The 144,179-nt window shown below is 42.4% G+C and overlaps 2 protein-coding genes and 1 pseudogene across 6 annotated transcripts; 2 read left to right on the top strand and 1 right to left on the bottom strand.

Moving 5' to 3' along the window:
* Window positions 1–63,314: 63,314 nt before the first annotated feature.
* SLC18A1 (solute carrier family 18 member A1) lies at window positions 63,315–109,932 on the bottom strand. 5 transcript variants are annotated; one of them, XM_035270108.3, is made up of 18 exons: window positions 109,726–109,932; window positions 95,088–95,174; window positions 94,724–94,957; window positions 92,478–92,702; window positions 90,445–90,808; window positions 89,764–89,822; window positions 85,858–85,941; window positions 84,537–84,629; window positions 82,987–83,076; window positions 82,685–82,728; window positions 77,590–77,650; window positions 77,412–77,507; window positions 69,085–69,163; window positions 68,100–68,151; window positions 66,144–66,207; window positions 65,757–65,876; window positions 65,423–65,556; window positions 63,315–64,310 (listed from the first exon to the last, which is right to left on the bottom strand). In XM_035270108.3, exons 4-18 carry the CDS (start codon window positions 92,599–92,601, stop codon window positions 64,197–64,199), a joined length of 1,578 nt encoding a protein of 525 aa, XP_035125999.2. In that variant the 5' UTR covers window positions 92,602–92,702; window positions 94,724–94,957; window positions 95,088–95,174; window positions 109,726–109,932; the 3' UTR covers window positions 63,315–64,196. The 5 variants fall into 5 exon arrangements, with proteins under 5 accessions (XP_035125999.2, XP_035126000.2, XP_035126002.2 ...); XM_035270109.3 differs by having other exon boundaries at window positions 92,478–92,571; XM_035270111.3 differs by lacking the exon at window positions 65,423–65,556.
* A 122-nt stretch (window positions 109,933–110,054) lies between these two features.
* Window positions 110,055–135,720, top strand: ATP6V1B2 (ATPase H+ transporting V1 subunit B2). The gene is made up of 14 exons (XM_002756883.7): window positions 110,055–110,216; window positions 117,947–118,002; window positions 123,264–123,362; window positions 124,109–124,202; window positions 124,332–124,409; window positions 124,935–125,074; window positions 125,406–125,507; window positions 125,859–125,956; window positions 126,532–126,655; window positions 128,592–128,742; window positions 130,171–130,253; window positions 130,977–131,081; window positions 131,921–132,050; window positions 134,285–135,720. The coding sequence occupies exons 1-14, from the start codon at window positions 110,081–110,083 to the stop codon at window positions 134,422–134,424; spliced, it is 1,536 nt and encodes a 511-aa protein (XP_002756929.3). The 5' UTR covers window positions 110,055–110,080; the 3' UTR covers window positions 134,425–135,720.
* A 7,479-nt stretch (window positions 135,721–143,199) lies between these two features.
* LOC118147037 (U6 spliceosomal RNA) lies at window positions 143,200–143,299 on the top strand (annotated as a pseudogene).
* Window positions 143,300–144,179: the final 880 nt, after the last annotated feature.

Here is a 144,179-nt window from a genome sequence, read left to right as displayed (position 1 = left end):
TAGAAATTTAATATTTCTAGAAATTGCCCTTTATACTCTTAGCAGAAAAACTAACAGTATAATTTCTTTATTCACAAAAGCACTGAATAAGGAGATAAGAAACCTGGTTCTAATTCTTAGCCTGGCCTTTTCCACTTGGGATCCCTGAACAAATTAAATGTTAAAATTCTATATTTGATTGATTTCTAAACATCCCAGCAAGAGACAGCCTCTCGTCACTCAGAGGAACCCACAGAAGAGCCACAGAGAAACCACATCTCAACAAAGAGACTGATCCAGCTGGCTCCCTTCCTTTGTCCCCAGCATGGAAATAGCCAGCTGGAAATGGCATGATTATCTGATTAACAGTCATCTTTCATTTGCTTGTTATTCTCTCAGTGTTTCCTCTTAAGTCAAAGGTCAGTGATTTCCCCACTTCCTGCCCCTGCAACAGAGAGAAGAAGATGTGAAATGCAGATATATCAGGGGTCAAAACACTGGCTCCTGGAGACAAATCAGTCTAGGGAGCAAGGACATGGGTGCCCTGAGGCACCTCCTTCTGCTTCCAAACCCTTGGGACTCTTGAGTCTTGGGAAACAAATGGGGCAGCTGATGTGAATGGCTGGGAGCAGATCTAACGTAATCTCACTTTCCACTGGACGCCCTGTTCCAAGAGGAAGCAAGCCCTTAGGGAGATACCGAGGGACATTTACTGCCACAGAGGATTACTGTATTGCAGGACACAGCTGTGGGTCACAGCACATAAGGGAGAGAAAAGGTCTGTTGGGGAGGTGATGAGTTCAAATCCCAGCTCTGCTACCAACTCACTCTGTGGCCTTAGACGAGCAGCTTTCTGAACTTTAGCTTCCTTGTCTATAAAGCCTTTATGACTCCCCTCCCCTGCCTCACAGAATTGTCATAAACTTTGTGAGATTACAGGAATGAGAGCAGGCACAGGTCCCAACACACAGAAGAAGTAAGTTCTCAATATGTGTTCTAGATGATCTCCAAAGCAGACATACACTCTTGCTTCATAGCACTCAACAAGAAACTTCAGTATGTGAGGGGCTCATCAGAGTAAACAGAGGACACATTGTCTTCCTGCTTTTCTCACGGAATTCTGCTGGGATCAATTATGGAAGAGGAATAGAGGGGATAGAGAGAGAAACAGTCTTTGGACCAGTAAACCAGAAACTCTGGAGGCTCCAAAAGGAGCTGAGCTCAGTGGGGCATTTTTCTCCAGTGTTCTGCTTGTGTTTTCAGCTTTGCAGAGCCTCGGACATTCTGGATCATGGGTCCTCTGCAATGTATTTGCAGGACACTTTTTGCCATCAACCCAGAGAATATGCCAAATCACAGAATCTACCCCAAGTCCAGGAGATGCAGGAAAAGAGATCTGATGGGTAAATGCACTGGTTTTGTCAACTGCATTAGTTCTTTGAAGACATAAAAATGCCTTCCACTGATACACAGAAAGGAAAAGCATTTTCAGAGACATCTCGTTTACTTTCCCCTTAGCCTCTATTAAGCTCTCACTGTGCCGTAGGCACTGCTGTAAGTATTTTACATGTGTGAACGTATTCAGCATGTAAATTTAACCTTGCCTGGGATGACCACATAGAGAGGATCTTCCCATAACCTCACTCCCTCGCCCACTGTCATTAGAGGAAACCGGTGGGATATTCCCTCTTGTCTCACATCCTTTGTTGGTTGTTCTGACAGTGAGCAGCGGCCACCTCCCTGCACTTCCCTTGCTGACTGCATAGCTGTTAGAGCAGCTTAGGGAAGATTCATAAAGCTCCGCTAATTCAGTCAAGACCCCAGCCCTTCCCCAACCCTCATAACCTCACTGCCACAGTCCCCCTGAAGACCGTCAGGGCTAGTCTTTTTGTGCCCCGTGGGGGTCAGCCTGCAAATCCCCAGACAAACCATCCTGGCCAGACCACACCCAGAGGGCCTGCACACCCTGCCAGTCTGGCCCAATGCCCTCTGCAGCTTGTTGTCATTCATCAGGAAAATGCCATTTAATCTAAAACTCTTCCTGACTTGTGCCTTTACTGTCTTGATTGAACTCATGACTTTTATCTTTGGTTGCCTATTAGAACTGGCTGTAAAGTATTTTAAAAATGAAAAAACAATTTTATTTTTTAATCTATCTTCCTCCCCACTCCAATAATTGAGTAAGGATTTGGGAGCAGAGTAGAGTTTAAGCATGGGTATTTTAAAAAACATTTCAAACAAGAAAGGGGTTGATTCAAACCTCTAAGGAGGTACGCAGGATCTCCAGGACAGCCAGAACCCTGGCTGGGCCAGCCAGGCGGCAGAGGGGACCCTCCCTCTCAGGGCAACCCTGGAAAGGGGGAAGGGAATGTTTCCAATGTCACCTTCACCAAAAATTGGAGTCTGCCCACCACATGCTTTCCCAGGGTGCTTGCTAGCAGCAAGAGTCTTTTAAAAAGAAATAGAGACAAAGTCTCCCTATATTATCCAGGCTGGTCTCAAACTCCTGGGCTTGAGGGATCCTGCTGCCTCTGCCTTCCAAAGTGCTGGGATAACAGGCATGAGTCAGCACGCCCAGCTCTGACTCACATGATTGCGGAGGCTGGCAAATCTGAAGTCTTCAGGGTAGGCTGGCAAGCTGGAGACCCAGGAAAAAGATGATATTGCAGCTTCCGTCGAAAGGCAGTCAGCTGGCAGGATTTTCTCTTCCTTGGAGATCAGTCTTTCACCTCTTAAGGCCTTCAACTGATTAGATGAGGCTCATTTAACCACATTATAGAAGTTAATCTGCTCTACTCAAAATCTAACTTTTTTTTTGAGACAGGGTCTTGCTCTGTCGCCCATGTTGGAGAGCAGTGGCACAATTTCGGCTCATTGCAACCTCCACCTCCTGGGTTCAAGCAATTCTTGTGCCTCGGCCTCCTGACTAGCTAAGACTACAGGTGCCCATCACTGCGTCTAGCTAATTTTTGTATTTTAGTAGATGGGGTTCCACCATGTTGCCCAGAATGGTCTGGAACTCCTGAGCTCAGGCAATCTGCCCGCCTTGGTCTCCCAAAGTGCTAGAATTACAAGCATGAGCCACCACGCCTGGCCAAAAGTTGCCTTTTTAATTGATGTACAATTGTATGCATCTTAATACATGAATGCAGAACTGCTTCCTTACTCCAAAAAACTCTCAAGCTACCTCTTCATAGTGAAATGCTCAGTTCCCCTGCAACCCTGGACAGCCCTGGGTAGTGACCCTACCCCCCACAATAGCCACAGTGATGGCTGTTCTCCATCACTGTAATTTTGTCCATTGGCAATGGGATGTAATAGAATCATGAAGTGTGCAATATTTTGAGGCTGGATTCTTCCACTCAGCGTAATGTACTTGAGATCAATCCAAGCTGCTGAGTGGATCAAGAGTTTGTCCCTTTCTACTGCCAAGTACTGTTTGGTGTGGATGCACCAGTTAATTTATCCATTTTGTCTACTGAAAGACTTCTGAGAATCTCCCATAATACCACTAAGCCCACAGTGCTGATTTGTTGAAGGACATTTGGATTGCTTCTGGTCCTTAGTTATTAATAACAGAACTCTCAAGTCCATATTGTAGAATGAAATTGTTTGGTCACATGGTGAGAAACTACCAAACAGTTGCCAGAGTGGCTCCACCATTTTGCAATCCTAGTAACCATGTGTGGTCATCCCAGTCACTGTAAATCTTTATCAGAACTGGGTATTGTTAGTATTTTTTCATTTTACCCATACTCACCAGCATGTCTTACGGTGCTTTACTTTGCAATTCTCATTGGTATTTTTTGATACCACTATGTGATTTTAATATGTAGCTGGAGTTGCAAACCAGTGAAACAACTGGATCATGTCTGCCCAGCAAGGCCAGCTTCTGTCATCAAACCTCCTACACATGTGTGCTATGTCTCTGCCCATTACAGCGGAGTAAACTGTCCACATTACCACCAACTCTTTTGTCTGCACTCCAGCTACTGGATTTTTTTTTTTTTAGAGAGAGCCTCGCTCGGTCACCTGGGCTAGAGTACAGTGGCATGATCTCAGCTCACTGCAACCTCCACCTCTCTGGTTCAAGCGATTATCCTCCCTCAGCCTCCCCAGTAGCTGGGATTACAGGCGCACACAACCCTACCTGGCTAATTTTTGTATTTTTAGTAGAGATGGGGTTTCACCATGTTGGCCAGGCTGGTCTCGAACTCCCAAGCTCAGGTGATCTGCCTGTCTCAGCCTCCCAAAGTGCTGGGATTACAGGCATGAGCCACGGTGCCCAGCCTACACATTGGATTTTCTTCCTTCTCCCTTGCCCAAGGGCATTCGTTGTGTAATTATTCCTTCTCTTTCTTGCCATCATCATTTTTCCTAGTGCTCGATTATTATTATCAACAACAAAGATTCTATAATTTAAAATAACTTGCTCCCACATCCATTCCAGCCACCACCCACTTCTCTGTTCCCCCTTCCAACAACAACGGAAGGCAGAGCTGTCTGCAAGGAGTGTCTCCAGGTCCTTCCCCCACTCCTTCTTTCCTGCCTTTTTTTTCACATCTATTCCAGTCAACCTTTCATCTTCACCAGTCCATGGACACTGCTCATCAAATTCCACAACTGCCTTCATGTGCCAGGTCAGACCTCAGCTTGTTCAACTATCCTCAGCAGAAGTGATTGCTCCCTTTCTTCCTTAATAGTCTTTTGGCCTGGCTATTATAGAGGGTAGCTTTTGACCCCCTAGCTCTGTACCTACTCTGGCTCAGCCTCCTGTGCTGGATCCTCATTTTCTTTCCTCTGGCCCTGGGCTCAGTCCTCAGATAACTTGTTACACTCACTTTGCAGCTGATCCTCAAATACCACCTACAGACTGGTGACTTCCAACTTTATCTCTCCAGTTGAGACCTCCACACTGAACTCTAGACCCACATAGCAAGCTATCCATTAGGCATCTTCACTTGCACGTCTGATAGACATCTCAAATTTAGCACATGCATCACTGAATTCTTGAATAATCTACCAAGTGTCTGTTTCCCATCTGATCTTCCCCATCTCAGAAAACAGTAATTCCATTCTTTCATTTCCTCAAGCTAAAAAAACCTTGAAATTGTGCTGCTTTTTTCTCTTTCTCTCATATCTCACATTGATTCAACCAGGAAATCTTGTTGGCTCTCTCTTTGAATATATCCAGAAGGCAAAAAATTCTGTTTCCACTGCTGCATCCTAGTAGCAGACACCATCAGCTATCACTGAATTATTGCAATATCTAAATGGTCTTCTTGCTTCCACCTCCCTCTCTCACTTTTTTCTTCACACAGCTCAAGAATAAATATTAAAAACATTTAAACTTAAAAAAAAAAAAAACAAAACATGAGCCAGAAGCTATCACTGAGGATGGTCCAGGGGTTCCCCATCTCAGAGTGAATAAAATCTACTTTCACTAGCCTTCAAGGCTTTCCACGATCTTACTGTAACTCTCTTGCTGACCTCATTCCTCCACCATCCACCTTCTCCTGCTCAGCCTATTCATTCATAAGCAATCCCTACAACTGGCAACTGACAAAAGATACAATTGCGGTCGTGTTCTTAGAGGCCGTGATTTGGGGGAGCAAGGAGGTACTTACGTCGCGTTATAATTGGCATCCCCAGCAAGCTCCCTCTTGTTCTGCCCTCTGCCCAAATGATTTTTATCTGGATATCTGCTTGACTCCTTCCTCAGATTCAGGCTTCTGTTTCTTCTATTGATTAGAAGTATTGATTGGGGTCTACCAGTGAAGATGATGATTCTGTCAAGGGGCTTCCTTGAGTGCACTTTCCAGAATCACATCTCTCTCGTCACTCTCACTCAGCTGATTCTTTCTTCAAGGCAACTTACACCCCCAAAATTACCTCATTTATTTATTGTCGATCTCTCCTCCACCTCCCATGTGAATGGAAGCCCCAAAAGACAGGGATCACTCTAGGTTTTGTTCATTGATGAATCCCATGTGCCCAGCAAAGTGAGTTAGCGTTTCGCAGGAGTTCAATATTAGTTGAATGAATAAATGAATACATCTCCCCTTACCAAGCCATTTGGGGAGAGTTTTTCATTCTAAAGCTTCCCTAAATTTCATCTGATCTGAGTTTCATTCAGATGATAACTCCTAAAGGGCCCAGTATGATATGTTTTTCCTAACTGCATTTTTTAGTGATAACTCTGAGACCCTGAGCTCTCTAAGGATGTTCCCACTCTAAATTAGTTTACAATGGCATCACTTCAGGGGAGAACTCTATTTCGAAAAGTCATGTGGCTGGAAATTAACCATAAATGGAATCTCTTGGGACAAATGATTCATACACATGCTCACATGCACGCACATATAATCACACACACTTTGCACATAAACAATTTGGTCTCTTTGGTAAATATTGCATTTTGTTTCCAAGTCAAAAATATGTTCTATTTGTCTTCTGGAACATGTCTTTTGGCTTTTAAGATGTCTTAAATAATAACCACGTTAAGTTTATCTCCGTAGGGATTCTTACAGAAATTAGCTGGCTGGTTCCATTTTTAAAACTAGGTCATCCACAATTTGAAAATCACTCAACACAAAGCATAATAAAACAGAATCACAAATGCATGCATTCACACAACAAAGAAACTTATACTTTTACGGTAACATTTTATAAAACGTTAGTCATATTGATTCTTTAAATCTTCCAAGTCCTAAAATTTTATTTACTCATTGTATTTAGTAAATACAGAATAACAAAATTACCCACCTGCAAACATGTTCTGTGTAAGTAATAATTCTATTACTCAACTGGTGCTATCATTTTGATGATGTATTTCTATGTAGAGTATATTTTATAAATTTAGTTCATCTTTAAACTTTGTATCTACTCCATCACTAAAGGAGCTAATCCACAAATATGATCACCACACTTCAGAGGGGCAGGCAGGCAGCAGATGTTCATGGAGTGCCCACCACTTTCTAGGCTACACAACACCTATGAAGAGTACCTTACATCCTATAAAGGAAAGACAGACAATGAAGAAGAGCCAACATTCACAGGCTCCTTACTGGGTGCAAGACTCTAAGAACTTTCTGTATATCAACTCATTTAATTCTCATAATGACCCTATGAAATGCATGTTATTATTTCCCCCATTTTATAGATGAGAAAACTGAAGCTCAGCAAGTTTCATTTAAGGCATTCAATGTCACAGAGTTAGAGTTACTCATGAGTCTACTCTTTTACTCACCATGGGACACACAAACAAATGCACAAGTTATTTTTAAGAAATAAAATTACATTATAAAGGGTAACTGGAATTGATGCTTCAATGACATTAGAGAGGGGTCCCTGGGAAGCTGCTATCTGAACCGAGAAAGCAGCCACCTGAAGATCTGGGAAGAAATATGTGGTTGAAGAGTGCAAGGACCACAAGTTGGAAAGAGCTTGTTTGGGGAAGGAAAAGGGAGCCAATGTGTCTGGGAAGAGTGAAGCAGGTGGCTTAGCATGAGCTGGGATGGGCAGGTGGTGGCGGGTCTCATGGGGACTTGCAGGCCTTGCAAAGAATTTTGGATTTTATGCTGGTTATAATTGGAAGTTATTGGAAGGTTTAAACAGTAGAACACTGTAATCTGTCTATGCATTAAAAAGGTCACTCTGTGAAGGGTGGATTACTATAAGGGTTAAGAGTGGAAGCAGAAAAATAAGTGAAGGAGCTACTGGGTTAATTTATGTGACAAATGACCATGGCAGATTAAACTAAATATACAGCAGCAGAAATGGGGAAAATGGTCAAACTCAGGATATATTTTGAAATGGATTTACTGATCCATTGGAATGTGTGTTGGCCAAGCCCCAGAGCCAAGTCCACTGGGCCTAAGCAATTAGGTGGCTAGTGGTGAAGCCAGTGATTGAGAGGGAGTAGTGTTCATTGGGAGTGAACCATATTATTTAATTCTTGCTGTTTTGAGGCTTATCAAAAAAGATGTCATGCTTTATATAGGTTGAGAACTTGCTTCTTTTTTCCTCCTTAACATTCTGTTATGAAGAGAAATTCATATTGTTGCATTTAGCTACATTTCTCATTTTTATTACCACATAATATCTTTAATACACCCCCAGCCTTGGGTCTTCTCAAGCTGGCGCTGAAAATGGTTTTCAGGGTGGAAATCCCTTTTGTTGTTTAGTCAATTTTCTCTCCCTCCCACTCATCGCAAGGGTTTAAAGCCTTTCTAGGTAACTCAGACATCTTGCTCTTGTCAGTATTATTCTAAATAATAAATATTTGATAGGTACCTATTCTTTTACACTATTCTGGGTAACATGCATAGGCCCAGTGCACAGTCCCTTCTTTTAAGGAGCTTTCAGTTTAATTGCAGAAAACAGACGTGAAAAAATTGCTAACAATTCGAGACATTGGGTACTAAATTTTTTTTTTTTAATGAACTTAAAAGAAATGGCCTATCAACTTAAAATTATTCCAATCCTGTTTTTGTGCCTCACAATGAGACTTCTTGGCCTTTGTAAGAACTTTGATGTAAATAAACTCATGCCAAAACAAACAAATAAAAAAGCCATTCAGTTTTAGCTTAGGGACAAGATTATCTCTGCAATTTCAAATGTACTTCTTGAGGCTCTGCCTGGGATCACTACAGTTATAGCAACCTACCCGGACTGGGATTTCTAGCGATGACCTTTAATCATTATGAAAAGTTAGACTCTGCTCAGCATAGTCTGTACAGGAGCTGCCAAGATATATTTTAAATTGATTTCTGTCCTAAAACAGCTAGAATGTGTTCAGATGTTGGTTCTGAAAGGCAAAGACTCTCAACTATTAAAATATAAAATAGCCCTGAGAAATAACTAATTCCCCAACAGTTTTGAATATCTAAAATTTAACTATACTTTCAAGTTGGGACAAAAGGCCACAAAAGGTACCTTGAGGGGAAACAGAAGGGCATTTTCTCCAGTCCAGGTAATCCTGAACAAGCTTAGCTTGTAGCCTCTGTCCAATGTCTGGTGGATACGTGTGGGTTCAAGGTACCGCTTCCTCTTTTCTCCCTAAATTATTTTTCACTTTTTTCTTTCTTTTCAAGACAAGTGGCAGCATGAGTCATGCAATTACTTCCTCCTCCCACACTGTCTTAGCACAGTGTTTGTAGTGGAGAAAAAATAATGACTGAGTGGCAAATCAGGATTTGCTTGCTGACTTGCAAAACTCCCCCCTTCTCCTTTTTATTCTGTATTTTTCTTCTAAAACAGGAAGAGTTGGGTAGAATCTATGCAAGCATCTAGGTTCTGCTTTATGTCCATCCTCAGTAACCTTCATTCTTGGTATTTAAAAAATAGAGTCTTATCCAGTGGTACATTTATCAATGGCAGCCTTAATTAAGATGTGGATATTCTAGCATTCATAAAATTTTTTTGCTTTCTAATTGCTGGAAGCAAATAATTATTGAAAGTAAGACTACAAAAGAAAGAAATGCATACAAAAAACAGAAATGCTAGAGTTCAGAGATGTTACTCTATGATTAAGGGGAAGACAGTTAAATTCGGTGACCTCAGTTTCCTTATCTGTTAAACAGAAATAAAGAATATGTATTTTGTTTACCTCAGTGGCTTGTTTTGTGAGTGAAATAAGATAAAGCAATGTTTTGTAAGTGTGGCTTAATTATAAGATTTCCTTGAGTTGCCTATTTAAAACAATACAAATTTTCTAGATTTCTGTGTGTTCCAGAGAATTGGGTAATTCTCACAGGTACATTTGGGAAATGTAAAATAATGGAAGATCAAAGAAATACAAGATGTTCACTTTTCTGATAGTATCTTACAAGGGTACACAAATTTTCTCACAAAATTATTTTTCATATTTGTCCTTTGTCAATCTTTCCAGGGTAGAGACTGTTTTGGTGCTATCATCATTTTTTGAGACCTGGGTTCTGATCTCATTTCTGCTACTAACTAGTTGGTAGTTGAGTGACTCATTTCTCAGGGCCCACTTATTTGCAGAGTAACTAGAAGGCTTCCTTTTTCTAAACTTTTTTTTTGAGGTGAGGTTTCACTGTGTTCCCAGGCTGGTCTTGAAGTCCTAGGCTCAATCAGTCCTCCCACCTCAGCCTCCCAAGTAGCTGAGATCACAGGTACAAACCAACGCACCTGGATGGCTTCTATTTCTGATGTTCTCTTTCTTCCCTTGACAATATCCCTTTCAGTTTTCCATCTGTAAATGCATAATATGGTGAATTATTTTACCATTTCAGAATTTAATACATCTATATTTAATAAGGAGTTATAGCCCATGCCCATATCATTTGAAAACTTATGATTTTTTTAAAAACATTCAACAATGTAATTGGCAGATAGAGATACATGGATAATTACACCTGAGCTCACAAAAGGTCACTTGATAATTAAAAATAAGAGATATGAGTGATACATGCTGTGAAGACAGATAAGAAGGCTTTGTTATTATTAGTATTAATGGCAAAAGTTTTATGATTTTTAAATCTAAAAAAGCAACACATATATTTTAAAACCTAACAGTATTTATATCTGTAATGTAATATATAATATTATATAATATATAACATATATTAGCTAATATTACATGTATATATAATGTGTATTTTTAAAATCCAGGAGTAAGCAATAAAAAGCAAATCATTCTTCCCTATTAAAGTCCCAGTCATTCCTCCTTCAGAAGCCAACTTAGTGAATTCTGCATGTCATTTTCCAGAAACATGCACAGATGTGCACACATACACGCACACACACACCCCACAAACATGGCTTGACAACTTATGTCTTCTCTCCTAACATCCCTAGGAACTCAATCCACTTCAGCCCATATAAATCGGCTGCATTGCATTTCACATCCATAGAGTGTTCAATCAATCACACAATCATTTACTTTACTTTTTCTCATATTGATGGACGTTTGAAGGCTTTCAGGTTTCTTTTAGTATTAATTACTAAACAATACTCTAGTGAATATATTTGCACATCCCTCTTTGCACATTTCATGCAGGTGTACCTGTAGGATATATTCCTGGGCATGGAAGAACTGGATATGTGCATTTAGAATTTTGAAAGATATTGGCAAACTGTTCTGTCTTTAATAGCAATGCAAGGGTATACTACTTCTATACATTCAAAAAGCTTTATTAATAACCTTTTGACATTTTGATAGATAAAAATGGAGACTTGTTTTCATTTGTTTCTTATAATAAGGCTAACTTTGAAAACTTCAGATTTTTACTTTTTTTGTTTTCTGGAGTTCTTGACGTTTTTCCTATTTGATTGGATCCTATTTGATTTCCTATTGCTTTTTTCTATTTGATTTGATTCTTACTTATTTATAAACTCATTATATTATTTTAAAAAATTAACCCTTTGTTGAGCCACATGTCATCATACCATTGTTAATTATTTTTGTATCGTAATTTTGTTATAGTGTTAATGCGGTTTGGCTGTGTCCCCACCCAAATCTCACCTTGAATTGTAGCTCCCATAATTCCCACATCTTGTGGGAAGGACCCGGTGGGAGTTAATTGAATCATGGGGGCAGTTTCCCCCACACTGTTCTCATGGTAGTGAATAAGTATCACAAGATCTGATGGTTTCATAAGAGGAAACCCCTTTCAATTGGTTCTCATTTTCTCTCTTCTCACTGCCATGTAGGAAGTGCCTTTTGCCTTCCACCATGATTGTGAGGGTTTCCCAGCCACATGGAGCTGTGAGTCCATTAAACCTCTTTTTCTTTATAAATTACCCAGTCTCAAGTATGCCTTTGTCAGCAGTGTGAAAGTGAACTAATACTGGTGGTTTTTGTGAAGCACACATTTTTATTCAATAAAATTACTAATATTTTTCTCTCATGACTCTTGGGTCCTCTTTAAAATTCCTAACAAAATGATCCAATTTATTATTATATGCCTGTTGGAGTTTTTTTATGTTTACGCTTATGAACTACTTGGGAAATACTTTAACATAAAAAGTAAGGTAGGGATTTATGTTTTCCAAAGGGCTACCTTGTTTCTCAACCATTTATTGAATTCTCCAGTGATTTGAAATGCCTTCTTTATTATGTTCTTATACAAGATTCACATGCATTAGGTCATATTTCTAGAATATTTATTTTCTTTTGTTCATGCATCTGTAGTTACACATTATACCATAATTTTAAAATAACTATATTTTTATAGTATATTTTAATAACTGGTAGGATTTGTACCTCAATACTCTTCAAGATATTTTCAGTTATTCTTACATGGTTTTCTATAAAAAAGTTTAGAAGAAGCTAGTCTAGCTACTAAAAACAGTTCTTTTGACATTTTAACTGGAATGATAATAAACTATAGATTATTTTAAGGAGATCTGATCTCTTGAAAATATCAAGTTTTTCTCTGCAAAAAAAAAAAAAAACGGAGAGCTGATCTCTTTTTCCCAGGCTGGTCTTGAAGTCCTGCCTGGTTTTTCTTTGAAAATTTTATCTTTCAATTTATTCAGATCTTCCTTGGGTAGATGGAGAGGAGAGAAAAGAACACATAAAGAAAATAGAATGAGGCTGGGCACAGTGGCTTACGCCTGTAATCCCAGTAATTTGGGAGGCTGAGGCAGGTGGATCATGAGGTCAGGAGATTGAGACCATCTTGGCCAATATGGTGAAACCCTGTCTCTACGAAAATACAAAAAATTAGCCAGGCATGCTGGTACGTGCCTGTAATCCCAGCTACTGGGAAGGCTGAGGCAGCAGAATCCCTTCAACCCGGGAGGCAGAGATTGCAGTGAGCCAAGATTGCACCACTGCACTCCAGCCTGGTGACAGAGCGAGACTGCATCTCAAAAAAAAAAAAAGAAAGAAAGAAAGAAAGTAGCATGATAAGGTTAAAAAGCTGTGAAAGAAGAGCTCTGGGAACTCTAGGCAGATCTATTTTTTGGAGTCAAAGGAAGAGTAGACAACCCTCGGGTAAGACTTCTGGGAGGAGTCAGGTTATTGAAGACTTGAATGCCAGGCTAAAGAACATGGCTCTCATTCAAGCCAGTGAAAGGCTTGCTTCAGGAAGTTTCTTAAGAGTTACAATTTGGTTCTCAACCAGGAGCAGTTTTGTCTCTGAAGGCATGACGACTTCTGGAGACATTTTGGTCAGCAGAGGGGGGGTGTTCCTGGTATTTGGTGGGCATTCACCAGGGTTGCTGCTGAACACCCTACAAGGCACAGGGCAGCCCCCACAACAAAGAATGATCCAGCCCCAAATGCCCATAGCATGGAGATGCATAGTCCCTCTACTAGAGAGACTGAAGGGCAAAGAGACTACCATCAAGGAAACAATTTAAGTAAGCGGCCAGTGCAGGCCCTGTGGGCTCTGACCATGCCCTCACATCAGTCATTCCAGTTAGCATCTCCCCCCAGCCCCAGAATCTGTGGTGCAGAAGCAGAAAGGAGCCAGTGAAGCCCAGTAGGTCCTGAGTTGGCTTCCAAACTCACTTCCTGCAAAGGAATTGTTCCTTAGCAGTTTATACACTTCCTATTTATCCACATGTAAACAAACACACAGGAAAACTTCAGCCCCTCCATTCAGAACATGTTTTAAGAAATTCAGGCTGCAAAACTTTCTTCAAAAATGAAACCTTCTTTAGAGTATGAATGCTCAGAATTCCTAATCAATTAAATGAGGGAACAGGAGGGAAACCACATGGGGCTGATTTTAGACTGGCCATAATTCAAGTGAACATAGGTGGCTCTTGACATGAATGAACAGCATTTCCTCGCAAGGAGCCACATCCCTGAACGCGTTACATCTCCCCACTCCTCAAAGTGGTCTTGGCTCCTAGGCTTCTAATGCAACACTCAGCATCATGCATGTAAATAGTAGGCACTCAATAAATAAGGTGAGTGACTATCTAGTAAGGGAAAAGTCAACACATCACCATTTTATTGTAGACAAAGTAATTTAACAATATGAGTTGATTGCAACAACTAACATTTACTTTTGCACTTTATATGGGCAAACCCGCTGAGCAGATTCTCTTATTGACTCCTCCCAAGGGTGAGAAATGAGTTAGTTGTTGTTTTGATTAACTCGTATTGTTAAATTACTTCAAAATTGTGAGTGAAAGAGGTGCCATCATTACACATACTGAAGCTGCGGCTCCTGTTGTTACTGACAGACTGTTTCTACCCTCTGTCTTATTTGCTCCTGGCCTTGAAAGATAAGCATATAAGATCCCATTTTGCAGCCATGAGAGTTGAGGCTCAGAGAATGAGACCTGCCCGAGGCCATACATCACCATGTTGGGTCTAGAGCCCGATGTTCCCTGTAAACTGCGTGCTCCACAGTCAGTTATCAATTTATTGCCTCTCAGCTCCAAATTCACCCTTCATTGTTCTGAGTCAATGGAGCTGGCCCTGTATTACTCCTTTGCTAGCTGGTACAACGTTGACCCTTGTTAGCAGAGAAAGTTGGAAGAACACTGCCTCCAGAAGGGGTTGCTCTCTTCTGGATTCCAGAGCGCTCTCTTCTCTGGGTTCTTGCAATACACAGTCTGTTCAATGTCTGAGCCCAGCAATGAGAAACCACCTCTGTACCCAGCTCCTGCGGGGCCTTGGCACCTCCTCAGGAACCTTTGCAGGAAGTCCTGAAACATTTCACCTCCCTATAAACAGTTCTCCCTGGCACCTCAGAGGGCAGATTTCTTCTACCAACATGGCACCTCTTCAGCTTGGTGGCTGAGCAGTGAGCCACGGCTGGGCTCTCCAAGAGGTCTGGGTCTCAGCTTTAGGGATAGTAACCGCTCTCTGTAGCTGCAAATCCTATATTCTTTGGGATTTTATCTCCTCCTTACTGACCACTTCCCCACTACTTCAATGTCTTGTTCCAGTGAATAATTCTTTATAATAAACTTTCCACATTCAAGTATCTGTATGATTTTTGTGCCCTGGCTGGTCCCTGATTAATACCTGTTACTTCCTTTGTGAGCATCTTATTGCAGCAATTAAGGTCTGAAAATTACCTGGCATCTCACAAACATGAACAAGAGATTCAAGGAGCTGGGACCTGGGGAAATTTGCTTTTATCTTATCTTCTTGGCTTCTCATCCAAGTGTCATGGGATGCAGGAGAAAAGGGTCAACCACAAAGCACTTTTGGAAGTGGCACCTATGAAATACACACATCTTGTTTCATGATTTAAAAACCTTTCAGTCTTTTTAAAATTTCATACTTATGCATCAACTACAACCCTAGGTACAGTAGTCAGCATCCAGTTCTCCATCCCATTGGATTGATTTTAATCCATTTTTAAATCTCAGTGTATTTCCTCCCCCAGGAAAGAGTGCAATCAATCACCTTGTCTCATGACAATGAGGCCACCTCCCATGCACACAACAGCTCCATGTGTGTTAGGTCATTCAACCATCAAAGCTCTGGGACATCCAGAGCAAGTTTTACTGTCCTCCCCTTTAGGCAAGCAAACCTGACCCTGAAAGAGTTAAATGAGTCTCCCAAGGACAAGTGATAAATAGCCAAGTCCTCTAAATTCATTGTTCCTTTAGCCATGGCCTCCTCCCCCATGTCTCTCTGTTTCCTCGACAAAGGCATCATCTTCTGCTAAAGAATTTCAAAGATCAGCAAACCGCAGTGTGTAGGAGGTTATTTTGGGGGGCAACGGCAGGGGGTGTTCAGGGCTCTTTGGCACCCTCATCTCTGCTGAGGAGACGGCATCTGATGCATTGAACTGGCTCCATGACAGCGCCAGACAGAAAGGCAGGAACTGAAGGTAGGCAAGGACTGGTGTGGGAGGAAGGGGCAGTGGAAATGGTGTTGCACAATTGGGCAGGGATTTGTGAGATTAGCACTTCCCTAGCAGGGAGCCAAGGCTGCACAGAGGGAGAAGGGGGTGGAGTAGAGTGAACAGTGGCTCTGTCCATCCTGTTTGGATGCCAGCAAGGCTGTGTGGGAGAAGTCACCCTATCTGAGGGTGCATGCCAGCTGCCCTCACATGGTGGCTTAGAGCTGGTACGCTAGTAGGGAAAGAACCCGGCTGCATCCCTATATAGATAGGGTGATAATATGGCCTGCTTCATAGCAGACTATCTCAGTGTACACCTGCTCTAGAGCCCTTAATGCTTGCTGATTATTTCTAGTATTGTTTGTACTCTCGAGATTAAGTGATTTGGTCTCCCTAGTAAGTCTATGACAGACAGCAAACACTGGAATGTGGGACTGGGGGCTGTGTAGTGATGCTGCCACCTTAAGCGTGGACATTTGAACTCTAAAGAAGCCACTTCGAAGAGAATGATTTGATGTTCTTTGAGTTACCCTCATTTTCTGGAAAATGCCTCTCCTCTTTTCACCACTGATTTAGCTATGTCTCTGCTCATGAGCCCCTCTATCCAAGGTTTAGTAAAATCAAATTCATTTGCTAATTCTTGAGTCCTTAGATATTTCTAAGGACACGTTTATTTAAAAAAACACACACACATAAATAACTCCTATATTTAATTTCCTAACAAATAATGGTGGAGTTGAGTAAGAGTCTGTACTAGTCCATTTTCACACTGCTGATAAAAACATATGCAAGACTGGGCAATATATAAAAGAAAGAGGTTTAATGGACTCAGAGTTTCAGGTGGCTGGGGATGCCTCACAATCATGGCAGAAGGTGAAAGGCACATCTCATATGGCAACAGACAAGAGAAGAGTGAATCAAGCTAAAGGGGTTTCCTCTCATAAAACCATCAGATCTTGTGAGGCTTATTCACTACCACAATAACGGTATGGGGGAAACCGTCCCAACAATTCAATTATCTCCCACTGAGTCCCTCCGACAACATGAGGGAATTATGGGAGCTACAATTTGAGGTGAGATTTGGGTGGAGACACAGCCAAACCATATCAGAGTCAAACTGAGTCTGTACCTGAGGGAACGGAAGTGCAGATATGAACATTTCCAAGTGGAATATGTGCGTAACCAGTGTACTCCTGGGCTTCAAGACCTTATAACAACCAGGATGGCAACCATGGAGATGACAAAACAGGGGCTAGCATTTATTAGGCACGAACTGTGGGCCAATGACTGCTCTAAGCATTTTATGCACCATTCTACTTAACCCCCAAACAGCCACATAAAGGAGACGTGAATGAAAAATGCTATATTTAACTTAGTAGCCAGTGATAATAGATATTAGCTTCTCTTTTTGGTACCTTACTCATTCTCCCACACCTAACTGAAGACCTTCCCACCTTCTTCCACCAAACTCCCAGTTATTTCTGAAACCCTGGAAATCTCATGAGTACTTGTATGTGGGGTTCTTTTAAAAATTTTTTTTTACCTTTTCAAGCTTTTCATTTTGAAATAATTTCAGATTTCCATAAAAATTGCAAAAATATCACAAAGAATTCTAGTGTACTTTCACCCAGATCCCCCAAATGTTAACATCTTATATAATCACAATACAATGATTGCAATGAAATTAACACAATTACTTAGGGATAAGTAACAGTTATAGAATCTACTAATGTCTCACTAATGCCACTTTGTTTTGGTCCAGGATCCAATCCAGAATCATGTACTGTACTTTGTTGTTATTTCTCCTTGGTTGTCTTTTTTTTTTTTTTTTTGAGTTGAAGTCTCACTCTGTCACCCAGGTTGGAGTGCAGTGGTGCAATCTCGGCTCGCTGCAACCTCTGCCTCCTGGATTCAAGCAATTCTCCGGCCTCAGCCTTCGAGTAGCTGGGATTACAGGTGCACACCACCATGCCAAGCTAATTTTTGTATTTTTAGTAGAGACAAGTTTTCACTTTGTTGGTCAGGCTGGTCTTGAACTTCAGACCTCATGATCTGCCCACCTTGGCCTCCTAAAGTGCTGAAATTACACTGTGCCTGGCCTCCTTGGTTGTCTTTAATCCAAAACAGTTCCTCAGTCTTTTTGGCTTCCATGATCCTGATACTTTTCAGAAGTACTGATTGGTTATGTTGCCCAGTGTCCCTCAGTTTGGGGTTGTCGGATGTTTCCTTGTGATTTGTGTTCGGGCTTTCCATTCTAAGTAAGAACAGCACAGAAGAGCTGTCTTATCCTTGTCACGACATCATACAAGACACATGATATCTCTTTGTCCCTTTACTGGTGACAGTGACTTGAATCCCTTATTAAGGTTGTGTTTCTCCACAGTAAAGTTAATATTTTCCCTATTGTACTTAATAACTAGATCCTTTAAGAACATGCAAAGACCATGTTCTCATCATATCTTTGTCAATTAAGTTTAGCTTACATTAATGATTCTTGCCTGCAACAATTATCACTGTTGTATTTGCCTAAAGGTGATGTTCTATTTTATTAGCCATTTTGTATTTAGTTGTTGGAATTCTACACAAAGAAAAAGCTTTTCTTTCCCTTCATTTCTTTGAGACCGAGTCTCGCTCTGCATACAGGCTGGAGTGCGGTAGTGTGATCTCAGCTCATTACAACTTTCACCTCCTTGTTTCAAGCAATTCTCCTGACTCAGCCTCCTGTGTAGCTGGGATTACAGGTGTGTGCCACTTGGCAAACTTTTGTATCTTTCTTAGAGACAGGGTTTCCCCATGTTTGAAACCAGCTACTCTATGAACTCCTGACCTCAGACAATCTGCCTGCTTCAGCCTCCCAAATTGCTGGGATTACAGACATGAGCCACAGTGCCCAGCCTTCCTTCATTTATTTAATTATTCATTTGTTGATTTGTATTGACATAGAGTCAATAATTCTTATTTTATTTCATGAGTTCCAATCATGTCAGATGTGGCCATTGAATCAAAACCCTTCTAAACTCACGCCTGTAATCCCAGCTCTTTGGAAGGCTGAGGCAGGTGGATCACTTGAGGCCAGAAGTTAGAGGTCAGCCTGGTCAACATGATGAAACCTGATGTCTACAAAAAAAAAAAAAAAAACACACAAAAATTAGCCAGGATTGGTGGCATGCACCCACAGTCCTGGGTACTCAGGAGGCTGAGGCAGGAGAATCCCTTGAACCCAGGAGGTGGAAGTTGTAGTGAGCAGAGATGATGTCACTGCACTCCATCCTGAGTGACAGAGTGACAATCCATCTCAAATAAATAAGCTCCTGTAAGACTCATGTTCTCTTTCTGTCACCCAGGCTGGAGTGCAGTGGTGCGATCATAATTCACTATAGCTTCACCCTGGGTTCAAGCAATCCTCTGGTCTCAGCTTCCCTAATAGCTGGGCATGCACGTGGATACTATTCTCTTGAGGCCATCTCCTCCTGGAGGCCTGCACTGACAACCACATTTCGAAGAGGCCCTTGCCACCTCTTCTGCCTTTGCAACTGCCTGAAAATTGCCTCTCTAACCCTGCATCCTACAGGGTTCCCTGCTGATTCTGTTTTCCTGGTTTTCTGAAGGCCTGGGGTTCAGGGCAGGAAGTGGGAAATTGCCCCATTCTGTGTAGGCCTTTGTCTCACCTGGGCCTCAAGTGGCCTTGCCCACACCCTGTAAGTTTGTGTGTTTACAAGTGATTTTACCCACTTCTAAGTTATTTACCTTGTGCTGAGAATTTTAGGAGTCCTAAGAGAAAAGAACATGGTGAGTTTAGGGCCTGGGAAGTGCTGGCAGCCACAGAAAGGAATCCAGAAGAGGGTCAGTCATAGAAAGCTGATCAACTATGGGGTGTGGGGGGAGGTCTCCAAAATCAAATGTACTGGGAACCCCTCTAGTGGAGAAACGATTTAGTCCATTTCTTCTGTTAGAGTAACAGTAAGCATCCTTCAGCCCCATGCATGTAGGCTATCACTTCCACATATAGCTTTTATAACCATATGTCTTGACCTTGGCATAGTTTTATAAAAATAAGTGAAATTAAAGCTTTTTTTAAAAAAAAGCTATAACAGAGGCCTTTAGGAGGTCCTACAGGCTAAAGTGAGTATCTGTACCTAAAATTCAGGTGTTCTGATTCCCGTTTCAGGCCTCTACTGGTCACAACGACTGTCGAGTCACCTCCCTTCTCTCGGCTGGTTTCCTCTATAATACAAAGCTGGGCTGGACCAGAATTTTGTTGTCCCATGAGGCATAGAGGTGACGTGACATGTGAAATCAAAGCGGAGCTTTCATTTGCTCTGAACTATTTTTATTAAATTTGTCATGAATGGCAATAATTTTTTTAATTTTCAACTAATACAGAAGCAGATTATAAGATCGTTATGTCCCCTTGTTTGAGAAACACAGTAGTGGGTGGCCCTAAGTTCTTATTCGGCCTATTGGTCACTCATTCCAATTTCATTAACTTGGTGACTCCACCAGGAAGTTAACTTGCATATGTTGACCAACATTCTCAACAACTCTCACAAATGTTAGGTTTTGTTTTCTAAAATTGCATTTACCTACATATATATATATATATATACTTATGCTAACATAACTCAAAATGGGGAGTTAAATGTTTTAAGACAAAATCTGGTCCAGAGGTAACTGCGTGACTTAAATATTTTGAGTTTCTTCCACTTGCAAATTCTAAAAGAAAATGGGGAAGGAGAGTGGGGGAAGATGGTGTGGTAGGAGCAACTCAGGATTGCAGCTCTCAGTGAAGGCACAGAGGGTGATTGCAAGCCGCATATCCAGTCGGATCTTTGTTGCCCACAGAATGGGGAAATTCCCAGGTGTAGGAGAGACACGGGATGCCAGCACAGCTGTTTTGGCTGGCGTGGCTGTTTCGGTTGGCGCCGCAGCACAGCGGCACTCCACACAAAATGCACTGGTCTGGGTGCCCTGTTAAACCTGCAATTTGAGATTTTGGAGGGCAGATTAGCATATCCATCTGATTAAACGGGACTTGGACAGTGAACCAGGCCAGGAGACTCTGGGAAGCGACGTTTGAGCTGGCACAGGGGGTCACTGCATGGGAAATCACACAGATCCTGGTGCCCTATCAGCAGGTGACTGAAATACCTGGGAGAGAGTCAACCGTTCAACTTAAAAAAAAAAAAGAGAGCTCTGAGGCAAAGAGCCAGATGACCAGGCTCGGCGGGTCCCACCCCCACAGGAACAAACAAAACGGCCATTTGAAACGCTCGGGGTTGAGAGTTTCACGGCGGGCACAGCTGAACCCAGGACAGTGCAGCTCGGTGGGGGACTGGCGCCTGCCATTACCGAGGCATACCACCGCTACTGAGGTACACTCCCATTGCTGATGCAGCCTGCCATTGCCAAGGCAACCCACCATAACAGAGAGAGTCCGCCAATACAGAGGCGGGCCACCATCACCATAGCAGTTTTAACCACACCCATATAAACAGGACTACAGGGAATTACACAACAGCAGGGCAGAGCCCATGGCAACAGGGCGGAGCCCACGGCAACAAGGCAGACCCCATGGCAGCAGGGTGGAGTCTCAGCAGGCAAATAGTGACTAGACTGCCTCCTAGCTGGGCAGGACAGTGCAACGGATACTCATAAATGAAGCCCTAACTCCCCAAGACAGAGCATCTGAGGAAAAAAAGGGGTTACATGAGTTCTGCCGTGGCAGACTTAAATGTACCTGCCTAACAGCCCTGAATGAAAAACAGAGCTCACAGCTCAGCACTTGAGCTCCTATAAAGTACAGACCGTCTCCACAAGCAGCTCCCTGACCCCCGTATATCCAAAGAGTCACCTCAAAAAGGACTGATCAGACTGACATTTGGCAGGCATCATTCTGGGACAAAGATAGCAGAAGAAGAAACTGGTAGCATCCTTCACTGTTCCGCAGCTGCTACAGGTATACCCCAGACAAGCAGGGCCTGGAGTGGACCTCAGCAGTCTTACAGCAGAGGGGCTAGACTGTTAGAAGGAAAACTAAGAAACAGAAATACTTCATCATCAAGAATCTGGGCATCCACTCAGAGACAAAATCAAAAGGTCAGCAACTACTCAGACAACAGGTGGATAAATCTACAAAGATGGGAAGAAACCAGCACAAAAAGGAGAAAAACACCCGAAACCAGAAGACCTTGCCTCCTACAAAGGACCAAAACTCCTCACCAGCAAGGGAACAAAGCTGGACGGAGAATGAGTGTGATGAAATGATGGAATCAGACTTCAGAAGGTGGGTAATGAGAAACGTCTGTGAGCTAAAAGAACATGTTCTAAATCAATGCAAAGAAACTAAGAACCTTGAAAAAAGATTTGAAAAAAGATTTGAGGAAATGATAACAAGAATGGACAACTTAGAGAGGATTATGAATGAATTGAAGGAGCTGAAAAACCCAACACGAGAACTTCGCAAAGCATGCACAAGTTTCAACAGCCGAATTGACCAAGCAGAAGAAAGGATATCAGAAGTCAAAGATCAACTCAATGAAATAAAATGAGAAACCACGATTAGAGAAAAAAGCGCAAAAAGGAATGAACAAAGTCTCCAAGAAATGTGGGACTATGTGAAGAGACCTAACCTACGTTTGATAGGTGTACCAGAATGTGACAAAGAGAATGAATCCAAGCTGGAAAATACTCTTCAGGATATTATCCAGGAAAATTTCCCCAACCTAGCAAGGTAGGCCAATATCCAAGTCCAGGAAATACAGAGAACATCACAAAGATATTCCGCAAGAAGAGCAACCCCAAGGCACATAATCGTCAGATTCAACAGGGTTGAAATGAAGGAGAAAATGCTAAGGGCAGCCAGAGAGAAAGATCGGGTCACCCACAAAGGGAAGCCCATCAGACTCACAGCAGATCTCTCGGCAGAAACTCTACAAGCCAGAAGAGAGTGGGGGCCAATATTCAAAATCCTTAAAGAAAAGAACTTTCAACCCAGAATTTCATATCCAGCCAAACTGAGCTTCATAAGTGAAGGAAAAATAAAATCCTTTGCGAACAAGCAAGTACTCAGAGATTTTGTCACCACCAGGCCTCCTGAAAGAGGCACTACACATAGAAAGGAGCAACCAGTACCAGCCATTCCAAAAACATACCAAATGCTAAAGAGCATCAACAGAATGAAGAATCTGCATCAACTAACCAGCAAAACAGCCAGCTAGCATCAAAATGGCAGTATCAAATTCACACATAACAATATTAACCCTAAATGTAAATGGACTAAATGCACCAATCAAAAGACACAGACTGGCAAACTGGATAAAAAAACAAAACCCATCAGTGTGCTGTATCCAGGAAACTCATCTCACATGCAAGGATACACAAAGGCTCAAAATAAAGGGATGGAGGAAGATTTACCAAGCAAATGGAAAGCAAAAAAAAAGCAGCCGTTGCAATTCTCATCTCTGATAAAATAGACTTTAAAGCAACAAAGATCAAAAGAGACAAAGAAGGTTATTACATAATGGTAAAAGGATCAATACAACAAGAAGAGCTAATGATCCTAAATATATATGGACCCAATACAGGAGCACCCAGATATATAAGGCAAGTTCTTAATGACTTACAAAGAGACTTAGACTCCCACACAATAATAGTGGGAGACTTTAACACTCTGCTGTCAATATTAGACAGATCAACCAGACAGAAAATTAACAAGGATATCCAGGGCTTGAACTCAGACCCGGAATAAGCAAACCTGATAGACATTTACAGAACTCTCCACCCCAAATCCACAGAATGTACATTCTTCTCAGCACCACATCACACCTACTCTAAAATTGACCACATAATTGGAATTAAGCACTCCTCAGCAAATGCATAACAACTGAAATCATAACAAACAGTCTCTCAGACCATAGTGCAATCAAGTTAGAACTCAGAATTCAGAAACTAACTCAGAACTGCACAGCTTCATGGAAACTGAACAACTGGCTCTTGAATGTTGATGGGTTAAACAATAAAATGAAGGCAGAAATAAAGAAGTTCTTTGAAACCAATGAGAACGAAGACACAACATACCAGAATCTCTGGGACAAATTTAAAGCAGTCTCTAGAGGAAAATATATAGCAATAAGTGCCCATATGAGAAAGTAGAGAGATCCAAAATTGACACCCTATTATCAAAATTGAAAGAGCTAGAGGAGCAAGATCAAAAAAACTCAAAACCTAGCAGAAGACAAGAAATAACTAAGATCAGAGCAGAACTGAAGGAGATGGAGACACAAAAACCCCTTCAAAAAATCAATAAATCCAAGAGCTGGTTTTTTTGAAAAGATCAACAAAATAGACAGACCACTAGCCAGACTGATAGAAAAGAGAGAACAACCAAATAGATGCAATAAAAAACGATAAAGGGGAAATCACCACAGATTCCACAGAAATTCAAACCATCATCAGAGAATATTACAAACAACTCTATGCACATAAACTAGTAAATCTGGAAGAAATGGATAAATTCCTGGACACCTGTGTCCTCCCAAGACTAAACCAGGAGGAAGCTGAAACTATGAATAGACCAATAACAAGGTCTGAAGTCAAGGCAGCAATAAAGAGCCTACCACACAAAAAAAGCCCAGGTCCAGATCGGTTCACATCTAAATTCTACCAGACACACAAAGAGGAGCTGGTACCATTCCTTCTGAAACTATTCCAAATAATCCAAAAAGAGGGAATCCTTCCCAAATCATTTTATGAGACCAACATGATCCTGATACCAAAACCTGGCAGAGACTCAACAAGAAAAGAAAACTTCAGGCCAATATCCATGATGAACATAGATGCAAAAATCTTCAATAAAATACTGGCAAGCCGATTGCAATAGCACACCAATAAGCTTACCCATCATGATCAAGTAGGATTCATCCCGGGGATACAAGGCTGGTTCAACATATGCAAGTCTATAAATGTAATTCACCACATAAACAGAACCAAAAACAAAAACCACATGATTATCTGAAGTGACGCAGAGAAGGCCTTTGACAATACTCAACAGCCCTTTATGCTAAAAACCCTCAATAAACTCAGTATTGATGGAACGTATGTCGAAGTAATAAAAGCTATTTACGACAAACCAACAGTCAACACCATACTGAATGGGCAAAAACTGGAAGCATTCCCTTTGAAATCCAGCACTAGACAAGGATGCCCTCTCTCACCACTCCTATTCAATATAGTACTGGAAGTTCTAGCCAGAGCAATCAGGCAAGAAAAAGAAATAAAACGTATTCAAATAGGAAAGGAGGAAGCCAAATTGTCTCTATTTGCAGACGACATGATAGTAAACCTAGAAGACCCATCACCTGAGCCCAAAAACTCCTGAAACTGATAAGCAACTTCAGCAAAGTCTCAGGATATAAAATCAATGTGCAAAAATCACAAGCATTCCTATACACCAATAACCGACTTAAAGAAAGCCAAATCAAGAACGAACTGCCATTCACAATTGCTACAAAAAGAATAAAATACCTAGGAATACAACTTACAAGGAACGTAAGGGACCTCTTCAAGGAAAACCACAAACCACTGCTCAACAAAATAAGAGAGGACACAAACAGATGGAGAAACATTCCATGTTCATGATTAGGAAGAATCAATATCGTGAAAATGGCTATACTGCCCACAGTAATTTACAGAATCAATGTTATCCCCATTAAGCTACCATTGACTTTCTTCACAGAACTGGAAAAAACCACCATGAACTTCATATGGAACCAAAAGAGAGCCCACATAGCCAATCAATTCTAAGCAAAATGAACACAGCGGGGGGCATCACACTACCGGACTTCAAACTATACTATAAGGCTACAGTAATCAACACAGCATGGTACTGGTACCAAAACAGAGATATAGACCAATGGAACAGAACAGAGGCACCAGAGGCAACACAACTTATCTACAACCATACAATCTTTGATAAACCTGACAAAAACAAGCAACGGGGAAAGGATTCCCTGTTTAATAAATGGTGTTGGGAAAACTGGCTAGCCATGTACAGAAAGCAGAAACTGGACCCCTTCCTGACACCTTACACTAAAATTAACTCCAGATGGATTAAAGACTTAAACATAAGACCTGGCACCATAAAAACCCTAGAAGAAAATCTAGGCAAAACCATTCAGGACATAGGAGTAGGCAAGGACTGCATGACCAAAACACCAAAAGCATTGGCAACAAAAGCCAAAATAGACAAATGGGACCTATTCAAAATCCACAGCTTCTGCACGGCAAAAGAAACAGTCATTAGAGTCAATCGGCAACCAACAGAATGGGAAAAAGTTTTTGCAGTTTACCCATCTGACAAAGGGCTGATGTCCAGAATTTACAAAGAACTCAAACAGATTTACAGGAAAAAAACAAACAAGCCCATCCAAAAATGGGCAAAGGATATGAACAGACACTTTACAAAAGAAGACATACATGAGGCCAACAAACATATGAAAAAATGCTCATCATCACTGGTCATTAGAGAGATGCAAATCAAAACCACATTGAGATACCATCTCACGCCAGTTAGAATGGTGATCATTAAAAAATCTGGAGACAACAGGTGCTGGAGAGGATGTGGAGAAATAGGAACACTTTTACACTGTTGGTGGGAGTGTAAACTAGTTCAACCATTGTGGAAGACAGTGTGGCGATTCCTCAAGGCCTTAGAAATAGAAATTCCATTTGACCCAGCAATCCCATTACTGGGTATATACCCAAAGGACTATAAATCGTTCTACTATAAGGACACATGCACACAAATGTTCATTGCAGCACTGTTTACAATAGCAAAGACCTGGAACCAACCCAAATGCCCATCAATGATAGACTGGACTGGGAAAATGTGGCACATATACACCATGGAATATTATGCAGCAATCAAAAATGATGAGTTCGTGTCCTTTGTAGGGACATGGATGAATCTGGAGAACATCATTCTCAGCAAACTGACACAAGAACAGAAAATGAAATACCACATATTCTCACTCATAGATGGGTGATGAACAATGAGAACACATGGACACAGGGAAGGGAGTACTACCCACTGGGGTCTATTGGGGGGAAAAGGGGAGGGACAGCCGTGGGGGGGAGCTGGGGAGGGATAGCATGGGGAGAAATGCCAGATGTGGGTGAAGGGGAAGAAGGCAGCAAAACACACTGCCATGTGTGTACCTATGCAACTATCTTGCATGTTCTGCACATGTACCCCAAAACCTAAAATGTAATAAAAAAAGAAAATGGGTATCATCCACCAAAAAATGTCACTGTGACAACCTTATCGTATCTACGATTTGTTTTTAGTAGAAGTTTATGCTAGAGGATGTATTGCTAGAACATATGTTTCCAGGCTGGAGATTCAAGCAGAGCTCCCAGTACAGAAACAAATCTCATGAACTCAGCAAGGGAAATGAGATGAAAGGCTACACATTCTCCCTGCCAACCCTTCCTCCTCCAAAGTCTCAGGGCCTGAGGGGAATGTGAATGAGCTTTCATAGAGGTAAACAATTTAGAAACAACTCGAGGTAAGTTTTGCACATTTGGAGTGGAGAGAGGGAGTTGAAGGATAACTTTTGCTAAAAAGTAGAATGGTAAAGTAACGAATGACCTTGGCTGCAACCGAGCTCAGAACTTGTCTCATTTTCTCATCTCCTACTTGCCCTGGAAGTAGCATAAAATTAAGCATCTTGGCTGTGCGTGGTGGCTTACACCCATAATTCCAACACTTTGGGAGGCCAAGGCAGTTGGATCACTTGAGGTCAGGAGTTCAAGACCAGCCTGGCCGACATGGTGAAACCCCATCTCAACTAAAAATACAAAAAAAATTAGCTGGGCGTGGTGGCATGCACCTGTAGTCCCAGTTACTTGGGAGGCTAAGGCAGGAGAATTGCTTGAACCTGGGAGGTGGAGGTTGCAGTGAGCTGAGGTCGTGCCACTGCACTCCAGCCTGATGCCTGGTGACGGAGTAAGACTCTGTCTCAAAAAAAAAAAAAAAATACAAAAACAATTAGCTGGACATGGTGGTGGGTGCCTGTAATCCCAGCCACTTTGGGAGGCTGAGGCAGGAGAATCACTTGAACCCAGGAGGCAGGGGCTGCAGTGAGCTGAGATAATGCCATTGCACTCTAGCCTGGGCAACAAGAGCAAAACTCTGTCTCAAAAAAAAAAAAAAAAAAAAAAAAAAACAAGCATCTTTTGACTTTAATCATAAGTGGTAATTGTTGACTGAATAAAAATCAGGTAAAATGGCTGTTATAACCACTATTTCTACAGGTTATTTACTCAGACAAGAAAATAGGTTCCTTTTACAGAGCCTTCTTTCTGATGTTCAGAAAGTACTGTGCAGGGGAGTCAGAAGATGGGGAGTTGCATTCTGACTCTGCCACTCATTAAGTGTGTGGCCCAAGCAGAATGCTGAGCCTCCTGGAATGTCTGTGTTTTCATCTACAAAGTAGAGTGAATGCTACCTGCCCAGTTCATATTGGATCAAATGAGGGGGTTTCTATATTTTGTAAGGCGCCACATACATTTATGATGTTATTAGTATTATTTCCCATTAGAGGCTTCCATGTGCATATCCTGTACAAATCTCCATCTCTTTCAAGGCCAAATGAGACCCTCTCTCTCTGGTTTAAAGTTTGTCTTTGACACTTGAGAAGAAAGGAGGTTCCAGAATGTGCTATGATTCTTCTTCTCAAGACTGAATGTGGCTCAAGACCCTTCCAGAGAGACTGCCAGAAACAGAACTCTCATTCTTTATCTGAGCACAACTTGATGCACAATAGAACAGGATATTACAATGCTATTTCTCTAATAGACCCAGTTGTGGGCTGTACCCAAGATTTGCGCTGCCGGTGGCTTGTCAGCTAGCTTTCTATCTTGGGGCTTTGCAGAACAAGGCTCACTTGACCATGGACCATATTCCAAGGACTATCAGCTTCAGGGTCAAAAGCCACCATATCTTTACCATCTGTAGGACTCTGAAGAAACAGACTCTTGTGGAAAAAACTAAAGCAGACACTGCTTGCCAGTGGCTTAAGACTGTTCTTTATTTGGGCTTATGACCTATGTGGGGAGTTTGGCTAATATAGTTTTATCAGGTCCTCTTTCACATACAAGGATGTGTCTCTAGCTTTCCTTGCCAATTGTAATCAAATTCCTTTACCAGGGCTCTCAGAGGAGAAATAGTCATATATTTTAGGTATTTGGCCCAGCAATGTGAGTTGTGAAATGATTTTCAGAGAACTGTCCAGAGATACCCTATTTGGATAGAAAGTGAGCATTCTTTTGATTTTTAGTGGAAAAGTAAATCTTACAAAATCAGTTCAATTCCCTATGCTTCCTCTAGCTCACTTCCCCTGCATGCAGGGTAGAAGTCATAGCAGTACTTGGTGTCTCTATGCTTCCTGATGGTCAAAACAGCATAGATTTTCCCCAGCAGGTTCTTTTGCAAGTGATCTCATCTCAATCTCTCATTCAGTCTTAGCTTATTGTAATTTATGTCTCTGACACTTTCAGGTATGTGCTCATGGTCTCTCTAGGCTTAAGGCTTCTTCTTGGAACTCTTCTTGCTATTCTATGATTTCCTTACTCCAAACAAGACAAGAATTTTGAAAGAGGCCCTTGTACATCAGCACATGCCCTCAAATCATGCAACATCTTTAACTCTTAGAGAGAAAATGAAGCCAGAACCACCAGCTACTTATGGCAAAAGCAGTGGCAGGCAGAATCCAAGACCCTGCCCTGGGCTCTGGCTTGCTTGGGTTGGGTACACTGCTGCAGCCTCTTTACCAGTCTGCCTGCCTCCTGGTGCCCCCTCCATCTACTCTAGATGGCCCTGCCCAATCATCTTCCTGGACGACTGGCTCTGTATGCTTCCTTGCCTTCTATCAACAGGATGGAAGCCAGCTTCCCCTGACCTGCCTCTGAGGGTTTCTTAACCCAGACCCAGCCACCTCTTCCTCCCTTTTCTGCTCAACTTGACTCTTCTTTCCTGGCGGCCTTCCACCCTGCCGTTCCACCCCCTTTTCTGTCCATGGTGTGAACATCCCTAGCATATCTATGCTTTTCTCAACATGCCTGCTTCTGTCTTTCCCAAGACGCATTCCTAAGCTTCTTTGCCCAGCTGAAACCAAACCCCTTCTTAAGGAGTGCAGCCCAAACTCCGGCTTCCATAGCACCTTCCTGGGCTGACTTCTTCCCTTAAACTGTTTCAGAAATATTCAGTCTTTGTCACTTCAGTCAATCTCCCACAATTGTAAACTTTGGTAATGCTATGAGCCGAATGCTTCTGTCCCCCACTCGCCAAATTTGTATGTTGAAGCTCCAACACCCAAGGTGATGATATTTGGAGATGGAGCCTTTGGGAGGGGATTAGGATTGAATGAAGTCAGGAGGATGAGATCCTGTTCTGATGGACTTACTGCCCTTATAAGAAGGAATACCAGTGAGCTTTCTCCCTCTCTTTCTCCAGGCGCATGCACCAAAGAAAGCCCACAGGAGTAGGTGGAGAGGTAGCAGCCACCGGCAGGCCAGAAAGGGGGGCCCTTGCCAGAACCCAGCTATGCTGGCACCTTGCTCTCAGCCTTCCAATTTCCAGAACAGTGAGACAACACATTTCTGTTGTGTAAGCCATCCAGTCTACAGTTTCCGTTTGTTTTTGAGACAAAGTCTTGCTCTGTCACCCAGGCTGGAGTGCAGCGGTGTGATCTCAGCTCACTGCAACCTCGGCCTCCTGGTTCAAGTGATTCTCCTTCCTCAGCCTCCAGAGTAGCTAGGATTACAGGTGTGCACCAATACGCCCAGCTGAATTTTTTGTATTTATGGTAGAGATGGAGTATCATCATGTTGGCCTGGCTCATCTTGAACTCCTGACCTTAAGTGATTTGCCTGCCTCAGCCTCCCAAAATGTTAGGTTTACAGGCATGAGTCACCACACCCAGTCTAGTTTGTTTTTTGAAAAATAAGCTCTGGTAAGTTTTTTTCAAGAAGAATTTGGCACGGTCTACCTTTCACCAATCTGTCATGGCACACTGCTGATGATGCTATGATCACCCTGATCAGTGGTAGCCAGTGTGCCTACTCTGTAGTATTTTCCACATGCTGTGCCCAATTGGATATTATTACCACCACAGTGAAGGACAACGGTTTTGGCCAACATCACGTAGTCCTCTATTTTGGATTTCTTTGAAGTTGGGTAGTTGTTAGAAAGCATGGCCGGTTCACTTTGCCTTGTCTGATCATCTCTGGAGTCTGCTTACACCCCAGCACAGATTGTCCACTTTTCATGAGTTAGAGTCTAGAGTTGATGCATTCCGGTGACTTTTTCTACAAAGCAAACATTAAACATAGACCTGAAGGCCGCGTTTGCAACCACCTCGAAACTGAGTCCAGAGTAAAGGGAATTAGAGGAGACACAAAATTAAGAACAAAAACAAAATAACTGGATCTAGCTTTCTGAAGCCAAGCCCCTTAGTAAAACTTCCCCAAGTCATGGAAAGGGCCTCTGGGATTCCTCGGGGCCCTCCACATGCCAGTGGCCATGTTGTCACGTCAGTGGGCACACAACTGCCCACCCCGGCTGAGACTCATCTCTCCACGTGAATCCCAACTTACGGTATTTTGTTATGGCAGCCTGAGCTGACTAAGGCGGATCATATTTCAAGTGGTTTGCTGAGTAACTTCTTTTTCTCTTGTTTTACTTTCTACTTCCCAACAGGATAGCGCCCTCTCCTGGAGAACAAAGTCATACCCACTTTAGCATCCTTGCTGGGAACTGACACTCATAGAAGGATTTGTCTCATTCAGTCTAGTTCAGCATTTTAGACCAATTGAGGAAAAGTTTGTCTACATTTGTGAAAGTGTGTTTTTGAATACAATTCAAGAGATCTCATTTTATATTTTTAAGATTGTATTCTAACTAGGATCATTTCCTAAACATATCATTTGAGAGAACTCTTTTTGAGTCTTTAATATATAAATAGAAATTGTTAACCTGGTTGGATTTTAATGGGTTTTTTTTCTCACTCTTGAAAATGCTTAGGTGAGCTTTTCATGCCTCTGAAGTACTCTGAATATCCAACCTGCCATTTTGTTTACATTACTTCTTCCCAGTGTTGAATCAAGTTTGGCCTTACATATTTTATGCTCAGCCTAAAGGTTTCTCTGTACATCATGAATTATAACCTAAATGGAGGTGTAAACAGACTGTAGCCTACTCTGTGCCAATCACCGAGTTTTAGGCAATCAAATGTGGCCATCTATTCCAATTGTGTTCAAATAAAGCAAACTCCAAGGTGTAACCAATCCACCTGTTTCTTTTTCTCACTTCTGTTCTCTGTAAGTCACTTTCTTCTTACTGTCCGCAAATCTTCCACCACATGGCTGCGCTGGAGTCTCTGTGTCCATTCTGGCTCCGGAGGCTGCCTGATTCACGAATTCTTCTCTGTTCAATTCAAACTCTTAAATTTAATACAGCTGTTGTTTTTACTTTACCAACAGCAAGCACCAACCTTCCTTTATAATCAATCACAAATCATTCCTCATCAGATTGACTGTGATTTCTCAGGAAATTAAAACAGAATTAGTGAGGTTTAACAATATGCGTATTTTACAAAACAAATTTTCCTCTCCAATCAGTTCACATCTGCAAAAGCTTTATCTTTTCTTAGTGTGCTTACTACAACATGAGGGAAAAAACACCCCAAAAAAGTTGTTGAGGGCTGGTTCCCACTCCTCCCCTCCATCCCAGATGGAGTGTTGACTCTGTCTCTGAAATTCACAGCAGCACAGCTCTAAGCAGACAAGGAAAGGACGGGCTTCTTCGGAACACACTGTACCTGCACTTAGAAATTTAGGTGGCCCAGAGATCACAGCAGCTGATGAAAATAAGGGTGTGAGACCATTAGACAGAATACCTAACTCAGTGGGGCTGCTGTGTCCTCCTTGGGAAAAAGCGTTGCAATGTATTTCCTGTCCTCGAGTGAATGTTAGTTCATTATCTACAGGAAGCACTCAGCAAAGCTTCCTAGATTATTGAAGCAGCAGCTGAAGAAGTCTCTTCAGCTATATTCTGAACAGCACAATCTATTAAGCCTGAGGCCCTCTGCCCAATTGGGAGGGCCCTTACATTTCTCCCGCTCAATGCCAGTTGCTGCTTTCTCCAGCAATTCGCTTTCCTGCCTCATCCTCTCCAACAGATGATCCCTACTAGCCATAGACTGGCCGCAGGTGTGTTTGTGCTCAGACTCCTTGTTCAAAAACATTCTATGGTACCGGAAGTATCCACACTATTAATTCCAAACATCTTCAAAATGGTATCCAAAGCCCTCTACAATCTCACTGCTACTAAAAGTTCCAGACTTCTCTCTCATTACAACTTCTCAAGCATGTGATTCATAACCGTCATGGGTCAGGACCCACCCAGGGTCTCCTATCTTTGCTCAAGCTATTCTTCTTCTGCAAGGCCTCCCTTTTTACCAGTTTAGCCAGTGCTGTGTTGAGCCACGTTGGAGTCCAGGCAAAAGGAAAGATACACACCCCCACATGCCCTTCTCAAAATATGCTCTCATATTTGGAATCAAGTGTTGTATTCATCTGTTCTCACACTGCTAATAAAGACATACCTGAGACTGGGTAACTTATAAAGGAAAGAGATTTAATGGACTCACAGTTCCACATGGCTTGGGAGGCCTCACAAATCATGATAGAAGCAGATGAGGAACAAAGTCACATCTTACAAGGTGGTCAGCAAGAGAGAACTTGTGCAGGGAATGCCCATTTATAAAACTATCAGATCTTGTGAGACTTATTCACTACCATGAGAACAATATGAGGAAAATGACCCTGATGATTCAATTATCTCCACCTTGCCCCACCCTTGACAAATGGGAATTATTACTATTCAAGGTAAGATTTGGTTGGAGACACAGGCAAGCCATATTCAGTGTAAAAGCTAATAAAAGCTCTACAGTTTTTTAAATGACTGTGTATAAAGCTCTACACTGCCCAATCTGTTCTCAGCTTGCTGACAGCCCTTAAAGAGGGTCCTAGCAGGGAACTGGGAACCAATGACTGATTGAAAAGAATAGTCCCTCGTACAACAATGCAGGATCATGAAATACATCCCGGATTTGCTGAAATAGTGATGTTCTATTACCCATGGGGTTTTTTGTGCTTATTTTGATTTTAAAATATTTCATTAACGTATTATTAATCTTGATTACAGGTTTTTTGCACCCGGTACATGCTGTAGCCCAGTCAAGCGTCCCACTCATTTTACCTTAATCCCCACCTTCAAGCTGGTAAACAGTCTGTAAGATCCCTGTTGCAATTCCATTTTCTTTAATGAGCTTTACCAGAGCACCCTAAATGAAACAGATCTCTCCCTATCTTGCACTTCACAGCACACTCCTTAAGTCTCAATCTTGGTCTTAACTACTCTGCCCTTTAACAGATTATTTATGTAGATCTTACTCTCTTACCAGTCTGAGGCTGCTGGAAGGGAGGGCTCAGACCTTTTTTTTTTTTTTTTTTTCCTGAGACAGAGTCTAATTCTGTCGCCCACGCTGGAATGCAGTGACATGATCTTGGCCCACTGCAACCTCCACCTCCCAGGTTCAAATGATTATCATGCCTCAGCCTCCTAAGTAGATGGGATTATAGGCATGTGCCACCATGCCTGGCTAATTTTTGAAATTTTAGTAGAGACGAGATCTCATCATGTTGGCCAGGGTGTTCTTGAACTCATGGCCTCATGTGACCTGCTGGTCTTGGCCTCCCAAAAGTGCTGGGATTACAGGAATGAGCTAGCATGCCCAGCCCCATTTTTTTTCATTTCAATATTCCTTGCTGTATTTAACACAGTGCTCTGCACACATAATTCTTCAATGCCATGTCTTGGCTTGATTAAATGACAACTCTAAGCTCTTGCCCTGGAATCTCACTCAGATGTCATCTACTGTAAAGTGGGACTTGATGTAAGTTATTCTATTCAAACTGCGGGGAGTTTCACTCCTGAAGCCCTAAGAATGCTCGTTTATTACACAGAAGCCGAGGTGTAGTCCACTGAAACCCCCCGATGACTGACTAATCTTCTTTAGTGTCTCCTACAAATGGGCCTCCTCCCTTTTGCCCTGGTTAGATCAATGGGGGCTTCTCCCACAGTGAGAGCTGACTAAATTCTTTACTCTCTCTGCTGTAGGACTGGAACTAGGCACTGGGTCCAATGCTCTAAATGTTTTCATATTTATGTGTATACTTGACTGTTTTTCATCAATCTCTCTCTCTCTCTTCAGGCAATGCCTCTGGAATGGAAGAGACCACTAGTCCCCAGATTGCTGGGGATGAAAGGGAGCTCTTGATCTTTCTTATCAAGGCTCACTGCGCTTACAGCCTGGAGATTTGCTATACTTCAGAAATGGCTTTGGAGAAGAGAACTCAGGATCCTCGAGACCCAGTGACTCCTGATGATAGAAGCCTTTGGGTCTACTTAATTTTCTCTAAGTAATCGAAGACACGTCTGCATGTATTTATTGGCGTACTTTTCCATACTCAAAGCAAGTTGCTCTGTGTTAGTACTAAAGCAATTCATAACAGTAAGAACAAGTTTCTGCACCAAGAGGAGGAATTGGCAGCTGAGAAAGTCAAAGTGAAGAGGCTTCAGTAGTCCTAAGACTCTAGGAGGAAAGAAGAGAGAAAGTGGAACCTGTTCTTTCCTACAAGATGTAAGGTTTTTCTAGGCTGCTTTGAAAAGTCTGAAGTACTCCAGGCTATAGAAGAATAAAATCAGAGATGAGTTCCCTGAAATCAAGGACACTGCCTTACCTAATGGTGCTGGGAGCCCAGTGAGCCCACTACGGTCAGTTTGAAGGATCCTCTTAAGCTCTGAAACCAAGTTGCTGCTGCCTGCTACAGATACCCACAGCTGACATCCTTGGCTGAGTGACACAGCTTCCCGGTGGCCGCCACCAATCCAGCCACCAAGTATGCAGCCCAGCCCATGGAGCTGAGCCCAGAAGTGGCTCAAGAAAAACAAGTCACAACCCAGAAATGAATCACAACAGCCTTTTCCCTTAACACCATACTTGCTCTATTCAACCTTTGCCCTGGCCAATTGAACAGATTCACGGAAAACATCACCAGGATGCCTTGGTTCTCAATGCCAAGTTTGGAAAGCTGGGTTTACTTGTCCCAGCTGAGCAAGCCTGATGGGTGATTTTGTTGGGATCATTCCCCATTTGGCCTCTTCAAGCAGAGATGGGCCCTGCAAGAAGTCTCTCTAGGAATTTTTTTCTCAGTATTCTAAAATCCATTTTTCCTATATCCTATCAATGGGAACAGAATGAGAGTGATACAGGCGTGTGGAATTTCACAAGGCTGGACATGTCAGCCTCAAGGCTACTGACCTTTAGGTACACACTTGCTATGATTTGGATTTGTGTCCCCACCTAAATCTCATGTTGAATTGTAATCCCCAATGTTGGAGGAGAGGCCTGGTGGGAGATGACGGGGTCATGGGGCAGATGTCCCCTTTGCTGTTCTCGTGATAGTGACTTCTCGTGAGATCTGGCTGTTTAAACGTGTGTAGCACCTCCCCCTTCTCTCTCTTCCTCCTGCTCTGGTCATGTAACATACACCTGCTTCCCCTTCACCTTTCACCATAATTGTAAGTTTCCTGAGGCCTCCCCAACCATGCTTCCTGTACAGCTTGTGACAGAGTGAGTCAATTAAACCTTTTTTCTTTATAAATTACCCAGTCCCAGGTATTTTTGATAACAATGCAAGCATGGACTAATACAACACTGAAACATACATGCCAGCCGGTATTCACCCTGTCCTGTCCCTGACACCATGACCTACCAATATCGCTCTTTCCAAGCCCATTTCCCTTGCTCCTTCATGCTCTTCTTTGCCACTTGAGTAAATAAGTCAAATCTATTCATTCATATCCCCATGGATTCACTTGCTTATCCAACATTTTCTGAGCACCGTCTGTGTCCAAGGCTCAGATCAGGTGCTATGGTGGTTGGGGGGCTTAGAGATGACTCTCAGAGCAGCAGAGAGCCCTGCTAACTGCGTCTCCCTCCCCAAATGCCATAACCAGCATTTTGGAAGCTCAGACCTCCCCATACCTCTAACCCTAGCCACCATTATCTGGATGAACCAAAATCAAGTTCTTCAATATGGAAAGTTTTAGAGACCTTGTCCTTATAAAAAAGGTAAAGGCAATGTTCCTAAAATCAATGGTATAATGTTTCAATTAGAAAAATAGAAGTTTAGGTTAGCCAAATATTACTGGGTACTGGGAAATCCGTGCAGGCAGAGAAATTGTCTGCCGGGCCTGTGCCAAGATAATCTTCTGTCCAGCTCCTGGTGGGAGGTCAGGGCGGGCCAATGTACTGACTCACCAGGGAGGGCTTTCTAAGAAAGAAGGCTGGCCAGGAATCTTCTAGTGGGAAACATGCTGTTTTTCTTGTGCCTGATCTCCCCAACTCCCTCCTAAGCCTGTTGAATAAGGGAATTCCTCCGCTGGGTGTTTGAGAACTCAGGCTGGTCGGCATTGTAGTAAACATCAGGCAAGCTGCAGCAAACAGAAGCACCCTGTCCCTGCTGGGAGGATCCCAGACATTGATGAGCATAGCAGAGAACCACAGACACACAGAAACATAAAAGCAAGTGCCGGGTGCAGTGGCTTATGCCTGTAATCCCAGCACTTTGGGAGGCCGAGGCAGGCAGATCACCTGAGGTCAGGAGCTCGACACCAGCACAGCCAACACGGTAAAACCCCAACTCTACTAAAAATACAAAAATTAGCTGGGCATGGTTGTGAATGCCAGTAATCCCAGCTACTCGGGAGGCTGAGGCAGGAGAATCACTTGAACCTGGGAGGCAGAGGTTGCAGTGAGTCAAGATCATACCACTGCATTCCAGCCTGGGTGACAAGGGTAAAACTCCATCTCAAAAAAAAAAAAAAAGCAAACAAACACAAGCAGGGCTGGCTACAACCTCTGGAAAGAAAGAATTCTCTGGTCAGCAACTCCTTTGGGGTATGAATGTGAAAATAAGGACCCTAGAATTCACTTGCCACCTCAGAGGCAGCAGGGCGGGAGGGTTCACATGTGTTTCCAGCCTCACGACAGCCCCTTGATAGTTGTTTGTATTACCCTCATTTTCTCCAGGGGGAAACTGAGGCTCATGGGTCATCTTGCGTACAGTGACTATTGGGAGGACTGAGGTTCGTACCCAGGCCTGTCTGACTCCTCCTTGCAGGCTTTCCCAGAAATCAAAGCCTCGGATGACCCTCCTCCTTTAAGGCATGGCAGAACCCAGCTGTCTGCTTAGTCAAGGGGAAGGAGAGGGTGCCCCACCTGGTGGATTTCAGGGGTGCTGCCCTCAGAAAGTGTCCCTGAGGAGCTCACCAGTAGTGCTGGGAACTCAGACCAAAATCACTCCCTTGGGTGTTTAAATTGCAAATATATTTACCTGCATTTAATCTCATCCCATTTGTTGGTTGCTCCTCCTCAGTTCACAAAGCATTCAACACTCACCATTCCAAAAATAATAAAACTGGCTAGGCGTGAGGGCTTATGCCTGTAATCTCAGCACTTTGGGAGGCTGAGGCAGGAGGATTGCTTGAGCCCAGGAGTTCAAGACCAGCCTGGATAACATAGCAAGATCCTATCTCTACAAAAAATACAAATAAATAAATTAGCTGGGTGTGGTTGCATGTGCCTGTAGTCCAAGATACTGGGGAGGCTGAGGTAGGAAGATGGCCTGAGTCCAGGAGTTCAAGGCAGCAGTGAGCTATGATTGCACCAGTGCTCTCCAACCTGGGCAACAGAGCAAGACCTTGTCTCTTAAATAATAACAATAATAAAGCCAAGACCTTTCCACACTTCTGACTGCCCCTCTATTTATAACCTTATCTTTGGTGTTCCAGCTCTTTGGAAAAGTGGGATCACAGCATCACTGCATTTTCTATCCCCCTTTAACAAGTTCTGGAGTTGCTAAAACAATGTATTCCTAAGGTGCCTAATTGGCGACTCCTAATTATCACCTATAATGGTATCTTTCATTCTTCTGCTTACGTGACCTTTCTGTGGCATTCAGTATTTACTGGCCTCCACTTCCTTGAACTGTCTTCTTTCTTGCTTCAGATAAACTCGTTTGTTCTGATTTATTGATGCCACTCTGATGATTTCCCCTCTTCTTTGCCTGCATGCTGGATTGATCTCCAATTTGCAATCCATCCCTTCTTGTGTTTCTCCCTCTTTACCTCCCTCTTAGCCAAAAATCTCTCTTTAGAAACCATCACCCAAGGTGGAGGTATGAATCTCTATGCTTCAACATCTCCTTCTAGTCCTCACTCTCCACATTTTTACAAGTCTTTTTTTTTTTTTTTTTTTTGAGACAGAATCTCACTCTGTCACCCAGGCTTAGGTCACTGCAACCTCTGCCTCCAGGGTTCAAAAATTCTCATGCCTCAGCCTCCCAACTACAGGTGCCTGCCACCATGCTTGGCTAATTTTTATGTTTTTAATAGAGATGGGGTTTTCCCATGTGAGTCAGGCTGGTCTTGAACTCCTGATCTCAAGTGATTTGCCCATCTTGGCTTCCCAAAGTGCTGGGATTACAGACAGGAGCCACTGAGCCCAGCCACGAAGTCTTATAAATTCTGCCTTTTTAAATTCATCCTGCTGCCTCCATTATCTCTGCTCATGCCCCCTTTTAGGTCACTTTTAAGTAGGAGGCTCCTAGCTGGTCTTCCTGCTCACAGTATTTCCCCAGCCTCCAGATGGCTATCAAAGAGATCTTTTAGAAGTACAAACACAGTCACATTAAGACACAAATGCAGCCGTTACTTAAGTTCAGGTCTGAATGCCCCTTGGCTGGTGTGTAAGCCTCTTTATTCAGGAATACAACTGTACTTTGCCAGACCTGCCTACAGTTGCCATTGTCATTATTGGCCCTCAATACACCCTCCACTCCTCCCCGTCTTCACTGTCCAACTCCCATTTAGAAGTTACTCTTGTCCACACTTCAAGGTCCAGCTCCAATGTCACCTCCTCTGTTCAAGTTTCTTTCTTTTATCCTCACTCCCTTTCCCCAAGAATGGCTGAAGGCTGGGTAAGCCGCTTTATGCCTCCACCACACTTGAGTCCTCCTACCTTCCAAAGCCCCTCTATACATGGAGGGGCGGGGCTGGCAGAGCCAGGTTTTGTCCGACTTTGTTTCCTGGTAGAGCAACTGAAACATCGTAGGTGCTTAATGAATGATCATGACCATAGAAGTACATGAATGAGTGAGTGAGCTACTGAGTTGCAATCACTCTTTCAAGGACTTTCAGGAAGGAGGGAGGGAGAGAGACAGAGGTACAGATAGAAGGTAGTTTACTGGGTCACCAGCCAGAGTTCAATGAAGGACCAGGTCAGTTTTGTTGGACAGAAGTGGGCTGGTGGCTTAGAGCCATAGAGCTGCCTTGGGAACCCCAGGAGAGGTGAGAAGCCCCGGCAAGCAGTATGCAGTTCCAGCAGTGTGAGGGTTGCATTGGGCTCCATGTGGCCCTGGTATTCCAAACTGAACGGGGGCAGAATAAATGACCAGAACAAACCACGTCACAATATTTCCTTGGGCCTTTTTGTAGAATAACAGTTTTCTACGCTTGTAGAAAACTCCCTGAACTTAGAAAGCTAGACGCCTCTGAGGAGTCAGGTTTCAATCGTGTGATCAGGGCTCCTCCTAGTGGAGCCACATAAAATGAGAAAATAATCTTTTATTATTATTATTATTTTGAGGCAGGGTCTAACTCTGTCATCCAGGCTGGAGTGCAGTGGTGCAATCAGCCCCAACGTCCCAGGCTCAAATGATCCTCTCACATCAGCCTCCTGAGTAGCTGGAACTGCAGGCACATACCACCACACCTGGCTAATTTTAAAAATATTTGTAGAGACAGGGTCTCACGATGTTGCCCAGGTTGGTCTCAAACTCCTGGACTGACACAATCCTCCAGTCTTGGTCTCTCAAAGTGCTCAGACTACAGGCATAAGCCATCATGCCCAGCCTAAGAATCTTTCCTTATTATCTTCTTCTTATCCAGTTCAATATTTTCTCTGTTTTTGTACCTGTGTTACTTTTCTCTGGCTACTGCAACAAATTATTACAAACATAGTAGCCTAAGACAACACATAATTATGGTCTTACTGTTCTATAGATTAGAAGTGCAAAGCCAGTCTTACTGGGCTAAAATCGAGGGGCTGGCAGGGATGTGCTCCTTCTGATAGCAGAGGGTCTGGGGGGAGCCCATTTCCTTGCCTTTCCAGCTTCCGGAGGTCCCTGCCTGCCTTCGCTCATGGCTCCTTCTCCACCTTCAAAGCCAGCAAAACATCGAATCTTCCTGGCCCTTCTTCAGCTGCTGTGTTGTTCCCTGACTCCGACCTCAGCTGGGGAAGCTTCTCCTCTTTGAAGAATTTGTTTGATTAGATTGGACCTGCAGGAGTACCTCAGAATAAACTTCTTATCTCAAGATTCTTAACCTGAATCACATCTGCAAACCCCTTTCGCCACATAGGGATTATATTCACAGGTTCCAGGGATTGGGTTGGGGACATTCCTGTTGAACCATCATTCCACTGTCACTGATTGCCACATTCCAGGTGCCAGAGTAGAGAATGAATAATATGTTCCCTCCCTCATGGAGCTGTCACTCTAGCAAAGGAAACGGACTTGGAAACAGCCATGGCATCATGCACCTTATATAAGGCAGAGATACTCAGGGAGCAGTGAGGGGGAAACACTGCCTGTATTAGTTCTCTCACTGCTATAAAGAAATATCTGAGGCCAGCGCAGAGGCTCATGCCTGTAATCCCAGCACTTTGGGAGGCTGAGGTGGGTGGATCACCTGAGGTTGGGAGTTTGAGACCAGCCTGGCCAACATGGTGAATCCCCATCTCTACTTAAAATATAAAAATTAGGTGAGTGTGGTGGCACATGTCTGTGGTACTCAGGAGGCTGAGGCAGGAGAATCGCTTGAACTTGGGAGGCAGAGGTTGCAGTGAGCTGAGATAGCACCATTGCACTTCAGCCTGGGGGAGGGAGGGAGGGAGAGAGAGAGAGAGAGAGAGAGAGAGAGAGAGAGAGAGAAAGGAAGGAAAGGAAAGGAAGGGAAGGAAGAGAGAAAGAAAGAGAGAGAGGGAGGGAGGAAAGGAAGGAAGGGAAAAGAGGAAGGCAGGAAGGGAGAGAGGGAGGAAAGAAGGAAGGAAGGAAGGAAGGAAAGAAGGAAGGAAGGAAGGAAGGAAGGAAAGAAGGAAGGAAGGAAGGAAGGAAGGGAGGGAGGGAGGGAGGGAGGGAGGGAGGGAGGGAGGGAGGAAGCAAAGGAGGAAGGGAGGGAGCAAAGGAGGAAGGGAGGGAAGGAGGAAGGGAAGAGAAGGAAGGAAACAAAGGAAGGAAGGGAGAGAGGGAGGAAAGAAAGCTAGATCTGAGACTGGGCAATTTATAAGAAAAGAGGTTTAACTGGCTCATGGTTCTCCAGGCTGGACTAAAGCAGAGTGGCTTTGACCTCTAAGGAGGCCTCAAGAAACATAATCATGGCAGAAGGCAAAGGTGAAGCAGGCACATCTCACATGGCCAGAGCAGGAGGAAAGATCTCGTGAGAACTCACTCACTGTGGTGAGGAAGGAGGATGGTGCTAACCACCCCACGATCCAACCACCTGCCACCAGGATCCACCTCCAACATGAGGGATTACAAGTGAACATGAGAGTTGGGTGGGGACACAGAGCCAAACCATATCACTAGCTCTGCCTGGAGACATCAGAGACAGGTTCCCAGCAGGGAGGCTTCCTCAACTGAGAGATGAATTAAGAACAGCATTGACCAAGTGCTACTGTGGTTTGAATGTCCCCTCCCAAACTCACAATGAAACTTCATTCCCAATGTGGCAGTATTGAAAAGTAGGGTCCTTTAAGAGGTGATGGAATCATGAAAGCTGTGTCCTCAGGAGTAGACTAATCGGGTTATAAAGAGGAACTAAGACCTGAGCTAGCACATTAGCACACTCAGTCCCTCTCCATGTGACACCCTACACCACCTCAGGACACCATCTAGTCCCCACCAGCAAGAAGGCTCTCACCAGATGCAGCCCCTTGGATTTCTTGGCCTCCAGAGATGTAAGAAATAAATTACAGCTGAGCACAGTGACTCACACCTGTAATCCCAGCACTTCAGGAGGCCAAGGCAGGTGGATCATGAGGTCAGGAGATCAAGACCATCCTGGCCAACATGGTGAAACCCCATCTCTACTAAAATACAAAAAGCTATCCAAGCATGGTGGCACATGCCTGTAGTCCCAGCCACTCAGGAGACTGAGGCAGGGGAATCGCTTATACCCAGGAGGCAGAGGTTGCAGTGAGCTGAGATCGCACCACTGCACTCCAGCCTAGTGACAGAGCAAGACTCCATCAAAACAAAAAAAAGGAAGAAAGAAAGAAAAAGAGAAATCAATTCCTTTTATATCAGCCACTTTCAAGCATTCTGCTACGAGCGGCAGAAAACAAACTAATACATGTGCCTTATCTACATACAACCAGAGCCGACTCCACCCACTATTTATGGACCGTTTTACTACTTGGCTTCCAGGAGGGAGGGAACTGTATCAAAAGAACAGAGATGCGTAACTACATACAGAAATGGTTCCCAAGGGGGCTGGAAGCTGTGTAAATGTAGCTATACATGTTTTTAAATGCTTTTTACCCTCAGAACCCTGTGTTCAAATGCAATCTTACCTGGATGTCCAACAAATAAGACAAATGAAAATAGTGATTACCCTGGGGCTTCAGTGACTGTGTGTGAAGGAGGCTTTGGCTGGACCCCAGAGACCCTCTGGGGCAGTGGTTCCCAGTGTGTTGTCTTTGCTCTTCAAGCAGCATAATCATTCTTTTAAAGAAGATTTTTAGGTGAACCTGTGAAGCGGGATAACCCCAAACTGCCCACCCATCTCCAGGAACAGTCTAGAGCTCTGGGGGCATGGGAGAGAATCCCTGATCTAGGCCAACCAAAGATCTTAACCGGGCCCAGAGAGCAGCCACAGCCAATATGGGCAAGGTGGGCAAGGTGACATGGAGGACAACTGTCACCTGCATGCTTTCCCACACGGAGGCTCCGGCACACATGCGAGAGAGCTCCGAGACACGTTACAGGTCATATAACCATCCTGAAAGAAAAGAGATGTGGAGAACATACTCCAGGTGTCACTGTTAAATGAACCACGGTGGCAGTTTCTGCCCATGGGCTTCCCATATGTAGAGACGACTGAAATTCCCCTAACTGAGGCTCTAGAGAAGTTCAAGATCCCCACCATCCCAGAACGGTGAAGGCTGCACTGGGGTCCTGGTAGGAGCAGGAGCTCTCAGCCCTCGGGAACCAGGGCTGTGGAGAGTCCAGGGCACCCCTGCTGGTTGTGTCACCACAGCACACTCCGGGTTTCCAGGAACAGGGAGGGAGCTAAAGGTGATGAAGTTTAGGGGCCCTTAGAGACTCAAGACTACAAGCTATTCCTCAAAGACCAAGCCTCACACGCCTCTGGGTCCAGAGGTGCAAAGGCAGGGCTGTGGGTAAAGGGTTTCTATGGCAGACTTTTCTCGTCCACCTCAAAAATCCTTCCTGGGCAGATACTTCTGAGTATTACACAATTTAGGGCATCCATCATTCATTCTCCAAAGAAGGTAATGCAAATGCTAGAAATCAAAAGGATTTTTTTTTTGAGATGGTTTTTTGTTCTTGTCACCCAGGCTGGAGTACAATGGCACGATCTTGGCTCACTGCAACCTTCGCCTCCCGGGTTCAAGCGATTCTCCTGCTTCAGCCTCCCAAGCAGCTGAGAGTACAGGTGCCTGCCACCATTCCTGCCTAAATCTTTTGTATTTTTAGTAGAGACGGGGTTTCACCACGTCAGTCAGGCTGATCTTGAACTCCTGACCTCACGTGATCTACCTTGGCCTCCCAAAGTGTTGGGATTGCAGGTGTGAGCCACCGTGCCTGGCCCAAAGAGTTTATTGACTAGGGCCGGACTGGAAGCAAGGACGCAGCTCAGACTCAAACAACAGCCTTACGTCTTTTGCTTAGAAATCCAGATGTTCTTTTTAGCTAAATTTTCTTATTTGCTTTTACTTTGTACATTGATATGCTAAATATAAATGCACTAACTATGCTAAATTTAAATGTACCTGACACACATAATTTTTAAGTGTTTCATGAGAAAAATTCTGAACCTCCAGGAAAGAACAACTCTTCTCTTACTAACTACAGTTATTCTAAGAGCATTTTGCTCTGTCTTCCATATGCAAAGTCTTGTAGCAGGGGAAAAAAATGAGGAAGAGAGAGAAATAAAGGAGAAAGAGAGGGGAAGGAAAGACGGAAGGAAGGGAGGGAGGGAGGGGCAAAGGAAAATATGTATCTATATTTTTTTATCTATGTCTATGACTAGATGGGTTGGCACAAATATTGAATTCACACCATATGCTGTGACCTGTGCTGAGGCAGAAAACATGGATATGAGACCCCGTCATTAGCCTGAAAGAGCACGGAGTCTACTGAGGGAGATGGTTTGTAACAATACAACTGTTACGCTATGTTCTCCTGCTATAACAGAGGCAAGAACTCAGCGTTCTGGGGATGCAGGCGGGAGTGAGGAGGCCTGGATAAATCTAGGAGGACTTCATGGAAGATGACACATTTGTGCTAGAACCTGAAGGATGATAGCGAGCTTTCCGTCTAGTGTAAGGGAAACTTATTTGTCTGCAGAAACAGTGTAAACTGGGGTGTGGAGATGAGGGATGATGGCAGCTGGTCCAGGCAGACAACAGAACCAGGGAGAGCAGTGGGTGCAGTTACTGCATCACCCTCCTTGGCAGTGGCTTGGCCAGCTCAGGGCTCTCTCATGCTGAACATTCCCTGATCATCCTGGCTACCAAAACTTCTTCTGAAAATGGGAAGTAACCTGTTAACCATCAGAGCTTTCTCACATAAGAATGGGTTTCAGGAGTGGTAGTGAGGTCCCTGTGATGGGGGTATGTAAGCAAAAGTGATAGGGTAGGCCCTTTAGTCCAGGCTGTGGTGGAAGGGAGGTTGGGGATTGAAGGAGGTTGGCCTAACAGACCCCCTTCAGGTTTCCTCCAGAGCTAAGAGGCCGTGATTCCCTTTGAAAGTGGAAGTCCCTGCTCTCCCGTGGGAAACGGAAAAACACGTCCAGAGAGGTTAAGTGACTTGCCCCAGGCTACAGAGAAAGTTATCCGAATCACTCTTCAAACATTTCACTTGCTACGATCTGATCTCAAGTGGACTTTTAGACAGCTGAGAACAGGTGCTGGCTCTTGTCTCTCTGCATCCTCTTCACCAACTTTACAAGCATCAGACAGCAGCTGGACCATACACACATATGCGTCATGTACGCGGCTTCAGTTCGGCCAGGCAGGGCCATGCCCAAATGCGAGCATAATGTGTTTATGTGGACCTTGAGCAAGACACTGTGAGCTGAGTCCTGACTTCACAGCTGCAAGCAGAAGGTCACAGAAGCCTTGCAAAGAAAATGTTTATCTTGTTCCTTGGCCCATATCAATATATGCTAATCAGATGGGTCAGGCTGTGCCACCTCCCTCTGCCAAGCGGGACTTGCTGTGACTCATTGAGGGGTTTGCAGTGAACATGTCCCTTTGCCTCCCGCTGGTCCTGGCATCCTAAAGCAAACTTTGGATCTGTCAACATAAGTGATGCTGAGAAGCTGATATTCTCTTCACTCTGTTCTCCTTCCCAGCATCCATCATGCCTCTGGGTGACAATCCTGCCTCCAGAAGTCCCAGCTCAATTCACAAAGATGTTCAGGGAAGGAAGGCAATCTTCCCAAAGTTCTTGAGAGCCTGGGACATGTCATTTGAGTGAACTCTAGAGTATGCAATGCATCTTCACACACACATCACTCCATTAGGACCCAGGGGTCTGGTGCCAGTGTCATCCAAACCTCCTCCCACACACACAGAGCAGAGCAAAGCCCAGGGGTGATGCCCTCTTGAAGCCACGGAGACTCAGTGGAGCAGCAAGCTTGGTTTTCTGACCCTGAAGCCTGGGTTCTTCTCTGCATACACCAGATGGCTCACTGAGCAAGGCTTTGGTATCCCTTGGCAAGGGGTGAGCAGGACTGGGATCCAGGGTGAGTTGAAGTGGACTGAGGACTTTCCAGGGCTAGCAGCTCCAGCTGGAATGCACCAGGCAGATGCGAGCAGGCCACAAACACCAAAATCAGTCTTCAGAGCTCACTGTGGCCACACTTGGGTGCTGGGCTGAGGTGGTGGCTTGTCATGGTTGTGAGCATCAGGGATCACAGTTAAACGCAGGCCAGGTCCCATCCAGGCAGAAGAACCAGGCGCTAACTGGCCTGCCGTGCCCTCAATCTGGTGTCTGGGCTCTTGTTGCCCAGGCTGGAAGGCTGGAGTGCAATGGCACAATCTTGGCTCACTGCAACCTCTGCCTCCTGGGTTCAAATGATTCTCCCGTCTCAGCCTACTGTGAAGTTGGGATTACAGGCATGCACCACCATGTCTGGCTAGTTTTTTGTATTTTTAGTAGAGACAGGGTTTTGCCATGTTGGTCAGGCTGGTCTCAAGCTCCTGACCTCAGGTTATCCACTTGCCTCAGCCTTCCAAAGTTCTGGGAGGTCCGTGTGTTTTCCTGACAGACACAGCTCAGAGGCCACCAGGGCCACCCTTTGTGAGGCTGTCAGGAAGACAGAAGGGGCCACAGGGCAGCTACAGGGACAATGAGTGGCCTGCTGGTGAGGGACAGTAAGAGGCCAAAACCAAGGGAATGGATAACAGCTTACAACTGCAAAAACAGATGGTGGCCCATAGCGGACAGATGCTGAGAACACGTGGCCAGGGGCTCTGAAGGTGGAGGAAGCCTGCCAGGATTACCACTGAGTCCCACAAGGGTCTCCCTGCTCCCCATTCATCCTGTGTGACAGCCAGGCCAGTCTTTCAGGGCCGTCTGCCTTTCTTTGGTTTTGGTGCCTTAGGAGACAGTTCACAGACCCTGGCCCGATGGCTTCCTACTTCTAGAATCCAGCCCACCCCACCCTCCCAGCCTTGCTGCCCCTCTCACACCAGCTCCTCACTCACTGCTCTACCTCCTGACCTTTGCTCACTGAGGCCCCTGGCTCTGAATGACTCCACCTGTCATCCAGTCATTTGATTCCCTCCCATCCTGGAGGACCCACTTTTGGGGACTATGGTTGTTTGTAAAGACCTCCCTGGCCCCTCACTCTGACATCACTCTCTCTAACCCCTTCAGGACTTGCCGGCCCCACCACATACATGTTTCTCCTGCACTTCCCACCTAGGTCCTCCCAGCCTCTAGAGGATGGGCTGGGCGATGCCTTGTCTACACCTCCCATCTAAGCTGGGCTTAACAGCTTAGCAGTAAATATCTGTGGTCTATTTGACTGATGGATTTGAGCTACAACTATAGTAGCCTTTGTAGGAAAAAGAAGCACCACAGGGACTGCAGAAGACCCACAGCTGAAACTGGTGTTCTCTTTCTATCACCTCAGGCTCCATCCTAATCCTGAACTCCAGGATAAGCAGAAATCCAGCAAAATAGTTGTCATGCCACTCACTCCACGGGTGCAGTGACTACAGACCAGCATTTGTAATTAGCATATTGTCTGGTTTTTGCAGTTACGAGCACACACTTCCCCTCCTCTGAGCCTTGCAGCAATCCTGGGAGCGGAAGGGTAAATGTAGTTACCAAGTCTTACTACATGCCATGGAATAAGATTCAGAGAGGAGAGGGCATCTTCCCAGGGCCTCCCAGGGCAGGAAAAATCCAAACCAGGTCTTTAATTTTGAAGCCACGCCCCTCCATCCAGTGTGCCATGGTTATTTTAGAAAATGAACCTGCCAAGACTAATGATTTTTCAGGTGTTTAATACCCACGACGTGTGCCCAGTAATTTTTTTTTTTTTTTTGAGACGCAGTTTTTTTGTTGTCCAGCCTGCAGTACAATGGCGCAATCTTGGCTCACTGCAACCTCTGACTCCTGGGTTCAAGCGATTCTCCTGTCTCAGCCTCCCCAGTAGGTGAAATTACATGCATGGACCACCACGTCTGGCCAGATTTTTGTATTTTTAGTAGAGAAAGGGTTTCGCATGTTGGTGGGGCTCGTCTCCAATTCCTGACCTCAGATGATCCTCCAGCCTCAGCCTCCCAAGTTTCCGGGATCACAGGCGTGAGCCACCCTGCCCAGCCCAATGCTCTTTATAAATAATCTCTGACCCTTGTGTCTTTTAATGACCTTCCATGCCTGACATTAAACCGCCTTTCAGGTCTGATCAACGATGAAGTCCGGTTTTGTAACAGAATGAGAGTGATGTGAAACAACGGAATCAAGCCTATGATAACATCTCACAGGGGATTTATGGGACATCATTGCATTTCATCAACAGAGCTACACAGCAAGTTGTCCATCTGAACACAGACTTTCACTCCTATGCCAAGGAAAGCCCTGCCAGTGTCTGACTCTCAGAGAGCATAGAAGGCACGTTCTCCACTTCTCTGCAGCCTTGCCGTGATGCTATCTGCAATGCTTATTTTGTTCCTGAAGAGGCAGACAGAGGCCAAGCCTGGTGCCATCTGGGAGCCAATACTCTACCTGATGTGGTGGAAACTTCCCAGGGACCTCCACAGTCCAAATTCTGTCTCTCTTTCACTACCAAACACTGATCTGAGGAGTCCCATAAAAAATGTTAATATTCAAAAGTCTTAGGAAGTAAATGGATTTGCCAGTCACAGGTGAGTACAACATTCCAGTGGTCCACTGAAGGAACTCTGGCTAATTCCAGCTTAGTGTTTCTCTCCAAGGTCCTAATAAAAGCTAAAAGCAGGATATACAGAATCCTAGAATAGTTAGGCTGGTAAGGACCAACTTCCCTGTTTCATAGTTGAGAACACTAAACCCAGATTGGGGAAATGATAGCTAGTGAGTACTCCCAGTGGGATTCCCTCTCCAAGTTCCAATCAACCAAGATTTTCCAAGCTAATGTATTGTGGAAAGTTCCAAGGAGGGCAAGAGCAGTGTATGGCACAGCGTACTCTTCAGCCCACAGTCTGGCCTGGGGAGATGCCATTCGTATACCCTGAATAGTAAGAATGACACTGGCAGTGGCTATGGCTGCCTGGGTGACTCTGGGGTGTCTTTTGGTTTTTAAGAGGCAGAGTCTCAATCTGATGGCCAGGTTGGAGCGCAGCAGTACCATCATAGTTTACTGTAGCCTCTAACGCCTGGGTTCAACTGATCCTCCTGCCTCAGCCTCCTGAATAGCTAGAACTACAGGCACATGCTATACCACACAGTAAGTGTTTATTATTATTGTTTTAATTTTTTTCTTTAAAGAATACTATATAGATTTGCCTACTGCCAGCCGGGTGGCAGGCAAGGCTTGTTGCACTAAAATCAGCCATTAGAATGCTGTCACTTTGAGGTAAATCATTGACACATCTGTAAGTTCCTTTTTTTTTTTTTTTTTTGAGATGGAGTCTTGCTGTGTCACCAGGCTGGAGTGCAGTGGCACAATCTCGGCTCACTTCAACCTCCATCTCCTGGGTTCAAGCGATTCCCCTGCCTCAGAGCCTCCCAAGGAGCTGGGACTACGGGCGCATACCACCATGCCCAGCTATTTTTTTTTTTTTTTTGTATTTTTTAGTAGAGATGGGGTTTCACCAGCATGGCCAGGATGGCCTCGATCTCCTGATCTTGTGATTCACCCACCTCAGCCTCCCAAAGTGCTGGAATTACAGGCGTGAGCCACCGCACCCGGCTCCAGTAAGCTACTTTTTAGGATCATCCTTGGGTGAGGGGGGAACAGAGCCTGAAGAAAGTAGAGTTTTCACCCACTTCTTTTGAGAGCTGGAAGAAGTTCAGAAACAAGGCAGAGTAAGAGGCAACCACCCTTGGCTCAGGAAGGCTGGAGTTGGAAAGGAAGATAGAATGTAGATAAGCGAAAGTCAGGGAAGGAAGAAGAGAATGCAGAAAACAAACTGTATGCGTCTGTTTTCACACTGCTATAAAGCAATGCTCAAGACTGGGTGATTTATAAAGAGGTTTAATTGACTCACCGTTCTGCATGGCTGAGAAGGCCTCAGGAAACTTACAGTCATGTCTGAAAACGAAGAGGAAGCAAAGATCCTCTTCATACAGCAGCAGAGGAGAGAAGAGCGAGTGAAGGCGGAACTTGCCAAACACTTATAAAACCAGGTCTCACGAGAACTCCCTCACTATCAGGAGAACAGCACGGGGGAAACCATCCCCCGTGATCCAATCACCTCCCACCAGGTTCCTCCCTCAACACCTGGGGATTACAATTCAAGATGAAATTTGGGTGCAGAAATTTAAACTTTACTTAAAATTTGTAAGTAAGTGTGTGTAAAGCCCAGAATAATTAATAGCGAGTAAAGTGCATCAAGCCTCAAATCTCAGAATTTGGTCCGGTCCCACCCAATTTACTAGTTTGGTGTCTGAGCAATTTAGTGTGGGCTCTACTGCCCTCTTCTGGGAATAGTGGGAATTGGATTTTTACTTGTGGTGGTTCAAATCAGTCACAAATACGAGAAACCTGAAGCCAATTTCACCGCGAGAGTTGAGACAGAATTTGTTAGGTGGCTCAGAGGAAAGAGAATCAAGGTGAAAGAAGGTGAAGGTAACATAGCACATTTCTTAAAATATGCAGAAAAGTTTCTACAGCCCATTCAAACATTAGTAATAAAATTCACTGTGGCAAAAAAAAAAAAACTTGTATTAAGTTTTGTTCATGAGCAAAAGGTGTTGAAAGACTGATTTGCTAAGGAAGGGCCTCAGACTTTGGAGTCAGACCCACCTGAGTTCAAATCTGGGCTCTGCTGCTTGTGGCGTAAGTGACTATGTGACCTCAAGCTAATGATATAACTGGTCAGGTGTTCTCATCTGTAAAATGGGGACCACAATACCCACCCCAGAGGGATGAAGTGAAACAATGCATTCAAGAGTATCAGTATGTCATAGACTCCCCTTCAAGAAGTCCAGGTAGAGGCCGGGAACAGTGGCTCACGCCTGTAATCCCACCACTTTGGAAGGCCGAGGCGGGTGGATCATGAGGTCAAGAGATCGAGACCATCCTGGTAAACATGGTGAAACCCTGTCTCTACTAAATACAAAAATTAGCTGGGTGTGGTGGCACATGCCTGTAATCCCAGCTACTCAGGAGGCTGAGACAGGAGAATCGTTTGAAACCAGGAGGCGGAGGTTGCGGTGAGCCAAGAATGCGCCATTGCACCCCAGCCTGGGCAACAAGAGTGAAACTCCGTTTCAAAAAAATAAAATAAAATAAATTTAAAAAAGAAGTCCAGGTAGAGAAAATTACAAAATCCTAGTGAGAAAATAAGGAGGGGCCCAAGTAAGTGGAGAAGCATTTATTAAGGTCAGGAATAGGCAAAAGTAAATGATAGGGAGAGAAGTCAGAACAGTGGTTACCTCTGGAGTGGGTGGGTATTGACAGAGGAGGGGCCGAAGGGAGCCTTCTGCAGTGCTGGGAGTTTTCTGTATTTTGTTCTGAGTGGTAGTTACACAAACACATAAATGTATCAAGCATACACTTAAAATTCATGCACTTTACATACACAACTTTTAAAAAGAGGGGAGAGGAGGAAGAGGAAGAAAAGAAGAAAAGAAAAGAAAAAGTCTTTTTTTTTTTTTTTTTTGAGATGATGGAGTGCAGTGGCGCAATCTCGGCTCACCGCAACCTCCGCCTGCTGAGTTCAAGCGATTCTCCTGCCTCAGTCTCCTGAGTAGCTGGGATTACAGGCATGCGCCTCCATGCCCAGCTAATTTTTGTATTTTTAGTGAAGACAGGGTTTCACCATGTTTGCCAGGCTGGTCTCAAACTCCTGACCTCAGGTGATCCACCCACCTCAGCCTCCCAAAGTGCTGGGATTACAAGCATGAGCCACCATGCTTAGCCCAAGAAAAAAGACTGAAAACAGTGGTGGGGCAGGGGAGATCCTAGAATTTGAGTCACAACAGTTATCTCAGCTTTTTGAAGTCTGCCCCCATCTCTTCCACTTGTTCACTACAGAACCTGTACGGTTTCTGAAAATTACACGGGAGGAGACATCCATGTGCAGACTATGAGACTATGAAGAAATCTCTGCTGCCATAGCTGTGAACACATAGAGTGAAGGTGAACTAACCCTCTTAGAAGCTCTGGTAACTACCATATGAAAAGATCTAAAAGGAAATAACTTGAGTCAACCCAGGCGGAGGCAAAGCCTGTGAGGCGTGAGTGAGTGGAAGTGACTTCTGAAAGAAACCCCTTGGTTCAGAGTGGCAGGGGCTGGAGGCCAGGATGGACTGAGAGGCAGCCAGAGGATAGTTGGGGGTGCGTGGGTTTTGCTACCATAATTTCTGGAAAGTGCTTCAAGTGTGGGGAGTCAACAAGAGTGGGAATTCCACATCAGCTCCCCCACCCTTGCCTGCCAAATGTACCACACATGCCACAAGGAGTTCAGCTAAGGCTCTGCCCCAGCTATCTGCTAAGAAGAATAGTCATACCAGTTAGAGAAAGAGAGCCCTTAACTCTAGCCTATTCCTGCAAGCACGGCAAATAAACACAGGCCCACAGGCCCAAACTCTCTTCCACAATGAAGGAGCTCAGAACGGGTCCTGGCGGGGCACGGTGGCTCATGCCTGTAATCCCAGCACTTTGAGAGGTCAAAGCGGACAGATCATGAGGTCAAGATATCAAGACCATCCTGGCCAACATGGTGAAACCCCGTCTCTACTAAAAAATACAACAATTAGCTGGGCATGGCAGTGCGAAGCTATAACCCCAGCTACTCGGGAGGCTGAGGCAGGGAATCACTTGAACCTGGAAGGCAGAGGTTGCAGGGTTGCAGTGAGCCGAGATTGCGCCACTGCACTCTAACTGGGTGACACAGCAAGACTCTGTTTCAAAAAAACAAAACAAAACAAAAACTGGCTTTTTCTAATGTCCTTAGGAGCAAATTAAAACTATGAGTAGTTTCCCCCCATTTTCCTTTAAATGAGCTGGAAAGATTTGAATAAAGACTCTTATAAGCAGCTCTGATAACTACCGTATGAAGAGCTTTATTATTTTTATTTATTTATTTATTTATTTATTTTTTTGAGATGGAGTTTCGCTCTTGTTACCCAGGCTGGAGTGCAATGGCGCGATCTCGGCTCACAGCAACCTCCACCTCCTGGGTTCAGGCAATTCTCCTGCCTCAGCCTCCCGAGTAGCTGGGATTACAGGCCACCATGCCCAGCTAATTTTTTGTATTTTTAGTGGAGACGGGGTTTCACCATGTTGACCAGGATGGTCTCGATCTCTTGACCTCGTGATCTACCTGCCTTGGCCTCCCAAAGTGCTGGGATTACAGGCTTGAGCCACCGCGCCTGGCCTATGAAGAGCTTTAAAAGGAAATGACTTGGGAAAGAAAACAGCCCATGAAAGATAGAAATGCTTTTCAGACATTGTTGGAATGAAAATGTTGGATGAGAACTGATGAGAAAATGAGCAAAAGGAAGCTGTCTGAATACCAAGCTACGCACAAGGAGACGCCAAGAACAAAAGAGTGAACTTGTATCACGGAACACAAGGCATAAGAATTGAAGGTGTTGTAAGATATGGGGCTGGGGAGAAAAAGGCAGATTGATCAGAAAAAAGAAAAAGTGTAGGGAAGGACACCTCAGTCCCATCCACCATGCCCTGAAGCCAGCCAACAGCCCAGTCGCTACCCAGGTAGAAGGGTTTATTATGTGGAAAAATTAAACCACAGAGGGTACAAAGTGAGAGACGCCATGGAAGCAGGGGAGCGGTGCCACACTTAATAGAGTGAGAGCGACTGGGCTGAGAGTCTGTTCCCCACCCTAAGCCCCCATTAGCCACTTTGTTCCAAGAATCTTGACTCTACCCATCCTCATCACCAGGAGGAAGAGTCTCCAATGGAGGAATTAAAAGTCCTACAGAGATTGATGTCAGGGAATTCTCCAATAAAAGAGCCACCTCCTACTAGTCACCCTAAGAGTTTACAAGCCCCAGTCTTGCGTGTAGACTTCCAGAAGCTTCACAATTCATGCAAGACATTTGAAGAAAGTCTCTGTAGTGAAAGAGCTCAAAACAAGCAAAAATTTCAACTGAGGGTTGGACATGGTGGCTCACCCCTATAATCCCAGCGCTTTGGGAGGCTGAGGTGGGTGGATCACAAGATCAGGTGTTCAAGACTAGCCTGGCCAAGATGGTGAAACCCCATCTCTACTAAAAAATATATATATAAACAAAAATTAACCAGGTGTGGGAGCAAGTGCCTGTAATCCCAGCTACTCGGGAGGCTGAGGCAGAGAATTGCTTGAACCCAGGAGGCAGAGGTTGCAGTGAGCCAAGATTGCCCCACGGTGCTCCAGCCTGGACAACAGAGTGAGACTCCATCTGAAAGAAAGAAAGAAAGAAAGAAAGAAAGAAAGAAAGAAAGAAAGAAAGAAAGAAAGAAGAGAGAGAGAGAGAGAGAGAGAGAGAGAAGGAAGGAAGGAAGGAAGGAAGGAAGGAAGGAAGGAAGGAAGGAAGGAAGGAAGGAAGGAAGGAAAGAAAAAGAAAGAAAGAAAGAAAGAAAGAAAGAAAGAAAGAAAGAAAGAAAGAAAGAAAGAAAGATTGGAACTGAGGAAACATAAATGCAGGGAGAAAAAATAGCTTGACCCACCCTCAGAGAGAGAAAAAATATTGCAACCGTAAAATGAGATTAGGTGGCCATGAGAAAATTCCGAGAGCTCTTATAAATTAAATTACGATAGCTGAAAAAAACTTCCGAAAAACAACTGAATGTAGAATTGAGAAATTCTCTTAGAAAGTGAAATAAAATAAGTTAAAATGATTCAAAGGAGGAAAAGGGAAGATTAATCAATCAATCCAACACCCATCCTAGATTCTAGAAATCTAGGATTTCTAGAAAGAAAGCAAAGGCTATAGAACAATCAAAGATATAGCACAATACAATTCCCAGAACAGACAACATGAATTTCCAGACTGAGAGGATCCATTGGGTGTGCAGCACAAAGAATAAAAAAGACCCCAACAAATACTCATTATTGGGAAATTTCTGAAGACCTGGAATAAGATCCAAATAGTTAAAAGCAACCACAGATCTCATTCAAAACACGGAGAATCAGATGACATGGGGCTTCTCAACAGCAATGCTGAGTCCAGATGAAAGAACAAGCATCAGAAATATGAAGGAAAATAATATTCAACTCAGAATTCTGCACCCAGGCAATTATCAGTTGAGTAGGATATTTTCACACACATCTGATGTCTGAAACTATATGCTGCCCTTGCACCCATCTGAGGAATTATTGAAGGACATGCTCCACCGAAAGATGAAAATGCACGAAGAAAAACTGAATTCAGGAAACTGGAGTCCAGTTTCAGAGAGCAACACAGAAAACCCAGCTCAAAGGCCATGCAGGTGCCTTCAAGAATGAGTCCAGAGGACACAGGGTTAGAAACAGATGGAGCCATGGGGCTGGAACAAATTACCTGCTATGCCCAGAAACAGATAGTCAAGGGGCTTCATAAATCTGTTAATGGACTTGAGAAACACGGATGAGAGCAATCTGGAAAATGAAGTAAACAAAGCAGACAACATCAGCATCGCCAACAACAAAATGTAGAGCAAGAAAGTGAAATCAGACACCATCCTCGGTTCTGCGTCAAGCATTGCTAATATGCTCATTATGACACAAGTGTTTATTCAGTGACTAAATTATAAAATAATTAAGTTTGAAGGTTAAAGGACAGGAAGGGGCCAGTAAAGATACTCAATCTCCATCTACTATTAAAAAAAGACAGTAGGTTATGAAGGAAAAAAAAAAAGGTAAATCATCAAGAAAGAACTGGGTAAACAGATTTGGTAGATATAAAAAAATAAAAATAATAAAATAGATAACAGTGTGAAAGTGGAGGACAGGATTCAGGAGTGGAAAAAGATGACACAAAAGTCTGCTCTTTTCTGTCATATACTTGAGGTATTATTACTTTTTAAAGACGTGATCTTAAATTTTACTGGAAAGTTACATTAAGGCTGCGTGTGGTGGCTTAAGTCTATAATCCCAGCACTTTGGGAGGCCAAGGCGGGTGGATCACCTGAGGTCAGGAGTTCAAGACCAGCCTGGCCAACATGGTGAAATCCCGTCATCTCAGCTTCTCAGGAGGCTAAGCCTGGAGAATTGCTGGAACCCAAAAGGCAGAGATTGCAGGGAGCCGAGATGGTGCCATTGCACTCCAGCCCAGACTGACAACAGTGATACTTAGCCTAAAAAAAAAAAAAGACAACAAAGTTACATTAAGACATGAGACAGTAGCAGAAAGACTGACAGATAGTTGAATAGAACTGAATTGAGAGTCCAGAAATAAATTTTCACATTTATAGTCAACTGACTTTCAGAGAGGATGCCAAGTAAATGAAATGGGGAAAAAATTGTTTTTTCAATAAGTGGTGCTGGGACAACAGGGTATCTACATGTAAAAGAATGAAATTGGGTCTCTACCTCCCACCATGTACAAAACTAATACAAATAGATCACTCAATAAGTACATGAAAAGATGCTCAACATTATTGGTCACCACAGAAATTCAAATCAAAACCACCACAACTATTTAACAACCCCTAGGATGGTTATAATTAAAAAGATAGACAATAACAAATGTTGGCAAGAATGTGGAGAAATTGGAACATTCACCCACTGCCCGTGGAAATATAAAATGGTGCAACTACTTTGGAAAACAGTCTGGCAGTTCCTCAAAGTTTTAACATCAAGTTATCATAGGACTCAACAATTTTACTCCTAGGTATATATGCAAGAGAAATGAGACCACACACCCACACGAATGTTTAGAGCAGTGTTATTCATAATAGCCCAAAAGTGAACATGACCCAAATGTCCATGAGCTATGAATGAAATAAGATCACACATAAGATTTAATATAGTCATATAATGGTATGCTAGTTAGTAATAAAAAGAAATGAGGTACTGATATATACCACAACACAGATGAACCTTTAAATATTTTTTAAAATTTTTACTTAATCCCAGATGTGATAGTATACAGATAAATCTTGAAAACTGGCTTAATGAAACAAGCCAGTCTCCAAAAGACCACATATGGTATGATTCCTTTCAGGTCAAGTACCCAGAACAGGCAGATCTATAGAGAAAGGAAGAGTAGTGGTTGCCTGGGACTGGAGGGTGATGTGGGAAGAAATTTCAGGGATGATCAATGGGCACAGAATTTCTTTCTGGGCTGATGACAATATAAAATGTATAGTGGTGATGGTTGCACAGTCCTGTGAATATACTCAAAGCCACTGAATAGTACACTTAAAATGGATGGATTGTATGGCATGTGAATTGTATTTCAATAAAACTGTTATCAAAAAATGGCTTTTGGCTGATGGCAGTGGTTCATTCCTGTAATCCCAGTTCTTTGGGAGGCCAAGATGGGAGGATCTCTTAAGCCCAAGAGCTCAAGACCAGCCCAGGCAATACAGTGAGACCAATCTCATCAGTTTCCTGTTCTGTAGGCCAAGAGAATTGAACTCACTAATAATAGAAAGTAGCATTTAAATACGATTATTATTATTACCATTTTGAGACAAGAGTGTCGCTCTGTCATCTAGGCTGGAGTGCAGTCGTGGGATGTTGGCCCCCTGAAATCTCCGCCTCCTGGGTTCAAGTGATTCTCCTGCCTCAGCCTCCTGAGTAGCTTGGATTACCAGCATGCACCACCACACCCAGCCATTTTTTTTTTTTTTTTTTTTTTTTTTTTGTATTTTAGTAGAGACGGGGTTTCTCCATGTTGGCCAGGCTGGTCTTGAACTCCTGACCTCAGGTGATCCGCCCTTTATAAACCATAAACCATACTTTATGGTTTATAAAGTATATTCTTTCTCTGTTTCTTTACCTGTTTCTTATTACCTCATTCATCTTAATTACACTCCTGTTACAACAGTGTCATTGTCATTCTCACGTTACAAATAAAGTTTTCACTGTAACACTGTTTCTATATAGTGGAGATTTCCCAGAGGGCTTGGCTTTGCAACATTGTGACACTGCTTCCCCACCTCCTCCCTGGCATTCCATGAATTTATGACAGATCTACCTTGAGCACCAGGCCACCTACACATTGAGTCACACCTGAACACACAAAACTTCCTGCTTTCCTGTGATGATTTGCTCAGCAACCTGTTGTGACCTGTACCCTGATCAGCCACCCCTCAGCACACCCAGAACCTTGCAATTCTATTCTAATAAGAATAATTGCCAGCTGGGTGTGGTGGCTTACGTCTATAATCCCAGCACTTTGGGAGGCCAAGGCAGGTGGATTGCCTGAACTCAGAAGTTTGAGACCAGCCTGACCAACATGGCAAAACCCTGTCTCTATTAAAAATACAAAAAATCAGCCAAGTTTGGTGGCACATGCCCATAATCCCAGCTACCCCTTGGGATGCTGAAGCAGGAGAATCACTTGAACCTGGGAGGCAGAGGTTGCGGTGAGTGGAGATTGTGCCAATGCACCCCGGCTTGGGCAACAGAGCAAGACCCTATCTCAAAATAAAATAAAATAAAAAGAAGACGAATTGTCAATTACTGACCTGGGTTAAATTGGTGGCTAAAACAAGGAAAATATGATCCCCAAACTGCACTCTTCTCTGTTGTGATTTCCAGAGAACACATAATGACTCAATTTGGAGGACAAATCCTAAAAGACCTTGGTCACGCTCATGCCTCTGCTAACACTGTACTCTTCCTTCTCCAGAGAAAAGAAAAAAGGGGAAAGAAGAAGCAGGGAGGAGGAGAGGAGGATAAGAAAAAGGAGGAGGAGGAAGAAGAGGAAGAGTAGGAGGGACAGCAGGAGAGGAGGGGAGCCAGAAGAGGAGAAGGAAGATATGGAGAAGGAGGACAAGGAGGGTGAGAAGAAGGTGAGGGGGGTGAAACACACTTTACTTCTAATAACTTTTTGAAAGCAACAAATGAAACCCGAACTGACATTTGTGTTTCTGGGGTGATGCTGGCTCTCAGCTTTGACCTCTCACCTTTGTCTTTGGCTCCTTGCTCAGGTCTTGCCTCTGAGCTCACAGAAAGTAACCCCAAAATGAGCCAGTGGCAGATGGAGGCACAGAAAGCCAGAGCTACAGAAGTTGATGCCAAAGGCCAGAAAGGTGAAATGACTTTTCCCAGGTCACACAGCTAGCTAGCATCAGAGCTAGGCTAGGACCTCAGGATTAGGTGTGTTAGTTAGCATCAGAGCTAGGCTAGGACCTCAGGATTAGGTGTGTTTACTCCTGATTCAGTCCTCCCTCAACCACCGGTGACTTGACCGTTTCTCCTTGAGCCCCTCCCAGTAACAGCAGAGAGCACTGTGTACCAAAGCCACAGTGCTCCAATCCTCCCTGGTTGCAGAGAAAGTTCTCCCATCCCATACTCGAAATTGTAGGGGTGAGCTCAGCAGGACTGAATTGTGTAACACGGCAGCCCTGGGGTGTCAAAGCCTGCAGAGCATCAGCCACACATCCCGGGAAGCTGTGTGGAAGGGTTGCACTGCCCTTTCTTCGTGTAAACCTCAGACGACTGACTCGTACAAGCATTACAGAGCTGCCTCCAGGAATAGGGTCCAGTGTTACCAGGAAATTTATTTTAAGCCTGGGCAACAAAGCAAGACCCTGTCTCTACAAAAAATAATTTAAAATAAATTGATAAACACGCTGGGTGTGATGGCATGCACCTGTAGTCCCAGTTACTCAGAAGACTGAGAATTGATTGAGCCCAGGAGGTGGAGGCTGCGGTGAGCCATGATTGCACCATTGCACCCCAGCCTGGGTGACAGCAAGATCCTGTTGCTATCATTTAAAAAATATATATTTTATGTAGCTTAGGCTTTATCTTGGAAAAGTCAATTCTGTAAGTAAGACAACACAGTGGCGGAAAATATTTCCTAATACTCACCCTAGTCCTAGCCCTCTGGTGATTTTTAGAGTTCCTCCAGTGGAGGTGTTCTGGGACTGTGGCCATCATAACTAGGTCTTCTTAAAGGTATAGGCTACTTTAATAATATCCTCTTGAATAAGAACTATCCTGTTACTTGCCGCACTGCTGTTCCTGCCACCCGTTCATCAACCCGTATGCTCTCTGCATTTCTTCAGCCTCCATAGTTACCACCTGAATTTAAGGTGCTGTAGCTCCCACCCTAGTGTGGAACTGCTATGCTTTTCCTACTACTGCACTCTGGAAAGGATGTGTCTTCTGCTTTGTTTCCAATGCTCTGATAAAGTCCAACGTTTTCCTGGCTCATTGAGCACCACAGCTCATCAGTTGCCCTGTCTTCTTTGCTACATGGTAATTGGTGGTTGAAAGCCCATCTTTCTCTCTCTCCCTCTCTCTCTCTCCATATACATATATATATATATATATATATATATATATATATATATATATATATATATCTCCATATTATATATATCCATGGATATCTCTCTCTCTCTCCATATATATATCCATATATGGAGATATATATATGGAGAGAGAGGTTTCGCTCTTGTTGCCCAGGCTGGAGTGCAACGGCGTGATCTCGGCTCACTGCAACCTCCGCCTCCTGGGTTCATGCGATTCTCCTGCCTCAGCCTCCAGAGTAGCTGGGATTACAGGCATGCACCACCATGCCAGGCTAATTTTGCATTTTTAGTAGAAACGGGGTTTGTCTATGATGATCAGGCTGGTCTCGAACTCCCAACCTCAGGTGATCCATCTGCCTCGGCCTCCCAAAGTGCTGGGATTACAGGTGTAAGCCACTGTGCCCGGCCGTAGTCTCTGCAAGGAAAATGCATGTCTTCAAATGTCCCACAGTGGAGTGGAGTTGAGTGCCATTTTATGACACTTTGATAGGAAACTTCTTGTAGCTCCTCCTTGCTGGGTGGCATTTTCATTGTTAGAAGAAATTCATCTGACCTGTGAATATGGGGAGTTTACCATGCGTTCTCTTCTGTATAGCATTTGTAAGGCCATTAATAAAGACTAATTCCATTTCCTATTTTTGTGGAATTCTCCTTTTTATACTCTTCCATATATAGGCTACATTTATGATCTTTAACCTACTTCTGATCTATAAAGTGTCCTAACTTACTTGTAGTGTTTGGTGTTGTCTTTGTTTTTTGAGACAGGGTCTCACTCTGTTGCCTAGGCTGGACTGCAGCCTCCACCTCCCAGGCTCAAGGGATCCTCCTGCCTCAGCCTCTTAAGAAGCTGAGGCTACAGGAACACACCACCATGCCTGTCTAATTCTTTAATTTTTTTGGAGAGGAGGAGTTTTGCCATGCCGCCCAGGCTGGTCTTGAACTTCTGGGTTCAAGTGATCCTCTTGCCTCAGCCTCCTGAAGTGCTGGGATTATAGGTGTGAGCCGTTGAACCTAGTCTGGAGTTGACCCTTGTTCAAAAGTCTCAAATTGTATCCATTGTCTTCCCTTTATCCAAATATTTGCATATTGTTCAAATAATGTTAGTTGGCAAGCCAGGAATGAGTTTCTCTGAAAAAAAATTCACATTTTTTAAATGTGTTCATTTCTGTAACAAGCCCAGCCTTTACTATAAACACTGCCCCAGGTGGATGTGAGAGTAAACAGGCTATCACTTCCAGAGCTCCCCATCCTGCCCCATCCCACTCCCACCTGTGTAAGGCATCCCAGTGGTCATTCACTCACTGTGCCTTTGTACTTACAGTTTATATATTTTGACACACAATTTTCTAATTTCACCTTTGGGCTCCTTCAAAATCTGAAAAAAATATGTCATCCCGACCAAAAATGATTATAATACAGCTGGTTTTGGAAATCAGGTGAGCCTAATCAATGCCAGCCCCCTAAAACCATATCAGTAGGTCAGGTATCTATCGTTTGCATGATAAAGATTCATTGAAAGGTTCAGCTTGAATGTGTTCTGGTGATTCAGGTTTTGTACTGGAGCCAGCAGACTTCTACAGAGCAGTGCAAAAATCAGAGCCAGGTGTTATTCCAGATAGTCTGAAAACTCCAATCTGATATCCAGGTATCCCAGAAGCCTGTCTCTGTGGGCCTCTCCATCCTGCTTCTGCCTCTATCTCTGCCATTATTTCCCACCCAGCCTCTGAGCACCTTGAACCTGAACACAAAATGTAAACTAACTTGCAGCATTCATCATTTCTTATATTGTGCACATCCTGTTTGCCCAAATCGGTGGGGAGCTACTTAAGGGGGTGCCATGTCTCCCATCTCTTTGAAATCCCATCACCCAATAAGTGTTTCAAAAAGGTAGCACAGTGTGACAATATTTAAAGTACTTGCTCAATTTGCCTACACACTTTCTTTTGCTATAAAATACCATCTAGTTTACCAGGTCTGAATTAGGCAATGATGTATTTATTAGGAAGTATGAACAATGCGTCATTACACTCCTCCTATTAGGAAATCTACAATTAGGAGGGATTTCAAACCAGTTTCTTTTCACTACTTCCCATGAAATCTTGGGTCTCATGAATTATTTTTCTGCCTTTCTTCTACTTTTATTTCTAAGAGTCTAAGAGGTTCAGAAAAGGTAGAAACACACAGGGGAGATTAAGAGAATGTCAGTAACTCTAAGCATAAGAGAAACGGGCTCTTCCCCTTTCTGAATAATAACGAAAATAGAAGATGCTTTTTACTGAGAGTGAAGCCCTTTTTGCAGCTGTAGCTTTAGCCACAGAAAAATCACTCACTTTGTTTAAAAAAAAAAAAAAGCAAAAAACTCTTCAAGCTGGCACTTGGCAGGAGGACATGTTGAGAACATTTTCTCAACTCAGCTGGGAAAACCCAGGAAGAGACATGTTGAGGAACAGAGGATAAAACTCTTACAATCTGTTGGGACTACGCCAAAGTAAATCAGGCAACAGATAAGCGAGGTTTGTCAGTCGCCCCACTGGCTCCAGGCACACATTGCTCACTGCTGCCTCCATGAAATGAGTCACCTCTTGCAGAACCCGTCACAGCTCAAGTTTAATCAACCTCACAGCAGCCTGGGAGGGTGCATCACTCTGTCCTCCCACAAAAGATGGGCCACTGAGGCATAGAGGGAGAGCTACAGGTTACACAGGTGAGAGAGCATCGGGGACAGTGTCCATGGGAAGAAGATACCCAGGGAGAGGGATGTGAAGCCCACGGAGCCCTGGGCTCAGCCATGGTGATCTGGTCCCAGAGAAAGACGTGTCACTGGGGCATCATGAAATTCAGGGAGCACCTTCTTCAGCTACTCCTCACGGTCAGTCTCTTCATCACTGTCCTCCCCCAGGGGAAATTCCTTCACAGGCTTCTGGGTTGCATACATCCGGGTCTCCATGGGGCACTCCTGACTCAGAATAGCCTGCAGTGAGAGGCAAGAAGAGAAGCCACTGCACATCTTTTTTTACCAGTCTCCCCATTCCATTCCCCCACTAGTTCATCTGAGGCTGGAATTGCTGAGAACTTGAGAAACTGCATGCACTGGCCTCCCAAGGTTTCTAGTCAGGACAAATATCTTATATGCTTTTAATTGAATCTAACAATGGTAGTGGAATCAACACCACTCCCTATCACACCTTCCTGTCTTCTTTGGTTCCCTTGAGCAGCCTCTGTAGCCATCCCAAACCAATCAAGGCCCTCAGGATGCTTGTGCTGCAGTAAGATGAAAGTGCTTTATTAAAGAAAACTCTATGGTGTGGATCTCTTCCTTGGGGGTTTTGTCCCCCCTCCTGTTTGTTTTTGTTTTTTTTTTTAGATGAAGTCTCACTCTGTTGCCCAGGCTGGAGTGCAGTGGTGGGATCTTGGCTCACTCCAACCTCTGCCTCCTTGGTTCAAGTGATCCTCCTGCCTCAGCCTCCTGAGCAGCTGGGACTACAGGTGCACACCACCACACCCAACTAATTTTTTGTATTTTTAGTACAGGCAGGGTTTCACCATATTGGCGAGACTGGTCTCAAACTCCTGACCTTGTGATCCACTTGCCTTAGCCTCCCAAAGTGTGGGGATTACAGACATGAGTCGTCACACCCAGCCCCAGTTTTTGTACTTTTAAAAAGGTCACCTGGTAAGGATAATGGTGCACTAGAGTGAATGAACAGATGTGCCCTTGGAATTCTGCCCACTTATGAGGGTGATAACTTGGTAATTCACACCTTGCTAGTAACTATCAAGCTAGGAACAGTAACTCCAGGAAATCTTTAATGGACCTCTGCCCCCATTTCCCTTCTCTACTTAAGACCCTTCCTGACAGCCCCAGAAAAAGAGGAAGTGATTACTTAGAGAAGGGAAATTAAGGAAGCACACAAAAGAAATATGAAGATAAAAGGGGATTGGGAAACATGGTAAAACAGACAGAGTATCATCAACACAGGAATAGAGAAAGGAAATAATAGCCCAGGATGAAACGGAATGAGAGAGATGATGGAAGGAAGCAGAAGTGATTTGTTTTTGTTTTTAGCACTCAGAGCTCCTTACAAGCTTCTCCTCCTTGGCTGGGGGGCTCCGCAGGTAGTAGCAGAGTGGAGCATAGATGATGTTGACGACCCCAATGATGACCATGAGCCAGGGGAAACCAATGGCCTGCACAATGGCACCCCCAATGGATGGACCTGGGAGAGACACATCAAAGTCACAAGTGTCTATGGAGCCTCTACCGCTCATAAGATGCTATGCTAGGGCAATGGGTGACCCCAGCAGATGTCTCAGGGTCAAAGATCTCCAGAATCCTAGGAGGATAGCCTCCTGGCTGCACTTGCAGCTGGTAAACAGTAGATAGGGGAAAGCGGGGCACTGGGTCCTGCCAACATACCTACAGCAAAGCCCATGCAAAAAGCCACATCAGCGATGGCATAGACACTCCCATACACTGAGGTGTGGCGTAGATCCACCAGGTGTCCCATGATGGGCATCATAGAGGAATCCACCATGCCTGTGGCCAGAGCAAACAGGACACAGTCAGCTTCACCCACAGTCAGCCCCACCCACAGTCCCTCCTCTGCTCCTCCATTAGTCCACTCGCTTTGCCTACTGTCCTCTCCCTCAGACCAACACCTGCTCCAGGTGGGCTGCCAGCTGCCCTCCTGCTCCTTCTGCATCTCCACCTACCTCCTCTGATGAGAAAAGGGAGGGGGCGAAAGGCATCAGACCCAAAGCTAACATTCAGGTGCTTCTTGTTTCCTTTGAGGGCACTTCTTACCTATGGCAAGGCCAAGCCCTGCATTGGGTCCAATGAGACCAAAAATGTTGTGAGCCAGAGGAACCTGCAAGGAGAAAAAGGAAGAGTCATCAGGACTCCAGACGGGTCAGGTGGGAGCAAGGTTCAAAGAGTTTTCACGACGTGCGTTTATTCAGAGTGCATGTTGGCCACATACATCATCCTCCTGTACTCTCACGCCTCACAGAAGAATAGACACCTCCAACTTAAGGATATGACAACTTGACCACTGACATTGTGCTTATTGCTCTATCCAAAGTTAACAGATCTAATGAGTGGCAAGGTCAAATCTGGACCTCAGACTTGACTCCATTATGCTCTAACATGGATACTTCCTCCCCTTCCTCTAACCCTCTCCACCTAGACATACACTCCTGGCCTCATTCTTCATGGAATAAAGTTGCCTCTGTTTTCCATCACTGACATCACCCAAAGGTTTTGTTTAGACTTCTAACATGGTAGCTGCTGGAGAAAGAAGACAGAGAAGAGATCCCAACAACCAGTTAGTGGAAGCTGGATGGGGCAGGTGGTGTGGTTTGGGCGCTGTGTCAGGAAGCTTGTGAGACTCATTCCCATTGCCCTCCTAGCCTCCGAACAAAAACCCTTTCTTCCCTCTTTTGTAGGTTCCTCGTCTCCCTCTCTGGGCACCTATCACTCAAATCTGCCCCCAGGGCCCTTACCTCTCAAGGGTTTAGCATACTGTTTAAATGTTACTCGTTGATAACAATTTTTAGGGTTCATGTCTCAATAAATGTGTATAATTTATCAATAGTATTGGCTGAGAGTCTATGGGCTCACCACGTGCTGGACACTGTGGTCTACATGGATTAACTTGACAACCCTTTGGACACCATCAGAACTTTCTCTACATAGATGAGGACACTGAGCACACAGAGATGAGGTAACCCGCTCAAAGTCACATGCATAGAAAGTGGCACACCTGCTGTGGAACCCGAATCCCATGCTCCTGCTCAGGATGGGATGTATGCAACCCAGATGCATGCAACCCAGAAGCCCATGAAGGAACTTCCCCTGGGGGAGGACACAGCATACAGTGCCTTGTAGCCCTGTTCTCTCCCTCAATGCTAGGAGGTTTCTGTGTTTCTCATCTCCACTGGGGAGAAGAGAAAATAAAGGCTTAGAGAGCTTTAGGAGGACTTCTGGAAATGGAAAAGTCCTTCTTTCTTTCTTCTTCTATCAGGCCTCTGGTGCCAGGGACTGGGGCACAAATGATGGCTCTCTGGGGATTTATGAGGATCTGTCATGTGAGATGAGTAAATGAAGTCATAAAATGCACCATTTTGCTTCCCCCAGCAATGCATACCAACATATATCACTTCATATACCCACACACAGAGCCTCAGACCTCTGGCTCCAGCCCTCTGCTCTACAGCCCTCTCCCTCTCCTTTCCCACTTCCCCTCAATGGGAAGCGGTTGACCTGGAGAATGTCTCAGGGTCAAAGGGCTCCAGGACCCTAGGAGGATAGCCTTCTAGCTGTACTTCCAGTTGGTTAACAGCAGACAGAGGAAAGTGCAGCTGGTGGCATCTCCCCCAGTGCTAAATTCCTGCCTACTCAGAGACAGTCTTTCTGACAGTCCTTGCCAAGCTGACTCTGCTGATTTTAAAGGAAAGTAATTTTTAAATGTCTGGGTGTCTCTCTCTCTCTCTCCCCCTCCCTTCCTCCCTCCCTCTTTCTCTCTCTCACTCTCTCTCCTCTCTCTCTCCTCCCCTCCCCACTCTCCTCTCTCTCACTCTCTCCTCTCTCTCACTCTCTTGCTCTCTCTCTTCCCCCTCCCCTCTCTCCTCTCTCCTTTCTCTCCTCTCCCTCTCTCTTCCCCCTCCTCTCTCCCACTCTCTCTCCTCTCTCACTCTCTCTCTTGCTCCCTCACTCTCTCTCTCTCTCTCCTTCCCCTCCCCCAGGTCTCACTATACTTACACAAAGCAAGCTGCTACCTACTACCAGCATCCCGATTAGGGAACACAGCCACCTGGAAGAAAAGAGCCATCATCAAACACTGATAGAAGAGAGCTCCCCCACACCTGCACCCCATCACCACCATGCTGGCCTGTCCTACCAGCCCTAATCCCAGCAACCCCTTAGGACCTGAGGACTGCATCCCTACATGACCAGTTTGTACCCAACTGAGCTCTCTCCCTGCCCTTTCCTTGTGCCCACTGGCTCCATTCCCTCTTTCTATAGTAAAGGCAGAGGAGGTGCCATATACACATCTTTTCTTCCCTTACAGGAGGAATCAGCTGACTCAGAAGGCACTTGACCCTTGGAAGTAGCCCTCAAACTTAACTCATGCTGTTGTCCAGCTCAGACTGCCTCCCACCTGTCCATATTTTATTTGGTCCTTGAGGTCCATCTCAAAAACCATGGAAATTACCAAACTTCTTTCCTTCTCTGATGTCCTATGGCAATGCTTCTAAAATCTTGGTGCTGAACTCCAAAGATAAAATTAAAGGTGTCCTTACTACAGTGGAGGAACAGAATCTAGACTGATACCTCTTGGCCCCCAACCCTTCCTCCTCAGTGGCCTCTGGGGTGCCTCTGAAGAACTCCCAGGGTTCCATAGAACATAATTTGAAAACCACTTTCCCAAAGTACTGCATTTTTCATAGCTGTTCTTTGTTGTGGTTATTTTATCTCTTCAACTGGACAGTAAATGGCTGAAAAGTAAGGGCTACCCCTCAGGTTTCCACTGCCTCTTCTATACAAATCAGCTCAGAGCTCAAGACTGAGCCATACTGCCCTCACCACCCACCCACTACCCATCCTCCAGATGGGAAGCTTTTGTCAGTGTGTACTTGTCCTAAACTTTCAACCATGGGGAAGCTGTTCATCATTCCAGGAACAGGGACAGGTGCTCTCCCATCTTACATTTCTATTGTTCATCCCAGATCCCCAGGCTACATACCGACCCATCTTGTTGGCCAACACACCAAAGAGGTTGGTGCCGATGAGGTAGGACACACTGGCTGGCAAGAAAGCTAGACCTGGGGAAGGACACAGATGCTTACCTTAGGACATGTCCAATTTACTCTCAAATGCCTGGTCTCCTAAAAGGCAGTGAAGTCCACCCCTGTAACTTTCCAAGGTCCCCAAGCCACTGTGTTCTATGATCTGGGGATCTTTGCAAACCCACAGTAGTTGCCACAGGACCTTACACCTCTGCTTTCTTCAGGAGCAGGGCTTTGTTTAGCCTCAGTACTTTTTTTTTAAGGCAAGGTCTCACTCTGTCACCGAGGCTGGAGTGCAGTGGTACAATCTCAGCCCACTGCAGCCTCGACCTCCTGGGCTCAAGTAATCCTCCCAGCTGAGTCTCCAGAGTAGCTGGGACTACAGGTAACCACCACCACACCTAGTTTTGTTTTCTTTTTTCTTATTTATTTATTTTTTTGTAGAGGTGGGGTCTCGCCATGTTGCCCAGGTTGGTCTCTAATTCCTGCCTACTTCGGCCTCCCAAAGTGCTGGGATTACATATGTGAGCCACTGCACTTGGCCTAGCCTCAGTACATTTAATGTGCTTCCAGCTCCTCACTTAGATTCCTAATTAATGACCCTGGTGAGCCATTCTCATGTATAAAATACCCATGGTTATCAGCATGAGAATGTGAGCTTCAGAGGTGGTGTGGTTGGGTGCCATATACCCATACATACTTCCTGGGAAGCAAATTCCTGCCTTGCTATTTACCTGCCCTTCTGTTACTCTAAGGGGGAGCTTGGATTAATTACCAAACCTTTCTGAGCCTTGGTTTCTACATTTGGAAAAAGCAAAGCTATGATTACATCATACCAGGTTACAGTGCGGAGTGAATTAGATAATTCATGTAAAAATATTTTGTAAATTCAAGTCTGGCCACATGGTTTTTGGTGACAACACAGGGAAGTACTCTGGAAACATGGGCTTTGGAGTAAAGCTCCAAATTTTGCATTCAAATCATGGCTTGACAACTTGTTAGCTCTGTGACTTTGGACACTTTACTTATCCTCTCTGAGTCTCATCCATTCATTCATTCATTTTAACAAACTTTTGCCATGTGCCAGGTACTCTGGGGGCTGGGAATACAGAGGTGAATAAGACAAACAAAATTCTAGCTCTCGGCTAGCTTATACTCCAGGGGAGGGAGACAGACAACAAACAAGGAAGCAAATGCGCAGAAAAAGATAATTTTGAAAAGTGTTGAGTTATGTGCAGGAAATTTAATGTGGTGATACGGCAGAGTGACTCAGAGGGGCTCCCTGGGATGTTGGGGTTGGGGAAGGCTTCTCTGGGGAAGTGGCATTCAAGCTGAGACCTTAGTAACTGAAAGGCAGCATTTCAAGCAGAAAATAGGAAGCACCTTACACAAATTAAAAGCCCTTAAAGAAATCATTTAGTCTATTCTAAGAGTAAAAAGGATATTGGTGTGGATGACACATTAGAGGAAAGTGGAGGGTGAGAAAATGAAGCCCCTAGAGAGAACCTGGATTTTATTCCAAGGGCGGTGGAAGTTTTGGAAGGAAATGACATAATTGGATTTATATTTTCTAAAGTCCCTTGGAAGAATGGTTCATGGAACAGGAGTGGAAGCCAGAACTATTTGCAGAATCCCACAGAAAAGTGATGGGGAGAAGTGAGTAAAATAGGGGGTTTTGGAGGTAGAGTTGGTGGCATTTTCTGTTGGATTGGGCACAGATGTAGCAGGAAGAGGGGAAGTGAGAAATCAGGGATAACCTAGGTTTTTGTCTTAATCAATTGGGTAGCTGGAGATAGAGAAGACTGGCGGAAGAGCAAGAACATTGGAGAAACATGAGAGGTTTGAAGTGACTATTGGATATCCAAGCAGAGCTGTCAGGCAGTTAGATATGCAAATCTGGAGCTCCGAGGAGAGAGAAATTCGAGACATTGGTTTGCACATGGTAAAGCCATGCAAATGGGTGGGGTTGCCTATGAAAGACTAAATAAAGAATAGAGATCCAAGCACTGAGCCTTGGGGGACTCCTACCCTTAAAAGTTAGCAAAGAAGGCAGAGATAGCACAGGTGATCAGGAGCAGCCAACGAAGAAGGTGAGGGGAGATTGAATCCAAAAGAGGAGTCTGGTCTTCGATCAGGGCTGGGATGCTCCAGCATAATTAGAGAGAATGCTGTGAATGTGGGCACAGGTTCAGGAAATTGGGTACATTTAGTGATGGAAACATAACAGTCCCCTTCTCATTGCTTCTGTTTTCTCAATGACTAGATGGCAAAGTCAACAGCTGAGAATAATGACAGTGAAGGGATGGGAGTGCATATGAGGTTAAAACAAAGAAACAGAAAATAGTCATTTTGGAAAAGAAGAAGAACATAACTAGGGACTTAAAGAAAGACTGTTGGACAGTGTGAAACCCACTTTAGCTCTGTGGCCATAAATATAAAGTGAGACCAAACAGACTGCTTGTGTGTTTTTTGGCAGCCCCATGCCATGGCTCAGTTATAGGCAAGGAGTAGGCAACAAGATAGCTTGGCTAGAGTTAAGTCTTTGCCAAGTGACAAGCCCAAAGGGAGAGAGGAGTTTCAGGGGAGTGACATTAACCATGGGCAATTGAATCCACATTGAGTAAAGAAATAAGTGAGGACATGTGTAGTGATAGAAACTACTCAATTGTTTATCTAATATGTGGAAGTAAGCACCTCTAGGACATGTGAGAGCCTCCTAGAACTCCTTAACATCATATTAAATGGTGCAAAATTTCCTGAATTGGATTTTTCTCAATCCATGTTGCTTGTTCTTTAATGAATGATGAGGGGCAGCTAAGGGGTCACTAGATTATTGCAATGAGGAAGGGTGGGCTGGTGTCATCTAACAACATGATCTTCAAAGGAGTTGAGGTCTTTGAAGGAGAACAGAGAAGAAATGACTCAGAAGCAGCAAAGAGAGCAAGGTGTGGATCATGAACTTCCATCTAGATGCTGCAGAAAAACAACGTTCACAGAAAACATCTGGGTCTCCGTAGGGCAAGAAGATGAAAGACACACTCAGAGACAAAGATGAGGGCATAGGATGCTTGCTGATGAGAGGCCCAGGATTTGAAAGAGCATTGAGAAATTGAGTCAGATCAAGAAATCTCTGAAATGTGGAGATAATCATAATTTCTACCAGACCAGGCAGGCCAGTTGTGAGGTTTAAATGAAATAGTACGTATCAAGCATTTTGCATAGTGCCTGTCACAGAGTAAGTGCCCTACAAGCACTGGTCTTGATTACTATCATCATAACTGGTGAGTGACAGAGTCAGGACTTGAGTCCAGTCAGTCTCACTCTAACTCCAGGTGTTCCCACTACCCTATATCCTCAGTGGGTTTGCACAGATGGCTCTGGTATAAGGGACTGCTTGAGATGAGCAGAGTGAGTGTCTCTGGATTTCACCAGCCCTTTTAATACCTCTCTACACCTAGAAAAAAAACAATACAGCCTAACAGAAAATACCATGGCAACTGCAATTAAATCAAAAGTCAACACCTGACCAGTTATTGGCTGACAGCTTGTTTGTTTTTAATATTCTCTTTTATGGAGGGGAAGTAAGTGCACCTTAGTGTATTTGTCTGGGCTACCTGGACAGGTGGCAATCCATTGCAAATGGTACCCATTTGTTTATATTTAATTGCTGAAAAAAATTAAAACTACTCAATTGTTTATCTAATATGTGGAAGTAAGCACCTCTAGGACATGTGAGAGCCTCCTAGAACTCCTTAACATCATATTAAATGGTGCAAAATTTCCTGAATTGGATTTTTCTCAATCCATGTTGCTTGTTCTTTAGGATCTGACTATATCTTACATTTTAGCAGTATTTTATGCAAAAATAGAATACGTGTCTATAGATACATGTCTGTTTTTCACAGTAAATCTTTAAGGGGTAAGGGATTACACATTTTGTCACTATCAAAATGATTTAAACAAAAATAATTATTAACATTATAAAAAACAATTTATTTACTGAGTATATCCTGTATTCCATGCACTGTGCTAATCCATTTAAAATACCAGATCAAAACAACCCTGAAAAATAGCTAAATTTTTACAAATTAAGAAACCAGAGTTTGTCTTAGACTCTTTTCTTTATGCTGCTGTAACAGGATATCACAGATTGGGTAATTTATAAAGAGGAAAGATGTATTTGGATCATGATGCTGGAACCTGGGAAGTGCAAAGGCATGACTCCAGCATGTGCCTGGCCATGTGGTGAGGGACTTCTTGTTGGGTCATAACATAGCCTAAGGGTATCATGTAGAGAAAGGGCATTCAAGAGAGAAAGGAAAAGGGGGCCAAACTCCCACCTTTTGTAACTAACCCATTCCTAAGATAATTGCTTTAATCTATTCATAAAGGTGGTGCCCCTATGACTTTATCACCTATTAAATATTCCACTTCTCAACACTGTTGCATTGAGGACTAAGTTTCCAACACACAGATTTTGGGGGAAATAGCATTTCACCCCTGGCCTCCAAAATTCACGTCCTTCTCACAATGCAAAATACATTCATTTCATCCCAATAGTTTCAGAAGTCTTAACTGGTTCCAGTATAAACTCAAAATTCCAAAGTCCAGAGTCTTGTCTAAATTAGATATGGGTAAGATTCAAGATACAAATTCCCTCCAGCTGTGAGCCTGTGAAATCAAAATGAATTACAGTTGGCCCTTTGTATTTGCAGGTTTCACATCCTTGGATTCAACCAACAGCAGATCAAAAATATTTGAGGGAAAATATTAAAAAAAACAATACAACAATAAAAATAATACAAATAAGAAACCAATACAGTATAACAACTATGTACATAGCATTCACATTGCATTAGGTGTTACAAGTCATCTAGAGATATAGTACATAGGAGGATGTACCATAATCCATATAATCTACTGAAGATAGATATGCAAATTATATGCAAATATTATGCTATTTTATGTAAGGGACTTGAACATCCTTGGAGTCTGATATCCATCAGGAGTCCTAGAACCAATCTTCTATGGGGATAACTGTATGTACTTTCAAAAACAATGGTGGGACAAGGTTAGAATAGACATTCCTATTTCAAAAGCAAGCAACACGGAAGAAGAAAGGGGTAACAGGTCCCAAGAAAGCCCAAAACCCAAAATGGAAAACAATATTGAGACTTAAAGCTGGAGAATAATTGCCTTTGACTCCATGTTCAAAATCCTAGGTACACTAGAGTGGAGGTTGGACCCCAAGGTGTCAGGCAGCCCACCCCTATGGTTTTTCTGGGCTTAGTCCACCCAATAGCTCTCATGGGTTGGAGTCTTGTGCTTGCAAGCCACCATGCTGGTGCCCCTACAGTTTGGTGATCTTGGAAATGGCTGTCCATGACATCTTTTGAAATTTAGATGGAGGAAGTCATGCACCCACAGTTCTTGCATTCTGTGCACCTGCAATATTTGCACCACACAGACACCACCAAGACTTACCACTTGCACCCTCCAAATAAGTGGGAGGCCAGGTCACACCTGGGCCCACTTAAGCCATGGCTGACACAGTTAAGGGGCACTGCACTGAAATGCAGTGAGCATAACCCCAAGGTGGTCCTGTGCAATGAGCCCATGGAGTGCCCCAGGCTTATTCCCAAACCATTCTGCCCTCCTAGATCTCTGGGCCAGCAATGGGAGGAACAGCTCCAGAGATCTCTAAAATGCCTTTGGGGTCTTTCTCCCACAGCCCTGACAGATGGTACGTGGCTCCCTTTCATCCCACTAATTGCTTTCGGTGGCCTAGCCACACTCTTGATGTGCTCTCCTAAAGACGCCTTTTTCTTCTTTCCAAGGCCAGGCAGCAAATTTTCCAAGTCTTTCTGTTTTGCTTCTCTTTTAATCATAAATTTCACCTTTAAGTCATTTCTTTGCTCTCACATGTCACTATATTATGCAGTTTAAACAGCCACACAGCAGCCTGAAGCTTTGCTGCTTATATATTTCTTCTGCCTGATATCCTAGTGTATTGCCTCTACATTCTTCATTCCATAAAGTCCTAGGACATAGACGCAAGTCTACCGAGTTTTTGTAACTGTATAACAAGGATGGCCTTTACTCTAGTTTCCAATACTTTGTTCCTCATTTCTATCTGAGACCTCATCAGAATGACATTTACTGTCCACATTTCTATCAACATTCTGGTCACAACCACTTAACCAAAGTCTAAGAAGATTCAGACTTCCCCTGCCCCTCTCCTCTTCTTCTGAGCCATAGCAATACAGGCTCTTTCTAGCCTTCTCCTCCAAATTATTCCAGCCTCTACCAATGTCCCAGTTCCAAAGCTGCTTCCAAATTTTCAAGTATTTGTTATAGCAGCAGCCCTGTTTCTCAGTAACCATTTTTCATCTTAGTCCATTTTCAGCTGCTATAATATAACAGAATACCAGAGTGGGTGATTTATAAAGAGAAGAGATTTATTTGGCTCAGGGTTCTGGAGGCTAGGAAGTTCAAGGGCAAGCCTCCAGCATCTGTTTGTTCATCTGGGGAGGGCCTGGTTGCTAGATCATAACATGGCCAAAGGGCATCATATGGAGAGAGCACACATGAGAGAGAGGTAAAGGGGGCTGAACCCTCTTTTTCTTATAGCAAACTCACTCCCATGGTAATGGCCTGAATCCATTCATGAGGGTGTATTCATGATCTCATCATCTCTCAAAAGTCCCACCTTTCAAGACTATTGAATTGGGGATTCAATTCCAACATGTAAATTTTGGAGGACACATTCAGACCATATCAGAGGTTAAAGAGGTTAAATAACTTATCCAAGGTCACAATCAGTAAGTGACCTGGTCAGGATTCAAACCCAGGTGGACTTGGGCTATTTCCTCCCCTTGATGACGCTACCTGGCATATGGCGGGCCACATAGCAAGCACTCAGTGGCAGACTATACATGACTTTCCAAAGCATGGACTCCTTTGTCCATCTAAACAACCTTGAGGGGTGCTCTTCATGTACAGCAGCAATTTTCAAGGTGTAATCACTGACCAGCTGTATCAACATCACCTGGAAACTTACTAGAAATGAAAACTGACTTTGACTGAACTGCTCACTGGCTCCCAGCAATCAAAGTTTTCACAAACCCTTTAGGTGATTCTGATGTAACTATTGGACAACTTTTGATGTCCGACTTCACAGACCAGATAACACGGAGGAAAGCTGTAAAAGATGGGGGTAACTGAGTGACTGGTAATGCAGTAATTGGTAACTGGCAACTGAGGCTGCTGCCTAGGCTGCTGGGGATACTCTGTGTCATAGCAGCTCACCAGCCTTAGTGGCCAGAGCCTTGGGGCAGAGGATGCGTCATCTGCACTGAACAGCAATTAACTCAATTAATCGTCATGGTCAGAAGGACTTTCAACCCATAAAAATTCAATTTGGCACTGGGAGTGCAGCTGGGAGTCTTGCTTAGAATTGTCCCCCTCACACCCAAATTAGATTTAGTGCTTTTTATTTCATGCTGAACTATATCAGGTTCTTATCAGCTTCCCTTCTGGCCCTGTAAGCCTCTCCTCTCTGCAGTGATGGAGCAATTTGCACATAGCCTTCCCTGTCCTCTTTCCTCAGGGTTTCTGGGAAGGGCTAGAGCCTCCTCCCCAAGCTCCTCTCTAAGTCTTTACATAAACAGAGGAAGCTAGAACCTCTCTAGAACCTCTCTCTCCTGGGACCATAGCTTTTCCTAAGTGAATGCTACATAAACACCCTTTTCGAGGTCAAAAAAAAAAAAAAGAAGAAAGTCAAAGGGTAGTCTTGAGGATGAGGAGTTGAAGGGAGAAGAACATGGATGGTAATGGTGTATATTAAAATTGTACATAGTACAAAGCATTTCCACCTCATATGTCATTTATTCATCCAATTTCCCTTGAACTAGATAGTATTTTGATGCTCATTTTAGCACTCAAAAAAGCAATGCTTAGACAGTTTAAGGCATTTGTACAAGTTTTCATAGACAATCAAAGGAGCGGAAACAAAAACCTGAATCCTTGGACTGGAAATCATTAATTATTCTACTACACAACCAGGTATGTGACCTATCCACAGCCCCTTTCATCCTCTCCCGCCCTCCCCTTGCTCAGACTGCTTCTCTGAGGGACCACACACCTACTTGGGCTTGATTCATGGGTGTGGACATGGGAAGTCATTCTACAAAGGAAGCACGTTGTCCATGCATGACACTGAGAGAAAGCACCCATGGCTCACCTCCTCCTGCCAGGTCCTAAGCGGGGGACTGAGGTCACTTACCCAGCTGCCACTTGGGGGAGCACATGGTCTGCATCATCCAGATGGGCAGTGTGGGCTCCAGGATGGCCACTCCCATGTTGGCAAAGCATATGGACCCTAAGGAGATCATTCTGTGAGCAGCTGTGGCTGCCTTAAGCCCAGACACCCCTGGCTCAATAGGAGGTTGTCACCAGCTTACCTGCAGCCACCAGGATGTAAGGGTCTTTGAGAAGTGTAAAGAGCGGAGTCCCCTTGGCACTCTGAGAACGTGGATGAAAAAAAATAATGCCCATTTGTACAGTACAGGTATCTCTCCTATTTTCACAGATTCCAAGAAGGTGCAATTAGGGGCTTAGAGACCATCTATGGCAGCTCCTTCACTGCAGAGACCAGGAAACCCAGTCCAGGAAGAGAAAGTGACTTGCCTGATGCCACAAAGGGAGCTGGAGGCAGGGCCCCTCCTGTGTGCAAGGTAGGCACTGCAGTAGTCGCAGATAAAGAAGCAACATATTCCAGCCATGATCCCTGCCTTCACATGACCATCAACCAGGTTAGAGTGGATTGGTAGCAAGGCCAGGGTTGGACAATAGGTGTCTGGCTTCCAGGTTTCCACTAGAGCTCCCTGGCACTAATGTGTGGGGATCGCTCCTGCGAAGGGCCCTTGACAGGACCCTTGCCATCTTGAGCTTGAGCCCATACACATTTCTCCTCTCCTGGAGGCTGTTGAGCTAAGGGAAAGGAGGAAGTCTGGTTGCTCTGTTATAAACATCTATCTTTGCCTCTGACATTTGCAACAGGATGGCTGAGCTCAGGCTTTGTGGTCTAACGAGACATTGTGTGGTTAGACATTGTGTGCCTCCTAGTTCCTTCTCTGCACAATAACTCTATGACTTTGTTTACCTCTGCTAACTCAATCATATTGTTTGCATATGATCCTATATGAATAGGCAAGGTTAGAATGACATTTGGAAAGGTCCAGCTATACCTTGTTAACGATCTTACTTGCTTGCTTAACTGATTTTAGAAAAACACATGTTTAGATTTATGACCCCCTTTTTGCAAACTTTATTGTCCCTTTGCTGTACACCCTTTGATTAAGAGTCATACTTTCTGTACCCCTCTCTTGTGATTTTTTGTTCTTGATTTTATTTCAAGATACAATGGAATGTACGTCACTCCTCAAGCACTGAAAGGTATATAACCTGTAGTTTGCACAAATAAACTTGCTGTCTTGGCACTTCTTGCTCCGGCATTGCCTGGCAGTCCTCCAGACCCCACTCTCTATCTATCTTTTCTTCTGCGCACTCCCTCTTCCAGGTTAAGAACATTTGAGTGGGGCTGAGGCTCTCCGCTGGTCGGAAGCCCCCTGGCAGATGTGCCGGACCCCCACACTAATGTTTGTCTCGGGACAACCACAGGCAGAGCACTGAATCTCAAAAGCGAGCATAGAGGCCATAACTCAGCAAGCCTCTCAAGATTTCTGAATTCTTTATTCTGATCATTTTGAGCCACACTGGATCAAGGTAGAAGAAGAGGGTTACAATTTTACTCTAAACATCCAGGTCACTCTCTCATCTAAACTTGGTCACCCCACCCTCCTTCCATGTACCCCAGCAGTCCCTCAGCCATCATTATTACCTTTGTCTAAACTCCAGGCCCTTCTCTTCTCCATAGTTCCACGTTCTAGCCACTCTCTAAGGTCAAGCTTAAACGGCTCCTTCTTTTCCAGAGTGTTCCCCAACTCAGTAGCTGTGACTTCTCCCTCTTTCAAATACCCTGGACGCTATGTCCTAATCCTTTATGGTGTTTACCTCATTCTCTCTTGTAAGACATTTGATCATTTTGGTATGATAAACCTCTCTGCGTACACACAATAGTGGATTGAGAAATTTAGAGATCCTAAAACTAAAAAAACCATGCTCTCTCACCCCATTATAATTCAAAGTAAAGAAACTGATGGAAATCATTAGAATATACATTAAAAATCCAATAAACCCTTTGACACAACAGCCCCACTTCTAGGAATCGACTCTAAAGATTAATACCAAGATTATAAAAAGGCACAGATGCAAATTACAGGACAATATGTCACTGCAAAATACTGAAAACTACCTAAACATAAGACATGGAATAAAATATGGTGCACACACAATTGTGTACCATTGTGTGCACACACACAATTTTGTGTGTATGTATAGACCATAGAGCTGGAAAATAATGAGGAAGGAACTAATAGAGTAATTTTAAGAACATATTATTGAGAGAAAAAAAAGGAGAAAGCAAAAAAAATACACAGTGTGCTGCCTTTCATATAAGAAAGGAAACATAAGAAAACACATAAACTATTTGTTTTGTGAAAAAAAAACACAAAGATGCAGGAAAGATAAACCAGAAAGCATTAAAGTTGGTTATCCATGAGAGGTAGGGGTAGGGGAGGGGAAGGGGAGAAAGACTGTGGAGGGATTAACACTCTCTGAGCATAGCTCTTTGAATAATTTTAACTTTTAGGTAGTAATGTTCTATATATTCAAAAAATAAAATTATTTCAGTCTTATGGATTGAATAGAGTATCTCCCCCCGCAACCTTGGTCAAATTAGTCCTAATACGACTGTGTTTGGAGACAGCATCTTTAAGGAGGTAATTAAGGTTACAAGAGGTCATGAGAGTGGGGGATCTAATCTGAAAAACTAGCATCCTTATAAAAAGAGGAAGGGACATCAGAGCTCTCTTTCTCTGTGCATACGAAATGAGTAAAGGCCATGTGAGAAGGTGGCTATCTGCAAGCCAGGAAGAGGGGCCTCACCAGAAACCAACCCTCAACAGTACCTTGATCGTGGATGTTCAGCCTCTAGAGTAGTGAGAAAATAAATATGTGGTTTAAGCTACCCAATCTGTAGTATTTTGTTCTGGCAGCTTGAGCAGACTAATACTTGGTAGGTTTGTTCTTTGTAGTAGCATGGGTACATATTACAGAATTATAAAAACAGGTAAATGTTTTTTACCTGTTTGTATAATTCCCCCCATTATACATACGGGTAAATGTTTTTACCTGTGTGTATAATAGGGGGAGCCAAATTTTTCACTTTGAAAGAAAGAGAATACAAGTATGGAAAGGGGAAAGCAGGGAAAAATCCCCTGGAGCTGGGCTGGAAGAGAAGGTCGCAGTATGAACTCGTGTGTGTGTATTAGCTCTGTCATTCAGATGGCAGGGAAACAAGGTGACCCCAATGGCAAAGGGTACATCGAATGCCCATAGTTTGGTTTCTAAACATCATTCCCTACTAATAAGAACCTGGGCTCCTTGGAGAAGTGATTCCATGGCTGAGGCAGAGAAAGTACAAGATGAACATAGGACATAGTTTTGTGTCAAAAAGTAAAACATTACTAAAAAAATCATGAAGGTATGTTAAAATGTCACAGCAACCAATTAAAGGGCTTCGTCTTGCCAAATCTAGGATAATTTAAGCATCAGAATAATTAAGGACTGGAGGCCAGGAGTTCAAGACCAGCCTGGGCAACACAGGGAGACCCCATCTCTATAAAATGTTAAAAATAAGCTGAGTGTGGCAATATGTCTATGTAGTCCCAGCTACTCAAGAGGCTGAGGCAAGAGGATAACTTGAACCCAAGAGTTGGAGGCTACAGTGAGCCATGATCACACCTCTACACTCCCGCTTGAGTCGCAGAATGAGACCCTGTCTCCAAAAAAAAAATTAAATAAGAAGAGTGATGAACTACAAAATAGGACTCCATGATTCCACACTGACAATAATCAGATAAATATATTATTATTTTTAAAGGCTTTTTTCTGAATATAATCACATTGACATAACATTATTATATACCTATTTAGGTATAGATATTTATAAATATATATGTATAAAGAGAGTAACAAAGGAATAGCTATTCCTTTTTTGTTGTTGCTGTTGTTTGTTTGTTTAAGACAGAGTCTTACTTTGTCACCCAGGCTGGAGTGCGGTGGCACAACCTTGGCTTACTGCAACCTCCACCTTCTGGATTCAAGGGATTCTCCTGTCTCAGCCTCCAGAGTAGCTGGGATTACAGGCATGAACCACCACACCCAGCTAATTTTTTTGTACTTTTAGTAGAGACAGGGTTTCTCCATGTTGGCCAGGCTGGTCTCAAACTCCTGGTCTCAAGTGATCCACCTGCCTTGGAGGAATGGCTATTCCCTACAGCAAAGTGCCAACTGATGATTTGGAGGAACTGGTGAACTAGAAAAACCAGCATTTTGTAAACATTAAAGATTGGTTCGGTCAAGAATTATCAATGGATAACAAATCTAGGCGGAGAGGAAGTTTCAGGAGGAGTAGGAGATTTATATGATTTTACAATGTCTCCCACAGGTTATTTATTAGTTACAAGGTGAAAAAATAATAACTATACAAGAGACCCGGGCAACACCTTGGCCCATTGATCAAAATGGACATCACCACTGAGAGGTGAACAGGCATTATACACCTCCAGACGTGACACTCAGAAGGCCACAGTATGAAGAGGAAGCATCAGACAAACCAAATTTAGGAATACCCTATAGATAATTGCGGTCTTCATAAATGTCAATGTCATGCAAGATAAAAGCTGAGAACTTTTCCAGATTAAAAGAGACTAGAGAGACGTGACACACAATCCTGGACCAGGCCCTGCACTAGAGACTAAAAACAAAAAGCTCCCATGAAAGACATTATTGGGATAATTGACACAATCAGAGTAGGCACTTCAAATTAAAGTATTGCATCAATGTTAAATTGCCTGAATTTGATAGCTCTGTTGTCGATACATAAGGAAATAATCCTGTTCTTAGGGAAAACTCTCCAAAGTATCAAGTGGGAAGAGAATGATATAATCAATTTACTGTCAACTGGCTCAAAAATTAGTAATAATAATAATGTTTGCTTGTTAGAAATAGAAAGAATGGGCGATGGTTCATGCCATATATATATTCATATATATCTGGAGATATCCAAATATATATACAAAACATATATAATTATTCATATGTATCTGGAGATCTTCATATGTATATATTCTGTATGGCTTCTTTGGTTCTTCACGAGACTCTTCAACCATCTTTGTCCAACATCAAGCCAAATACCTCACTATCCCCCAAACTACCAGAAATGTGACCCTGTCCTGGAATGCAGACACAGTTCTCACTTTCCCTGACTCTGTTCCTCTTCACTTTTCTTCTGATGGCTTGGCAGGCATGCCTGTGCTCCTGTATTCACCCATCCTGTATATCTGTTAGCAATGAAACTTTGTGTCTGCTTACCTCAGGAGAGACTTTGGAAGGCTGTAGGATGCAAAGCTGGAGTGCTAAGAAAGAAAGAAGGTGAGACAGTTCAGGGCATCTACTGATTAGCTGGGGGCTCCAGTAACAGCTATATTGCTATCAAACTGTTATGTATAAATTTAACTCCCTAAGCTTCTTATCTCTTTTCTGCAATGGGGCAGCCCTTGGTCCATCAAAACATGTCCACACCACCCATTCTTACTCAAGACAGACACCACAGCGTAATGCATTCCCAACCTGACCTGGGCTATCAGCTGCTGGAGGCTCTGATGGTAACTCACCTCCATCCAGTAGTGCCAGGAAGGCCAGGATGAGGAACGGCGCAGACTTCCCAACAAACTCATACATTACACTTCCAAAGGGTGCTCCTACTGGAAACGCAAAGCAGACACAGATTCCAGAGGTGAGGGTGAGTCCCAGTGACAACTGTCCACATTTACCCCATGAGGAGTTGTAGAACACCTAATAGGTACTAAGCTCCACCTGAGGGTTTGGGAATTCAGAGATGGAGACATGACACCTGTTCTCGGTGGAGGAAGTGTGTGTGTGTGTGTGTGTGTGTGTAGGGAGGGACCCAAATAATTAAAGCATGGTGAAAATTTGACAGTAAAATATTGCACTCAATGAAAGCTCAGAAGATGTCTCAGGAAGTCTAGGCAGCCACGAGGGCTTTGCCAAGTGCAGAGTACCTGGAGGGGAAGAAGCTTGTGTGAAGAACACAGAGGTGTCAGAAAAAAGTATGTTGTTTGGGAAGAAAAAGAAGAAAGTGGGTGTTACCAGACTATGCGTATTTGAGAGGAGAAAAGTAGAACCTTGCATAGGCAGGAGCTTTCTATATGCAGACAAGTCATCTACTTGGCCTTGCAGCCTATGGAGAACTATCAAGGGAGAAATACCATCTGCTCTGGGCTCAGGAAGATTCTTCAGGCAGCATCATGGTGGAAGGAGGGAACATAAAAGAGGGAAGCTGCTGTCAAATGCTAACCTAGAAGTGACAAGGAGCCCGGAGTGACTGTCGAGGATCTAACAAATTTGCTCCTTTGGGATTTATTCATCTGAGACATGATAAAGGAGTCCAAAATGCACCAGTTTTAGATTGGCCATTTGGATTGACAGATACTAACAAATAATAGGGATTCTCTTTCCTCTGCTCCCCATGGGGCTTGAGGGTGGGGCATAGGCCAGGGAAGAGATTTCAGGTGTTTTCAATGAGCTTGTAAGTTCCTAGAGGGCAGGAACTATGCCTGGGGCTTCCCACCCTACTGTGCTGGCATTGTGCTTGGTGTGTAACCTGTGAAAGTATGTAGCTTGTCAGTTAAATAGTATGAGGGATGAGCCTCAAAGAAAGGGTAATTTTATGTTTTGGAGCTTGTTTCTGAGCCCAGAAAATCTGAGTCTGTATCCTGGCTCCTGCGTGTCCTGGCTGTGTGACTTTGGATGGCTATTTCACCATTCTTATTTTCATCTCTATAATGGGGACAGTCTCCTTTTATTCGTGGTGGTGAGGAATAAAAGAGATTACGCCTGTAACGGATTTAGCAGAGCATCTGACAACGGCCAGGCTCTGGCAGTGTGTGCGTGGGAGCGAAGGCAAGACAGTGGCCTCTAACATGAGGATGCTCACTTCCTCCAGCAGGCTGGGCTTCTGGAACTTTCCCCGGCCCTTATGTGTTCCCAGCTTCTTACAGACAAGGAAATTTTACCTTTTCTCAGTGATATTTCTGAAGGAGCTGAAATAGGATAGGGCCAATGAGTGAAGGAAAATACTCATCTTCCATACCTCAGGAACACCTGCTTCCTGGAGTGTAATCCTCCTGTGGGTGCCACTTACCCAGCACCCCCAGGGCCAGGCCCCCCAGCGCGATTCCCATGGCCTGTCCTCTCTCATAGTCATCGGTGTAGACGCTGGCCAGCATCCCAAGACCTGCACAGAGAGTGACAGATGCAGCTGACCCCTGGGGGTTCTGTCTGCCTCTCAGAGCCCTTGGTCCTACCCTGTTATCTCTTCAGTGACAATCTTAGCTAGAGTTTCAGTTCCAGGGGTTTTACAAAACTTAACCCATAATATTTTTAAGTACTTCCCTTCCTAGTCTTCCAAAACCCCACATTGCTCACTGCTGTTTAAGATGCTGTTGAAAGTGCAAGGCCTCTGGGAAGGATAACACAGAAAATCCATTGTCTGATTATACCATGTTTCACAGCCTTTTCTCATTTCCTAACACCTTTCCCTGAATGAGGGGTTACAGAGCAGGTCAGGGAAATGAAAACCTAGGAAGACAGAGACCATTCTATCTAATGAGAGTGCCCAGGGAAGAGCAAGAAAGCACTGGAGACCTGGAAGAGAGTGTGGGCTAGTGCTATACAGCAGCTGGACTCTCAGGCCTTTGTAGTCATGGTAAAATGGCATAAAATACCAACTTCATAGGATTGCATTAGATATTGTATTCAGCTATATTTTGAAAACTGTGCTGGTATTACCAGTAGTATTAACATGATTATTCCTATAAAATACTAAGAGGAGGACAGAAAAAGGACCCTTGAGTGGCACTAAATAAAAGCCTGGCCTTCATGGTTTTACTGTAGGCTTGTTCTGACCTGAGCTACCTGCATCGAAATCTTAGAACAGGAATTTACATCAGGCTCAGGGTTCTATGGACCCTGTCAGCAATTCTACAATTCCTTTGTTTCTTTTCTCTCTCTCTCTCTCTCTCTCTCTCTCTCTCTCTCTCTCTGTTAAGTTCTAGCTCTGTCACCCAGGCTGAGGTGTAGTAGCACAATCATGGCTCACTGAAGCCTCAACTGCCTAGGCTTAAGCTATCCTCCCACTTTAGCCTCCCTAGTGGCTGGGACCACAGGTGCACACCACCATGCCTGGCTAACTTATTTTTATTTTTTATCGAGATCAGGCTTGCATTATGTTGCCCAGGTTGGCTTTAAACTCCTAGAGTCAAGCTGTTCTCCTGCCTTGGACTCCCAAAGTGCAGGGATTGTAGGTATTAGCCACTGTGCCCAGCCCAATTCCCTTATTTCTGAATCACAATTTCTACCTATACAGATGATGTTTTCCTTAATTTCTTCACATAAATATAGGGTCTGAGGTAGTAAGAGATGTTTGTATGTGTGTGTGTGCATAATAAGGTTATCAGTGTTACCTGCAACAGATGAAAAAGAAGATCCAATGCCTTGAAGGGTTCGAGCCACAAAGAGTAGAGTATAGGTTCCAGAAAAAGCAAACACTGGGCAAAAAGAATAGCAAGATAACGGCAGTTAGCAAATTGCCTTTGCTTCCCCTGCTGCCAGGGAACATGCTTATGATACTGCAGATATGAGTCATGATGCATACTTTTTTAATAAAGCATGACGACTGTTCCCTGTGTTTTTAGTTGTCTTTCTAATTTCCCACTCCTCAATCAGAACCGCTTTTTAAATGGCAAGAAAACTGAGAAACCACAAAAGTATAAACCAATTTGCAACACAGCAGATGGAAGGCTGAGTCTCTACATCTCTTGCCAAGAGCCCAACATTCTGTCCACAGAAATCAGGGATGTCCATGAAGCACAGTGTCCTGGGCTGGAAACTGGTTCTTAGACCATACTCCTGGATCATACATGTGCAACACCCAGGTCTGGCCTTTACCACTGCTGGGTCCCATAGGGTCATCTAGAGTACAGTGACAATAAGTAGGTGCTTTGAAGACTATAGAAATCAGGTAGAAAATACTATCTTGTGATACAATCAGATCCTTCTTTTTATCTTATATTGAAAGATCTTTAAGTCAGACAGAATCAGCATTTATTAAATTTATTTACTGAACACTCAGCTCTGCTAGACTCTGTAGCAAATGCAAAACAAAAATAACATTTAGTTGATGCCCTTGAAGAGGGTCAGTCTATTGAAGGTGAACATACATGAAACTGAGAACCAACAGAAATATGGTGTCAAAAACGAAATCAGAGGGTGCTGGTGGTCAGGGTAGTTAAGTCCAGACATGTCTCAACTCCAATCCCAGGGCAACATCTCCTAGAGTAAGAATAATCTCCTTAAAGTGTCTGAATCAGAAGAACTTTAATCCCTTTGCCCATTCATTACAGATGTCTTTGATTGTGTTTATAATCTTCTCCCATTATTTCCCGACAGACGCGATCACACTGAACTACTTGTCTCACAAAGGTGCACATTCTTGGTCTCCCTTTCCTGGCCAGCAGCATCTTTTCTCAGGCTTTGTTATTTCCAGTCTCTTCAGTCTAGTCTTCCAAAGTTCTTTGAGAACAGAGTGACACACTTATCTTAGTTTGCCCAGAACCTCCTTGTTTTTAAAACTGAAAGTCAAAAAAAAAAAAAACCCCGCAAGAACAGAAGGTCTTACATCCTGGGAAGCCCCTCACTAGAATGTGGATATGGGCTGTTTGTTCCCACCAAATTTCATGTTGAAATTTGATCCCCATGGCAGCCACGGTGGCTCATGCCTATAATCCCAGCACTTTGGGAGACTGAGGAGGGCAGATCACCTGAAGTCAGGAGTTTGAGACCAGCCTGACCAACATGGAGAAACCCTGTCTCTACTAAAATACAAAATCAGCCAGGTGTGGTGGTACATGCCTGTAATCCCAGCTACTAGGGAGGCTGAGGCAGGAGAATCGCTTGAACCCAGGAGGTGGGGATTGTGGTGAGCCAAGATTTCGCCATTGGCCATTACACTCCAACCTGGGCAACAAGAGTGAAACTCCATCTCAAGGAAAAGAAAAGAAATTTGATCCCCAGTGTTAGAGGTGGGGTCCAGTAGAAGGTGTTGGCATTATGAAGGTGGATTCCTCATGAATAGTTCAACAGCCTCCCTTAGGGGGTGAATGAGTTCTCACTCTACAGTTCTCTCAAGAGCTGGTGGTTAAAAAAAACAAAGCCTGGCACTTCCCTCTCCTTTCTCTTGCTTCTTCTCTCATCTCTGCACAACTAGCTCCCCTTCACCTTCCACCACGAGTGGAAACTTCCTGAGGCCAGCACCAGAAGCAGATGCTTCTTGTAGAGCCTGCAAAACCATGAGCCAACCAACCTCATCCTACTACAAATGACCAAGCTTCAGGTACTCCTTTATAGAAACACTAAATGGACTAAGACACCCCTCAATTCCAGGCAAACCAGGAGAGCTGGTCGTTCTATTTAGGAAAACCAAAGCTTTTTTTTTTTTTCATTTTGCACCCCTTGCATGGGCCACCATTTCACTTTTGATTACATTAGGCATGGCTTCTAGTTGGGGGTGGAGGGGTTAAGGGTAGTAATGGGCATCAACAATCTCTTTCAAGTATTTTTTAAAACACTCGACAATGCTACAAGGATACCCTAAACATCAAATGCATTTTTTGTTGTTGTTGTGGTTGTTAGAATTAGGCCAACTCAGTATAGCAACACTGCTATCTTATGAAAATACTAATTATTTAATATATACAGTGTGGTAGATAAGAAAAGCTTTTAAACCATGAATTCTTAGCAGAGAATCAGTCAAGGACCTCATGCTAAAAAGCCTGAGATCTACTAGCACATGGCATTCTCTTACTTGTCAGTGTGTGTCTCACATCTCCCCAGACAACCATCATGAACTTCTGATAGCTGGAATCATGCCTTTTCATTCCTTATGTGACTGTAGTCATCTGGGCATTACATACACAGTGCATAAAATTTTATGGAAGAAGTTTTAAGCCTCATTTGATGAAATAGGGTATCTTATTATTTTTAAATTTGCTGACTAGCATAGGCTGAGCTTCTAGAAGTTCCATGAATGGTGTTAACTTGAATTTCTTCAAGTCGGCTAAAATTTCACAAATAAGATGCAGTTCTCAGAGAGAACCTCACATCCCAACTTCTTGCACTTTGGAGACTTCCAGCCCAGAGTGCAACAAATTCTTGTTAAATATTGGGTTGATAGGAATCAAGTCCTATGCTGGGAAAGAAGAAAAGTTGAAGAGGAGGAAGAGAGAAAGTAGGTAAGTAACAGAAAGGTAATAAGAAAAACGTGAGGGAGAAAGAGGATCAGCAGGGCCATCAGAAACCAAGGCTGGCTCCATAGGCTGCCTTCCCCTGCCTTCACCTCCAAATGCTTACCCCTTTTCATTCCTTCCTCCCTTGCTTTTCAGTGTCAATTTCCAGACTTATTTTTCTCATGTACTGTTTTTATTCCATCTCCATTTTATTAGAAACATTTAGCGGATCCTGGATAGACTATTTCTTTCCCTCTCTTGTTTCTTTAGCAAATTTACTCTTCTAAGCTTAACCTTTAAAGTCCTTACCTGAAAAGCAGTAGGCTTTTTGGAATTTTCCAGATGTATTGTCTAATATCCATTTTTTTGTCAGTTGCCCTTTACCATGGCATATCAAAATAATATTATTTCTTCTCATAGATGGAGAATTTGTATTAAACTTGCTCAAGGGATTACTGATACATACATAACACACACAAATACACACACACCATAGCATCCATATTCAAACAGCTTTCATGATGTCCAGCTGAAGTAAATATCTGTTCTCCTATAGCAGAATAGACCAATTCCAACTAGACGGAATTGTCACTACTGTTTTAGTCCACACACCAAAAATAGCAGAACATTTAAATCAATATCCAAGTCTGCTTAGTCAGATGACTAATTACTTTCTTTCTTTCTTTCTTTCTTTTTTTTATAGATGGAGTCCTACTGTGGCCCAGGCTGGAATGCAGTGGTGTGATCTCAGCCCACTGTAACCTTCGCCTCCCAGGTTCAAGCAATTCTCCTGCCTCAGGCTCCTGAGTAGCTGGGACTACAGGCATGTGCCACCACACCCAGTGAATTTTTGTATTTTTAGTAGAGACAGGGTTTCCCCATGTTGGCCAGGCTGGTCTCAAACTCCTGACCTTAAGTGTTCCACCTACCTTGGCCTCCCAAAGTGCTGGGATTACTGGTGTGAGCCACCACACCCGGTGGAGATGCCTAATTACTTTCGAGGCTACTCTGCTATCTATACCACATTCACTTGATAAAATCAATGGTAATCAGTGAAGGGAAGAAAAGAGGAAGCAAATTACTTACTAACTGTGGAGAGAAACATGATAATGAAGCCAGCAAACATGGGGATATGATATCCAATCCTAAAAGGGAATTGAAAAAGAAACATTTCCAACAGTCACTCTTATACTTGGACGACATTTTTAAATATAAGTGGGAGCAGAAATGCAGCTATTTGGGTGTATGGTAAAACATGGCTCTGAATGGAGTGTGGAGATGAAATAGAACACATGAATGAGTACTAGCAAATAAACAAACATGCACATATGACCATAGATCAGGGCCAGCATTCTCATTTCCAGAATGGATAGCCTAGGCAGAGTGCATATCTCCTGAAAACATCAGAATAATCTTAAATACAACTACTGGGAAGCCAGTGCTCTAGATTACAACAGGGCTGACACATTCCCACACTCCTCCCATGCAAGCCATGCTCCAGGTCACTGATAGAACGTCACAGTACACTGCTGTTCATTGGTTCTCTTCTCAGTACTCAGTATGCACTATATCACGAAGAAAATCTGAGCCCATGACATTTCATCAGTAACACGTTATTATTTGAGTAATGAGCTTTCCAAACAGCTAACTCTCCTGGGGAACCAGAGAAGTGAGTATTTCTTCTTTTTCACTTCTAACCCCCTTTTTATACTTTTCTAGTCCTCCTCCTCCTGAGTACCCTGCGAGGCCCTGCACCCAGTGAGATACCTGTTGGTCAGAGGGCCCACGAATGGGTTGACCAGAAGTTGCATCACAGCCTTTGAAGCAAACAGAACCCCGACCCGGGTATTCTCTTCCTCCAGGAATCCTGTGCCTTGCAAGCAGTTGTTTTTATGAGCTGAGATGGCTTCGGTGGCTGCAGGGGGAACGGTGCTGGCAGTGCCATTCATCCATGCTGTGCCATTGGGCACGCTTTCTTCAACAGCTACGGTGTTGTTGTCAAAGAGTGAGAAGATGGTGGAAAAGGCAGGAAAGGTGAGGGCATGTGGGGAACTTCCGGCACGACCAAGGTACAGAGAAGAGTTGACTTCTTTGAACTCCATGGCATATAGGAAGGTTGGCACAATTGGCACTGAAAGTCAAGGAGGACAGATGATGGGGACAAGGACAGATGTCATCTTACCACTGAAAGTCAAGGAGGTCAGGTCATGGGAGCTAAGGAAAGATGTCATCTTACCACTGAAAGTCAAGGAGCTCAGGTGATGGTGGGTAAGGACAGATGTCATCCTACCACTACGTGGTTCAGGGGCGCTATGATGAGATTCCGCCCTATGCCCAAGGATGGTGTCTAAAGTGGCATGGTTTAAAGCCTACTAAAAGACTGTGCCTGCCCAAGTTATCTTATTAGCTAAAGTAGCTAAATTCTGACCTTATACAGTTAGTCCTCATTGTTCACGGATTCTAATTCTCCTACTCACTTAGATTGACAGGTAACCACCCAAACCAACACACACTGAGCTACCACAACATTTCACGGACATGTCCAACTTTCACACAGACATGGCCAGAGGAGTGGGATGAGAGGAGGCAGGGCAGGGTGATCAGAGGAGCCTCAACTCTGGGACCACTGGACAGGGCTTGAATCTCAACTCTGGCACCTGTTAGTGAAGAGGCCTTGGGCAAGTCATTTAACATTTCTGAACTTCTTTTTCTCTTTATAATAAAAATAAGATTGACCAGGACGTTTATGATTTAAGACTATAATTGTGTGTGTGTGTGTGTGTGTGTGTGTGTATTTCCCCTGGGATTAATGATTCAGTGTTCACTAATCCACTGTTTGCAGCAACTTTATAGAGCATAACTGTAATGACAGAACCATGAATAATGAGAACTGATTATACTGGATTAACAACTTGTCTCGGATAGATCCTTATTTAAAAACATATATTTAGCCAGGTGTGGTGGCTCACACCTGTAATTCCAGCACTTTGGAAGGCCGAGGCAGGCAGATCACAAGGTTAGGAGTTCAAGACCAGCCTGGCCAATATGATGAAACCCCGCCTCTACTAAAAATACAAAAATTAGCTGGGCATGGTGGCAGGTGCCTATAGTCCCAGCTACTCGGGAGGCTGAGGCAGAAGAATCGCTTGAACCTGGGAGGTAGAGGTTGCAATGAGCCAAGATCAGGGCACTGCACTCCAGCCTGGGCAACAGAGGAAGACTCCATCTCAAACAAAACAAACAAACAAAAAACACACATATTTTACCCAAGAGGGGAAACCTCTTAGTACCCATTTACACACAGGTATAACTTAATGTAATGATTAGAAGAGTATCAACTAAAAAAAGCAGGATTCCAAGGGAAAGAATCAGATAGAAGTTAAGGTCTTGATAAGAAATCAGATATCCAAATAAAATACGCTATTTTTATAGAGCAGAGGCTGGAAAGGCACCGCCTTGAGAAGATGCTGTCGCAGAGGCACTTGGAGTCATTAGCACCTTGGGAAGACAGTTTGGGGAGAAAGAAAAGGAGTTCCGGCTCCAGACCATCCTCTCCTTCAGTCAGACTCTCTCTGGACCCCCTTCTCTTTACCTCTGGAGTCTTTTAGCTATGTTTGACAAACTTCAGACTCTGTTCTCTGCCGTTTTTTTTTTTTTTCCAGTCCTTGATAACCTCTGTATGTTTTTGAGCACAAAAAGGAAAATTCTCAGACGCATTCACTGTTGAAATCAAGCAGCATGTACACTGCCTGCTGGGGCCCAAACAAATTAACCCTCAGCACAAAGACCCCCAAACGTACCCACCACAGTAAGCAGCATGTTGTCCAGGAGCAGAGCGACAAATACCACCACCAGCACCAGCTGCCGAGACTCTCTTCCCTCCTTCAGCAACCCCTGGGAAGCGTTCAGAACAGTCCGGAGCATGATGAGGGCTGGGCTGGGGCAGTCTTCCCCTGCAGGCTCTTAGGGAAGGTCCTGTGACAGCTACAGGTCTCCTGCAGCCTTTACAGAGGAGGGGAGGGAGTCTGCCCAGACAAATGAAACTCACCATCAAAACGAAAAGTGCAAAGGGTTGCAAGTAGCAGGATAATATTTGGAAACATCTCCATGTCTATATCACTGTTCACTTCTTATACATCTCAATAACTCTACCTGGTTTCCAGATGCCTTCTAGGTGAGCATTGCTTACTACTATTTATGTCTGGATTCTGGATTTATATGGAGACATTAATTTCCTTGAAATCAATCTGTAATTCATTAAATTCTCTTGAAATTAATGCCTTGATATAAATCCAGACATAAATAGTTGCTCTACAGATGACTTAACCCTGTGATTTTCAAACATCTGATATTTATTTGTCTATCACCTTGACAGTTTATGTCTTATCTGAGGACCACCTGTACTACCATTTACTTCATCTTTTCCTCTAAATACACTCTCTTAAAATACTGAGATACTGCCAGGCATGGTGGCATGTGCTGGAGTCTCAGTTACTTGGGAGGCTGAAGTGACAGGATATCTTGAGCCCAGGAGTTTGAGTCCAGCCTGGACACCATTGCAAGACCCCATCTCTCAAAAAAGTTTTAAAGCCAACATAAATATTGATATCATGTTTTAAAAAGTAATTTTATGCGGCATGCAAAAAAAGTATGGTCTATGTTCTAGGTGCTACCCCAAAATATTTCACGTGGCACAGTGTCACCTGGGCTGCCCATTGAGAAACACTGGCCTACACCAATCTTCATCTCACAGAGGAGAAACTTGAGCCTCTGGAGGTTAGATTTGTTTGGGGTTGCACGATTAGTATCAAACTGGAATAAAACCACAAACTTTTCAATTTGCAGGCTTATCCTCTACCATTTCCCCTTGCTCTGTAGTTCTAGAAGCACTCTCATTCTTTGTTTGAGCTATAAACCCCTGCTCAGAAAGATGCCTTACTCTGTGAAAATAAAATACTGATTTTCATGATTAGTTTTCTATTTGGGATTTTGTATCATTCATCAGCATTAAGTCACAGTACCTTGTTAAACTTGAAGTACTAAGAGTTTCTAGGAAGAATTTCGTTTTCTTTGACATGGTTTCTGTTGTGGTATAAACAATTCGGTCATTTACATTTTAAAATAGATTACCATCATGAAATCTGCCAAGGCCTAAAAATCATATATTCTTTGACTTAGCAACTCTACTTCCAGGAACTACCCTAAAAAAAATGATCAGAGGTAAAGCCAAAGATCTATGCTCAAAATGATCAACTGCTGAATTATTTTTATTAGTGAAAAAAAGTCAAACATATTAATGGTAGATTACTAAACTGCTCTTAAAAACTAAATTTTCAAATAATTTTAATGATGTAGAAAATACTATTACTATAATGTTAAGTAGAAAAGGGAACTTAAACTGTATTTATAGCTTGACCTCAACTGTCTAAAAATAAATATAAGGGCATATTTTTTGAGAGGGTAAAAGGATACCCAAATGCCAGTTATTTATAATCAACGACTTTATCTTCTATGTATTTCTAAATATTATATAATGAGCTACTTTGATAATTAAAGTAAATACTTTTAAATAATTATCAGTGGAGTTCAATAGTCATGTTGGGAGTATCTCAAGCACTGAGCTACTCTCTTCTAAGCCCAGGACTAGAAGAACCCGCTCACTACTACAGATTAATGTGCCCAAAGTCCTAACTGAACCAAATTGTCAGTTAAGTTTTAACCAGTAAATGCATGCAATTACTTAAGATCCTTCACTTCTCTGTATAAATTGACTTAGGATATGTATGGATAAGAATAAAAGACAAATGATGGAAAAGTACAAGACATAGTGAATGAAGTAAGTACTACAAAGACAGAAAACACACACACACAGACACACACACACACACACACACACACACACACCCCAAAATCCCAGAACAAAAACAAACAAAACCAATAATTTGCCAACAAATCAACAGTAAACTTTACTTAGCAGTCAAAATCCTCTGAGAGAGACACAAATGACAAGGAAAGATTAAATTCATCTGGAAGAGAAAAATCTTACCTTAGAGCCCATCTCGGAGTGAGGCACTCAGGGAGGTACTGGCAGCTGTTAGCAAGACAGCAGGGATACCGTTCTCTGAATGTGGATGTGCTGATGGATTTATTGCCTCCTGTTATCTGAGGATGCTGTGTACATGTGCGTGTGTGTGCCCTTTGTCCACAAAGATTTAATTGCAACCTCCAACAGGTTTTATTCAGACCCTTAGTTCCCTGCGTCAAAGGCAGGAAGGCAGAGCTGGAGAGGATAAAGAGAGGGGAGATACTATCCTGAGCAAAGACGCACTAGACTGCACTGTTTTGCATCTGTGCTTATCTATCACCAAACTCTTTAACTCTTACCTGGGTCTGAACACACAAAGTCTTACCTGGGTCTGAGGCCAAGATGAAACCAGAGTGCATTTCCCGTTCCTTGCTACTTAGTCAAAGTGGCTCCATATACCCCAATTGGCTTCCTGGAAAGAAACAATGCATGTTGTTCTCAAGCCATAAAAATCCGAGATCTATGGCCTCTGTAAAGGCTTAGATGGTGCACTGTGTCTTCACATCTCAGTACTGGCTCAATGCCTGATGCATGGTGGCAGCCAATAAATACTTCTTGCATGGACGACTGGATAGTTGGCTACAGAAGAGAGTGCAGCTCATTGTAGGATCTTGAGAGGCTCTATTGATCTATATTATTCGGACATTAAATCATTGGTGGCTCAAAGAACAAATAATTTATGAAACAGCAAATACAATTCACGAGCAAGAGCAGTGCAGAGGTTTCCTATTTGTGGAACTGGTGGGCCCTCCTAATTGTGGGAATTAACTAGGGGACTTCCGATTTAACGCTAAAAAAGGAAAGAGTTTTTTATTTTTAACCTTTTTTTTTCTTTCTGAAACAGAATCTCACTCTGTCACCGAGGCTGAAGTGCAGTGGTATGATCTTGACTCACTGCAATCTCTGCCACCTGGATTCAAGCAACCCTCCCATCTCAGCCTCCCGAGTAGCTGGGATTACAGATGCATGCTACCATGCTCAGCTAATTTTTGTATTTTTAGTAGAGACAGGGTTTCACCATGTTGGCTAGGCTGGTCTCGAACTCCTGACCTTAAGTGATCCTCCCGCCTCAGGCTACCAAAGTGCTGTGATTACGAGCGTGAGCCACAGCTCATGGCCTAGATGGAAAGAGTTTTAAAATGTAAACCTAGAGAGAGAAATAGGGAGAGGAAACAAAGACATCAGCAGAGTGTATTAGTTCCCACAGGCTGCTGCTGGAACAAATTACTACAAACTGGTGGCTTAAAACAGCACGTATTTAGTATCTTGCAGTTCCGGAGGTCAAAAGTCCAAAATACCTCATACTGGGTTAAAATGAAGGCATTGGCAGGGCTGCATTCCTTCTGGAGATTCTGGGGGACGGCTGTTTCCTTGCCTTTTCCAGCTTCCAGAGACCTCCTGCATTTCTTGGCTCCTGGCCACTTCTACCTTCAAAGCTAGTAGCAATGCATGTTCAACTCTACTTCTGACTCTGAGCCTTCTGCCTCTCTCTTTCACTTATAAGAATTCATGGGATGACACTGGGCCCACCCAAATATTCCAAGATCATCTCTTCATCTCAAGATCCTTAATCATATCTGCAAAATCCCTTTTACCATGTAAGGTAACATACTCACAGGTTGATTAGGAGGTGGACATCTCTGGAGTGCCATTGCCCCACTCCCTACAGGGAGAATGGCACACAACCCCCCTTTACATGCAGGCCCTGTGGCCTGAGCCTCTATGGAAAGAGGGGGTTAGGGCCAAAAAATGAAGGAGCTGTGTTAATAAAGATATTAGCAAGACTCTGGGAATAAGGCAGCATCCCTTTTGAAACCCAGGTGACAATTCTGCCACTATGCGTGCCCTCTACCCTAAGTACTAGAACTCTGAGGGGGTGACAGCCACCAGCAGAATACAGCTGTACCACATAAAAGGCGCTAGAGGCAAAGGGCCAAGGTACTCACAGGGAAGAAAAGCTGTTCCGAGACACACCTAACTGGGGATGCCCCCCAAAAATTGGGAAATCATGATCTGGGGAAACTGGGGGCCTGGGAAAATAGGTATAGACCAAGAATCATCATATGCTGGGCAATAATAATGGCAACAATAACAGTAGCTATCATTAATGGATTACCTACTATTTAGGCATGTTTCTAATACATACCCATATCAAATAAATATATTTTTTCAGTTCATATATTATACTCACAATACATAGTAGTTCAAATATATATATACATATATATATGTATATATGTATATATTTTTTTTCAGTTTACTGTAACCATGCTGGTATTCACAGGCTGGCCAAGTCTGGGGTTTCCTCACAAATGTCCATCACCATTAATAATCAAAATGTGGTCCATTAAAAATGAATGAGCTCTCATATTCCTCCCTTTTTTTTTTCTGGTAGGAAGGGAGGAAGGCAGGAAGGGAGGAAAGGAGGAAGGGAGGGAGGGAGGGAGGAAGGGAGGGAGGGAGGGAGGGAGGGAGAGAGAGAAGGAAAGGAAGGAAATCAAGCAATGAGAGAGACATTGCCGACCTGGATCTAGAGGTCTACAAGTTGATTTCTTTTTTTCTTTTTTTGAGAGAAGGAAAGAAAAAAAGGAGTGAAGGAGAGGAAGAAAGAGGAAGAAGAGGGAGAGAGAACGGAAATGTTGCTTTATTCTAAAAAAAATGGGTATTAATAATGGCCAATCAATATTTCATTTAAACCTATGAGTAGGTGTGATGTGGTATTGACAAGAATGTATATTTTGTGTATTTGAAGTGGAGAGCTCTATAAATATTTATTAAGTTTACTTGTTCCGGATCTGAGTTCGAGTCCTTGATATCCTTATTAATTTTCTGTCTCATTGAGTCTAAGTCTCTATGTATCTGGGTGTTAGGATCGTTAGCTCTTATTGTTGCATTGATCCTTTTACCACTATACCTTTGTTGCTTTAAAATCTATTTTATCAGATACGAGAATTGCAACTCCTGCTTTTTATTTATTTGTTTATTTTTGCTCTCCATTTGGTTGGTAAATCTTTCTCCATCCCTTTGTTTTGAGTCTTTGTGTACCCTTGCATGTGAAGTGGGTCTGGATGTAGCATACCGTTGGGTTTTGGCTGTATCTTTTGATTGGGGGATTTAGTCAAAAAATATTCCTCCCTTTAATCACATAATGTAAAAAAAAATGAAGCTGTGAGTAGAGTGGAATGGAAATTCACACACACCGTTAGCATAGTTAGGCAAATACCATTCTTTTAGAAAGCAATGTGGCTTTCTATCTTTTGCCTTTTAAGTTATAAAATGTATGTTGCTTTTGACCCAGTAATTTGACTTATTAGGAATTTATCTAAAAAGGTATGCTAAAATATGGGGGGAGGGAGAGAAATCATAGGTACAAAATTTTTATCACAGGATTTAGAGAAAAACTAGAAAATCTCCTATGTCCAGCTGTAGAAATTATTTAACTCCATGAGCACAAAAGACTTTCAAGTTGCCATTAAAACAGATTTTTTTTTAAAAGTTATTATGAAGACTATATATCAAGCTGGAAAAAATTATATATATAAATAAATATATAATATATATTTATAGATTACATATATAACATATACACACACAGTTATGGCAGAAGGTAAAAAAGTAGAATATAAAACTCTATGTAAATTGGGGCCAGGTGCAGTGGCTCACATCTGTAATCCCTTGGGAGGCCAAGGCAGGTGGATCCCTTGAGGTCAGGAGTTCAAGACCAGCCTGGCCAACATGGGAGAACCTTGTCTCTACTAAAAATTAAAAAAATTAGCCAGGTGTGGTGCCATATACCTATTGTCCTAACTACTTGGGGGGGCTGAGGCACAGGAATCACTTGAACCCAGAAGGCAGAGGTTACAATAAGCTGAGATTGTGCCACTGCACTCCAGCCTGGGTGACAGTCAGACTCTGTCTTTAAAAAAATAAATAAATAAAACCCTTTTATGTAAATTCACAGTAGCATTATGCACAATAGCTAAAAGGTGAAAGCAACCCAGATGTCCCCCATCAGATGAATGAAACGTGGTATACAATGTAATATAAGCCTTACAAGAAAGGAAATTCTGACCGTGCTACAACATGGATGAATTTTGAGGACATTACACTAAGTGAAATAAGCCAATCACCAAAAAACAAATACTATTTAATTCCATTCATATGAGGTAACTACAAGAGTCAATTTCATAGAAATAGAAAATAGGATGGTGGTTTTCAGGGTCTGAGAGAAGAGGAATAAGGGAAGTGATCGTGTAATGGGAACAGATTTTCAGTTTTGCAAGATGAAAAGCTTCTGGAGATTGGTCAGTTGCACAATAAGTGGGTATACTTAACACTACTGAATCACACACTTTAAAATGGTTAAAATGGTAAATTTTATGTCATGTGTATTTTGCCACAATTAAAAATATAAAAACAATACTTTATGTACATTGTGATCTGGTAAGTGGTTAGGCCCAATGGCAAAATTACGGATGATTTTTAATTTATTATTTAAATAATAGTGAACAAAATTTAAAAATGAAACATTGCCAGTAAAAAGTAAGAGCTCAATCTATATGTAGGTATACTGGTGGACTCTGAGCCCTTGCAAAGAAATAATAATTTCTAGCCAGACCTTTCTGAGACTGAAATTGAAGTTTGAGACTCTTTGATAGTGGTCCTGTTATCTTTCCAGTTAAAGCGGTTGGCATACAACATCCTCAGACAGACAGCTTTTTCTCCAGGCCAAATAATATCTATAACCCAATTACATGTACCCTGGGCTGTGGCTGACATGGCCTGCCAGAGGAGATGGTCCTGTGACTCAGAGCTGGAGAGTGATTTTGTTTCTCATTGCTTCCTGTTTCCCTTGCTGTTCAAATATTTAACAATCAGTTCCGACTTCTTACATTCAGCATATGCCATCATCCCAGACTAAAATTGGAGACTGACTTTGGTTCAGAAGTCATGGGCTTCTGAAAATAAAGCCAAGGAGGAGTCACAGATGAAACTTTATGGCCATGATCTACCGGGCACTGTGGACCCTGTAGGAGGAGATATGTCTCCAAAAAGATTGGGAATGCACTGTATGACTCTATGACTGTAAAGCAAGGGAAGTGCTGGTTTCAGATCCAAAGAAAAAGGAGGCTCTAAAAAAACCAAATCAACATCAGCTGGAATCCCACTGGACAGTTCTATTGTAGGAACGCTAGTAGCAAACACAGCAATCAATAAGTGGACTACAGATAGGGAAATTCAAGCCCTACCCCTGACCCACCACCAAAACTGGCATCCCTTCACAACATCAAAAATATTTGGAAAAGAAAACACAATACAGGCTGGGTGTGGTGGCAGACGACTGTAATCCCAGCACTTTGGGAGGCCAAAGCAGGAGGATTTCTTGAGCCCAGGAGATCTAGGCTGCAGTGAGCCACGATTGCACCACTGCACAAGACCCATGTCTGAAAACAACGAAACAGCAACAGAAATCCAACTAACCAACAAACAAAAACACAAATACCAATGCAACCATAAAAAATAACACAAATAAAAAAAAACAATAGAGTACGTAATTACTTCTATAGCATCTACCTTGTATCAGGGATCATGAGTAATCTAGAGATGCCTTAAAGTTTACAGGAGGATGTGCAAATACCACACTATTTTATATCAGAAATTTGAGCATTTATGGATTTTAGCTCCTACAGAAGGTCCTGGAACCAATCCCCCATAGATACTGAGAGATGACTGTATACCATTGCAAAAACCCTCCCTAAGTATCCACTGTCAGCCTGTCAGAGGGGATCATCTCTGCCTAGTTTGACTCAAGCCTTCTTTGTATGGGGAATGCAGCCACAGTTACATCTGCTGGCCAGAACTTCTACCTCCTTCCCTTCGTTTCACCTTGGAGCTATGCAGGAGATGGTTAAGAAGTAGACTGGCAGCTGGGGACGGTGGCATCCCAGCACTTTGGGAGTCCATGGCAGGTGGATCACTTGAGGTTGGGAGTTTGAGGTCAGCCTGGCCAACATGGAGAAACTCCACCTCTACCAAAAATACAAAAGTAGCCGGGCATGCCAGCTACTTGGGAGGCTGAAGCAGGAGAATCACTTGAATGTGGGAGGTGGAGGTTGCAGTGAGCTGAGATTGTGCCATTGCACTCCAGCCGGGGCAATAACAGTGAAACTCCATCTCAAAATAAAACAAAAAACAAAAAAAGCAGCTGACTGACCAGATCCAGAAGCAGAGATATCATGCTCTGTGACATGTGGGAGATGTTGCCCTGGATCTGTCTCTAGAGCCTAAACTCCTTAATGTCTGGTCCATTGAAATTATGGATGTTTATGTTAATGTCTCTTAGAGACAAACGCCATGTTTTCTACAAATACATGTTAGAAATTCTAGAACACAGAAAAGGAGCATCTGAATGATTAGTTTCAGTTCCGGGTCTGCCATTCACTTAGCTGTGAGACTTTGGACAAACTACCTGATTGCTCCATACTTCCATTTGCTGACTTAGAGTGTTCTTGCAAAGATCCAAAAAAATAAATGAACAATAAGCACTTAAAAGAGTGCCTAGCACACAGTAGGCACATAATATTTACCTTAGGCACTTATCACAAAAATAGTAAAACACTGACTCTGCTCTCACTGAACTCCTCTTTTTGTTGAGAGAATTTCCAAACACTAAGTTCCCTAAAATAAATTCCTCTTCTAAATGCAACATTCACTGTGAACTGCTTCAGAACGCTTACTTTATACTAACCATGAGAATGCATAAGCCTTGCTCAAGACTTACTTCCACCCAATATTGCTCCTCAAATCCAAATCCTTCCCAACTTATGTCTAACTGAAAAAGCCCACCTCTCCTCCCCAGGCACACCCCCGCCACCCACCATGAGAACCACCTGACCTAAGCCAACCCTCTTTGACCTTTCTCTTATCAGGTAGACAACTCAGCATCCTCTTCCATACTGTTTTGGATGGAAAGTCATGTGTGTTAATCTTACCTCTACAATTCAGCCTTTCGCTGCTCTGAAATAGTGTATTATACAGCCACATTGCCTTTGCTTTAAAGATGTGACCTACCGAGAGCCAGTTTGGCAGTAGAGACCCCTACCCAGGCTGCGCTGAAGGAACTGAGAGGCAAACACCCAGATAGAACAGCAAAGTGGGTCTATGGCGGGGCGGGGTGGGGGAGGCCAGCAGCCTTCTGATCTGAGGGCCTCAGGGGCCAACAGCATTTCAGGCTGAAGGGCCCCAAGTAGACGCTGACCCACACAGTTATTCTCTCTGAAAAGGTGATCGTTATTAACAAACAGATGTTTGGTGTTTTCTCATAACACAAAATATGCCAAGTAGGCAGCTGATCACAGACAAACTAAAAAGTATTCTCCACGAGGGAGCCACAGGGGCAGGGGCAGATATCTAAAAGAATTGTTTTAACCGTGGATGATATTTATACATTGTTTCACCACGTTGGAATGCCCCAAGTAGTTTTCTACTTAAAGGGTAGGGGACAGCTAGGTTTTTCTTGCCATCCTTCTTCCTAGCAAACGTTATATTCTACCATAGACTCACCATTTTGCAATATTCATAAACTTAACATTTCTCAACAACTTAACATTTCTCAACAGTGACCCAAGCCCAGAGGCACAGAGTTAGTTAGGAGTAAACCCGAGGCTGCTCCTCCAATCTCAGTCCAATGTACTTACCACTGAGAACAGAAATATGTCCTACAGTCCTTCCAGGCATCTGCAGTTGGGGATAACGTGGAGTTCATTAGCAGTGCTCACTCAGTACGTACGTGTTGATAGAAAACGTCATTCAAGTGCTTTGACTTCTCTGATATAAATAAGCCAAGAATTAAGGCATTTCCTGGAAATGGTCAGATTCAGACTTTGAGACAGTGCTGCTACATTGCCATGACAACTGGTGGAAATGATCCAAATTTGAATACATCCCAAGAATTTTTCCAGATGCTGTCCAGTGTTATCAGTCCAGGCGGTCCCCAGGACATCTCTGATGCAGAAAAGAGGCTTCAGGCAGATGCCAGGTCAGAGACTAAGATCTTTATTTCAGAAGATCAGACACCCACAACTGTCTTAGAATTAATTCGATCTCCAAAGGTTCCCTTAGATGGGGTTAGAATAGACCCTCTATAATTACTCTGCATCAGAGAGGATCTCCCAGACTTACCCAAATTTGTACGGAAGCAACGGAGCCAGAACTAGGTGGCTTCAGAGGCAAGGGAGTTAAAAAGGAATGGACTATGATCTAGAAAGCTTAGACTGCTGGTATCTCACTTCCAGAACTTAGGAAAATCACTTTACTTCCCTAAGATTCAGTTTCCTCCTCTGTAAATTAGGGAGTTTAGTTGAGTCCTAAGATCTATTCTAGATTTTACAATGATACTGGTCTCAGAGGTAAAACAATGAGTGCTCATCTAACGTTGACTCTATATCATCTGCTACTAACTCTTTTGACCTGATTTCTATCAGGCCTCTGTAATATAGAACTTTTAACTTACCTGATTGCATGCTTATTTTACCACTAGCCATAAAACCTGTTCTCTGTTAAAATGAAAATTATGCCCTTTTAAACAGAAGCACCTTACTATTTCTCATTGTACTTTTGATTCAAAAGCATAAGGAATGTTCAAGCCAAAAATGTGATAAATTAAAAAAGAAAGCAAAACATCTCATAACTCAGAGTAATCACTGTTAATATGAGTATACATTTCTTTACAATATTTTCCAAGCATATGGGAACACAAATAGTTAAAACTTCTTATAGAATGCTCTACTCAGTACTGTATTGTGAAAATTTTCCCATGCTTAACTATTTTTTGTTCATCTTAATGTCTGAATAATTTTCCATCAAGTCAAAGTATCTGATCTTTTTTGTTGGAACACTTGGGATGTGAAAAGGCTGTCATGATCTGGCAACAAAAAAAGAGGGCCTGTGACAAAGGACATTTGGAGTTTCAAGGACACGTGTTCCCGTTTCAGATGGCCAGGCAACAGGAAAGCAGCCCTCAGTAAGAGACCTTCCATTCATCAGCCTCTTCTTGGATTTTATACTTAAACATTTGCATTGCTCTCTTAAGTAGCCATTGTTCTGATCATAGGGGACTTTCTGCTCTTTCCTCTCTATTCTACAGCACATCTGTGACCCCAGTGACCATGAAAGTAATATGGGATATGGAAAAGAACCAGAGATCTCAGTTTTGGGAGATTAATGTACAGTTTTCAGCCTATAAACTTCACTCTGCATCTGATGGTCAGAATTTAAAAATAGCCAATGTAGCCAGGTGCGGTGGCTCACGTCTGTATACTCAGCACTTTGGGAGGTCAAGGTAGGCGGATGATCTGAGATCAGCATTTGGAGACCAGCCAGGCCAACCGGAAGAAACCCTGTCTCTACTAAAAATACAAAAATTAGCTGGGTGCAGTGGTGGACACCTGTAATCCCAGCTACTCAGGAGGCTGGGGCATGAGAATCACTCGAACACAGGAGGCAGAGGTTGCAGTGAGCCGAGATCCTGCCACTGCACTCCAGCCTGGGTGACAGTGTAAGACTCTGACTCATGTAAAAAAAAAAAAGCAACACAACAAAGACAACAAAATATATAAGAAATAAATTAGCTTCCCCTCCCATCTTATGCTGAAAATTTTGTATTGATGATTTTATATTGGTGTATGCCTCGTTACATAAAAACACATAGGTCTATTTATCTAATCTGTTGTGTTTTGTCTTCATAATATTTTCCTTGATTAGAATTTTCCAGCAAATAAAGAGAAATATACATTATATGGGAAAAATTCAGTCACTGGCATGAGATTTTCTTACCCCTCTCTTCTCTATTTTTCTTCCCCAATGATCACTTGTAATAAAAGAATAAGAGTTTGGATTTCTACCTAAGGTGTTGATTTCTGGAAGCTCCTTTTAAATTCTTGAGAAGCAGGCATGACATGAAATCTTCCCAGATTCAAAGACAGAAGGAATTGAGGACTGGCCCAGGGTTATACTGTGTATAGGAGACAGTCAGCACTGAAATCAGGCTGGTGATTCTGAGTCTCATGTTTTGACCACATTCCTTACTCCTGGGGAATTCCTGAGATTTCTGCATTCCTTGAACGTAAAACAAGGATATGATTTCAGCAAATAACAGGAAGACAATAACCGGTATACAGTATCAGTAGGATGACTCTTCCTTACGAAAAAAAACCCCACAAAACCCTCCCTGTGGAAGAATATTATTGGTGGACAACTGTTCATTCTTAAGAGCAACACATTTTCATTTATCTAATAGATATTTATTAAGCACTCTGTGCAAGTTACCTTGCTAGGTACTCAGATAGAAGACAAGAAAATGATAAGATATAGTCCCTGCTTAATACGAACTAGTCAACTAGTCCAGGAGACATGCCATTTCGCTCTTAGAAAAGAGCCTGACACATATTAATACATAAATATTCCATTAATCAGTAAATGGAAGCATGTAATAATGTCACAACAATGTTAGTTAAGACATGTCTAGCCCTTGCTATTGGCTAAATACTTTGCATTCTTTATCTCTTTTAATATGACAATTTTATGAAGATACTACTATTCTCATTTTATAAATGAGAAAAAGGAGACCTAGAGAGAATGAATTTTATTCACAGTCATAGAACTAATCAACTCGGGACTGAAAGTAAGTCTGTCTGACTTCAGAGTCCATAGCCCATGCACCTGATAAAAGAAACACTTAAGCTGAATTAAATTTAAAGGAGTTTAATTGAGCAATGACTGATTTGTAAATCAGGCAGCCCCCAGAATCACAGCAGATTCAGAGAGACTCCATGGACGCCTCATGGTCAGAACAAATTTATAGATAAAAAATGGAAGTGACCTACAGAAATCAGAAGTGAGGTACAGATACAGCTGGATTGGTTACAGCTCAGTGTTTGCCTTATTTAAACACAGTTTGAATGCTCAGCAGTGTATGAGTGGTTGAAGTACCACTGCTGGGATTGGCCAAGACTCAGCTACTGTTACAGGTGCAAACTGTTAAGTTAGGTTTTCAATTTTGTCTATGTATTAAGTTAGGTTGCAGTTCATCCACAAAGACTCAAATATAGAAGTACAAAATCCTTCTCAGGCCATATTTAGTTTGTTTTAGCACCTCTTACCCTTAATGTTATGCAAGTGACCCATCCCCAGGTGATACTCTCTGTGTCAGTGTATGTGACTTGTGGATATTTAATACACGTTAGAGGAAAAAAATATTTTTCTCTCCAAATTGCAGCACCAATTATTGACATCACTGCACAATCTCCTGCTTTTTACCAATGTACAAGCATGTTTTACACTCTTGCAACTGGTTTATATCTGTGCTCAGCTTTCACTCAATATAGTTTTGTATGAATAGTTCCATATACTTAAATTCCACCAGCTAGGGATCATATTTATGTCAGTATCTATTAAATATACACTACTGGTACAGTTTACTATTATGGGATATTTAGGTTACTATCTCATTTTCACTATGGTGAACAGCATTGCCATAACAAGCTATAAACATTTATTCCTTTGATTAATCATTGAGATTATGGAATCCCATCATTGAGATTATGGAATCAAATTATTGGAGCAAACTATGTGAATGAGTTTATAATCCCGAAGCTATACCAGGTTGCTTTCCAGAAGGACTGGCCAGTTTCCAAAGCCACCAGAAATGTGCTGATGCAACACTTAGCCCCGAATCCTGCTGACACTTAAAAAAAATCACTTGGTTAGTTTTCTTAATTTAACAGATATAGTAGAAACTCATGGTTATTTTAGTTTAAATTTCTTCATTACTAGAGAAACTAAAAATTTTCTGTGTTTTCCTAAATGTATTTTTCTATGTACATAACACTCGATTTATTCTTTGTCTTTCTTACATATTAAGGAGATTTTTTTTAAACCCGAGGAGAAGTGTTTATTCTCAATTTCTAAATTCAATTTCTAAATTGAAATTCTCAATTTCAATTGACTAACACTTTTGGTTTACCTGCACTTTGCACAAGTACCATCATAAGATACAAAGAAATTATGCAATTGTTAAAAATGTAGTTGTCTGAGGAGTTAGAGATGATGTCACTTTAAACCAACTATCTGATACAACAATCTAGCAAATTGATTAACCACTTGTGATGCAATGAATGGCAATACCCCTTTCACAATTAGTCAGTGATGCTTATCTGGTTGTTTTATTTAGACTTTTGGACTCCTTTGACAATCTGATGGAAATCTGTGGGTCATTTCCATGGAAAATGTCCAATGTATACATTTTGCACAAGGTTTCACAGACTTGTAAGGGTCCCAACTTAGTAACTCTGTTTTACAGCAATCTTGGACTTATTTCTATAATTTTTTTTTTCATTGAAATGTTTCTCCCAGCTGTACTGTGCTCCACACCTCCCTTGCCAGTCCTCTCATTCCATATCTGAAGTTACAGAGTGGAAAAGTGGAGGAGAAAGATATAAATGGCCACTTTTTAATGATATCATTATTGCAATCAGTTCAGTGACAGAGCTAAGATCAGCGTGCTATGTCGGAAAGCCATCACCTGGTTTGAGTCTGCATTGCTCACCCAGAAAATTACAATAGCTAGCTGGCCTCTCAATTTTTTTCTTGCCTTCTGCACCAGTTCATATTTTGCCCAGTAGAACAAGATGTCTCTTTATTTATTTTATTTTATCTTATTTTTGAGACAGAGTCTCACTCTGTTGCCAGGCTGGCGTCCATTGCCACAATTTTGGCTCACTGCAACTTCTGACTCCCTGGTTCAAGTGATTCTCCTGCCTCAGCCTCCTGAGTAGCTGGGGTTACAGCATGCGCCACTACACCCAGCTAACTTTTCTATTTTTAGTAGAGACAAGGTTTTACTGTGTTGGCCAGGATGGTCTCAATCTCCTGAACTCATCATCCACCTGCCTTGGCCTCCCAAAGTGCTGGGATTACAGGCATGAGCCACTATGCCTGACTAAGATGTCTCTTTTAAGCCTAATCAGATCATGTTCCTCCTTTGTAAAATTTTACAATCACTCTAAGAATCAAATTCAAGCTTCTATTGAATAGCCTCCAAAGCTCTACATGATCTGGCCCTGCCCTGTCTCCTGATGCTCTCTACTTAACTGTGTCCATTTTAGCCCCACTTTCCCTCCTCTATCTCAGGACCTTTGCACTTGCAAATCCTCTACCTGAGCCACATGTCTCCTGGAGCTTCCCATGATCTGCTTTCTGTCTCCATTCAGGTTTCAGATGACTGAGAGGTGCATTCCTTAATCACATAGTCTCAAATCTTCTCTTCATCTTGATCACTCTTTTCCTCTTATCCTGTCTTATTATTTGTCATCATACTTATCACTATCAGGCACTTTATTTACATGTTTGTTTTCTGACTTTCTTCCTCCAGTAGGTGCCAGAAGGACAGACTATTTACAAATATATCTCCAGGATTTAGATCAGCACCCAATACACATGTATATTTTCTCAACGAATATTTGTTAAATAAATGTTGGTTACCACTCTACTTATACGCATTAGACCAGAACTAATTTCCAATACCAGAGTAAAACGTTTTAAAATAAGGTTTTTTTTTTTTAAGTAGAAGCCATGAACTACTCCTAAAATAACAAGACAAAAATTGTAATAACTAAGTCTGATATTCATATATGAAATTTACGTACCATTGTGAAAATTTGTCCTGAGAAGACTTGATGTGTGATTTTGAGAAAAAAGTTGTCATGAATTGTATTTGAAAAAATCAGTACAAACATATGTTAAAGGAATGAAACTACATAGAACGATTGTTAAATTAAAAGTAAAATTTCCCCTACCAGTTCACAAATTAATCTACATGGCATTTTGCAATTGCTTTTTTATTTTAAACTTAATAATATGTCTTGGAGGTTTGTTGTTGTTGTTTAAATCTCAACACTTGAGGCTCCACTGAATTCTTTTCAAAAGTTTGAGAGATACTTTTGACTTAATAGGCTATAACTTGTGAATGGGCATTTAGATTATTTCTAGGTTTATGCTATTACAAAAATGTTTCAGTGAATATCTGTGTGTATGAATACATAAATATATATGTGTGCAGATCATATATAATAGAAACCATATAGTGTATGATGTAATGTTGAAAAATATTTGTACTGAATGCATAGATGCATATAGATATATCTACACAGAGAAACCTAAGTTCCTAGCACCAAAATATTTGAATGAGATACCATCAAATTGCTCTTTTAAATATTACATCAATTGTGCTCTTATCAATAAAGTATTCCAATTTCTGTTTAATTTTACTTGTGCCAGCTTTGGACTTTAAACTTAAAAATTATAATTTGCTGGGTGCAGTGGCTCATGCCTGTAACTCCAGCATTTTGGGAGGCTGAGACCGGTAGATCACTTGAAGTCAGGAGTTCAAGACCAGCCTGGCCAACATGGTAGAACCCTGTCTCTACTAAAAACGAAAATTAGCTGGGCGTGGTGGCGGGCACCTGGAATCACAGCTACTTGGGAGACTGAGGGAGGAGAATCGCTTGAACCCCGGAGGCAGAAGTTTCAGTAAGCAGAGATCACGCCACTGCACTCCAGCCTAGGCGACAGAATGAGACTCCCTCTCAATAATAATAATCCATTCCCTGGTTCCAGTCTCCATCCTGGGCTGCCATCCTACGCTAGTCCCACCCCTTAGACAGTTTCCAAATCTGTTCCTATGTTTCACGCCGCTACGTACATCCTATAACAAGCCAATATGTTTGTTGAATGGATACAGGCGTGAACGAATTGGGTAGGGAGTAAAGTGAACTAAATGATACCACCACATGTGTTAATCACTGAAACACGTTTTCCATTGCTTCTGTTTTTCAAAGCGGTTTTCACAGCTTTAGTTCTCTCCATTCAGCGTCATGAAAGCCTACTGGAAATGGACATCAGCTGACCTTTGCCTGCACGTGTTTGCCTTCCTCCCCGTCACCCCCGCTCTTCCGCGTCTTTTTCGGCTGGTTTTCCTGTCTGTCCTTCCATCTCCCTTCTTTCGCTTCACTTCCCTCAGCGCCCGCGCCCGCGCCCGCGCCCGCGCCCGCCTCCCAGCACGCTGGTCAGCTCCTCTAGCCCGCAGGCCCGCCCCGCCTGCGCCGCGCCAAGTCACGAGGCTGGAGGCGGCCAGCCGCGAAGGGGACGGAGCAAGGCCGGGACGCCGCAGCGCGCATGGGCGGACCCGGGAGCGCCGGCCGCCTTGGTATATCTGCGCATGTGCGGCGTCGCTGCTGGGCCAGTCGGGACGGAGGAGACAAGATGGCGCTGCGGGCGATGCGGGGAATCGTCAACGGGGCCGCACCCGAGCTACCAGTGCCCGCCGGTGGGCCGGCGGTGGGAGCTCGGGAGCAGGCGCTGGCAGTTAGTCGTAACTACCTCTCCCAGCCTCGTCTCAGTGAGTATCACCAGAGAGCAGGACGTCTCTGATCTTTGCTCCCTAGCTTAGCCCTTTGCTCCCACTCACCTGCTTAGCCAGCGGGTAGGGGGTGGGATTTGTTTTTCCCTCCTGCGTCTCCTTTCGTACCCTGACCCACTTGTCTCTTTGGAAGGAGATTTGCCTGTATCTTATATTTCCGGGAGATGGGCCGTGGGGAAGAGCATCAGCGGGAACTTTTTCCTGGGGTTGGTGGGCTCTTGGCTATTGCTCTCTCTTCTCCCCTCCCCAGCTTCCCTAGGCTGGAGCCTTCTCTAGGCATTTGCTTCTTGTCCCCGAGGGCCACTTCTTGTCACTCCAATCTAATCTTCCCCTGACTTCATTTGGATATCTAGGGGTCGAGGGAACGCCTCTTCCCCTCCCTTTCCCCTGGTAAGGACCTCAGTGGGGGTCTTCAGCTCCTGCCGAGGGCAGACGGTAGCAACCATCGCTGACGTGGTCAGGCCTTTCGTGGATGGAGATCAGGCAGCAGCCAGAGGGAGATGGGGCTTGGTGTTCGGTGGAGGGGCTGCTCCACAGGAGGACACCTAGGTATCAGAGAACGCTAGAACTGAAAAGTACCCTGCATGTCATGTAGTCCAACCCTCTCATTTTACAGGTGAGAAGCCCAAGGTTCTGGGAGGGGTAGGATTTGCCATGCTTCAGACACTTAATTATTGGTAGAGCAGGGACTAAAAATCCAAATTTTTTAGTTCCGCTGGGCATTTTTCTACCGTGGCCTCTTCATTTACTGACTAGTTAACCAAACTTGGTTGAGTGCAAGGTTCTTTGTGAGAAGCCAAGTGGCTTTGCCCATAGTTGGTATGTGTGCATAGGCTTAAGTGTTTTGATTATCTAAATAAAATGCCTTAATGAACTAGGTTTAAGTGGATGGCTCAGCAATTCCAAAAGCAATGGTTCTTGATTACTAGAGAATGCATTTGTGTAGCGTCTTCACAGCTTTCTTGAGAACTGGCAATGAGCCCTCGAAATAGACTTTTTAAAAAACTGGGAAAAGCACATGATGTTTCCCCTGGTGGTGAGACTGCATTTTCAGTGGTTAATTGCCCGAGTGTCTGTCTGTAGGTGGCCGATTCGTTAAAAAAGGATTTCAGATGAAGGGTGTTAGTCTGGGCGATCTGAAGCCTGACTAATCCACATCCTGATCTGTCACTGGGTCATGTGATAGCACTGCAGTGTGAAGAAAAAGGAAAACATTTGATTCGGTGGGTTGCTGAGATGTGCCTTTTACACTGGGAATTCTTCGAATTAGAAAATGTCTGTTGGGGCTTATATAAGCTGAAGTAGACAATTCAGGAAATCTACAGATGTTGCATTCTTATGCAGACCTTGGCAATAAATTTATACCTACGAATTACAGATTCTCTTGTATGAATTGCATTTGTATGCATTGCTTTTCTTTGGGTAGAACACATCGACATTAGTAGTGCCTCTCAAAAAAGGTTATAAGGGTGCAGTAGTTTCTGTATAATTAATTATTCAGTGTCAATTCAGAATATCAACTGAAATAATGTTGTTTAAAGAGTACTCCATGATTAAGGTTGTAAACCTTTAAGAGATCAATATGATTTCTCTACAGTTTTTACGCGATTAGCCAATTGCTGAAGGATTTTTCTAGAAATTATTGACAAAACTGTTGTAGCATAGGGCTTCACAATGAACCTTTAGAGGTCAGGGATCCTTCTTTTGTCCCCATGGCCTAACACAATGCCTGACACATAGAATGTGTCTTGTAATTGTGTAACTTGCATTTAAACACTTTGCTCTAATAATTCAGTGGATTGATTCTGAACATGGGTGGAGTTGAGTTTTTCCCTTATGTCTCCCTGTAATCTAAAAAGCATAAATGATACCACACTTAGGCTAACAACTAGTTGCATTTTAATATCTTCTTATTTTGCCACATTTTTAATTCTACTCAAAAGTTTTAATTGTTTTTGACTAAATACTGATTAACCTTTTATTTATTTATTTATTTTGTGACAGAGTCTCGCTCTGTTGTCCAGGTGGGAGTGCAGTAGGGCAATCTTGGCTCAATGCAACTCCACCTCCCTGATAGTTGAGACTACAGGTGCACGACGCAATGTCCAGTTAATTTTTTGTATTTTAGTAGAGACAGGGTTTCACTGTGTTGCCCAGGCTGTTCACCAACTCCTAAATTCAGGCAGTCCGCCCACCTCGGCCTCCCAAAGTGTGGGGATTACAGGTGTGAGCCACCACACCTGGCCAACCTCTTAATTTTTGTAAATAAAGATTGATGATATCATTTAAGGGGTTGTGCAATAATAGTGTGTGTGGGTGTGGGTGTATTTTTGGTAGAGATGGGGTTTCCCAGGCTGGTCTCCCAACTCCTGGGCTGAAGAGATCAGGCCACCTTGGCCTCTCAAAGTTCTGGGATTACAGATGTGAGCAACTGCACCCAGCCTAAAGCTTCCCACGAACCTTTAGAGGTCAGGGATCGTTTTTGTGTCCCCACTGCCTAGCACAGGTACTGAAGCATAGAATGTGTCTTGTAAATTTAAACTCAAAAAGGTGTGCTTTTTGAGTGAAGAAATGGAGTAATATTGACAGCTCCACTGTACAAATTAGATCCTTTTTATAAACAGCTTCAAGATTATAGGACTTTTAACAAGAAATAGAAAACATATTCAGTCTTGAAACGAGGAAATTATCTTGAGCATTTTAGTTGAATTTCTGAAGTCACAAGGAATTTTTTAAAAGAAAGGCTTCAACAACATACATAGAGCTGTTGAATGCTATTATTTTAGGTTTGGTCATCTCCATTTTTCTTCAGACCCTAGATCAACTGACATTAAGTTTCTTAAATCATAAAGCAGAGCTATCTCTGCAAAAGGTCAAAATAGGAATCTTCTTGCTTTTTTTTCTGGAACCTCTTCTCAGGTGCCCACTGCTCAGGGTGTGGGTCTCTGCTCTTCTTGCACAAGAGAAGATGATTGCTCTGGGTTTTTGTTTTGCTAATAAGGCGGAGTCTAAAAGACTAGGACTCTTACTATGCAATGGCTGCCAACTTTTTTTCTGGAGTATTTCATAATCATTAAATGGTGTTAGTAGTGTCAAACAATCTATACTGCAGGAGGAAGAGGATGTCGTCTGGCAAAATAGGTCCTCCTTAAAATCTGTGTAGATTTGGGGTTTTAAATGTTACTTCATAAATGTTGTCTGCTTGATATGATAGTTAAGAATCAAAGCCAAGACATTTTGGTTGTAAAAATGTTCAGAATATAATATCAGCATGTTTCTTCTGTGTTGTCAGAAGTTCTGATTATCCCCCATACACCCATCTGCGGACTCAAATTCTTGTTCATTTGGAGAGAAGAATGGTCAGTATTTTGCTAAATAGAAATATTTAGGTAATTTGCAAATGAGTTTTTGCCTTTTTTGAAGAGCAGTGTAATGTCTTTGACAGCCATGCTCTAAACTGGTATTTCTGTTTTGGGCTGTTAATGGTGAGGAAGGCTGGATAAATACTGTTGAGAGATACAAGGTAGTGTTATCATTTTGCTTGGTTTTCTTTATACAAATTGTCTTTTAGTCCCCACTTACAGTCCAAGTGCTAGAAGCTGTATGTTCTTTAATTGTACTTCAGACTAAGGCCAGAGACATTATAAGGGTCTTAGAGTACCAATTTTAAAATTAAAGAAAAGTAAGCCTGGCTCTCCCATTTAAAAACAAACTTAGGACTTTAGTTTCCTTAGGATATATCAGCCTTTCCTACTGTATTAGCTATTTTCTGTTGCTTTTAACAGAAAAACTTGAAACGGGGTAATTTGTAAAGAAAAGGAATGCATTTCTTAAAGTTCTGGAGTCTGAAGTCCAAAGTAGAGGGGCCGCGTCTGATAAGAACCTTCTTTCATGTGGGACTCGAAAGAGACCCAAGGTGGTTCAGAGCATCACGTGGTGAGTGGGCTGAGAATGCTAGGGCACTAGCTCAGCTCTCTCTTCCTCTTGTAAAGCCACCAGTTCCCTTCCCATGACAACTCATTAACCCATGAATGGATTAATTCATTCTGGAGAGCAGAGCCTTCAGGACCCAGTCCCCTCTTAAAGGCGTCACCTGTCAATGCTGCTACATCAGGAATGAAGTTTCCAAGGGGATATTTAAACCATAGCACCCCCCTCATTGTGTTCTGTGTAAATGAAATCAGATAGCCTATCTAAAGATGCTCTGTAAAAGCTTGAAGCTCTTTTCAACTATAAAGCTGGGTCGAATTTTTATCTTGTTTGGATTATAACAGGTGTTAGCTTAGTTTTTATATGTCAGTTGAATTTAAACCAAGCATGTTTCACCTCTAGTTTGTATCAGAAGTATCTCCTGATTGCCTCATGTTTTTCATGATTTCCATTGCAGGGAAACCGCTGAAACACCTCCACCAGATACTCTCTTCTCTACTTAAACTCTTCCAGTGGCTATGACTCCACTGGAAAAAGATTTGTTTTACTGTAGCAAGAGCAGCTGGGAGAAACAGAGCTGCTCTTGAACACTGAATGGGAAGGAAAAGGGCTGTATCCCATCTGGGCAATGATTTGTCTAAAACCCAGCTCATTTAACAAAGGAAGGTTCTGCCTTTATATAGGCTTACACTCTAGATACTGCAGGTGGAAGAATCTTAGGTTTACAGCCTTAGATGTCACGGGTGAAAAGGGTTTTGGATTTACAGCTTTAGGAACCACATGTGAAAAGGTTTCTGGGTTTACAGTTTTAGAAATCACATATGAAAAGGTTTCGGGTTTACAGTTTTAGAAACCACATATGAATGATTTTGGGTTTATAGTTTTAGGAATCACATGTGAAAAGGTTCTGATCTCCATGGCGGTTTGATCTTGTTTTAAGTAAAAACAGTGTCTTCTGGAGAGTTTCCCCAATACCAAGCCTGCCGTCTACAGGAAGGGGATTCAGGAGGCGCCAGTCAGCCAGCCTTTTCTTCTACTGAAATGTACAGTAGAAGTCGAGGGGGAGGTGATTCCAGCCTTTTCTTCTACTGAAATGTACAGTGGAAGTCGAGGGGGAGGTGGGTCTCCTTCCTCATTATGATAGACACGGAAATATTGCCTAGTGTGTTAAACAGTAAAAACCTATTTTTCATAACTAAAATTGCAGGCTTGTGAAAATGTTTAGGGTGATGTTGCTTCATAATTCTAACAAGATACCATACTACAAAAAATGGACCAGTTCAATTGTAGAATTTGGGCTGTAGTAGAGTCAAAGAATAAGTGACTCTGGAGCCAGACCATAGATTCAGATCCGTAGGCTAGTTACTTGTGTCCTTGGGCAAGACACGGTCTATTCTCTGATAATAAGTTTTCTCTTCTAAAACTTAGAATAATGATAGCTCACTGATATGTCTGTTATGGAGATTAAATGAGAATTACTAAAAAGTACTTACAAATGTGTGTTGGTGTTACCAATTAACTTGCAAGATTACTTATTGGCTTCTTAAAAGGCTGTCTACCTTGTTGCAAATTTAGAGATTTTTGGAGAAGTAGAATCTTGTCTTCTGTAGTGGTCAACTGGATTCACTGTTTCCAGGAGAAGCTATGACTAGTGTTTCTTTCTCTTGGTCATACTTTTGCTTGTGACTGGCAAAATTTCATAGTTTGGAATGAGCTTGAATTTTAGCCATGAGATTCTGAAGTAATGTTATAGAAATTAGACATTTAAAATAGATACAATCATATTGAAAAAATAAAGAGAATTTTAAGAACCTGATGTATTTTACTGATGTTGCATTTTATTCAAAACAGTTTTTCATAAATCTCAACACCATGTCCCCTCCCTGACTCCAACTGTTTGGTAAAAGTTTTGGAAAGGTCTGCGTTTCTGTATTTCTGAAAACTGGCTTCAAGAAAACATGTTTCTAATGTAGCTTACTTTCCATTTCCACCTAGCAATTTTAGATAGTCATTGAAAAGCAGTGTTGGGAGTCTTTTTTAAATGAGAACAATGAAGAGATTTTTTTAAAGGGTTGGAATTATGTTTTTTACGAGTTTTAGAACATTTTAAAACAGTGGGGATAGTTTTCATAAAAGTGGCGGCAAATGGGGTCTTTCTAGTACTCTAGGGGAATGATTAATCCTTTTACCATCCAAGTGGCTTGCTTTTTATCTCAAGGAAACAAAAAATACCCTTCAGTTGTGGAGGGCCTCTGTTGAGACAGTTACAGTACACTTACTGATGGGTTCAAGCGAATATTTGATGTCTGGATCGATTTAAACATCCTGTTAGCATGAAAGATGGATGGCGCTGTCTGCTCCATCCCAACGTTTGTACCAGGGCCCTGGCTTCTCAGCCTCAGGCTGAAGGAGTTGTAATTTTAAATTCCAGACCCTGTTGAGTGGACAGACTGGTTAGTAAATGGTTTCCTCATTCTTCGGAGTCCACATCTGTGCCAGGAATCTCTGTGCAAGCTCATTATAAGACCTCAAAAGAAATCAAGCAAGTGAAAAATTCCCAATTGCTCGACAGCTGCACATTAATTATTTTAGGCCTTATAGTAAATTCTCTTCAAAACTTTTGTTCATGTATTTTTTTTCAGCTGTTCTGCGTATGAAATTTAATGAATTCTGTAGGTGTCTGGTAGAATTACTCTCCCCTGAGTGTTATTATACCTAATCCCCATTTCACTTGCCGCACAGGTGTAATAGGGTGAGGGCTTTGGGTAGGACCTGTTGAAATAGAGTAGCAGTTTATTCCTAGGGCATACTTTGCAGTGGAAAACACCAGTCTCTAACCTCGCAGTAACATCTGACTTTTTTTTTTAAAGGATGCTTTCCTATCTTGTTTGACCCCTGGCCTTTCTTTCCATTGCCTACTCCCTCCTTCAAAAGCTCTTTTCCCTAGTTTTGTTTTGTTTTTGTTTTTTTTGAGACATAGTCTTGCTCTGTTGCCAGCCTGGAGTCCAGTGGCACAATCTTGGCTAACTGCAACCTCCACCTCCTGGGTTCAAGCGATTCCCCTGCCCCAGCCTCCCAAGTAGCTGGGACTACAGGTGCGCACCACCATGGCTGGCAATTTTTTTAGATATTTTAGTTGAGATGAGGTTTCACCATGTTGGTCTGGATGGTCTCTATCTGACTTCATGATCAAGCCACCACGCCCGGCCCTTTTCTCGTAGTTTTTATAACACCATTTAATTGTGGCTTTTTACCTTACAGTCTACAGTTTCTCTGATTTCCTTTGTGACTCTTGTCACTTCTGTTTAACATTAAGGATTCCCTTTCTTTGTCTACTTAGCTAAATGCCACCTCCTCTATCAAGTTTTTCCTTTTCTCTCTGAGGTAAGAACTGTTCCTTTCTTTTGCACAAACCCTCTGCAGACCACAGTAAGCGACCTTATCTCATCATATTCTAACTCCACCCCCTCGCATAAGATAACTTTTGAAGGCAAGCAGAATCTCCCCTTCTGTGTCTTGTTTTTGTATGCTGGGTGCTTAGAATAATTACTTACTCTTAGTAAGGACTCAAAATATTTTTGGCTGGATGACGGTGGATTATGAAAAGTTGAATAGACACAGACATGTTTTATAAATGCATTGAAAAATTTCAAAACTATTTGAGTGTTCTGTATTCTAATAGGTATGATAAAGTAGAAAGGATTTTTAGTAATGCTAGAGAGATAATTTAAGCTTTTGTGCTATTTGACTAAAGCTGACTCTTCTGTGTTTCTTTCCAGCATACAAGACAGTATCTGGAGTCAATGGTCCGCTAGTGATCTTAGATCATGTTAAGGTAATACTACTGTTTATTATGGTCTATTTATGTAGTTACAAATGTGGTGGTTAGTTCTATTTAGTACACTTTAAATTTTTGTTATGATTTTTAAGTGATACTTTAGACTGAGTGTCAGTGCTGTGTAGGAGATAAGAGTTTTTAGACCAAAAGTCAGAAGACAGGATTCCAGTATTGGTTCTGCTGTGAGTTCTGTTTCCTTGAATCTCTTGTCTGCAAAACAGACAAAAAGTCAGTCTTACCTAACAGTTTTATTAGGAGGAAAAAGCAGCAGTAATACGTTTGAGTGTCTCTTATAACTCGTAGGGTACTATAAAATGTATAGTATCTTATGGCCCTTGTTATAGACTGTCACATGTTACAGGGTTTTTTTTTTTTCATAGTATTTATCTTTTCTATTAAATTTTAAGCCCTCTAGTGAATAAACAATCTTACTTTTATCTTTGACAGTCTGTCAGTGATATTCAAAACAGATTATTTCAAAACCTTAAAGCAAAGGATAGTTTTTACTGATTCAGTTTGTTGTTAAGGTCTTTAATTACATGTTTTTGCTTTTGTTTTTTTAAGCGAAACCTATACTCAAGAATTATAAAGACATTATTATCTTAGAAAGAGAGACATAGGATATAGTCTCTAATTGGATACCCTGGGCTAAGCTTTTTATCTGAGCTATATGACCAAAATACCATCCAAGAAAATAATTTCTATGTTTTCTAGAACAGTAATTGGGCATTGGTTACTGGGGCGGGTCAGGGAAGAGCAATACAATTACTAGTTTGTTGAGAGAGGTTAATGATGCATTTGTGCTTGGCATGTGACCCCTCTGGAAGCAGAAAATACATGAGAAACATTTGTCAAAAGAAAGGGCAGAGTGCATTGTCTCTTCTCCTTTATCACTAAGGTAATATTTTTGTGTATGATAAGGTACCTGTAGAAACTAATCTCAAGATAAAACCTAGCAAGTTTACTCCTGACTGCAATTTTGTAGTGTCCTGCAGATTGATTCAAAGCCTTAAACAAACTCAAGTTGTACCAGATTTGGCAGGTGCCCATTAACGTTTTATAAAAGAATAGAGTCTACACTTGTTTTTTGAGGAAAATATTAGGAAGCTTTGTTTGTTTCTTTAGCTTATAATTTTTTCTGTATTCTCTGTTAAATAAACTTTTGGACTCATTTTTAAAATACAGGTTTTTTAATTTGTTTTTTGAGGCAGAATTTCACTCTTTTTGCCCAGGCTGGAGTGCGATGGCACGATCTTGGCTCACTGCAACCTCCACCTTCAGGGTTCAAGAGATTCTCCTGCTCAGCCTCCTGAATAGCTCAGATTACAGGCATGTGCCACCATGCCCAGCTAATTTTGCATTTTTTAGTAGAGATGGGGTTTCTTCATGTTGGTCAGGCTGGTCTTGAACTCCCAACCTCAGGTGATCCACCTGCCTCAGCCTCCCAAAGTACTGGGATTACAGGCATGAGTCACTGCACGCTACCAGTTGTTTTACTATTAGTAAGTATATTATTGGAACAGCTCAAAAGATATTTGGGCTTCAGTTGTGTTAAGTGCTTGAGCCCAGTACAGAAAATATAATGTTGAACAATGAGAATGGGCTCTCCCTTAGTTGAGCATAGCATAGTGGAGAAGCAAATATAGTATCAATGTTTAATTCGTCCATGCTGTTGAAGAGTCAGTTAGGGTGCTGTGAAGGATCATACAGAGAAGGACTTAGAAACCATCTCTGAGGAAGTAATTTTAAGAGAGCTAAAAAGGTTTCATTGAATGTTATGTATAGTTATAAGTGAGGAAAGACTGGTAAATTTTATGTGGTTGTGGAAAAATTGATTTAGACCATGAGATTTATAGTGATATGTTTTGTTTTGTTTTTAGATTTTGGCTTTTGTTTTTAACATAAAACATACAGTATCAAGGAATAGATAATCGCATGCAAATTGTATCGGAATAGAAGAAGATGAAGCACTGTTGCCAGCTCATTCTGTAAAGTTAGCACACCTGTGACTCCAAACCAGAAAAAGGATAGTGTTAGAAAACAAAAATAGCTGTTCTCACTTATAAACACAAATTCCAAATTGTTAGTAAAATACATTTGCATGTTATTAGCAAAAATATCTATGTAAAATATCAGCAAAAGTAGATAATTTGATATTAGATACAGTGTAATTCAACAGATTCATGGAATACACTAGAAAAAGCTTTGTATCTTTAAATAAATACAGAAAAAAATTGATTAATCATTTTTAAAAAGGCCTCTTTGAAAATAAGAAATATAACTTTTAATGAGTATCTACCACAACCTGCAGCAAACCATGTACTTAAAAGACTATAAACATTCCCATTGAAATCAGTGAAAGGAAAACTCCTGTTTCCTTTTTACTGCTGTTTTCAGAGTGTGCTTCACTTCTGACACCAGAGGTTTGTGTTTTTTCCTGCAGCAATTCAGTTCTTTGGCAGACACCTATTGGATGCCCTGCAATTTAACCCATTTCTGACACACTGCAGAGTTGGTGTGGACCCCACAGGTTAAAGGCTTACTTGGAAGACTAACAGTCCACTTCAGATGCCAATCAAAAGTAGTGGGTCCCCACATTACCCACAGATACTGTCCAACTTGGCTACAAATTGAAGATTCCCTTCTCCAGTTCGATAATTTGCTAGAATAGGTCACAGAACTCAGGAAAACAGTTTACTTACTATTACTGATTTATGGTATGTTAAAGGATACAAATGAATAGCCAGCTGAAGAGATTATCATGGAGTGAGGCCCTGAAGAGTCCTGAGCACAGAAGCTTCTGTCCCTGTGGAGCTGGGGTGGACCATCTTCCTGGCACGTGGATGCATTCTTGCTCCCCATCCCAGAAACTCTCCAAACACCCTCAGTTTTTGAAGACTTTATTTTTAAGACTTTATTACCTGAAGTTTTTTTTGAAGACTTTATTACCCACGCATGATTGGTGAAGTCATTACCAGTGGTGATTAGTCAATTTCCAGTACCTCTACCCTGTCAGGAAGTCAGGATGGGGCTGAAATTTTCATTCCTCACTCACCATCACTCTCCATCTTTCTGCTAAAAACTTACCCAGAGCAGGCCAGGCATGGTGGCTCACGCCTATAATCCCAGCACTTTGGGAGGCTGAGGCGGGTGGATCACGAGGTCAAGAGATTGAGACCATCCTGGTCAACAAAGGTGAAACCCCATCTCTACTAAAAATACAAAAATTAGCTGGGCAATGGTGGTGCGCTCCTGTAGTCCCAGCTACTCGGGAGGCTGAGGCAGGAGAATTGCTTGAACCCAGAAGGCGGAGGTTGTGGTGAGCCGAGATCGTGCCATTGCACTCCAGTCTGGGTAACAACAGCAAAACTAAGTCTCAAAAAACAAAAACTTACCCAGAGCTATGGGGAAAAGAAATTAGGATATAAAGGGATTCTAAGGGAAAAGGAACAACCATCATCATTTCTTGATAATTTGATTAATGAATCAGAAAACCCAAGTCATTAGTGGCAGAGAGTTAGAAACAATGGTAGAAAATAAGGTAGTGGATACAGGATTAGTTAACAAAAATTTTTAGTGTTCTGTATGCCAGAGTAACTATTCACAAAAAACTGTAAAACTTTGTGAAAGACCAAAAAAGAAGACCTAAAATAAGTGAAGATTCCATGTTCATGAATGAAGAGACTCGATCCTCTCCAGTTAACACAATGAGGGAAGAGTAATTTACAATGAGGATTTGGTTCAGGAATAAGTAGGTGAATCAGTGGAACAAAATTTAGAGCCCTGAAATCAACTCTTTTCACACAGAAGATTTCAACTTCGTAATTTCAACATTACAAGGCTATGGGGGACACTCAGAATATTGCTAGGGCAATTGATTTCCCATATAAAAATGGGAAACATAAAAGAAAATTAGTTACCAAAAATAAATATGATGGATTAAAGATCTAGAAAATGAAACATAAGTCTGATATAAGACAATACAGAAGACCGTTGTTATGCCTTCAGACTATTTTCCAAACAAGACACAAAAGGCATAAAGTCATAAGGGACCACAATATGTTTTATTACATAACAAGTGTTAAAACTTTTCTGTGACAAGATACCATCAGCAAAGTTAAGACAGAAGGTAGACTAAGAGAAGATATTCACAAAAGGATTGATACAGATAATCTATAAAACTTCTATAAATAAGAAGTATTTACTTGACAAGTGAGGAAAGAATATTCATAAGCAATTCATAGGAAATAAAGTCTGAATTATCGGTAATATGAATGAATAATTGACAGTGATAAGCATGAAAAGATGCTCAATATTGGTAGAAGTCAAGAAAATGCAAATGAAAAAGATGCCATTTTTATTATCAAAATGACAAAAATTAAATTTAAAAACATAAGATTGGCAAAGATGGAGAGAAGGGATACTTTTTTATACTGCTAGGGAGATTATAAATTAATAAGATTCCTTTGCAGAGTTAGTTTGGCAGAAAATGGGCATGGCCTGTATGTAGCCCATCAAATGGCTCTGGGAAATTCTGGCATACTTGTAGTAACTTTTTTTTTTTTTTTTGAGACAGAGTCTTACTCTGTCAGCCAGGCTGGAGTGCAGTGGTGTGATCTCGACTCAATACAACCTCTGTCTCCTGGGCTCAAGCAATTCTACCTCAACCTCCTGAGTAGCTGGGATTACAGGCATGTGCCACCATGCCCGGCTAAGTGTTATATTTTTAATAGAGATGGGGTTTTCACCATGTTGGCCAGGCTGGTCTCAAACTCCTGACCTCTGATAATCTGCCTGCCTTGGCCTCCCAAAGTGTTGGGATTACAGGAATGAGCTACCTCACTTGGCCTATTGAGTAGCATTTTATTCTTCCCCTATCGCCCACACCTGGAGCACACACAGCCTAGAAAGCAAACATCAGTTCTAGGTGGTGGGAACATGTTTATCTATACCTTTCTGTAACCTCAAAACTTTAAAACATGCATGCAAAGGAAAAGCAGTACATTTAATTGCCATGTTTCTATGGATTTAAGACCTTTCTCCTATACCTTATGCTTTGTTTGCTAGTATATGTGTCAGTGATGTGTGTTGTAAGGAATTAAACTACCTGAGGATATTGAAAGCTCTCAGCATCAACCTGTGTCTGGAGGGTTGGGGGTTGCACATTCAGACATGCCATAGTAGAGACATAGCATGTGTAATAATTTGGGGGGCTTTTAAAACATTGGTTATTGATCCTTTTTTCTCTCTCTCTTTAGTTCCCCAGGTATGCTGAGATTGTCCATTTGACCTTACCAGATGGTACGAAGAGAAGTGGGCAAGTTCTAGAAGTTAGTGGTTCCAAGGCCGTAGTTCAGGTAAGTTTCACTCTCAAAACCTGGCCAGCTGAACTGTTTCCTAGTTGCCCACACAGAGGGAGCACTACTTGTTTCTCTCTGTGATGATCACTACCTAAGTGTTTTTAGAGTCTTTAGAGGTTGGTTACCAGCTGCAGGGAAAAAAAATTATTATTGCATGTGGTTTTGCTCAGTGTCAGCCACCTAAGCCCCACTTAGTCCAATAGCTTCACTAGTAAAATGTCTTTTTTTTAAATGGATACATAGTCATGTAGAAGGAGAGATGAAAAGCAGAATTCACTGATGATGTGAGGAAACCAAAAGGGTCATCTGTCTGAGTCTGTTTATTTGAATTGTCTCATATAGTTCCTAATTTTTAATGTTACCTCATTCTGGGTAATGGCACTTTTCTCAAATAACGTTCCCCTTAGAAATCGCTAAAGCAAGGATTGGCAGAATTTCTGTAAAGGGCCAGACAGTAAAGCTTTTAGGCTTTGTGGGGCCAATTAAAATATAAACACACACACACACACACACACACACACACACACACACTTACACTTAGCTTGCTTATCGAATTTGGCCTGTAAGCATGAACCCTTGATCTAAAGGTTGACAATTTGGCTTATTATCATACTTCTTTGCTCATTATATCAACAGTAGTATACATTCATGTGCTTCAGTTTATAAGGGCTGTTTAACAGACAAATAAAATGTAAATGCCCATGATCTAATTTACCCTTCTGATTAATGCTTTTTCTTAATAGGTATTTGAAGGGACTTCAGGTATAGATGCCAAGAAAACATCCTGTGAGTTTACTGGGGATATTCTCCGAACACCAGTGTCTGAGGATATGCTTGGTAAATGGATATTATTCATTCTAAGCAGAGATCTGTTTCCTTTTAAACCTATTTCCATAAGGTCGTTTAAAAATTACTAACATTTGAAAGTTAGCATCTACTCCATCCTGTCTTGTTACTGTTTTCTAGGTCGGGTATTCAACGGGTCAGGAAAACCCATTGACAGAGGCCCTGTTGTACTGGCTGAAGACTTCCTTGATATCATGGGTAGGAATAGTAGATGGATTTCTGTGTTTGGGAGAAAATAGCTTCTCTCTGTCTTTTACCTTTGTCAGATAGGGAATGATTTTTGTGATATCATTTAAAGTAGATAGGCAACACGCTCCATAGGTTATGAATTATTTTATTTAATTATATATTTTTTAGAAATTATCTTAAAATTTTATGTATTAACAATATCTTAAGACACTGTAAAATATCTAGGATATACCTGAAACGTATATGGTAAAACCATGAATTTGAAATTAGGAATTCTCTCTTATTTGCTATACCTTTATTTTACTTTAGGAACTCGAATTCTACTACCCTGTGTTTTGCGAGTCTACAAAAGAATAAAGGAAAAAATTATTGCAAGTTTCAGATTTGAAAAATAACTGATTTTTTTTTGTAGTAGAGAGATGCTTTATGTAGTTCTGGTCTTCTGGTGCTTTCTTTTAATTTGATAAGAATTCTGATTTCATTCATGAATACTGTGCCAACATGTTAAAATTGTCCCTTTTGGAAATACGTTAGGTCAGCCAATCAACCCTCAGTGTCGAATCTACCCAGAGGAGATGATTCAGACTGGCATTTCAGCCATTGATGGTATGAACAGTATTGCTAGGGGGCAGAAAATTCCTATCTTCTCTGCTGCTGGGTTACCACACAATGAGGTGAGGACTGGGATGGGTTTGGTATGAAATTTAGCAGACAAGAATTTCTAAATGCATCACTGTTACTGAGAAACCAAATAAAGGGTTTTCAAAATAAATACTCAGTCTTATTGTTTGTTAATCCAGTTACCTTAAATCTGTATTTATGCACGTCTTCTTGCTTACCCTTGCATATCTTTGCACAAAGTACAGAATAGTTTTGTTGAATAAATGCGCGAAAACATCCCAGTTTCATTCATGATTACGATTCCAGAAAGTTTACAGTAAAAGTTATTTTGTTGTAGAAATGTTATTGTAGATTTCAGCTGAATTCTTCTGCTTTGCTCATCAGATTGCAGCTCAGATATGTCGACAGGCTGGTTTGGTAAAGAAATCCAAAGATGTGGTAGACTACAGTGAGGAAAATTTTGCAATTGTATTTGCTGCTATGGGTGTAAGTAAAAGTTTTTTGTTTGTTTTAGTATAATATATAAAATTGCGCTTGTGTTGTGAGAACAATGTAACAAACTATATATATAGTCAAATTTTTCTCTAGGTAAAGAATTTGAAATCAGCATTTTGGCCAAACTAAGGACTAAAATTTAGCATTTAACTAATTTGAAATTTAACAATAATACTGTTTGTGCCCCAAGCCGCCTCTTTGTTCCATTGGCTTTTGTGAAAACTTTTGGGGTACTTGAGGTTTTAAAAGAAGGAACAATTCAAATCTGTACCTTGGCTTTTGTCAGAAATAAATGTTAAGGATTTTTCTTCTCCCCGCAATGATGAACTTATTGTTATTTAGGTAAACATGGAAACTGCCCGGTTCTTCAAGTCTGACTTTGAAGAAAACGGCTCAATGGACAATGTCTGCCTCTTTTTGAACTTGGCTAATGACCCAACGTAAGTAAACAGAGCTATTTCTTTCTGTGCCCCAGACTTAGGATCAACAGTGTTTCTCAAGGCTGGTGATGTAAAATGTGGTAATGACAGCATTTGGACCTAGCAATGAGGTAACCCTATATTTAAAGTCCAGCCCTGCTTTCTGGTAGTTAGTTATCTGGCATTGGGCAAATTACTTAGGCTCTGAAACTCATAAAATGTGACAACTGATACTTGTTTTGCATATTAAATGGAGTAGTTTTGCATATTAAATGAGATCATACTTACAAATTACCTAACACAATCAACTCTCTATAAATGATTTTTTCCTATTACCTGAAAAATCTGGCTTTCATTTCTTCCCTCTCTCTCTCCTTCCCGCCCTCCTGCCCAACCCCAGTGTTGAGAAACCATATAACTGAGAAATTTGGGACATTTATAAATAACTGACCTTACGTAAGAATTTGTAAAGTAACAATTGCTTTACTCTCTTCAATGTATTTAAAACTTTCAAAGGGGAATTGTACTGTTATTTCCAGAATCATTTCTTTTTGGTCTTTTGGTTTGAGTGACCCAAGATTTATGTTCCCTTTCAGCATTGAGCGAATTATTACTCCTCGGCTGGCTCTCACCACAGCTGAATTTCTGGCCTACCAATGTGAGAAACACGTATTGGTTATCCTAACAGACATGAGTTCTTATGCTGAAGCACTTCGAGAGGTAACTCGTTCATGTTTTTCCCTCAGTTACACAAAATTAGTTAATTTTCATGGTTAACTTGTCACTCTGTTGTAAGTTTTCATTATTTAATTACTTTTTTTTAAATTTCACTATTCATATATTAGTAGAATGCCTTAATAAATCAGAAAGGAAAATACTTCCTTTTTGTCAGCTTGGTAGAAGCAGTTAGAGGATAAGAGGTAAATGGTTAGCCTGTTTATCTTACTGTCACTCTCTTCGTGGAGTAAACTGATTGTAAAAGGCAGTAAATAATGCAAGTTATTTATTCGTTACTCTCCCTGGAAGTTCTATTTCTGTCCGGAGTATTAATTTTTAACCCTTTTTGTAATTCCCTTTTTAATGATGTTAATATTTTAAAAAATAAAGACGATAATCTGACAGTACTCTCTTCAGCACTTTTTTCTTCAAAAAACCCAAGTGTTTAGGAACAATATTATGATTCTGTCAGGCTGGGCATAATAGCTCACGCCTGTAATACCAGCAGTCTGGAAGGCCAAGGCAGGAGGGTCACTTGGGGCCAGGAGTTCAAGACCAGCCTGGGCAACATGGCAAGACCCTATCTCCATAAAAACGTTAAGAAACTGGCTGGGCAGAGTGGCAGACACACTTGTAATCCTAGTTGCTTGGGAGGCTGAGGTGGGAGGATAGTTTGAGCTCAGGAATTAGAGGCTGCAGTGACTATGATTGTGCCACTGCACTCCAGCCTAGGCAACAAAGCAAGACCTGTTTTTTTTTTTTTAAGTAAAGGAAAGATTTGAACAGTTACCCCTATAAGTTTTGGGGTGTTTGTTCCATACAAGTTACTGAAATTTTGAGTAAGTTAACTCTTTTAAGCACATAAAAAGACTTCTGAAGAAACAAGCTCTATCAATACCTGGCTTCTTAAAATTCCCTAAGAGCCATCACCATATCTTACCCTGCTGTATTGCTGTTTCAAACTAACTCTAGTAAAGAACTAGTTTTTCCCCCATCCATCACAGACCAATACTTTTGTAAAATGCAATAAAAATGAGTTGTTAGAAAAGTGAAATTTTAAAAATATATACAGTTTACAAATGCAGATTTTAAAATTATTATTAGATTCAACAGACATAAAATTATTCTGCCTAATTGCCATGAGAGTTTCTAAATGCGTATCTTGCTTTCTCTGTGATCATTTCTCGTTGATAACATCTGGTCTGCAGACCACACCGTGAGGAGCACTGCTGTAGCACGCTCCTTTGAAGATGCCAAAGTAGCAATTAGAAGTTGGATTTCAAAATGCTTTAGAGTTCTAGTTGATTGTAGGTTAATATGCACGCCTGTAGTCCAGTATCCATGACTCTAAAGGAAAGATTGTGCATCACCATTCCTATTTTGTGCCATGGAATGGACTCCTGGCTTTGTGACCTTGAGAAATTGTTTAATTTTTCTGACCCATGACTCCAACTGTAAATTGGAGGTAGCAGCTCCCTCATAGGGTTGCTGTGAGGATTAAGTAATGTAAAGCGCAGCAGATGATCCCTGGTGCATTTTCTTCCCTTTTAACCTTTTTTGAGATTAGATTACATAAATATGGCTAGTTTCACCACACGGAATAAATCTTGTGGACCAAGAATCTTTTCTGTTTTAAAATTAACTTCCTTTGATTTATAAAATTATAGGCAGATTTTCTTCTAGCAAACTATTTGAAAACTTAAATTATGGCAATAAGATTTTAGCAAAAACCTTCTGGTCCCCCTTGTTAATATTTTTGTTACAGAATAATTTGAATTTATGTTGCTGGGAGATTTTTCTAAATCATCCTTAAAGACAGTCTTTAAAATGAACACGATGGGATTTTCAACTTTGTACTTTGGCATGTTCAAACAAACATGTTCTAACGAAGCTTATTCTAATCTGGTGCATGATACTCTTCTCCTTGACTTGCTCTCAGGTTTCAGCAGCCAGGGAAGAGGTTCCTGGTCGACGAGGCTTCCCAGGTTACATGTATACAGATTTAGCCACGATATATGAACGTGCTGGGCGAGTGGAAGGGAGAAACGGCTCCATTACCCAGATCCCTATTCTTACCATGCCTAATGATGGTAAGTTTTGGTCTTTTAATTATAACACACCTAATTATTTTAAGGAGAAAGAAGACCCATCTACCTTTTTGAGTTGCAATTATTTTGAGAGCACATCCCCTAAGAGTTCATCTTGGTTATTTGTGCCTAAATAAAAATTTTTTTATCTGAAAATTACCCAGAGTTATCATTATCCTTTTGTTGAGGAAAAGCAATTTCTTCATAATTTAAGTTTTTAACTTTCATTTATTAGGTACTATTGAGTGCCTGCTGTTTGCAGGACAGTGTCCTAAATGTAAAGAATTTTTAAAAGAATTTATGGTCTGTGCTTAATGTAAGTTACTCAGTCTAGTTGGGGGTTCTTTTAATGTGTATGCACCAGTAATTTAAGATGCCCATGTTAAGTGCCACATGAAGAGTACAGCTGGTAAAGTCCACTAGACTTAGAGACAAATTTTTTAACCCAGGACTGTTTAGAAATGACCTTCCAATGCCTGTCTGCATGTGTGCTCAGGGTGGCTCCTGGGGTACGACTGTTCAGAATTCCTCTTCTGTATTGCCTCTTTTATCCTTATTTCAGTTTTTGAAAAACACTTACAAAATATGGTAAGTTATTACTTACTGTAATTGAGTACTGTTCTGAGTGCTTTATAAATATTCATTCATTTGCTCCTCATAGCAACTTTGAGGCAAATACTGTTCAAGGCACAGGGAGGTAAAATGATTTGTCAAGGTTAGCAAGTGATAGATTTAGGACCCAGTTTGAGTTCATAATTCACACTGTTTCTCTGTACTGCCTCTGATATGAAAATGTGGTTTGTTCCAAGGGAGTAGCTACAAAATGATGTGATGGAACAGATTTGGAAATGTGTTGCCTTGTGTACCCTTTGTGGTGCAGCCGGAGTGGTGTTGCTTTATTTGTGTACATGCCTACATTTTGCATGGTGAAATGTGTATCCATCCGAGATGGCATACATCAGGTTGGCCAATTTCTATAAGGGAACTTTGTGTTTAAAATGAAACTTAATTTATATTTTGAGGGCAGAGCACTTACCTAGGGGAGAGAGTATATTTTATGAATGTAGCCAGTTTACCTCGTAGAGCCAGCACACATCTAACTGCTGCAACCAAACTCAACTGGCTGGTATAGTTGCCACGAGCCACATTTGGCTATTTAAGTTCAAGTTAACTAAAATTGAAATTAAGTATGTCAGTTTTCTTAGCCACATTTCAAGTGTTGGATAGCCATATTTGGCTACTGGCTACTGGAGTGCACACCACAGAGACAGAAAGTTTCCAGCATCACAGAAAATGACTATACCAACACACTTCTGAGTAAAGCTGTAGGTAGGACAGATGGACTTCTTGTGGGTTTGGTTCTGAGATGGCCACTTTAAAACTCATAACCTAAGGATGCCATGCTTAATGTTATCTGTCTTCCTCCGGTAGATATCACTCACCCAATCCCTGACTTGACTGGCTACATTACAGAGGGGCAGATCTATGTGGACAGACAGCTGCACAACAGACAGGTATTAAATGCGAGCAGTGCTGTGAAGCTTGCAGACCTGCTCACCCGTTACTCTTTAGGGACTTGGATTTTGCTCTTAGGAATTGCTTTGCTTAGAAAGTATCAACTTGAATTGTTTTTAATATAGCTATAAAATTACCATTTCTGTTATCTTAAATTCTGGTGTGGGCAGAGTGCCAGAATTAAGAATTATAACTCTTCTTTATTGTGTCTTAAAATGGAGTCACTTGTCTCCAAGAACTTTTTTGGGAATTCTGTTTCAAATTATATCATCTACCAGTCTTGTTATTAATAGAAAAACAGACTTTTCCATGCTTCCGTAGTAGATACTGACTTTGAAAATCAGCTTTTAGGAATTATTGTTAATCTTTAATTTTGTGTATAATTTTTTTTGAGTCAGAGTTCAGACCATTTCGACTCAATAATGTGGTAGTACGTACTTGCCAAGCAAATGTTGAAAGTTTTAGTTTTTTAAAATAGCGTTGTACAGTGTTATAGATGACACTTTTTTGGATTTGATTCTGGAAAGAAATATTATGCTATAAAGTGTTTCTTACTACCTTTTCTTCCCAGGAAGAGAGAGTAGGTTGCATCTAGAAGACAAATGCAGCAGTTTTCTGTGATTTAAGGAGTAATAATGAATTCCAAATGCTTTTTTATTACCAGTAAAACTTGAGTTTCGTACTTAAATGTAGTATTTTTTTCCCCTCTCATTCTATGCAAGATTTATCCGCCTATCAACGTGCTGCCCTCACTATCACGGTTAATGAAGTCTGCCATTGGAGAGGGGATGACCAGGAAGGACCACGCTGATGTATCTAACCAGTTGGTACGTGCATTCTTCTAAGAATGGTGTTTGAAAGAAATGGATACTTTCTGCTGGCTTATACCTCTTGTCTTTCACCCTTATCACTTCTCTCTTCCCCATCCACACGGAATTTTAGTGTAGGCTTGAAATGGGATACATAATCATTCATTAGAACCAAAGCAGCCTTTTCTCATAAGGATAGTTGCTGACAATCAAGATGAGCTTAAAACCTATGTCTAATGGTATCTAGTTTCTAAATGAAAAGCCAAGTGATAAGGTTGTTTAAACTTTTTATTAGCAATGTTAATGTTAATTATATAGTATTCCTGAAAGGCTACTCTAACCTATTTCTTGGTTAACATATTAAGCCATCACCAGAACACTAACAGATACAATTTTATGTAGATTCTGAAATCCTTGATTTTTATAGTTGTATAAGATTGTACACTAGCACAAATAAAAATACTTAGGACCATAAAGTAGAAATGGTAAACGTAGTGATATCACAGATTTTTTTAAAAAATAGAACTTCAAGATGAATTTCTCCATGGTTTATGTTTTCTGATTTTCAAGTGCTCTGTAAATTTTGAGCTCACTAACATATTGAAGAAGTGTGTTTTTTTTTTAGAAGTGTGTTTTTTATAGAGCATTAGGAATATCTGTGTATTGTATGCCTGAAGACTCCTTTCCGAGTGAGAATATATTCCTTCTGATGCTTTCATATGAACTTTATGTGAATTGTTTTTGTAAATTCCTTCTATGGGCTCTTGTGAGGAAAACAAGAGCAATCCATTCCTGTATCCCAGATGCCCGCGCATTTTGAGAGCTTCTCTAAGCTGATGGAGCCCTCTTCTCTTTAGTATGCATGCTATGCCATTGGGAAGGATGTGCAAGCTATGAAAGCTGTGGTGGGAGAAGAAGCGCTCACCTCAGATGATCTTCTCTACTTGGAATTTCTGCAGAAGTTTGAGAGGAACTTTATTGCTCAGGGTAAGATGATTGTTGTGTTACAAACACAAAAAGCCTCGTATGTAATTTGAAAACTACTTTCCAAGTCTGAGAGAATTCACGTTGGTTTCTATATAGTTATGTCTCTGGTTAGAGAAGGGGTTCTGTCACCTCTTCTCTAACCAGAAGAGATTCTCCTCTGCCTTCTAAACATCTTGGGAAGGTCTTGACTTGGTTTTCCAGTGACTTAGCTACCATCTTACTGTCTTCCTTCTTCCATTGCCCTTCAGAATCCTCCTTCCCAGGCCCTCTGCTCTGCAACTTCATTGCCAGGTCTCCTTTTTGCTAGCTTGTCAGCAGTGATCTGCTTTGACATTTGGGACTTGGAACTTTTCTGATTCATCTGTATTATCTCCTTTTCTCATTTCTTACCTTTCTGCCGAATTGTTAATATTCTAGAAAGCTCAGTTACCTATTCTTTCTGCTCTCCCTCCCAGTATCTACTTTTCAGTCTGTTGTGGACTATGATGTGTGGACCTTTACCTGTTGTCCAGACCTCTGATTCCACATCTCTAGCTGCCGTAGAGACCCCATTGTTGCTTATGCCACCAGCCCCTCAGGCTACTCAAAACCAAAGTTTTTTTCCAACTGACCTGCCTTGCAGTGCCCCTTCAGTTTTTATCTACTTCTGGTATAATCATTGTCCCAGTTAACCAAGCTTAGTAACTGGGCATTATTCTTAACCTTGTTTATTCTCCAGTGATCAATTATTTACTAATTTGTATTTTCCTTTTAAATATCTTAACCTTATTCTGTTTTTATTGCCATTATAATACCTTAGTCCCTATTTCTTAAAATTTATTAAGCTTTTGAAGCAGCCAGAGATCTTGTTAAAATGTAAATTCAGGTTCAGCAGACCTTGGTGGGGATGCTGCATTTCTGTGAGTTCCTAGGTGATGTTGAAGCTGCTGGTCTCTGGCCACTCATGAGTCCAAAGGTCCTAGTCCAAACCTTATCCCATCATCCTTGGCCATTGGTGCCAACATTTCACCAGTCTCCTTGATTCCTTATGTACCATTGCCAGGGTCAATATATTACTAATTTTATTGGTTGTCCCTCTACTAAAAAATCCTGAAGTCATTTTTATGACATAGCATCAGCAGGACTTTCAAGCTGTTCTGCTTGGTCTCTCCCGTCACCCCCGCTAATGCTAGTGTTAGTCTCTCAACGTCAGTGGTGGTTACAGCAGGTGTTTTACTTTGGAATAAAGGCATCAGGCTGTACACTTAGAATTTGTATACCTTTCCAGTTGTATGATACATTAATAATATTCAAATTGCCAAAATATTCACGTTTATTGGAAATTTTTTAATGCAGAACCTGAATATCTTAGAGTTTTCATCTAGAAGAAAGAATCCTCCAGCCTTGGAATCAAAGAATAAGATTTATTTGTGGGATCTGGATGATTCTGCCATCAAAAATAATTTTAACAGCTCTGAAAACCACTGACCTTTGGATAGTGATACTCTTGAGGGGGTTGTGTGTGTTCAGGTGCTTGACTGACGTTTATGGCCTTCTGACCATCTGCATTAGTCGCCCTCATATTCAACCTTTTCTCCTTGTGGGAACCTTCTGTGCTTGAGAGACTCTTCTCACTAATCTCTGGACAAAACATTGATTCTAGTTTCCATTGCTCAAGTATCTACCCAGTTGTCAAATCTCAGATCAGTCTTGCCACCCTCTCCTGTAAGACTGCTCACCCTCTTAGGCCACCCGCCTCTTCTTCTCTGGTTCCTTGTGGTACTCACTGTCTGTGCCCTCTTTTCCTCACTCCTCATTTAGTCTTAGGAGTCCTTTTTTTTTTTTTTTAATTTGAGATGGAGTTTCGTTCTTGTTACCCAGGCTGGAGTGCAATGGCACAATCTCGGCTCACCGCAACCTCTGCCTCCTGGGTTCAGACAATTCTCTTGTCTCAGCCTCCCGAGTAGCTGGGATTACAGGCATGCGCCACCATGCCCAGCTAATTTTTTGTATTTTTAGTAGAGACAGGGTTTCACCATGTTGACCAGGATGGTCTCGATCTCTTGACCTCATGATCCACCCGCCTTGGCCTCCCAAAGTGCTGGGATTACAGGTGTGAGCCACCGCGCCCGGTCAGGAGTCCTTTTTTTAAAAAAATACATTTAATACACTGCTAGTCATATAACAGTATGTACTGAATAACATTGCTAAGTTGAAAGTCGTTTGCTTTTACTAATTCAGTCTCAATTTTTAAGGTCCTTACGAAAACCGCACTGTCTATGAGACTTTGGACATCGGCTGGCAACTGCTTCGAATCTTCCCCAAAGAAATGCTGAAGAGAATCCCTCAGAGCACCCTCAGTGAATTTTACCCTCGAGACTCTGCAAAGCATTAGCTGCCGCTTCCGCACTGCTCTGTGCTCTTGTGAAATACTGGTTCTGTTTTCTTTATTCCTTTTGCACTCCCCCATCCCCACCTTTGTGTTGGAGTTTACTGTGTTACCCTGTTATTAAAAACAAAGAATAGGTAACATATTGTGCCAGTGTTGCAATGTTTTAAACTGGTAACAGACTTTAAAATATCCCCTGTTCAGAAAACCTGGGTCCTCAGTGCTATGTTTAAAGTAGCTGCAGGGATGGAGTGATATTTTCTAATTGCTGTATGTATTGTACATAGTGGAGTAGTTAGTTACCTGGTAAGGGTCTCATGATTTGGGTCTCTCAGACCTTACCTCTCAACTCTCTCAAGAGTACCAGTCTCTGAGGTGATAATGCTTTGGTCTCTGCATTAGGGACAAGATCTGGTCTGAAAGAAGTCTCCGTTTAGAAGGGCCAAGAGGCTCTTCCCTGAATGTTTGCTTTCAGTGTGTTGGTGTGCCCGTGTTGCTGGGCTGTGCTCCTGCTCGAAGCAGATGGTTTTGAATGTCTACTTGATATTTCCTGTATAACGAATAGATGAGTGAAAGGAGTTTCTTCTCTTTAGTACATATGTATTGGGATTCCTGTGTCTTACAGCTCTCCCTCTCCAAGTAATACACAGAATCCTGTCACTTTCGCACAGCTGTTATCTGTCTGGTAGCAGTGAGACTCCTTGTCTTGGTGATACTTACTTGGTTTCCAAGCAGAGGAGTCACACGATTTAATTCACAAATAGAGTTGTTGTTCGGGGTATAAGAAAAGAAGAGAAAAAAAACCCTACAGCCTTTCTACATTCTGACATGCTGACAGTGGGGTTTCAGTTTCTAAAGTGTTTACCAGATGCTGAAGGCAAGGTGGGGAGCACAAGCACGTATGTTTATGGATATTTTAAACTCTGTTAGAGCGCAGCCTTTGAAAATCCTCTATTTGGTTCTGCTTTTTGACCTCTCTCTACCTTTTCAGAGTAATCTTTGGCACAAACGATAGCATTTCCAAGCTTTAGAGTTTTCTGAATTCCTGCGCCTTCCTGCTGTGAGCCTTGAGCGATCTTCTATGCAGTTCTGCCATGTCTCCCGTTGCGTCTCTGTGTTCTTTGTTACTTGGGTGCAATAGCAACTTCTCTACTCTGCGCATTCCATCTTTCATGTGTAAAGTTCTTCACTGTTTTCTTTGGAGGGGTGGGAGTGGGAGGAGTCAGCATGATTATATTTTAATGTAGAAAATGTGACATCTGGATATAAAATGAAAATAAATGTTAAATTAAATGGAAGTCAGTTAATGTGACTCTGTATCTTCTAATGAGGAAAGCAAGAAGCAAATGTGTAATCCTGCTTCTCTTCAATTCACAGGCCTGAGCATCATAATCAGGATTGGGAACCAGCCCTTGTGTTGCAGGGACATGTCTTCCAGGCTGTCCTTGCCGTTCTTTTTAGTACTGTCCCTTACAGTGCGCTGTAGTTTGATCTAGGGCTGAGCGTTCCTATAGGGCTCTCCAGCATTCCTCATTTCAGACTTTGTCACGACCTCTAGAACCCACCCATCTTCTGTGAATTAAAGAGGGTGCTAAATAGTGAAATACAGCTTGAGGAAAGCCAAAACTCGTTTCACATACAATCTCACAGGGGTGTCCAGTATATAAAGAAACCTGGTGAAAGCACAGGGCGTGCTGTCATGGAGCCTCCCATTTCTACCCCCTGCAGTTCAAATCAGCTTTCAGGAGACGTAGAAGAAAAAGCTTAATTATAAGAAGCACTCGGTAGACCTGAGTTCTCTTCGTGGTTCTACCAGTACTATATGGCCTTGCTTAGTCATTCAGCAAATTTGAGTCTGCTTGTCTGCTTGTATGCCTTTTAGGGTTATGATAAGGATTGGATATTTTTGTGTGTGAAACACTAGGGCAGTGCCTGATCCATAGCAGGCCACTGTTTATTAGTAAACCTTTTTTAAGATAAATTTGCCTTACTACTCTTACATAATACTTAGCATTTGTTGCTTATGTAGCAGTCTTGTGAGTTTGTAACTTTATTTTTACTGAAAACATTTTCTTAAGGGGCCTTTTTATACCAGAATAAAATCTAATAAAAAGACCTGGTAAGAAGCCAGGTGTCCTCAAAGGTCAGGCTAACTAAATGACTCATTCAGCATCTATCCTTACAGTTGACTGTCACTTAATTGTGTAAGATTTCATGTCAGTGAAAAAATGTTTCCAGACTAATGTCATAAATACCTCACTAAGATGTTTTGTTTTCAGCAAGTGTGGAGGTACAAAGCATCCTCTGCCCTAGGGAATTTTCTGTTACCCTAGTAAGGAAAAGCTAGGGTAATTCAGTATTAGGAGCCAAATGAAAATAGTTTCCCAGACTGCATTTAAAATAGCATTTAGAGACTACAACAAGAAAAACTTGGCAAGGCAGTTCTTGAGGGGAAATTATTCTTTGTGGGAAAACTTAAGGGGAAGGAAGTAGGTTTTTTAAATGAAACAGTCATGTTCCTTACTCAGCTACCAACTGTAGTTTTATTCCGAGCCATTTTTCCAGTTTGGGATTGAACACCTGCCTCGCACTCAGGCAAACCATGTGGTGTCCCCAGCTGCCCCTCCTCCATACGAAGCCTTGCCCTGGCAGCAGGAACGGGTGACTGATGTTTGGAAACAGTGAGAAATCTTCTAGTCACTAATGGATCACAGAGCTTTGCTTCCTGAGCTAGTGGCAGAACCCATCCAGAAAACGTAGTAAATGTTTTTCAGATACATCTGAAAGCTAGGAATTGTGGGACCCTCCGTCATCAGTCTGCCACAGTTGTAAAGGGAAAAGCAAAGCATCTGACTGTGGCTGTCCCTGAGGCGAAGGCACAAATGAACAATACCTAGGTTTCCTTTGTAGGAGCCTGAGGGTCCCTAACCTAGAATCAAACACATGGCTCTTTGCTGTGGTTAGCAGCTATAAGTAGCGCACATGTGATACGCCACTTTTCTCCAAAGAATTTCATCTCCAAACTCTAGAGCATTTTCTAAGTCTAATAAATTACAGCATTCCAGGTAACAGTGGTCATATAGCCCAACTAGAAAATGACTTGTCAGGGGTCACAAGGGAATGGCAGAACACGAGCTGGAACCTGGGTCTTTAAGCCTAGGCCAGAGCTCTTCCTCCAGCACAAGGTTAACAGCCAAAGGCCACTCCACCCGTCAAAATGGCGTTCACCAATGTCAGTCTCCCTAGAAACCAGGATTTTGTATTGTGGCTAAAGTTCCAGTATCCTATGGGACAGAATGGTAGCATGAATGTAAATCAAAGGGCCTGTATGGACCTGAGGACTTCAGGGCTCACACGAAAAAGTTAAGCTTTGTGGGGAAGGTAAGATGGGAATATGGGTGTAGACAGTAGCTTCAAAATACATCAGATTCCTTTTCTAAGCATTCGTATTCCTCATTTCCACAAGAGGGCAGCAGCCCCTGAACAGTGTCACTCTGGCTGGCTAAACACTGAGTTCCAGAAACAGACACTTTCGGCTCAGTGGCCATTAACGGTTCACTGAATCAAATAGTGCTTTTTTTGGAGCTGCATGTTAGCCTGGGGGCTATAAGGGAACATGCTCTGATAAAATTAAAACAAACTGAAATCGGTGCAAAGAGCCCCATACTGTGGAATTGGAAGATCTGGGTAGAGAGTTGGCAGGGATGATCTTGTCCATCCATTTCCTGGTAACTGAAGGGCTTTCTGAGCATCTGAAGCAGTGAGATTCAGTTTCTGGTGAAGGTGCGACAGTCCACTCAAGGATGGGCATCTCTGGTAGTTGGAATAATCTTCCTAAACCAAGCAGCTTGCCTTCCTATAATTTCACAGAGGGAATATTCTTGAGCTGTCCCCTAGGGCTCTCCCAGGTGTTAATCCTCTGCCATTTTGAAGACAGTTGGCCACTTCCAAGTCTTCAGTCTAAATAGTTCTAGTTCTCTACATCCCTCCCTTTATGAGTAAGGGAGTTACTCATCTCTCTGGTGACGTAACGGTTTTAGAAGTCAGATCTAGCCTCCTGACATAGTACCTCTGTTCGTGGGTCTGTGCTGTCCATAGAAGATCTCCAAAATCTAAAGGCTCAGCTCATGGAAATCAAAGCCTCTCACAAGCAGGAAGCTGGAGCTGGAGGCAAACAGTGAACACGGGACTTGGGACCAACTCAGAGAGGCTGGGACTCTGATTCAGGCTTAGGTTGCTGGAAGCCTCTGTGTGCTCTGAATTAAGACATTCTGTTCCCTGGTTCTACTGGACTTTCCCCCAGGATCTACTAATCAGTAGCACTCAAGTGTGGCCCTAGCACTAAGGAAGCTTCATTAGTGGTTTACCTAATAGACGTTCATTGTTCAGATAAAACTTGGAAAGTTCAGGTAGGTATGAAGAAGAGAGTCCCATAATCCTATGACTTAGAGGAAGCAACATGTTTTTCATATCAAACCTTTCAACAATCATGCCTCTACCAACTGTGGCTTTGCCCTTCTATCTTGTTAAGCCAAAGCCCATGGCAATTCTGGCTACTTTCTCCTCAGGACCACATATATATATGTATGTATATATGTAATATATATATATGTATATATGTAATATATATTACATATATATGTATATATGTAATTATATAATATGTAATATATATGTAATTATAGAAATCATGTCAGGAAGAGCTGTGTTTAAGGTATAAACTTTCAGTAGATGCACTTACAAAACAGCCATGTTGTTTAATTTGGGGTCTGTTGAAAAACAAAAATAATTTCAAAATAACAAAGTTCGATTGAATTCCTTAGATTACATGTACCATGAGGGGAATTGTAGTCCTTTGGCAGTACTTCTCAAAAGCCCCTTTCTTCTGTTTTTTGTTTTTGTTTTTGTTCTGGTTTGGTTTGTTTTTTTTTTTTTTTTTTTGAGACGACCTGTCACCCAGGCTGGAGTGCAGTGGTGCCATCTCGACTCACTATAACCTACAACCTCTGCCTCCCGGGCTCAAGCAATTCTCCTGCCTCAGCCTCCTGAGTAGCTCAGATTACAGGTGCATGCACCACCACGCCCAGCTAATTTTTGTATTGTTAGTAAAGATGAGGGTTTCACCATGTTGACCAGGCCGGTCTTGAACTCCTGACCTCAAGTGATCCACCCGCCTTGGCCTCCCAAAGTGCTGGGATTACAGGCGTAAGCCACTGTGCCTGGCCTATTCTGGATATTTCTTATAAATGAAATCATACAGTGCTTCTTTTAGTTAACATAATGTTTCCTAGGTTCATCCAGGTCACAACACAAAATCATGCTTCATTTCTTTTTATTACCAAGTAATATTTCATTATATGAATATACAACTTTGTATCCATTCATTGGCTGACAGACGTTTGAGTTGTTTCTACTTTTGGGCCAGGAATCCTGCTAGCAACATTCATGTACAAGTTTTTGTGTGGATATATGTTTCATTCCTCTTTAGTATATACCTAGGAATGGAATACCTACAGCTGGGTCATAAGATAACTCCGTGTTTAACCTTTTGAAGAACTACTAAACTATTGACCAAAGTGGCTGCCCAATTTTATATTTTCATTGGCAGTGTATTGGGGTGGAGTTTCTTATAATGCCAAATAATTCAATTTGTTCAGGAAGCAAGTAACATCTAGCTTATTTACTGAGCTTTTAAAGATATACTTAATGTCATTGCTTAAGAAACCAAGTTGGCCAGGCGCAGTGGCTCATATCTGTAATCCCAGCACTTTGGGAGGCTGAGGCGGGTAGATCACAAGGTCAAGAGATCGAGACCATCCTGGCCAACTTGGTGAAACCCCATCTTTACTGAAAAACATAAAAATTAGCTGGGCGTGGTAGTGCACACCTGAAGTCCCAGCTACTCAGGAGGCTGAGGAAGGAGAATCACTTGAACCCAGGAGGCAGAGGTTGCAATGAGTTGAGATTGCGCCACTGCATTCCAGCCTGACAACAGAGTGAGCCTCCCTCTCAAAAAAAAAGAAACCAGGTCTTTATTTACTATAAGATTCCAAGTGCTTTAATGTAGTTGAAACTAAAGAAAATAAATTTTGCATTCTGCCTCTTAATTGCATGGGAAACTGTACTTACTAAGCATTCCGTTTAATGACTGTGTAATACTTTATTGTAAATATACTCATATTTTCTCTATGGTTTAATATTTAGAGTATTTTCAACTTTTGCCTATACTGTGATGATTCATTAGTACGTAAATATTCATCTGTATTCTGGGATATTTAAGAGATTTCCAAAAGTATAGGACAAAGAATATGAACTCTACCAAAGCTCTTATTAGCTCCACTGCTTTTTTTTTTTTTTTTTTTTTTGAGACGGAGTTTCGCTCTTGTTACCCAGGCTGGAGTGCAATGGTGCGATCTCGGCTCACCGCAACCTCTGCCTCCTGGGTTCAGGCAGTTCTCCTGCCTCAGCCTCCTGAGTAGCTGGGATTACAGGCATGCGCCACCATGCCCAGCTAATCTTTTGTATTTTTAGTAGAGACAGGGTTTCACCATGTTGACCAGGATGGTCTCAATCTCTTGACCTCGCGGTCCACCCGCCTTGGCCTCCCAAAGTGCTGGGATTACAGGCTTGAGACACCGCGCCCGGCCAAGCTCCACTGCTTTAAAAAAGATGTGTGACAGCCTTTGGTCTCACCATGATTTCATTGCTCCCTCACTAGCACTGTTCTTTCTTGTTAAAACACTAAAACCAAAAACACCTTGAGACCTCCAGCCTCTCAGAGGTCCCCATTGTGTTCCCTATCCGTGACTAGCCATCTCCTTTCTCTCCAGAAACCACTATCCTGGCTTGTAATAGGGGGAAAAATCCTTGCTAATTTAATGCTTTTGTATACTGTATTAAAGTAAACCAAGTTATCACTAAATTCCAACATTTTTAAGCCATTTGGGTTTTTTTGTTGTTAGGTTTTTTTTGGAAATTCAGGGCTTAGCCATGTGCTTTGCAAAGATAGCTTTCTTCATTTCAAGGTCCCCAAATGGGTGGGGATGGGGAGCCCACATGATTTCTAAAATCCAGGGTCTTATATCTGGCCAGTGTGCCCTGGCTGTGCCCAGGATCTCTCCTGGGCAGCAAATGGGACTTCTTTCTTGCCATCTTGTCTACGTAATGATGGGCCTTTTCCTGTCCCTCCCGTATCCCCAAATAAAACTCCAGAGGATGACAATCCAAGGCTCAAAGACAGCAGCAGAACTTTTGCATGATGAATGGACCATTTCACCCAAGCAGAACACTGCTAAATTCACCGCTCTACTCCTAATCAAATTTTTTAGAGGTGGTGAGTTCCCTTTCTAGAACAGGATACAATAAATTAGAGCCATTGCTCTTTCCCCTACAGACCTGTACAGAAGCCTAGAATGGGAAGCTCTGGCTTCCCAGCTTGAGGACAACAGGATGTTTTTCTTAGATCAGACCTGGCACTTTTCCCCAGCTCCACTGTGGGCTCTGTTCCCTGGTCTTCCCTTGCATTGAGAAATACAATTACCAACATATGGGAAGTGACATTAACACAAATTCAGGTGACTGGAACTCTCTGGGGAAGCACATAGTACTCTGCTGCTGCCATGCAAAAAGAAGGAATAGAATTTTCCCCAGGAGCCCAGGAAAGATTCCAAGTTCATTGCTGTTGTCAGCATGAACCCCCAGGCCCACCTCAATCCACCAAACTCTACTATTGTTATTTGCAACTCTCTGAAGATAGGGCAGGGGGGAACGTTACTGCTAGCACTACCTGAGGTTCAGGGAGGTTAAGTAACTGACCCAGATTTAGTTAGAAGAACTGGGATTGGAACTCAGGGATGCTGAAATCTTGTGGAGATTCCTTCTGTCACTGTGTTCCTGCTGTGCAGGAAACGCCTCAGATTGTGGTAGCCTAATGTGGAAAATCTTGGGCTTTGGATAACAGTAGATCCAAGATGAAATCTGTGTTCTACCATTATATTATGGGAATTTAGACAACTATTTACTATCTCTGACTCTATTATAACTGGGGTCAGAGATAAACTGTTAAAGATTAAGTGAAAACACTACAAAATATCTACCAGAGTATCTGGCTTTGCGTTTTTCTAACTGATTGCATGACAAATGGCAGAAATGTCACAGGGTAGAAATGAGAGGTCCTCTGGGTGTTTGGAGAACTATTTAATCTCCCAGCCTCCATTTCTACATTTCTAATAATACAACAACAACAACAAAGTCTAGGGGCTAGGTACAGTGGCTCACACCTATAATCCCAGCACTCTGGAAGGCCAAGGTGGGAGAATGACTTGAGGCCAGGAGTTTGACACCAGCCAGGCAGCATAGCAAGACCCTGCATCTACTAAAATAAAAATTAGCCACACCTGGTGGCATGTATTTGTAGTTTTAGGGTATTTTTCTTAGACCTGGCACTTTTCCCCTGCTCTGCCTCATGGGCTCTGTCCCTGGTCTTCTATTACACTCAGAAAGCTGAAGCAGGAGGATCTTTTGAGCCTAGGAATTCAAGATTAATACTGAGCCATGATCATGCCACTGCACTCTAGCCTTGGCAACAGAACTAGACCCTGTCTCTACAAGAAAAGGAAAAACAAGCCTTATATTTTTATGATAAAATGAATTCACAGTTTTGAGACATTCAAGTCCCATGCCTCAATGACTATGTCATTTAGCCTTAGTTTCCTTATCTGTAAATCAGTCTGAGCAGGGATTATCTCTGGATTGCCAGGTGAGAGTAGACCTTAAAAGTAGGTGCTCACTTCGGCAGTACTAAAATTGAAATGAGACAGAAAAGATTAGCCTGGCCCCTGCACAAGGAGGATGTTTAAAAGAAGAAAGAAAAAAAAATCAAAAGTAGATGCAAATCGTTTTATAATGCATGATCTCAAAACAAAAGGAAAAGAGTAAGATTCCATGTCGCCTAGAAGAATTAGTGATCTTAAGTGGTTTTGAGTGTCTAGAGGAAGCTCATGTTTTATTGTGTCTCTTACGTGGCTGATGAAAGACTTTCTATTTTATTAATGATGGTGCTGAAGCCAGATGTTAAGTAACTTGCCCAAGTTCACATAGGTAGTGTGTGACCAGCCTGGCTTTAACTCATGGCTTATTCTCCAAAGACCACGGTTTTTTGTTTGTTTTTGTATTTTAAGGTAAGAAGGTTATGGCCAGGCCTTTAAGTGTTACCAGAGAAATAAGGTCAATGGCTATCAATGTGTGTATGCAGAATTTCTTAGTAGGATGGCTAACCTTAGGGCTATCAGAATTGTATTCCTACCTAAAACTACTTCAGGAAAGACAGGCTTGGGAGTGACACCCTTTTCGTAAGTGCAAAATAAAATACCAAACTCTAGTGACCTTGTACTATCTTCTCTCCACGCCTACTGACACCACTCCCAACCATATTAAAAGAGTCCCCCAGAGAGCTGCCATGAGGGTGGCCAGCATGGCCGCAGGGAGGGCTGATGCACCACTAACCCCAGGACCTCTTCTTTCTGCAATGACACCCACCAATGAGCACGTCTCAGAGGATGGGGATAGGTACTAGAGAGCTCTTATAGCCTGAGGACAAGACAGGATCCTGTGGCTCCTGAGGGGCCCAGGAAGGCACAAGGAGCAGGTGCCAGCTCCAGCAGCCTTTCCTCTGCAGGCCCCTGAGTCTTCATAGACTGTCCCGTCAAGGAGTGGGTACCCTTCCCTGAGGAGAAGCTCCAGGGAAGGCAGCCCTGGGCATG

Source organism: Callithrix jacchus, chromosome 13 (genome assembly GCF_049354715.1).
Source record: "Callithrix jacchus isolate 240 chromosome 13, calJac240_pri, whole genome shotgun sequence".
Classification (NCBI taxonomy): domain Eukaryota; kingdom Metazoa; phylum Chordata; class Mammalia; order Primates; family Cebidae; genus Callithrix; species Callithrix jacchus.
This window is presented reverse-complemented; position numbering and strand designations above follow the sequence as displayed.

Excerpts from the sequence above, each read along its gene's own strand:
- SLC18A1 (XM_035270108.3), bottom strand. The coding sequence starts at position 92,601 with ATGCTCCGGACTGTTCTGAACGCTTCCCAGGGGTTGCTGAAGGAGGGA. Across the intron at positions 68,152-69,084 it reads TTGGCCAACAAGATGGGTCG|GTGGCTGTGTTCCCTAATCG; the intron begins GTATGTAGCCTG and ends CTTTTCTTCCAG. Across the intron at positions 65,557-65,756 it reads TTGCATGGGCTTTGCTGTAG|GTCCATCCATTGGGGGTGCC; the intron begins GTATGTTGGCAG and ends TGTCTCTCCCAG.
- ATP6V1B2 (XM_002756883.7), top strand. The coding sequence starts at position 110,081 with ATGGCGCTGCGGGCGATGCGGGGAATCGTCAACGGGGCCGCACCCGAG. Across the intron at positions 128,743-130,170 it reads TCTTACCATGCCTAATGATG|ATATCACTCACCCAATCCCT; the intron begins GTAAGTTTTGGT and ends TTCCTCCGGTAG. Across the intron at positions 130,254-130,976 it reads GACAGCTGCACAACAGACAG|ATTTATCCGCCTATCAACGT; the intron begins GTATTAAATGCG and ends ATTCTATGCAAG.